The following is a 121896-nucleotide window of genomic DNA, read 5'->3' as shown; positions in this document are numbered from 1 at the left end:
TACCAGTAATATAATTAATATAATTATAACATCAATAGATCATTTCAACATATTAAAATTACTGCAAATATATTTTTATTTTTAAATAATTGTTTATAAAATTTTAATTATTTTACTACTAGTAAATAAAGACCCAAAAAACTTAAATATAATATATTAGTAAAATAGATAATTTTGATATCTAAGGGAAAATTATTTTTTTGGAGATTATTTATTATTATTATAGGTAGTAAATTTTATAAGTTATTAATTTTAAAACCAAAATTATTTCCATTAATGCGGTTAAAATTAATAATATTGTATAACTATAAATTATAGTCTATACCATAGACTATGATATAATGTTAAGTACATCAGTTATAATAATACAGTATATAAAATATGACATAAAATAATATGACATAAAATAATATGACATAAAATAATATGACATTATTCTTTAATTATGAAAAGCGATCTATTGATGAAAACTTACTGTACGTTAAGTTACATAATAATGTATTATTAATGCTGTGTAGATATAGTAAATATTCAATATAGTATTTATAAAGTTATATTAACTTTCTTGTAGGTTATAAACTCAAATATATTAAAAACATATCAATTGTAATTTTTTAATTTATCCCCTCTCTAAATCTGATAATTAGTGTTGGAAAAAAGAGTAATTTATAAAATAATAGAGAAATTTCTAGAAAGTTTCTAAAAGAAATTTCTATTTATGGGAATTTATGGTTAATTTTGTTTTGTCGATATTTGTTATCTTTAACATTGTTTTTATAAGTAATATTTAAATATTAGTATTAGTATTTTAATTATTAATTAAAGTAAAAAATTTATTTATTTAATTATATTAAACTATGATATAATAAAATGGTGAATAAAATTTTACAAAACTGATTATTATTAAATAATTATAATTATTTATATAGGTATCCCATTTGTATAATATAGTATTATACAGTAATCTACATTATATAGTATAATATTATATGTATAGTAGTGTCTCATTAATATATTTATAGTTTTACTATATCTATAGATATGGGGATCCCATAGTATAACAAAAAAGTTAAATTTCTATAGAAATTTATTCCTGAGACTTTCTAGAAACTTTCTCAGTGAAATTTATTAGAAACTTTCTATTTGCCCATCTCTACTGATAATTAAAATGTTTGTGTATTTGTAAGGACAGTATTTGAAAAAATCAATGATTAACATCATTAGTAAATGTTAGCATTATATGTAATAATATTAAGTGCTAATTAATTAAAATAACAAATCAATAATCAATATATTATAGTTATCACATGTTTTTACAATTTAATAAAATGATATATTTCAGATGCTTTTTATATTAATAATAAATTGATGACATTATTGTATAGTAGAATATTTAATCAAATAGATAGATAACTATTAATCATGAATATATAGTAGTTTAATATTGATATAAATAAATATGTATAGAGTTTCTATAAATATAGGATTGTTATAAAATTAAATAAAATTTGTACAAAAATTTTGATGAATACACATTTTACTTTCTGTGACTTATTCTAATATAATTTATAATATAATTTTTATTATTAATATATTATATAAACAATATATATCACAAATGATAAATAAAAAATATGGAAAAATAATTATTTACTTGTTTAATATTATTGTTAAAAATTTGATAGTTTTGTTTATTTGTTAACCGTAAGTACTGTACAATTTTTAAGTAAGTTATAATAATATATTATTTATTTACATAATTTAGTTATAAGACACAACTAACACACAAATTAACTTTTTAATTTGACGTTGAATATTCAATACAAATATATATTATATATTGAAATATTATATAAAAATGTTAAATATAAAATTATTAGTATACTAGACAATATTCTAAACAAACAAAAAATAAAAGTGTAGAATTTCATAAATTTGATTTAAAAAATACTGGACACTAATTTTTTATTATAAATTTAGAATTAATTTTATAAAATAGTGTATTGTCCAGGAAAAAATAAATAAATATTTATAGATTAATATATTATATATATATATAGGATTTTTAAACGTCCAGTATTTTCCTCAACAATACAAATTGAGAAATTTGTAAAAATTGTTGTAAATTTATAATAAAAAATTACTGTCAAATATTTTTTTAATTAAATTTATGAAATTCTACATTTTTATTTTTTAATATTGTCTAATAAAATTACTGACTATTTAAAACCTTTTAATAGGCCTATAAAATGTTTTCTAATTTTTGGTTACAATCAGAATTTATTAAAACTTATATTTATATAATTATCGATTTTTGAATTGTTAGCTATACTGTACATTATGTGTAGAATTTGTAAATAAAATTTTTATACTATTTTTTATATGTGTTTCACTAATCTCTTAAGTTTCCTCTATCCGGTTGTCTCGGAAGTTGACACCAATCATGATTGACCTATTGGTATAGTATAGTCCATATATTGGTAGTACATTATACTGTTTTATTTTACACTACATTTTATTTACATTATTGCACTACTATTTCAATAATCATTTACAATTATTACTGTTTTTATTATTGTCGTATATTACGGTTATTTAAATGATTTTTGATTTATTTAGATAAAGTAATTACTTGTAAATTATAAATACTATAATTTTTTAAAGAAAAAAACTTTAAAATTTATTCACATCATTAACTCAGTCAGAAATAAACCTATTGCTAAAAAATCAAATTGAATGAAGTGATTGATATTAAGTACCGGTATTTATTTGGTGTCCGATTTAATAAAAACAGTTAGATTGGTATCTAATGTCAAGTATTGCATACTATTGTACATTAAAGCAGTGTATAATCGATTAGTACTTCAATTTGGTGTTACTGTAATTGAGAACCAACTCTACATTTGATACTCTAAATAAAAATCAATATTCCATAAGATATATATCATATATATATATATATATATATAATATAATTATAATTTTTGAAATAAATTCATTATTTTTTGGACATTTTCATGCATTTAAATTAGACAACTATTAGTTCATCAAATAAATATAAATATATTTAGCAACTATTTAACAAATATATATTTTTATTGAAGTAAGTTAATCAAAAAATAAATAAATAAATATTTAATAAAAAAATAACGTAAACATTGATGAGATGTTTACTTGAAAACAAAAATAACATTTTCACATATTTTTGGATATTTTTGTTGTTTCTTTACTATTACTTTCGTCATAACATAAGAAAAATCGATTAATCAAAACATATTTATTTGATACATACTATAATATAATAGATTTTAGTTTTATTTGTTTTATAAATTAATAACATACACACTGTTTTAAAAATTTTAACTATAATTATATCACATAAATCAAATATAACAAGTAATGTATATATAAATTTTAATTAGAATATAAAATTTATATTAATATTAATATTTAACGTATTTATTATAAATCTTACAAAATATTTAGTTGTTTTTATAAAAAAAAAGTAAATGAATTATATTATATGTAAATTTATTAATATTTGTTAATTTAGCCAAAATATAATAATAATAATATATTTAATTAAATTCAACTTGTCTTAAAAGTAAAAAATAATAATAGTTAATTAATTTAATGTTTTATAATTAATATTGTTGAATATAAATGAATTTGTAAACTATTAATATACTAAGTAAAAATATATATTGTATACACTGTATTTATTTTAAATTAACAAAAAATAATTTAATATTTTTAATAATTTCTATTATTTAGTTAAAATATCTATTAGTTATATCACAAATTATATCAATTAAATAATATTTAACAGTTTTAAATTAAACTTTTAATTATCAACAAGCCTTAAAAACTTACCAATTATTAGTAATTAATAATTAGATATAAAAATTTAAATAAGAAATTGATTAACAATAAAATTATGAAATTTGACTAATAATAACAAAATATGTCTAATGAATGAATTATTAGTTCAAAGAAAGAGTAAATTAAATTGATTTTTAATTTTAAAAGTTTGCTTTCATTTCACGTATTCATCATATTTACAGTTATCGGTCAAAACGTTGGAATGAATATCAATGAGATTTTTGATGTAAAGCTTGTATTGAAGTTAATGTAAATATGTTAACCTTATTAGTGTATATATAGTCTATTTTTCTATGTATTTGCAAATTTATTTAATATTAAATAAAAAATATAAATTTCAATTGATAATATTCATAAATTATCTTGTGATGTTAATAATTACTATTTTATTTAATAGAAATATTAGTAATGTAATGTAAATTTATACTGTATAATATATTACTATTAAATAAAATGATAATTATTAATATAAATATTAATCTTTACTCTAAATTATTAATATTAGAATAAAATAATAAAAATATATGCCAACAATTTTCATGTAATTCTAATAACAGTAAATATTTCATAAATGATTAATAAGAATATATTTATTTAATGATATATTTGTTAATAATTAATAAAAAAAATTTTGTTACAAAAATAATAGTAATTTGATTTAGGGTTTTAAACCAGAATTATATTTAATAATAAAATATACTATAGTTTTGTGCTAAACTAGAGTAAAGTACCAAGTACAAATATCAAAGAAAATAAAAATTAGCTTAATTTTAAAAAATCATATTTATATTAAATATAAAGTATATTTATTTTTAAGGTTTTCATATAAACATTTATTAAATTAAATCAATTTGTTTGTAAATACAATTACTGCTAATGAATATATTGTTTCAAATATAACAAATAGTTTGTTGGAATCTAAATTATTGCGATCAATAAAACCAATGTTTGTTACAAACCTCTATAATAATTGTCGTTCAAATAATGCCTTAAATTAAGGACTCACTATTAAATTATGTTAGTATGGATATTATTTAATATACCGGTAATATATATATATATATATATATATATACTGTCTTAAAATTTATTTTATATTATTTGTTGATATAATTAATTTGTAAAAAATATAGTCAATATATTTTTATTTAAATCATTAGCTTATTTGATAAATGACTACTAATTTAAGTACTGTATCACCGAATACTATATTATAGTTTAAATATCTATTGACATATTATCCAACTGTAAGATAATTTCTCGATAGACTTAACGAAACACTTAATTACATTCTTCAGTATTTGAAAATTAAATTATAATTTTTTTATTATACTTGTTTTATATAGTATTTATTGAGCATCAAAATAATTAATGTTATTTTATTTATTATAAAATACTAAATTTAAATGACAATGCAATAAATTTATACAATATATACATTTATTTTAAGTATAACTTAGAAAAAAATTAACTGTAATCATAAAGTATACCATAATTGTAACCAAACTGGTAATAGGGCGGTACAGCCAATAGGAAAGATCCATTGGCCGTATATATACCAGTCCTCTATATAGAAAAGAAGACACTTTTTCTGGGCTTCAAAAGCTATGACTAAATGCTTTGTTAGTGTAAACTCTGGGTTATAATAGATGGACATTAAGAGCAAACACAAGTAAAAGATTGACAGCGGATGAACCAATAATAGCAAAATTGAATTCATTATCCGATACCATAGTCTTAAACTAATGGCTGTTAGACAAGCAATGGGAACATAAATCAGAGTTAAGAAAAAAGCAAGAGATATATTGACGAGTGATATACAACACAATAATAATGCAATGTTTAGTAAACTCAAACATTTACGTGAATTGCGGTTCAAATGATTGCATCTCAATATGGGATTCATTATATACATTAAGCAAACACTTAACAACGTGTAATATATTACATCACGTGTCTCATAATTGGTCACTAATTGTGAGTATTTCTCAACAAATATGGGCACCAAAAGTGTTAGTATTCCCAAAGCATGACAAACAAAAGTAAAGGGAATACAATTCCATAGATTACCACTCTTTTCTGTTATCTCTTCCTCTGACTTCAGATACAAATATAAAGCATTCAAAACAAGTGGAACAGCTATGCAGGCAAATGGTATCATATAATAGCCAATTGATATGTACCGTCGGGTTGAGGTCAACAAATAGAAATAATACGATCGATTGAATCGTTCCAATAAATTGTTAAGACTTCGGAATATGCCTTCAATGACTCTTCCCATTTGAAGTAACGATACCTTAAGGTATGAGCTTTTGGTTGCTTCATAACCTTCCAAAGTAATGGCTTGAATTGAAAATCGTTGAAAGAGTCCGTGAGCTCCGGTCGGCAAACCAATGGCTTGAGATATCATCATCGATGCTGTAGTCGTTGCATATTCTTTCCAGAGCTCAAACTCATCATTTTCTATGGGCTGTGACTTTCCATGAAATGTTGGACTAACTGACTCTCTCGTACATAACTCGACTGCAACGTTAAATAGATCTAAATTAGGTAACTGTCCGTTTAATCCTTCAATCTTTATGTCCAAATTGCTGAATATGTGGGAATGAATTTCTAAATTAATGGCTGCTTGAATAGCACCGGATCGAGAGTCTAACATTCCGTGGTTTAAGACAGGAGTGACATCAATGTTATGATAAGCGTTAAGCCATGACTGGATGCCAACCAATTCGTATTCATTAATCAAAAATATTAAGTCTTTGGCCCAATAATTCTCACCTATTATTTAAATAATAATTACAAATCGTAAAATCAAGCGGTTATTAATAAAAATTGTTTAAAAATTTCTAATACGTGAAAAGTATTTGGCCAGAGATATCATTAATGCAATTCCCGGTAATGTTGAGGAATGTTGACTTAGTTTTGTCCGATAAGGAGACGAAAGGACGATGGCTTCAGTACTTGCCGTTCGTTCACTTCTTAGTATTGCATAAATATTTTTGCCTTCAAATCGCTTTATTAAGAGAACAATCAATTAGTTCATCAATAAAATGGTTAATAATTTAATTCATTATAAATACCGTTTTATCACCAAAAGGATAATTGAGTGTAAAATTATGTGAATAGACTTCGAGACCAATTTGCTGGAACTGTTTGATGAGCCAGTTGTAGGGCACGACATCTTGAGGTAATTGTTGTGCCACTTGTTCCAGTTGTTTCAATGTCTCGTCGGTCATCTCTTTATATGTGAACTCTCTCTGAACCAAACCGGGAAGTAATGCATTATCACTGAAATAGGTTCGGTCCGATTGACTCAACAATATAGCGCTAACCACCAAACCCGACAAGTATGACAATATCGATAACTTTGACCAGTGATTGGTCACCAATTTGTACAATATATTAGTCTTGTTATTGCCATCGGATGTGAGTAAACCCATTGTCGACAATATATATGATAACAACAATCAGTGATAATGTTGTCTACACTTAGCTCTCATTCATTCATTCATCCCATTTGTATGTTTGACTATTGACTACACATTGACTACACATTGACTACACCTCTCACTCTACACACTTGCAGTACAATTGAATGAAAACATTTGTTGATAAAATTGATTGAAATAAAGTTATAAACGTCTAAACATTGATATCAATGGGTGTCTCAATGTGTGTGTCAACTGATGGCTATTAATGGCCTAAAAGTGAATCATTCACTCATTGATTAACTGTTTGTGTGTTTTGTTTATTATTGTAATTATGTTTTAGATTTTATTTATATTTATTAAACACTTATTTAAACGACTTATGTATTAAATAACTTAATTTGTATTTAAATGATTTATTTAGTAGTGTTTTAACTGAAAACAACATTGAAATGCAAATTGTGTTGAATTGACGTTAATTTAGTATTTATTGTTAATTAAAGTTTGTTAAGGATTTGTGGACATCGATGTCGACCAGACATAGTGGTAGAGGCGGTCACAACGCCAACCTAATTGAGATCAAATCAAAGGTAAGTGTAATGAATGATTGGTTACCAATGATGACTAAAGTGATGTTTTTTGTGGTCAGTTTGACGCCGAGTTTCGTCGCTTTTCATTAGACAGAAGCGAATTACATAAATTTGATGACTTCTTCAAACTCATTGAACACTTCCATAAACTCTTTTCCGTATCCTTTTGTATCTTCTATTCGGATCCAATTCACGGAGACTTACTTCCAATCAATAATAACGACAACTTTCTAAGAGCCATACTCTCAGCCAAACCATTGCTCAGACTTATTATACAAAGAAAAGGTTTGATATTTTTTCAAATTTATTTTAATTATATTTTTAAATTTACCATCGATTAGATAATTCAATAATTTAATTAATTGTAAATTAGGTGAGAGTTTGGAGCACTTAAATGGGTTGTCGAAAAAGAAAAATTTTTTAGGTTTAAGTAATATTCTTCCTCTGCCTTCCTCATCGTCACCACATAAAAATAAATTATCAATTGGTTTACCCGAAGACTTTCGTCAGGTGTCTTCAATAATAGATGTCGATATTGTTCCTGAAACCTGTCGACGAGTACGACTCGTCAAACACGGATCTGACAAACCGCTCGGTTTTTATATACGCGACGGTACTTCAGTTCGTGTAACACCACACGGCCTCGAAAAGGTGGCCGGAATTTTCATATCACGACTTGTACCGGGAGGTCTGGCTGAAAGTACTGGCCTATTGGCTGTTAATGATGAGGTGCTTGAAGTGAATGGCATTGAAGTATTGGGAAAGTCATTGGATCAGGTCACAGACATGATGGTAGCCAACTCTTCCAATTTAATAATTACAATAAGACCAGCCAATCAACGAAACATTCCCATCTCAACAATGCGCGGCTCTTATTATCGTTCATCACAGTTATCGCAGGATTCAAGTCATAACTCGGCATTGAGTGCATCTGATGATGAAGAAGATGAGGTCAAGGATTTTATCACACCTACTGTTAATAACATTTCCACCACTGCGTCAAGTATTTCAAATGTTAATATAATTACTACTACTTCTGCTACAACAACAACAACTACTACTACTACTACTACTACTACTACTAATACCAATAATAGTATTAATAATATTAATAATACAAATAACAATAATAACAATACTTCAACAAATAATAGTAAAAGTGATTTAATTAATGACAACGATGTGGTCACGCTATGAGTGGTCGCCGCGCTTTACCGTACATCTCAAATCAAATGCTCTTTTATTATCTAAAAAAAGGTTTTATTTCATTGAAATTCTGTTTTTAACCATTAGTTTATATTTATTTGGATTTAAATTATTAATTAATGAATTATTATATTGAGTTTTATATTTACTTTAAATGTATTTTAATTATTATAATTTACCAAAATTTTATATATTCATATCTAAAAAATTATTAAAATACAAAATGAAATATAAATCGTATAAACGAAATAATGCCACGAAATGTATGTAATTGTTAATCCGTCCAAAATATGTTTATTATTAAAGTTCCTCTTTTATACATATATTGTACTATACTTTAAATTATTTAATATAATATAATTTACGATTTTCAACAAATTTATATAATTTACACTTTTAAGCGATTATTATTTTACAATATTTAATATTATGTTTATAATATAAGAGAAAACTAACGCTAGCAGTCGTGGCCGAGTGGTTATGGCGATGGACTCGAAATCCATTGGGGTCTCCCCGCGCAGGTTCGAATCCTGCCGACTGCGATAGAATTTTTTTTAATTTTTTTTTTGTTTTTAATGTATAATAAATGGTTTAAAATATATATTTTTATTAATTAAATTAATAATTACATATATTATTATAAATATTAAACACTATTTGCAAACTTAACAATTTGTTTCTTTACAAAATTGGCTGAATTCATAACAGACAAGACATTAGAGGGAATCAAATTAAATAATTGTTTCATTGAATGAACGGCTGATATCATAGCAATTGATTTAAACTGTCGTTTGCTTTCAAAATCAAATAAACAACTTTCCAGTCGTTTACTACAATCTAATGGATTTTGACCGAACAGACACTCCCCTCTTGAGAGATAACTTTCAATAGTTTGTGTCAACACATATACGTCTCCAATACCCAAATTAAGTCCCTGACCCGCCAATGGGTGGATTCGATGGGCGGCATCACCTACAAGACATCTCAATTAATTATTTATTTTTATATATAAAAGTATATAAACTATAATTTAGTACTAAACCTAATAAAACAATCCTATTATTGTCTTTGGAATCATTAGGAGATCCAACAAAATATGGAAGTGTTGTACTAAGCTTTAGAGGAAATGCAACTCTTGAATCGGTTACCACTGAATTGATTTGTGGCACTGAATAACTGACATTTTCATTACTTATCATTGATTTTGGAAAAATACTATCAATTATTCCATCAAATTTTGAGACAATAGATGAAGAATTTGAGTTTTCTGTCTTAAGACAATCATTCAAATGTTCAACAAATTTGTTTTCATTCATTTGCATCAATTGTTTAACTAAATCTTTAGGTACACTCCAAACAAGTGAACTGTAATCTTGATTAAGAGGTAACAATGCTATAACTGAATCATTAATGGAAACGAATCTTTGAAATGCAATATCATTATTAGGATTTCCAAAACCAGAAGAAACATTAAGTGTGGCCACAATTGCCATCTCTTGCAATTCGTGCTCAAAATTAACTAAATTTGATTTTTGGCGAACTGTTGATTGAAATCCGTCGCAACCGATCAACAATTTTGTGACTAAACTACTTTGCGATTCATTTTTTAAACTTTTTGTGTCCACTTTCACAGAATTTCCATCACTTTTAATGTCAGTTACAATAGTCTCATAACAAACGCTATCATTAATTTGATTTGTTTGTGATTGAAGAGCTGCTAACATCCTATTATTCTCGACAATAAAGCAAACAACATCATTATCATCATTGTCTTCACCATCAAAATCGTGTATAAAATTGATGGCATTTCTATAATTCTGAGACCAAACGAAAAACTCTTTGACAGGTTTGGCAAACTCTTTAAATTCATCCCAAATACCGATTTTCTTAAAAAATCTTTTTGATGACTTAGTTATGGCTGAAACCCTATTTGAAAACTGATTATCTTTTCTTTCTAAATGATTGTCTGTTTTGATCTGTCTTTCAATTAGAAGTATTTTATGATTCTTAAGATATGAGCTATTCTTAAGGGCCACAAGTGTTGAAAAGCCGGCAATTCCGCCGCCGTTTATTATTATATCATAATTATGGCTATCATTGTCTTTGTTTGATGTATTAGTAGATAAGTGTCTTTTAATTAAACTATAACTGTATCCAAATGTTTGTCGGCTAAGATGTCGAGCCGTCAAATGAGAACCAATAGTAGTAATTAGTGAAGACATGAGTAAATCGTCAGATAATTGCTGTTTATATAACAAAAACATTTAATATTTTAAAATTTATATATTAATAGTCATTTCATTGATAGTTTCAATACAATTCAATGATCAAAACAATTGTATTCATCATTGAATTGTATTGAAACTCAGATTTGAGTATTACTTAAATTATATGAATCTAATTATTAATAAAAATATTTTGTTTATTCCTAACTTAGTCGGGAATCTTAACAAATCAATTGAAGCAAATATTTTAAGTAAAACTATAAACTATTTTGAGAGTGCACTCAACTATCATAACTACAATATTTTTAGATCATTATTAAAGTTATTTCAATGTAAAAACTAAAATGTAAAATAATAGTTAACGTCAAATCAAATTATTAGATAACAATTCATTTTACAGAATTTAATCAAAACATAATTAGTCTTTATTTTACAGCTAATTGTAATAATTTTTTTAAATAAAAATATTTTTAATAATGAAAATTATTTTATACAACTTCATGAAAAAACTTGAATTCATTACATAGAAAATAACGTTCATTTTATTTTCAATAATCATAAACTGTATTATATATTATATACAGCTGTTTATTGCGGATAGACTTCTGGATCTACTCTTCTGTCGGGTCCGGTGTCCGACAAGAATCGGCCACCAAATGATACGACAGACAGAACAGAAATGTCTACATTTAAAAGTAAGAAAAATACACACTTTTCGTTACTTTATATAATTTAAATATAAAATTTAACAATAAATATAATTAAATTCAAAAACTGAATGTAAAGTATTAAAGTAATAATTTTATCAATAAATTAAATTATTTATTAAACGTCAAGTAAATTGATTCGTAAAAAAGTTATCGTTTAGTTGAAAAAATCACTGATAATTGTTTCATCAATTTAATAATATGTGATATTATTAGTAAAAATAATCACTAATAATACAGTTATGGATTTGTATTATACAAATCATTAAATTTTGTAACCGAAAAACAGGAATCGGATAGGGATTCAGTGATTTAAAATAAATGGACAGATATTGGCCAGGGATGACATAATGGTGTATTGGGACAGACAGTATTTAAATTAGAAAAAGTTGCATGGTACAATTATAGGTACAATTATAGGTACAATTATGGGTACAATTATGGGTATCATATATATGAGTAAACATGTATTTAAACATTTGTTTAATAATATAATGAGTTTATTGAACCGTAAATAAAGTACAAGTTTGCATACAATGGGTCATCAATTGACACAAATATAACCTAAACTTAATCAATGTTTTTGATTATATTTATCATTAAATAAATCGTATAATAATTATTGAAATAAGAAAATCATTGAATACTTACATCACTTGCTATTGAAATGGTTTGAAGCGTTGATTGAATGAAAACATTGTCTCAAATGTTATGTATTTTTATCAGTGAATGCATTCAAACAAATGAGATGTCATTTCAATAGTCAAGTGTTTACAGTCTTATAGAGAGTACTAATAGACTTGTATTTTCGATATAGTTTTAGACCTTTTTTATGTTAAAAGTAATATTAGTTACGTATAAAAAAAGGTAACACTTGTTGGTTGTGTTTATGTCAACAATGTTCGGCCCTTTCTTCTGATTAATGGCTCAATAGATCCGACATTAGAGACAACGCCTCTCTTGAATGTCTTTAGCTTAAGACTGAACTCATTGTTTATTTATATATTGATAGACAATGTATGCATCGATAATAAGTGCAATCCATTGACGAGTGACTATCGGAGCTAAATATGTCATCCATTGCTTCAAATAGTGTTAATAATAATGTCTGTGATTTCGATTACACGAGAAGTCATGGATCTAATTCTTACCGCAAATGTCTTCCATATTCAGCCAACAGAAATGCCAAACATATATCATATTTGAATATACTATTAGTGTTAATAATTACCTCAATTCTGGTCACTTGTATTGAGTCACTTGAGTCGGTTGGTGACCACCCGATACCCGTCGGTAAAGTGTTTCGCTTAAAGTTTCGTCTGGATTCTGACTATCGACTTAAGTATCTTAACGTAAGTCTGGCTGGAAATGCAACACTTGTTCCCGATTGGATTTATCTTAAACGTGATACCAATGAACTTATAGCTGTTCCCTTCGAGAAGGGTGTCTACTTCATTGAAGTTAACGTCAAATATTGTAAGATATTATTATTAATCAACTCTAAGACTCTTTAATCGATATATTTCTTAAAAATATCAATTCATTTCAGATGGCAAACAGTCTTACAGTGATATCTTTGCATTCAATGTAGTCGACAGTTCTGTTTCTTCTACGGCTAATCAAGTAATACCAGAAAATCGATGCGTTATTCGACTAAAACAATCGTTTGATGGCATATCAGATGTCTGGCGTATCATTAGTTCACTAATGCCTCACAATTTAGTTACTAATCAAAATTCTAAGACATATGATGACTGGTTGCTTAAGTTTACCATTTCTCGTAATCCCAACAAAGAATATCTCATTACATATGACATCGACAGCTGTGACATCAATAGCTATGATGAAGAACATGACAGCAATGATAAGATTCATATCAAACTTAAGAAATTAGGTTATGAATTGGATGTGGTTCGCATCTCAAGAAGACATTTACCCGATGGCCAACTGTATAGTGAATTAAGCGATTCTTCATCACTATATAATGATAATCAAGTTTACGACAAAATCAATTCACATAATCGCCGTTATGTGAATCCAACTCCTATATTAGCTCCGAGTTGGGCCACATTAACCACTTCAACCATTTTATCAGAAGGCGAGGATTCGACTCCAGACCCGGTTTCCAGAGTTCTTATTCCTTCAATGACTTCCCCGACAGTCAGTCTCAGTTCGGCCTCACTATTAATACCATCAATTGATCCATTAGAAAATCAAATACTTGGCAAACATGATGAACGACATAATAAATATAAAACTCGTTTGATATACACGACACCCGTATTGGCACCCGAGAGACCAACTATAGTCGATTCTGATTTATTAACACCTATTCTGGTCACTCCAACACCAACTTTTCATACAATATCTGTGGATTCGGCTACAATACCAATAGCTCCCAGTCCATCAGTTATTGCTGAAGTGACGGTATCACAAATTGAAGTAACCACTGAAAAGGAAAAACCAACGACTAGTCCACCTGAGATTCCGAGTACTTCAGCGACTCTTCCAAATAAAACTCCTTATATTAACAAAAGGATTCGAAAATTGGATATCACTTCTGGTAAATATTGGAAGTATACGATTCCTGCGGAAACTTTTGTTGATTTTGAAGACGGGGACACACGTAAACTTAAGCTCACTTTCCTTACATCGACATCTGATTCGACACAAGAACAGCCATCATCTGAGTTTTGGATACAATTCGATCACGAAAATCAATATCTTTACGCTCTACCCACTGATGAAGATATCGGAAAGCATTTGTTTAAGTTAGTGGCGGTTGACTCAAGTGGTGCTCACGTATCAGAAACACTTGAAGTTCATGTACGACAGCATATGAAAACCCGTGCCTTTACTCATATCTTTACCCTTTCGAGTGTGGTTTGGGATCCTTTTCAATTTGCTGCCACTATTGATGCCACGTCTTCCCTTTTAAAACGAGTGGCCACCAGAGTCTTTGACGACAATGATATTAAATCTATTGCTGTCCAGAAAATTGCCAAAAATGAAAGGGACAACTCATGGTATTATTTAATTTTATTGTGAAAATTAGTTTTATTTAATGTTTATTTGATTTATTTTAGGACAATTTCATGGACTAATGATACTCTTCAATCACATCCCTGTCCTCGAGAAACAATCCAATCTCTTTATACACGTTTACATGACTCACATAAAAAATATGATGACTCAGCTGAACCAAGTCGTCTTTTGCGACAAACAATTGGACCAGAATTTAGTGTCCAAAGAGTTAATTTGAATTTTATAACAAAAAGCGCGTGCGGTTCGTATGAAATGCCAGATAATGATGAAAAGAAACCAAAAGAGAACCCAGTTTTTCGAAATCGTATCGGAAAGTTGGGTCCATTTAAATTGGGTCAGGCATTCAAATATAGGATACCTGAAGATACTGTGTTTTCTTCGGGACGACAGGTCGGTACTCGTGACTTAATACTCAACATTGAAGCCATAGAACCGGCAGAAATACCAGAATTCATTTATTTTGATTCTGAAGAACAAGAATTGTTTGGTTTGGCTATTAATCATAAATGGATCGGTTCTTATGAACTTAAATTAGTAGCTGAAGATAATATAAATGGAGGAAGTGCTTATGATATATTTTCAATTGACATTGTAGATGAAATAACAGATCCATCAAAACAGTATACTTTTGAGGTACTTATAAATCTTATGGCACCTCAAGGTAGGGATACACTTAATGCTAAGGAAAAGGTAGACATTGTTAATCGTATATCTTCGGGTATGTTCAGTGACGGTGATTCCAATGCAGTTCATGTTTTAAGCATTAAAACGTATCAATACGACGGATTATCACCTGCTATTAGCGATGATAATTATTTAGGTGAAGAACCGGAACCGGATTCTCCAAATAAAGAGCACAATCATCACAGTCGTCATAAGCATAGAGAACGTAATACAAGAGATACAAATACTTTATATTACTTTGAATATAAGTGGACTAATAGTACGATCCATGAAAAAGACGACAAATGTCCGAAAGATCTAATCTCAGAAAATGTATTGAAACGGATTTTTCAAAGAGATTACGACAGTCTTAAGGCTCACAAAGAAGTTTTCGAACCTAACTTTGATTTAATTAATGTTGAGTTCCAGCCATTAGGTGTTTGTACGAACTTTATGAACACTAAAACTCTTGGTGCACGTCCTGTACCAATCACTAGTCCTCCTTCAACTATGTGGACACCAACACAACAGCCGACTCCCCGAGAAGATGAAGATTTAGATAATGTTATAGACATCGAAGACTCAAATGAATTTCTATTGACAACTATCATACCTCCGGTGGCAATACTCATAGCTTTGATATTTGCAGCTATAGTTGGCTGTTGTTTCCATAGAGCAAACAAACGCAGAAAAAGTATTGAAATCTCGTCGCGATTGCCCACCGATTCTGCTCTCAATGAAAGAGAAGCATTCCTTCAAAAAGGAAGAATTCCTATAATATTTGAGTTCGAACAACAACAGCACCAACAGCTACCACAACAGCCCCAGCAATACAATATGACGCCAGTTATTATGCCGCCCTCACAACAGACATCACAACATATTCCTCCACAACAGGTCTGTCTTTAATTATACCAAATAACAACTAATAACGCTTTTCATTTTTATTGAACAGATGACACCTTTACGACAGCTAAGCAGTAGTACAACGGGTACTAAGCATACATATCAACCACTTCCTCAATCTGGAAGTCAAATGAGACGACAACCGCCTCCTTATTATAAATAATAGCAATTAATGAAATATTGAGTCAATGATGAGTGCCTTCTATGCAATACAATTAGACTAATGCTATGATTCCCATAAAAATATTTAATATGTCATTACATAATTAAAAAATGTAGTAAAAATAAGGAGAGGCAGCAAACAGTGGGATTTTATGGCACCAGACTCTGGCACTGACATTGATCCTCAAACTAATTGATTGCAAACTTCTTAAACCATTATCTGTAGTAAACTTTTGTTGTTTGTGTGCCTTTTGTTAATCGTTTCCAACTCTATGTGTGCGACACTTACAGTATATCACTATAGTATTCAAATTAATATCAAGTATTAACTTAAACAATATATTTACGTCAATAACTTTATAATTTGATTATTTTATTGGAAAATGCATTTTTATTTGATATAACTATTTTTATTTTTAACCATATTATTTAAGATTTTTAATATTATATATTATATTTAAACAAAAATATTTGTAATATATTCTTAATTTAATATAATATTAATAATGACTATAATTAATAATAAATTATACTTGAAATACAATTTTAATATAAACTAAAAATAAATGTTTTTACGGTAATTAGGAAACAAATTATATTAACTTTATATTGTTTTCATGTGTATATCTAATCCACAAATAATAGCTATAAAATAATGAGACGTTTGCCGATAGACTCTCGACAGTAATGATTGCCAACAAAATTAGTCCAAAACTTATGCTATATTCGTTGTGTCGATCTATTAAATAGTGAATTATATAATTTAATTACAAATAATTAAATATTTTATTTAATTATCAAACCTATGTTACAAAGACATGTGAGAGTTATAAAGTCATTGACAAGAAATGACAAAATACCGAAACTAAATATTGTGACCGCAATTAATGCATATTTGAATTGAGTTGTCGATAATAGTCCCGATGTTATCACAATTAAAGCTATAATGCAATGAATAATATCGCAGCATATCTTACAGGCAGTCGGGTATTGACGCAATTGTTGACTTGATTTAGACGTACAAACAGTTAACAAAATTACGATTAAGTAAATCAATTTCATTACATATAATATAATGAGAATTATTAGTGTCAATACAAAAGCATCTATTGATAAATTCAAATATATTGTATAAATAATTTAATATTTTAGTTGTCAATCATTTCTCATTTGATCAAACCTTTAAGTGTTTCAAGAAAATCTGGATCAACTACTTCTTGAGAAACAACTGTATTTCTTACATTAGTTGACATTTTTATAAAACGGTTATTGCTTTCAGATATTGGATAATAAAAAATATATAATTTCATTAATTATTGTCTCGAGAGATGTTTTAGTTAAAAATTATTTGAATTAATAAAACCAAAAGAATATATCAAATATTCACAACTAATTTTTAAAATGTCTGAAAAAGATAAAGAAGAAGTCAATTCATTTAAAGAGAGTGTCAAACAAAAGGCCTTAGAGTTGGTTTCACAACAATTTCCGCATAAAATACTTAATTTGGATATTATTTCAAATTCTGACGAATTTTCTTTTAATTCTGGTCTCAAATCATCGGATATTAATATTCCAATTCCTGACCACAAATCCAAAGAATCGTCTGTCAAACAAAAAGCTATGAAAAATGGAGAAAAGTCTTCAAAGAAAATGAATGTATTTATGGATTCAGACGATGACGACGATCTCATTATTGCAAAAGCATTTCTGTTTCCAAACGGCGCCGTCGAGTCTAACAATTGTTTTACAAAAATGATGGAAACAGTAAAGTCACGAATGATTGAGTTGACAGAAGATATTCTTCTGTTAAAACTAGGGATCAGTTTAATGGTTCCTAAAATAGAAGATGGAAACAACTTCGGCGTTGAGGTACAACAGGAAACCATTGAAGCCATAAATAGTGTTGAGACTGAAGTGCTCAACAAATTTGACTCATTTGAAAATTATTACGAAGCAAGAGGTGATCTGATCGCCAAAGTGGCCAAATATCCGCACGACCAGGACTTTCGAGTCGCTATTCAAGAATGCGACCAAAGATTCCACTTAAATCTTTGTCTCACATTGACTGATATCCGCAACCATTACATCAATCTTCATGATTTGGTCACCAAAAATATTAACAAAATAAAAAATCCGAGGACTCAGGACAACAAAGATTTCTTGTATTAAAAGATAATTTCATTTCTTCTTTTAATTATATACTAAATTTTCTATAAATTTAATTGTATTTAATAATAATGCAAATAATTTGCAAATAACTAAATTATAAACATTTTTGTAAACTATTTTGCTTTTGGTATAAAAAATATAAAAATTGTATTCAAATTAATTAATAAATTTGTAGTATTAATGTATAATAAAATGCATTAATTTTTAAACTTTTGCTTTAATGATTGAATCCATTTCTTATGATTAAGTAGTTTCATATTTTTATGCTTTTGTGCGTTCATTATTGGAAGAGATTCAGAGTTATCTGATTTGATCGATATGTCACTGCTTATGGAACTAATAGAAGATTGAGTAGAAATCAATGGTGGAGCTGATGGTTGAGGTGATGCTTCATGATTGGACGGTAAGTCAATTGTTTTAATGGAAGTTATTTTCAAAGAGTTAATTGAATTGGAAGAAGATATTGATGGCAGTTGAAGTAAATTTGGTTTATTATCATTACTATGGTTTTGTCTAAAAACAATCGATGAATTGCTAACATTATTACTAATGGATTTAACCAATCGATTCCACGCCCAGTCATGAGTGTCTACACTTCGAGTCATATCAATCTTTGTAAGCATACGTATAATTGGTGGTAAATCACACTTCTTATAGATTATTGGAATCAATTTACGATTCCTTTGTTCAATAGCCAAACCCGTTGCAAACATTGTCTGAAACTCACATTCGCGACATTCAAAGAAATCGGGCGACAAAATAATCAATACTTTGTTACATCGTTTGTCAATTGTTTCTGCAAAGGATTCGTAAGCCCACGAACCAAGACATAGGTCTCTGTCTCTGATAAACAAACGAAACCCAATCTAATAGTCAACAAATGGCGATGCATTAAATCGAGTTTAATTAATCAATCACTTACTTGATCCGACTCAAGATATTGAGATAATTGCTTAACAAATTCAAAATCTTGATCCGCATAACAAACATATGCGTCATAAATGATAACTTTGTGGTCATCTGATTGTAGACCACTTGAAGCACTACTCGATTCACTCTTCACTATAATATCACATAAAAATCACTTTTAATTATAACTAATGATATAAAACTAAAGTCAAAGATGTCTTATACCTGAGGGTAGTATTGATTGTTTGTATTTATTATAATGTTTTGCGTCATTCATCAAAACAGGTGTCATATCGTCGATGATATCAAACCTTTCAATTTGTTCCAACATTTGCAACAATTTGCCAAAAGAAGAATCACTTCTGTTTTGATATCTGTCGAGCAAACCATTCAATGGATCGTTAGTTCGCATCAAAGACTCGATGACGGCGTAAGAAAAATCCATTAGTTGTGCTAATCCGCGGTAATCACGACAAAGACCTTCAGAAGTTGTAATATATTGTTCATAATTAAGATATTCAGACAATTGATGTCTTGTGGAGACAGACAGCGCTCGCAAAGGTATTTCAGATAAATCCGTATCAATTGGTTGTGACATCTCTATAGAGATGGTCTCCAGTCATGACATTTGCATCAATTTAGACAAAACTAAGACATCAATTGTTTCATTAAATATATTCAAAAGATATATCACTGACTCGTCTATTGTTATTAAAATTATTGATTAAATCTTTGAATCAGTTGTTAATTAAATGTCAGACAAAATGTAAACAAAATGTATTTCATTGTAAACATTGACGAAATCAGTCATTCATTCACTGATTGGCTATAAATGAGTGTATTATAGGTTAATGTATTAATGCAAACATGTGTTCAAAACAATGAATGTATTATTAATTAGAGGTTATATTAATACTAATTTTATTTATAATTAATTTTGATTTAATATTAATTAAAATCAATTTTATTTATTTAGTGGTTAACGGTTTGACACGATTGTCACCAACAGTGACCAGATTTAGTCAATCGATTGCATTTGAGTCAAGTATTTCTGTTATACCGAAGGAATACACAAAAGACTGGAAACAATCGGAAGAATACACCAAAGATTTGGTATAATTTGTATGAAATGTGATTAATATATGAATTAATGACAAAACATATGTATTGTTGATTTGATAGCCCGACCCAACTCTGGCCAATCCATATAATAAGCCCAAGAAGTTATGTATTTTATGTAAATATGGTATTAAAGTTGATTATAAGGTAAATAAATGTTAAATAATTTTTTATTAATTGATAATCTAATGGATCTTCTTATTGGTGATGTATAAGAATACCCAACTTTTGTCTCAATTTGTTAGTCCATATACGGGACGACTGTATGATAAGCACATCACCGGCTTATGTGAAAAACAACATCAAGTGTTAAAACAAGAGTATGAAAAATCTGTCGCATATTACCTGATGTCCAGTGATTTTCGCGAACCAAAGTACGCAAAGGATCCTAAACTGTTTGATCCAACACGACCTCAACGACCCAATCCTTATTGATATTTTGATTGTAATTTAGTTTTCATATCATTTATTAAACAGACTTTAATTAATTAAATGTTTATCATATTTGAAATTAAAATTAAAATTTATTCGGTTTTTATGTAATGAAGATATTTTTGATTTGGGTGTGAATTAAATTACTAAATCAACAAAATTATAATATAATAAACATTTACGGTATTTAGAAAAAATTTACAATAAATTTTATACATTAATTAATAATTATAATATATTTTAATTTAAAATCTAAAGATTTAAAACTTAATGACTTAAATTATATATTATATTACGGTAGATTTGAAGTGTTTACTATGATTAAGCAAATGATTAAACAAAAATATAAGTTATATAATATTACTGGTAATTCAAAATATAGTGTGATTTTTGTTGGCAATTTATATGGTGTATAGTATACATTGTATACTTTATCTCAATATTTTTTTGGCAAATGATTATAGTATTTAATTTTTTAGAGATTTTAGGAGCATATACTGTATAAATAGTAATGTATATAATATTTATGATTGAAAACAAATGTTAATGATTTGAAATGATAAAAACAATTTCTAATCCTAAAACACTAAGACTATTATTATTAACATAAATGAGATGAGATTTATTAAAGACTATTCAAAAAATAAATATTCTTTGGTTTAGTTTTGACTAATCCTTTTAATTTCTGTCACTTAAGCTCTTCTTCGATGAAGAATTTAATTAATATTTACAGCAAATCACTCAATCATTTATTGTGTGCTTATCTTTAATATATATCTCATTTAAGACTATTGACTAATTTTTGATGACTTTTTTTATAACAAATATATATGCATTTATCGGTTTTGACAAAATGACACTTTAAGTCTAAATCGATTACACAATACTTTATAATAGTGTATATAATTATATGTATATAGATTTACACAAAATAATGTTAATTTCAATATATATTTTTAAGTAGTGTATATTTATATATAATTTGTATTTTCTTCAAATATGAGAATAAATTATGAATCAAAGATAACATATCCACAAAAATATCATCTTATTTAGCTTTTAAGGAATGTTTTAAGGAATAATTGAATTAAATCTAAATAAACGACTGAGTCGTTAACATTTTCTTTCACAAACTGTATAATCTTATATTATTTCAAATTTTCAAAATAAATTTGTGGTAAATTCCTAATCATATTATGAGTGAAATCCAATTAAAATTTGTTAAACGTGTTGATTGTTTGCAACATTACATTTAGAAAGCATTCACTAAAGCTAGTGTTGAGGAAATCAATACAAACGCCATGTATTGGTAAACAGCAATAGCACTGCTGACCACAAGATATTGTGGTGGAAAGGGATCCGCTTGAGTTGACCATCCGACTGGATTGTGGGCAGATATCTTCATCGTGTGTTCTCCCGAAGGAATTTCAACATCAATTTCGTAAGTATTGTCTCCCGACTGACTCTTGAAGGCTTTAAATTAAAATTAGTTTTATTTCATTTAAGTTGTGATAAAAATTGAATTTTATTAGAGATTACAATCATTAAAGTAAATGTGTTGCTTATCAGAAATTTCCAGTTTGTAGATATCAATCTTTGGTTCAATATTTGTATTGTTAACCGTTAAAATCAATTTTCCTAATTGCAATCATAAAAATTATTATTATTATATATTAACACACTATAGGATAATATTAAAAATAATAATCAATTACTAATACCGTTATCATATGAATAATTAGCAAGCATTGGTTGTATCGGTAATTTTCCAACACTTAATTCAAACAGATGTCTGGCCTCTCCAATAGTATTGTTTGCTTTGCACTGAAATTTTCTGATCATATTATTGTTTGGATCATTGAATCTATTTTTAATTTTATCAATATTTTCATATTCGATGCCCAATACACTCATATTTTCAGCGTTTGTTATTTTATGCTTAATGTTTGCTAAAAACAAATACAAAACAAAAATATTAATTAACTGCACAATTAATTAAATAATATTATAATTAGTAATACAATTTTCAATGGATAGGCCGTGTCCTGTATACCATTGGAATTGGGCAATAGGGTCGGCATTGACCAGACAGGTCACGTTGACAAACACCGGACTATTTTGTTGGTCGTCATCCGAAATCCAAACATATTTTTGTATATTTTCCGGGAATCGAGGTCTAACTATACATTTTAATAAAAACTTACTAAAATTATTGTCTATTTTTATAATTAATTTTTTAATACAGTACATACACTGAACTCTCAAATTTATATCAATATTTTTGACATCAGTCAGATATGAGTTAGCGTACTGTCCCTCACAGGTATAGATGCCCTCTTGATCTTTGTTGAGATTTTTTATATTAAGAAAACTTCTGATTATTTTCACTTCAACCGATTGCTTCGTTTCTGAACGAACAGTGATTTGCTTTTCGTCTTTTAAAAAAAAATATTAATAATTATTATTTAGTTATATGTAATAACTTATTGAATGCATTCTATATAAAAAATATTAAACATATTTACTAAATTATATCATCAAAAAATACATGCATTTTATTGTAACAAAAATATATAAACTATCAATAAAAACAAATCAATGTTCACACTATTAACAATTTAAATAAATTAAATGATACAAACTTTCACCGATAGGCACGTTGTTGTGCAGCCACGAGACCTGTGCTTCAGTTGTTGGATCGGTTTCGGGATCAAACTTTGCACTACAAGTCATTTTATAGTTATCCCCCTCCACACCCACGTATGAGTCCTTATTGCCTATTATTTAACATTTAATAATTAACCATAATTTTTATTATTTGTATAAACTGTATAAATCAATGCATACCATCAATATTAATTGAATTGTATATTTTGAGTTCAAACTTTTCAGAAGAAATTGTTTTTTTATCCTTTATATTAGAGAAAGAAAAATATAAATATTTAGTCCAGAAATTAATTGTTAATACAATACTAAAGCAAACCTTTGTGTGTCTGCACTCATAAACTCCTGAATATCGTTTGGAAGGGTTTACCAGAAACAGCTTAACAGAGTCGCGGGAGTGTTGCTGATATACGGGTGCCTTACTGTTATCAGTTATGGACTCATTATTGCTTAACGAATACCAATTAATCACACCTTTACGTAAAATAAATCAATAATCGTTAAAAATGTTAATAACAAATGTTTAGTCCATAAGCCATATGTCATACCGTCTCTCAATTTGCTGTCTTTATTACAATTGACAAACAAGTGCTGAGTATTCCAAATGGCTTTAAGTTTGTCGTGAGGTGTGATTCGGACACCTTTTTGATGCAAATATCGTTTCAATTGAAAATGTTTTTCATATATCAAACATTAAAAATACTTACTTTCAATCAATGTTTCAAAAGAAGAGATGATCATAAAAATCAAATATATTGTAACGACATTTGTTCGCAAACTATCACTAAAACAACTGACAATTGATTTAATCTTCATAATTGTTGAGCAATTTTATTACTAAAATAATTGTGATTTATTTGTGAATTATCAAGTTTTTAATCAATTATTTATATATATATATATATATATATAAGAAATTGAATTTGCTTTTCAATGTTTTGTTTAAACTTATTTGTTGCACAACTTATTAACCACTAATTGATTGGAATAAATGCTAGAAAAATGAAATACAAAATATTAAATATTTGAATTCAAGCCAATCATCTAAATATTGTTTTATAAATACATAAATAACAAAGGATTATACATTCAATATTAGATGAATCACCAGGGTAGTTATGCATTTTAACACATATACAGTACATTAACTTGTATTATAATGTAAAAAGTACATCATATGAGTACTTATAATATTACTAATATTAAATACAGTAGTTATATAGTTATATAGTTGACAAATAATTTTATCATATTCTTATAACATTTGTATGAATAGGGAATTAAAACTTCAATTGTAATGTCAATTGAATGCTACTCAAAAATATTCAATATTCATATAAAATTTATCTGATAATCAATATAAATAAATTTTAAAATTTATATACTGCATTAATATAAAACTATATATTATCTTTGTATCAATTATCAATATAACATTGATAATAATTGTTTAATGAAATTTTAACCATAAAATTTTTATCTAACTTAAATTAAATTAAAATATTTTATTAATTTATTCTATTTATATATATAAAGTATTGTATTACGGAATTGTAACAAATTTAATACAATATTTCATTATTAGAATTACTGTATATTTAAACACAAATGGTTACTATTAATGGCTAATTAATAATAACTAATAAATAAGTTAATATTATATGATAAACATTGTATAAATCATTAATGAAGTTATATTTAATTTAATATAAAATATATTTATTTTTTACAGAAATTAATTACTCATTTCTTATTGAGATCATTGAAAATGTAAAAATTTAGTTGACTTTTTAATAGCAAAACATTTTATTAATAATAGTTTGTTTAAATCATTTATAAGGTCATAATAGTAATATCGATGAATATATTTGTATATCATATCATATATAATATTATATATGATATATAACATGAAAACTAACGGCGTTTTTATAATTATAGTGAACATCAAATGTCAGTGAAATTTCATACAAACCTTAAGCTTAGAGAATAATAATAAGAGGTTTATCTTTTGGCGTTGAGATTCACAGATGGTTTATGTTTGCTAAACACTAAATAATATTATTATTTTTATAATTTTAATTATATTTATAATTATTTTTAACAATAAAATTAATAAATAGATTGTTATACTCTGTGTGGCAATGAGTGCAGTGTTTGTATGATTCGTATGCAGTGTTTTGATGTGTGTTTCAGTTGTGCTCACAATTAGTGTCTCATCGAAGCACTGAATAACAGACAGACAGTAGTTCTGCCCCTTTGGCGACACAACGCCCTAACTATCCCTTCAAATGTAGTCTCTATTCAATACAACTCTCCCTTAGTTTACTGACTCTCCTCTCTCTATCTCCCAATTCATTTCAATTATCTTCCTTTTATCTGATCTACTGTTCCCAACATTTCAATTCAATCTGTTATCTTAACTAAATAGATATCTAATCATAATTTACTCGAATTACACTACTAAGTGATTTCCGTTTATCAAAAAAGAAAAAAAATATTTAATAGTGATTATCAGATAATCAATAATATATTCATATAATTTATATTTAATTTTACGTTAAACTATTATGAATTTTATATATAATCTTACAAATATATCAACTAAAATAATATTATATATCAAATCTAATATATATATATATAATAAATTAAAGTTAATACAGTATATTTTTAGTTAAAATAAGGATAACATTAGATAAAATAATGGCCCGAAAGCAAGTAATGAGAAACCAATGTATTGTTGTGTTTTGAACTTAAAATATAATATTTTATTTTATTTGCTCTAAATTCTCGATTCCTTAAGATATCAATACATAAGAAATAGAATTCAATACAGAGTTATATGAAATACTATTTTACTTTATGTCATAATATTCTGTATTACTATATATTGAATAAACAGTTGAGAGTTTGCGCCAACAAATTGTAACCAAAAATTATGTTTAATATACTGATTGCTATCATTGACTGTGATTAACATCAATTGCATCTAATTTGTTGACATCAATGGATGCAAATGTCGAGTCTCTTCAATGATAATGCAATGTATGACTAAAACTATTTAATTGGTTTGTCATTCAATTGACTACTTATTTATGAAAATGAGTGGTAAATAGTTTTCAAGAGTACCTCATATGAGTCATAGCTATAGTTGGCTGCACTGCACTGCACTACATGTATGCAGTAAAACAAAACATGTTTTACTTATATGACTCCATATCTAATGGCATATAAGTTATACGATATCATTGACTGCATTGTAATAAATTTTTGTACTAATAATACAATAATTGTAATCATAATTATTAGACAAACTTTTCCACAAATTTCTATATGTATTAAATAATAATCACTAAGTATTCATATTTGAGATATTTTTAAATTAGACTTTTAATAAAACTTTATTTCTTATTTAATTTGCATTTTTATTGAAAATTATTTAATATATTTATTAAGGAATAATGCTCATGGTCAAATTTATATACTGTACTGTATTTATATTGAGAGTACTTTTATTTTCAGACTCAATTTGAGACACTATGTTATGTTAATTGCATTTCATCCATAAATTTAAGTATAAATTTAATATATATTATTATACACTGTAGTAAACATAACAACATTTTATTGTTACATTTAGTGTTAATTAAATGTGTATCTGATTTAATCAAACTTTTGCCATTTATTTAATATAATTTATTTTTATATGAAAATGTTGTCCAAATTTGTTGAAATAAAACATTTTTCAGATAAACTATTTTGTGATATCCTGTAAAATACTAATACTTATAGACGTTATGTTATAGACTGTATGTTAGGCTTTAGTGTATAGCAGTGTATGAACACAACAACAATAACATGAGTGCAATGTTTTGATGAAACCAATGGTTGACTTAATGTTTGCATTAAAGCCTTCAAGTATTGCGTAGACATTGACTGAGACTTACATCTGAAGTCAATATTAATGATATTTACTTTGATTTGATCCACAATTTGACAACAATTGATGACTCACTGAAATAACCAATTGATGGACAACTAGTGATAGTGTTGTGACCAGTGATGGCTCAAGCAATGGCATTGCAAGGCTTTGATGATATTATTGAAGAGATTGAGAGCAACAATAGCGGCACAAGTAATGGTCTGTCGGAGACATTGTGTCCAACAATGGAGCCAATAGTGATTCGCGGCAACGGAAACATCACCCTATTTGGTCTTTCAAATGGATTCGCCGATACGTTTCCGTCATCTTTGTTGGGACGGGTGTCTCGTGAAGAGTTTGAGAGTACTGTTCATCGGATCAATGCTTTACTTCGGACACAACACTCAACTAATGCCAAACTTCTAATACTTGGATGTCTTTGCTGTTGTTGTTCTTTAGGCTGTTCTCTTCTGTGGCCAACTCTGGCGCTCTCCAAGAGAACCAAAAACTCGTTGGAAAAGGTATCACATCTTTAAGATATAATTATATGATTAAAACCATTAATTTATTTATGATATCAATAATAATGATATTTCACTATTAATAAAATATGTCATTGTTTTATACAATTATTATATTTTATCCAATTATCACACATTTGTTTGATTTATTTATAATATTATTTGTATTGATATGATTTGATAATACGGTACATAAATATTGATTAAGTACTGTATATATTGTCTTAAAATAATTAATAATAAATATTTACTATAAATATAATAATTAGGGATTGGATTGACTAAGAGAAAAGTTAATGAAGAATAATAATTATTATAAGTCAATGAAAAACTAATTATTGTTTTATTGATAAAAAATTATTCATCAAAATTAAGTTATAAAAATAGTCTAATGATTTAATTGATATTTTATTAGCTATTATCACATGAAAACTACAAACTTTATCATAAATTGGGTCTCAATTGGCGATTAGCTAAACAAAGATGTCATACAAATCATTCATTTATGGAGTATGTATTAGTCATTGAATTTTTACCGAAACTTCATTTATATCAACCCGACTAATGGCCAGACATAATATAATGTGACAAATGATAAGCTATTGTTGACCTCAAGGATTGTGTGGTGAATCTCATGACAACACAACCTAACCAACACATTATTAATCGATTATAATTTATGTAATTATTATTATATTTAATATAAAATTATAAATTATAATATATGTACAGTATATTCAACATATTTTATTATTACCGTAGTATTTATTTTATTTATATAGTTATTATTAATTACTGTATATCATTATTTCATTGTATAATTTATCAATCAAATGTCACCCATTTTAAAGCAATTTTTGACACCAAATATTAAATTTTGTTTTATAATTTTGTTAATTTCAATTATGCTATACAAAAATCTGTGTATATTTTATTAATTCTAACTTTTAATTAAATTTTGTTTCATAATTGATTATTAAATTAAAATAAATCTCATATATATATATTATTACAGTAATTGCAAATAAAATAGTTAAATCAATATAATGTTTTAACTTAGATTTAGTATTCAATTTATTTAAATTATTACATTGTCATTGGACAGGGTTTAGTGATATAGTTTGATAATGTATTGATAAGCCATCATAAAGTAATTGTGTATCAAAACATTTAAACTAAATTTCCCTATAATTATTGATTTAATGACAAAGTAATATGATCCAGGTAAATTGAACAAAACGTTTTCATGTGACTCAACACAGGTATGTAAAAAAGTGGTTACAATATCTAAATCACTATAAAAGTATTTGACTGATATTTGAAGAAAATTATTATTTAATTTAAATTAATTGATATTTTTATTTATTATACTGTATTATATTATTTACATTTTAATAACAAATCTAAATGTTTATTACGTTAAATAAAAACTAAGATATTAAGTTTAACAAAATTATTATACAAAAATTAATTCAAATATTTTTAATTAAATAATTATAATAACATTTTGAATAAATGAAAAATTTTATAAGAATATAGTATTGAATTACAAGAATTTTAAAAGTAATAAATTTGATACTCTTTTGACAATTTTATAAATATTTAATAAGATTTACTGAATCCACGCATTGTATTGACTGATCCATTGAATAGTTGACACACTTTTCAGTCAACTGTTTGCCTATATTTGCGTTTTACTCAATCAATGAATGCAAACATCGGTTTTTGAATGCTTTATATCAATATAACAACAAAACATTCAATTAGTTTTCAATAAAGTCTTAATTACTGTTATATTAATATTTTCATTTCATATCAATTATTCATTTAATATATTTAATGACAAATTGCATATCACGTCAATAATAATAATAATAATGGATTTAAATATTGTCAACGATTGTCATAGTCATCAACAAGTGGATGAAATTAGTCAACAAAATGTCAAATGTTGTCAAAACATAGACAATAGTAATGGCAAACAATTGACAACAAAACGAAATCTCAGTCCACAAGTTGATGGCAAAGCAAAGAAAGTCAAATTAACTGATGATATCAGACAAGTTGTCGAGTATTTGATAACCAAATCATGCGATATTCAACTTATTTCACAACAGTCACCAACAAATGGTCATCAAAGTTATAGTCATAATAGTTATGGACAACAAAGTGAAGACAATAAGACACCAAATACACAAAAAACACCGAAACAAGTGAAGTGGAGATCAAATATAATTAACCATAACTTTAACGAAGATTCACTAAATGTAAAACTTTCGGAAACTTATTATTTTTATGGCACCGGATTAGTGACCGGAGAAGCGGGAGATATGTTTGGAGGGAATCGATTCCAAGGATTTTCAAGACATTTATTCAGTGATTCCAATGGTATTACGATTGAACTCTGCAAACCATTTATTATAAATAAAATAATCATTGAAATGGAAGACAAGTGTCAACTAAAGAGACCACAATTTGCTTATAAAGTCTTGTTTTCAATCGATGAATGTATGACTGAGTGGCAACTGATCCAAAATTTTGATCAAACGGTCCACTTTGGCAAACAAAACATATGTTTTTATCCACGAATTGTACAATACATCCGTTTTATTGGCACTCATGGACTCTACTATAAGTCAGATAATGATTGCGATCCAACTATTTCCAGATATTTTACTTTATTGATGTTTGACTGTATTTTTGACAAAACGCTAATTTCATGACAATTTTTTATAAATTTTAAAAAATAATATTTTAATAATAACTATTAACTATAGTTCCTAAGTTAGGAATCCTAACTATATATATATATATATATATATATATGTTTTTTATCAATACAGTACAGTATATAAATATAAAATTTAAAGTTTTTACACAATTTACTTTTGTATACTATTTATTGAAATTATTTTTTTTGTATAACTTGATTATTATATATTTTTTAATCTAATTAAATTTTATGATTAAACTTGATATTTACAATAATTATTATTAATAAAGTCTTTAAAGTTTTAAATAAAATTTTATTGAATCATAATTTATAAATATACTATTAAAGAGTTTAAAATAGTATTAATATTGATAAATACTTTATAGTGAAAATTATTCAATATATTTGTTCAATCAATTGATGTTTAAATACCTGTATTTATAACTATTGCTTAGCGACAATAGGAAGAAGTGATGGGTTACCACAACAAAGCTTTTAAATGATTACAACAAATGACTCAATTGAATGACACCAATAGTGATGCTCTTGAATGTAGTAGTGATGAGTAAATTGGTATTTAATTAATTGTTTTAATGGCTATTGACTGGGAATATATATTTTCAATCAAAGTCGATGATCTCAACGATGATAAGGCAGAGATACTTTTCAACCAATTAATTAAGGTTTCAAATAATATAAAATTATTTGTTTTGTAATGTCTTATAGTTTGTCTTATATGTCAACTTTGGTTATAATATTATAGTTCAGTGGTAATGATGAAGATAATGTCCAACGATTGCAACGTCTCTTCGATGTTTGCAAATGTGTTATGCAAATCAAAGCACTTCAAACACAAGTGGCCATCGAAGAGCTGGAAGACACAGTCAAAAGATCAAATAAAAATGAATCAGAAATAAGAAAAGAGTTGGAAATTTATAAACAATCAGATGGTAGACCAGATAATAGTAAATTTAAATTCAATGAAACAAACAAACATATTATTGAATCCAAAGAAAATGAAATAATTAAATTAAAACAAAGAAATAGTGAATTACAAAATAGTTTGGATTTAAGAGATAGAGAAGTGATTGCTTTGCGATCACAAGTAGAATCACTGAGAGATGAAATTGAGAACCAAAGACAAGTTGAAGACAATATTGTCGAGACTCGTGAAGAACCCATTGAAAAACTACGCGAAAAGAATAAACAAATTCAAACACTTCTCGATGAACTCAGAGATGTCGAGTCTATTAACTTGGAGTTTGCAAATCAAATCAAAAAATTAAAGATTGAGTTAAACAGTGCTACCAATGAATTGCATCTCAACGGAAATCAGATGGAAATGATGTCGAAACAAATAAACGAATTAAAACAATTAAATGATGATTTTGTTGAAGAAAAACAATTCTTTATTGAAGAGATCGACAAATTAAGAATAACTCTTAGCAAATATGAAAGTGAAGACAACAACATAATTGATAGATACGAACAAAGTATTAAAGATTTACAGCAATTAATTCAAACAAAAGACGAAAAGATTGTTAAACTCAAGTCATCGGGTTTAGTGTCAGACGATAATACAAAAGACAGAATAAAAAGATTAAACAAAGATTTAGAGGAAAAGACTAAACAAATAGATTTACTTAAATTACAACTCAATGAAGCCGTTGTTGATATGGAAAACCAAACAGAGATTATTAAGAAACTATATCAACACCACAAAGACGATGAAGAAGTATCTAAACTCAATCAAACAATTGCTTCTTTAACACAACAATTTAAATCCATTGAAGAAGAAGTCTTAACAAAAGATAGTGAATTACTTAACTTAAGAAAAAAGATTAATAATTATGAAAAAGGAGAATATGGACTAAAAGAGGCGCTCAAAGAAGTTAGTGATTTGAAAAAGCATTTGGAAAATAGAAATCAAAGAATTGAAGAAATGGTCGATGAAATCAATCATTTGAAGCTTGAATTAAATGACGCCGAAGACATCATCGATGACTTACAAGAAGATAACAAAGTTGTGATGAGAGATAAAACAAAGAAAAATAGAGGAAATGTTGATTTCAAACAAACAAAAAGTTCGAAAAAAGAGAGAATAAAAACTTTAGAGTTAGAACAACAACTTCTTAAACTGGAGGACGAAAAGATTGAATTAACAGAAAAACTAAGACAAAATGTCAATCAATCAACAGCTGATTTACAGCTCGACAACAAAGAAATTAATGATTTGAAAGAAAAACTAAAATCTATTGAATCTGAAAATCTTGAGCTTCAAATCGGAATGAAAGAAATATTGATCGGTATTCGCGAAACTGATTCCAAAAGTGATGTCATTATTGAATGTCCAACTCTTGAAAGGATTTGTCGTCTAATGGAGAGTCGAGCCATAAATGGCGACCTGACTAATGTGATTGCATTAAAAGCAGAATTGGATTTAGTTAGAGGACATAATGATCAGCTAAGAACAGATATCAGACAAATCAGAAATGATTATTTAAATGTCATTACATTATATACTCAATATTTACTAGACATCGATGTTATGGATAGTGAAGAACAACAAATTAATAATACAAATGAAGATAAAAGTGTTTTACTAAAAGAAAGCGATTCACAAAAATATGGTAATAATGTCCAACAAATTGTTGATAATAATCAACAATTGACTTATATATCAAAAGAGACACAAACACATCATACATCTGATGATACATTTGTAACGACAATCAAATCACAACAAGTTATCAAAAGTTGTGATATCTTTACGCAAACTGAATACTCATTGAACAATGAAATGAAATTAAATGATGAAATGAATGAAATTAAAGACAATCAAATTGAAAGACAGGTTATGTCTAACAAGTTATGCGACAATTGTTCCCAACTTAAGAAAGTCATTACATTTCTTAAAGATTGTCTCCAAAAATTAGAACAATATATCAAAACAAGTGAATCAAAGTTTAACCAAAGATTACAACTTTTACAACAAGAAAATCAGGTATTACTCTATAATTAAACTCTAAATACTATTATTTTTAATATTTTATTAATATTTTTTTTATTAGTCTTTCTATAGATTATATATACTGTGTATATAGAAAATAGTTATAGTAGTTATAATATTATATAGTCTAGTAATTGTAAAATTGATTATTGAAAAATTGATTAAATTTTATTTGAAAATATTTATTTATTGTTTAATTTAAATCAGAATTTGATGGATATGTTTAACAAAAGACTTAATGAAAAAGATATAAAAATTCTTGAAAAAGATGAACAAATAAATACATTACAAAAAACACTCGCAAATAGCGAATTGAATAATACATCGGTTGTTAATCTTGAAGATGATCTCAATAATGATATTATATCTTTGAAAAACTATTCAATACAACAACAAACACAACTATTATCTTCAAGTTGTAAAAATGTTTTGGAAAGTGTTATCAATTGTTTACAGGTTTTTATAAAAACATTAGTTTAGTGTTAAAATTAAATTTAATAAAAATTAATTGATTGTTAGGCAAGACTTGAGCACAAAGAAGAGTCAATACGTCAGTACAGGAATATGTTATCAGAAGCCAAACAGAACTTCGAAAATGAAATGATAGGTCTCATCGAAAGTCAAAGAGAAGGTCAACAACAAAGTGGTATCAATTTGGTCCAAATGATTGATAACGAAGAACTTCAAAGTGCTCTCAAAAGTTGTGTCAATGAACTTGATTTGTATGAAAAATAAAGTTAAAATTGTTATTCATTTAACTAATAATTCATTTATTTTAGATGTAAAAGTCAATTGAATGCTAAAATACATCAACTCGAAGAAGAATTAGAAATTAAAAATCAAAAACTTATGTCATATCATACAGAAAATGAAGAATTAAGACACAAAAGAACTAATCCTAACGTTCAGCTCAAACAGTTGGTCGAAGAATTGCGTGAAGAATGTCAACAAAAAAATATTATTATAAATAATTTAAATAAAACTATAAAAGATGACAGAGCTATGAGAGCAGCTTCTGCTGTCAAAAGACCTCAAAATGAAACCGAAAGAAGAGATAAAAAAGTAGACAATGAGTTGTTTCAAGAGTTAGCTGATCTGAGAACTACTATTGAGACGCAAAAACAAAATATTAGACATTTAGAAGTCTCGAAATGGGATTCAGACAAAAATATTAAAGAATTAAAGGAAAAGTTGAAAAATAAAATAAAAGCAAAAGATATCGAAATGGGAGAACTGAAAGAAAAATTGGATAAAATGAAAGATTTATTCAATAAGACAGACAATGAAAAACAATTACTTCAAAATAAAATAAATCAAAGAGAAAAGGTATCAAAAAATAGTCAAAATAAATGGACACAAACTAGTGGTGCAAACAATGAACTGGATTTCAATAAATTCAAACAAGAAATCAAAACGGTTTGAAATAATTTTTACTTTTTTACCCAATTTAAATGTCCATGTACAATTTAGTCAATTTAGAAAAATATTATTATTTAATAATTGTATTTAGAATTACCTAGATAATTCTACACCTATTTTCCTAAATTGACTTAATTCAACATGGACAATTAAATCAGATAAAAGATTACCGATATATTAATTTTATAATTACCGGTACACTAATACTGTACTCTATAATTGTCTTATTCTTACAAAAATTTATATTTATATTAAATTTATATTAATATAAAAATTTTCAGTTAAAATCTGAATTTAAAGATAAAGAGAATGAAGTAAACAATTTGCGAAAAGAGTTACAACTGAACAGAGATATTGAATGTGAATTGAAGACACTGTTAGAGGAAAGCGTTAAAAGAGAAAAGTTGTCGACAATTCATGAGGAAAGTCCTCAATATGACCAACAATATGAACAGCTCTTACAAGAAAACGCTCGGATGAAAGTCGAACTCAGGATGACTGAGTATGAGTTAAAACGAAGATCACAACAATCTAATAATTAGTTCAATTATTATCTTATATTTATTATATAATAATCAATAAATGTTTTTAAATTAAACAAAAATGTTTGATTTTTGTATAAAAAAATGAATTTACAATCAATTAAAGTGCTGCCAAAATCAATTGATATTAAATTGAAAGGCATATATATTTACGGTAAAGACTATTCAATGAAAAAAGATCGTCGTTTAGCATTCATATCAATTGTTTTTAAACAATATATAAAATGATTTTTAAAATCAATTCAAAGCAAATTTTAAATAATTGCTTAAAATATTTTTTTATATGTATTATAATATTAATAGTAATAACAAAATTAGATGATTGATTAATATATTTATGTGATGTAAATATATGATAAATATATGTCAAATGTATTGTTAAGCTTCTGCCTGTTGTCTTTTGTTTTTATTACTAAACATTTCTTCAATAAAGTAGTCCATCATATTTTCGGGCGCCTCTAACCCGAAGTGATAGTTTCGCAAATGGTCTTTAAAAGTGCGGTCACAATCACTGCCGTACCCGCACTGTTGACAGGCATACACTTTTTGTCCCTCATGTTTCTTACTCTTCTGAATATGACGTTTAATATCCACAATAGTGTTGCTTACATATGGACAGTACGGACACTTGTACTACAAAAACAAAAATTTTATTAATATCATTAAATTATAGATTAGTTATACTGTATATATATATACTGTATATTAGACATACTTTAGTGTTGGTGTGAGCCTTGACGTGAAAATCAAGCTTTTCTTGTGAATTGGTCACAAATCCGCAGTCGGGAAACGTACACTTGAACTCAATATTCTGTGGTGTGATTATGGGTCGGCGTCCCCTAACTGGTGTATATGGAGTACCAATCATATCGGCACCCGTTTCTGTTTTAATACCAGTAATAGAGGAGACCGCTAAAGCAGTCTCTGTATTCATGGCCCCATTACTTGATGACACCACCACTACAGCTGACCGGTTAGCGTTTGGTGTAATTGTCGTCATTCTTGGTTTCTTGTTGTTTGAAGCCAACAGTTCGTCCGCATGTTTTTCCTTCTGATGCTCCGAAAGATAGTCGGCGTGAGTGAAGCTATACTCACAATTTGGACACTTCTGCGGCTTTTCATTTGTATGTATTTCGCTATAATATTACAATTAATTTATACAATTTATATCTATATATATATATATAATGGTTATCACAAAAAACTTACTAAATATGTCGATACACTTCATGACGAGTAAGTCGTGGCGCGTCATCACAAGCCGGACACGAATATGTGTTCTTAGAGTTTGTATTTCTTGTTGTAAAACAAGTCGTCGACAAAACAAACTGCTTCTGAGTGATGCCGTGATTCATCTTATGCAAGATAATAGACACTTCAGATTTGGTATCAAACGCACATTCATCGCAAGTATGGGCCGGCTCTGAGATCTTAGTGATGGTCCGTTTACGAGTGGTTCCCTGTTCGGTGACATCACCCTTAACCAACTCTTGCTTTAGTCTTTTGAGTTGATTTTCGTGGAGACCCTTTGCCTGACTACTTAACGTCTGTTGTTGTCTTAACTTATTTTCCAATTCTGTATTCTTCTCTCTTAAGACTTGTAATTCCTGTTCCAATTGAACCCTCTGTTGTTGTTCTTCGTGTACCTGTTGTTGCAATTGTTGGACAGCAGTCTCTAAATCGGTGTTTTGTGTGTCGAAGTCATTGGTTGATTGGACCTGAATATAGATGGTCTCACCAGACGACTGGTGCTGAGGATGGCTTTCCATTCGGCGCTAAACAACAATATATAATGTCTTCAATCATCAAAACAAGTCATTATCTGTGGTATCAATTGGTTCATACTTTGAATTTATCTAAAACACTGTAATTAGCGGTAATTGTCATCAAAATGTGGCCAAAAACCAATCAATACGTTGTCAACACTTGCCGTCAAAAATGGCCGAAACGTTGATAACTGCCATCACTTGAAGCGCTTTATTCACTTTACACATAAATAACGTCACTATTACTGATTGAACCCCAAAACACATCATTTAATACTATTATGACTTTCAATTGATTATCAAAACAATTACGTTATTTGTATGCAATTAGTGACCAATGGTTTGTCGTGTCTATTGCGGCGCGATTTGCAAACATTGCATACAATTTGTCTTATATTTGATTCAAATTATTTAGTCAATCAATACAAACAAATATTCAATTATTTATATAATATATGAATCTATAAGTAGACAACAAATCCAAAAGTTTAATATATTTTAATACTTAATCTTAAAAATATTAAAATTTAACTAAAAATACTAGATTAGAGTTTTTATCAAATTTATAATAAAAAAGTTTATCACCAATAATGGATTGTCCAGTTAATTGTGGACATTAACTAACATATCTTTAAAAATTAATTTCAATTATGACCTTGATAATTCATTGTAATTCAAATGCATATCAAATTATATATTTTTAAAACAATTATTTAAATTAATTTCGTTATAGTTTTTAGTAAATATTTTATTGAATATTATAAAGTTTACATTAAATATAGTATTTTTGAACTATTAATTAAACTTAGTGTTGATAATTACCGGTAAATAAAAATTATTTAAACATAACATTATTATTAATAAGTCTAAAATAATTTGTGACTTTTGGCTTAATTTTAATTTCAGATTTGAATTTGATATAAGAATTGACTTTTTGATTAAAAACATGTGAAAAAACTAACCGATAATAAAGTTTAGAAATAATTTACTGAAATTAAAGTGCGACAGAAAATTAGATTAATAAATGAATATATATTTAATTAAATTACTGTATTATATGTATTATTGAGACAAATGTGACAAAATTTTTGATGCAATAATTATATAATAATTTTCTTTAACTTATGAAAATTGTTTAAATATTTTAAATCATAAAATATTGAAAATTTTATTATTTAGTTTACACCAAAACATACTTAGATTAATTTAATGATAATAACTAATAATTAAATACAATTTAGTATTAATAACACAATTTAGTTGATATCACTATAATATAATGTGGACGTCATTGATGAACGAACCAACAAATTGTAACAAATATTGTATACAATTAAATATATAATGACTAGAGTTCGATAAACATTGTAAGGGAGGGAAGTTCCCTAAAAAATCCCTCCAATTTTTCCGGAAAATATTTTATATAATATCACTCCTTTGATCGTTAGAAAAGGAATATATATTTTATTTTATTACAATAAATAGTATTAAAACTTAAATATTTAGAAAAAAATATTGAAATATTCAAAAATAAATTCCAATTCAATAAATGTCATACTATTTATGACTACAAATTAAAATAAAGTTTAATATAATTTTTTTTTCTAAGATTATAATAGAATGTATTGTTTAGAGTTTAATAGATTCCTATGAATTCCCAACGAGAAGGGAATATAAGGAATTTTTGGAAATATAACGAGAGATGGAATCTGATGTAACCCTAATAATGATTGATATTATATGAAGAAATGATTTTATGATTTAAATTGTATTAACAATTGATTTAAAAAGTAAACAAAACATTAGTTAAATATAAATATTGATTGATTTAATGGTAATTTTGAAACGTTATTATTAGTCCAATCATTAGATGAGTAAATAATTTAGTTTTGCCATCAAATTGATTGAATGGTGTATTGGATGAGCTATGGGTGATCAGCAGTTCCATTCGGGACACCCGCAGACTGGCCATCACGTATCGGCCCATATATATGCTCTTCAGCCTCAATGCTATCAACCATCATATGTTAGTCAACCCAACAATGAAACCGTTATTCAATTGCGATCACTTCAGGATCAGCTTAACTCACTTCAACAACAGAGGGATCAATTGCAGAAAGAGTTGAACGCAGAGAAACAAAAAGTCTTACAAATGTCACAACAATTATCAGCTCAACAACAACTCAGTCTTCAGATGCAACAGCAATACGACCAACAATTAAGAGCACTTCAGTTTGAATTATCTAAATATAAGACAAGTCCACAAAATCACGACAATATGATTCACGTTCAGAGCGGACAACAATTGACACAAAGTGGTAAATCCATTAAAGTTAACGATGAAAATGTGTGCCACACGTGTCAGTTCAGATCAAAATCTCAGGTTTCACTTCTCTTACATCAAGTGAACCACGGATTGACTCAAAAACACTTGCAATTGCCTACAACTATCTTTACCACCAAAAACAATAACAATTCATTCTTATATAGATGTCCTGCTTGTGATGGAAAGTTTACCCGACATGAAGTATATTCTCATATATATCAGGTATTTATTAAACAAGTATTTGAATAAAAGAAAATTAATGGTTTATGTATTGCTTAGTATCACACCAATGAACAGCCCCATCACTGCACTGAATGTGACCTATTCTTCACACATTATGACTATCTAACTGAACATCAAAGAGATAAACACAATAAAACAAAGAAACGGAGCACTGCTCCCAAAAATGATGGCAAATACAGTAATAAAAAGAATAAGAACAGTCCTCTTGTTTCATCACCCGGTTCTTCATCCGCTTGGAATTCATTAGAAACTATCATTTCATCAACAATTGGTACTTTTGATGAGATTGCAAACATTCCCGATGTTAATAGTACTCAACAGATAACGACAATCAATAGGTGTCAGACAACTGTGAATCCAGTTGTCCTCAAACCGGCTCCCATTGCAGTAGAAAAGTCTGACGGAGAATACAAATGCACTTTCAGTGAATGTGGTTTCGCCACAAACACTAAAGAAAGACTTGATTTTCATATGAGTGCTCACAAAAACTCAAAATATAAGTGTCCGTATTGTCCATATGTTGGCAATGTTTTGGTTGATATCAAGAGACACATTCAGAAGAGTCAAAAACATCAGGGATTTCATGTGTTTCAGTGCCAGAAATGCGACTATGGATCCAATTGCGAGAAGACTTTCAAAGATCATTTGCGACAAATTCATTTTGGCAAAGAAGTCACCGAAAAGATGATCAATTCATTCATTGATGACATGTTTGCTAACGACACGGCAAAACTTGTATAATGTAATCAATATATTGTTATCATATATCATATCTATTGTATTAGTTAATTGTATTTTTTAGTGACAAATTAATATATTATAATTGATTTATATTATATTATATTATAATTTATTACAATATAATTATTATTTGAATAATGATTTTTCTACATTTATATCACTAAATGATAATTATTTTATCGATTTCTATGTATTTATAATAAATTAGTTGATTTGATATGTTTTAAGTGTAATGATGTATACGTATGAGTGATGTGTGAAATGGCAGTCATTTATGTTATTATATTATAATAGTATTGACTGTGAATTGAGTCCACAGATGTATGTATTGTTTGCAATGTCTTTATGGACACTAATTGATGATTATTTGATCAATTGATGCCATAATTGAATGATTAGATAGTGATTGGTGTTGATTGTGGATGCAATGGGTGATCACTCACACTATTTACAGCCACAGAACTTGATGTACAACGGATACCTGCATTTGAGTGGATCCGCACAACAATCACAGCAAAACCAAACTATTGTCCAAATGAGGACTTTAAGGGAACAATTGAATCAAACAAATATCGAGAAGGAACAGTTGCAGAAGGAATTGAATTTAGAGAGACAACAGAAGTTACAGTTACAGCAGGAGTTCCAGAAGGCTGTTCAGGCACAACAAGAACTCAATTATCAATGTATGACTTTGAGGCTAGAAGTGGCTAAATATCAACAACATCTGCAAAATATACAGACATCTAGTTTAGCACAACAACAGACACAACAACAACAATGCAGTCAACAAGTGATTAAATCAGAAGAAAATATCAAACAAGAAGAGACTCATATCTGCGATGAGTGTCAGTTTGAAACCAAATCACAAGTCTCTCTATTTGTACATAAAATGAATCATACTTTGGGTGCAACCACTCCAAGACATCTTCATTTGCCGACCCGAGTGTTTACAACCAAATGTGAAGGAAATGTTAACTTTAAGTATAAGTGTACGGCTTGTGATGACTGCAATCCATTTGGTAAACACGAGATCTATACACACATCTATCAGTTTCATTCATCAGAACAGCCACACAAGTGTTCCATCTGTTTATTGTATTTCACTCATGAAGACTATTTAAATGAACACAAACTGGACAAACATAAGATGGCAATCACTGAGTCTCCTGCTGTCCACTCTGGTCGCGGCAGAGGTCGTGGTAGGGGTGGATCAAGAGGGGGTAATTCTTCTTCCAAAGGAGCCGTCCCTCCAATGCCGGCTCAATCACCAATTCCTAAGCAGTCAGTAATACAGACCCCTTACGGTGCAGTAAAACAAGAGCCTACAGAAAACCAAACGAATCAATCGGTTATCAATACGACTTCCACTCCTAAACGCAAAGCCGATGAATCACCCGATATAATCTGTTTGACTGAAAATCCTGCAAAACAACAGAATACGCAAAAGACTACTACTATAACAGTGGCCAAAGAGGACGATGAGTTGAGCTGCACTTACCCGGGCTGTGGCTTTACAGCTCCGAGTCGGGATCGGCTCCAGTTTCATATGAGTGCTCACACACAGTCTAAATACAAGTGTCCGTACTGTGCATATGTGGGTAACATTTTGATTGACATTCGGCGGCATATTCTTAAAAGTAAGAAACACGAAGGACTCAATGTTTTCCAGTGTCTTAAATGTGATTATGGAAGTGATTGTGAGCGCACATTCAAAGAACACCTTAAGAAAAGCCATTACGGACTTCATGTCGAAGAGTCTACACTTGACTCACTTCTTGAAGAACTATTTCTCAATGAAAATAATAAGCAAAGAGTTTCTGCCGAATGATTACTTTAATTGAATTCATTTATTCTTATAGTTAATAATTAGTCCAATATTTAATTTTTATTTTATAAATAAAGTATTAGATATTAATAAACAATTGGCATTCAAATTGTATTAGAAATGGTTTAACACTTGCAAACATTGTATCTGTAATAACAACACATTTCATATTTTCTATCATTTTATTAGTTTTTTCACATTTTCTATTTTATGTAAATTTCGACAAATTATTTTTATTTTAATTATTATAATGAATTATAATTATTACTTATATGTAATGTTTTATATTGACTGAAATAAAAATTAATAAATGAATTTTTAAAACGATTTTTATCAGTTCTGTATTTGATTTTACATTATATTTACAGAAATTATTTTTTATTTATTTATAAATTATATCTCTTTCTGAGGACAGTCATAGACTGCTTATGAGGACTCAAGTATTGAATCGTAGAAACAGTAAAAATATAAACTACATCTCATTAACAATATATTCAATGCTATTAATAGTTAATATTTTAAAATTTATTATCTACTGTATTGGCATTTCTATACTTTAGTAATAATATCACAATTTTTTTAATAAATAAATCTCAGAGACAGGTATTTTTAGAGATGAAAGTTTACAAAGTTGGAGTAAATTTATTAATTTTATTCATTCAGATTGAATTGTAATTTAAATGATATTTTGCAAGTAAATTGATTAATTTATCACTAATTGCTTATATGATAGAAATACAATGTTTAGATAAAAAATGTTCACTAGATATACAAAAAAAGTTTTATTGATTTTAAAATATTTAATTGTAACTTTATTAAAATAGTAACTATTTTTTTAACAATAAAGAATATTCTGGTATTAAACAATCAAACAAATAATTATTACATTAAAAATCATTTAAAAGGAGATTTTAGAATTTTAATCACTTTTGCGATCCAATTGGGTTTAAAATACCAAATACTTACTAAAAGAGAGCAACAAAAAAATATAATACCAAAAAATATCACCAAAAAGGTTGCATTAAAGCCATTGTTTAATTGCGATGAATGGTTGACTGTTTGCATATGGACTGCAAATTTATTGATAAAATAGTTGTAATCTTTGAAACCCCAGGCATTGTACAGAAGTTGATCGCAACCCAACAGATCATAAAACAAATACTTTGCTTCCATGTCTTCGTCAGTAATTTTTGTCTTTTTTTTTATTAAATTAATAATTATTAGAATTATAAATATTAGTCAAAAAATCAATTTGAAAACATACCATAAATCTAGTGATAGGAATCTTATAATAAAGCGATCCTTTAATTATATAAATATAGTTTTGGTGATGAAATGCTGTAGTTATTTGAGTGGGAAAATCCTTATGAAAATCAGTTAATTTTTTAGGTGAGTCGTGACATGAGCTGCGATCACTCATAAAACACCACAATTGATCACCTTTTTTATAGTCAATAAAAATATATTTATTTGTTTAATTAATTTTCAAAAAATATATAATAAAATATATTTATTTACCGGAAATAAAATATATAAGTCCTTTGATATGAAAGGCTGCGTCAATCTTAGCCGATGTCCATAACTTGTCATTGGATTTCCACTCATCAGACCTTTTAAGTCGTTTTGAAATTTTTGACTGCCATTCATAGCATACAAACTCATCGTCCTATCAATTATATGTCATTAAAAAGTTTAAGCAATTCATAAAATGGTTATTCAGACAATAGATCTGACAAAATATATTTCAATCAATTTTCAAACAATTTTTTCCAAAATAAGTGAAACGATTTTTTTTTTATAAAAAACATATTAACCGATTATAAATTTATGAATATAACAAAATTATTATAAATTATTATAAATTAAGATAAAAAGTTATTTTTAAAAAATAAAACTTAAATACTTTGAAAAAATATAAGCAATTATTATATTTGTTAAGTCCGTGAACTACACTATCGATATAAGTGGGAACAACCATTGAGTCGTTTAAATAATATTTTTGTGAATCTTTTGGTTTTGATCGATGGTTTTGTCGGTTTTGTAGGACATAACGCATAGCACGACTGTCCACAAAACGTTCATCTATTCTGATGGCATTATCAGTAAGTGGTGGATGCGTTGGTGGCTTATCAGTAGCTAACAAATGATACATTTTAAAAATTTGTTATAAACGTTAAACTAATTATTATGATTATTAAGTGATATGTAGTGCACTCACAAAAGTCATAGTACCAGAAATAGTTGCCTCTAAATAATACAATCATATTATTTTTTGCTGATCTCGAGTAATGGTATGGATAACCATAAAATTGGTTCATTGATAGGATACCATCAAAACCGGGAGATATACACAATGGTTGAGGACATCCCAACCAAACTTGATTAAAACCAATAAACTTGTATTTATCTTTTTCAGTCTTTAAAAATGTTTAAAAACAATTAATTGATTTAATTTATCAAATATTATACAAACGCACCGGTATTTTGTAGAGATATAGAGGTCCAACAAATTTGTATTCTTTGATAGCATTTTTTCCAATCATTATTCTTTTAAAACGACTGTCCACTGGTTTTGGTTGTGTGTCTCTGTTAACAATTGGTAAGTGATCTCTTGTAATACCATCGACTTCAACATAATAGCTATTATTATTGTAAACGACATAATATTTGGTACAATTGATCACTTGTTCTTTGAATACGATATCAATTTCAACTGACACTCTATCGGTGCAATCATTTGGAATAAATGTCATATTTTTACTGTAATTTAAGTGATGTTTCACTGAATTTTTCTGTCAATATTTTTTTTAGAAAAAAAAGATTTTTAATAACATATTTTATATAACTATATAATTAACATTAATTCTTACCAAATCTTCTAAATCAGATTCATAAATATAATTTGCTAAACATATTTTTAAAATACAAATTATTATATAAAATAAGTAACTTAAAAAATTACGATAAATTAAATTCATATTGAATATTAACAAAATTTAAAAACTTATAAAATTTTTCATTTATAATTGCAATATAAAAAAATATCTAAATTGCAACAAATACTTAAAAAGCTGAATAAATAAATTAAAGACTGGTTAAATAGTACTTTATATTGATTTTTATTATTATTATAACAATTAAAAATACATTTTATTATAAATAAACAAAAAAAAAGACAATTACAATATTAATCAATCAATTGAAAGGCTGACACCGTTTGTACAGTTTTATAGTTTAAGAGAAAACTAACTGTATTTGAAACAAAACGCATCATTTTATTTTTCACCATTAGTTTTATAAAATAATTATTTATATATCATAAAGAAAAAAGTAAAAATTAAGTATTAATATTTGGTACAATTTTATTATGATATATTTTTACTAAAAGTAATATATTGTGCTTTAATAATAAAGTTTACGGTATAATAATATGCATTACAATATTTAAATTAAAATATATGTTAGCTTTTATAAATTTAAGTTATAAATTATAACATATAATACATAAATTTTATTAGTTTATTATATTTTTATAACAAACATATATTTAGTATTTGTGTAATAATAATAATTGTTGTTCTTTAAGCAAATAACATATTTTTTAGATACTATAGTATTTTATTAAAATATAAAGTAGTAAATACAGATAAAATCATTTTTTCAATTTATCGCTAATTTTCATTTGAAATATTATTTATTGTCAATAATTATGTAAAAATTATGTGTAAAATATGTAAAAATTTATTAAATTCCTTATATATATTTAACCATAATTTAGTAAATTTAAAATACAAATTAAAAATTAATGGTAAGTATTAAGTGGTTGAAGTGCTTCCATTGGTTGCTTTATTTATGAAGAGATCTTCGACAACAGCATCGATGTCCTTATCTGAAGTATCATCTCTGAAATGTCTTGTTCTTAAATGTTCTTTAAATGTCTTTTCACAATCAATACTGTAATTACATTTTGGATGTGATTTACATTCAAATACTTTTTTCCCGTCATGTTTTGTACTTTTCTTAATGTGTCGGTATATATCACTCAATATATTACCCACATATGCACAATACGGACACTAAAAATTAAAAAAGAAATATATGGTTAAAACATTATTAATAAATAGTAAAACAAATACACAATTATAGGTATAATACCATACCTTATACTTAGAGTTTGTGTGAGCGCTCAGATGAAACTCTAACTTTTGTTTATTATTAGTAGTGAAAGAGCAGTGAGGAAATGAACACTTTAACACTTCATCGGCCATCACTTGTGGCGAATAAGCGTATATCGTAGGTGTTGAAGGTGTTCCAGAACTGGTTCCAGCAGTCGGTGTCTCAATAGGTGTGCCATTGGCTGAAAACATTACTGTTTGAGTGCCTCTATTCGCTGTTGGTTTATATACGGTTGTAATGAGCGGGTCTTTTGGTATCTCATAACCAGATATGGTTATAGTTGTCTTCAATCTGTTTGTTTTACTCCTTTCGTGTTCGTGTTTGTGGTGAGTCCTAAGATAATCAATATGAGTGAAGTAAATGTCACATTCATTGCATTTGTAAGCCATCTCTTTGGTGTGATTTTGATAAATATGAGGATAAATCTCATTACGAGTCAGAGCAGTGCCGTCACAAATGGGACACATATAGAGATACGAATTGTTTGGGTTTCGGTTACTAAACATATTTGGATGAAGAATAAGCCGTCTTTGATTCGGATGAGACAACTTGTGATTAATTGTATGCAAAATAAGTGACACTTCAGACTTGGTTTTGAAGTCACATTTGTCGCAATGAAAGTCATCTTTGGATGCGTCGGCTGTCAATGCAGTCCTAATTTTATTCAATTCTGACTCTTTAGTCTTCAATTGATTTTCAAAGAGTTGTCTTTCTTTCTTCATTTTCTCCAATTCCAGTCTTTGTGAATGTAATGTACTTTCATTGTCTCTCTTCTCCTTTAGTCTCAATTCCAACTCATTTTTCAGTCTCTCTTCAAGTCTATCCTTCTGTCTTTGTTGTCTTTCCAATGAGTCTTTCAAATCTCTCATCTCTTGTCTTAGCCTTTCATTATCTTTTTGAACATATTCTTCGTAAGTCAATCCCTCTAAAGCACTCAATTCATCCAATGAATCAGCTTTTCGTTTTGTACCCGAAGTGATAGCAGTGGTCATTATATTATCGTTTTTGTGACTAATCTAGTGATAAATGTAACCAAATTGTCATCAATTAGTATATGATATCAAACTTGAAATTAATTTAATTTAAATCATTTAAAACACGTTTCAAAAGATTTATTGTTTTCAATGAAATAATTGATAAATAAGTCATTCATTGATTCCGTTACTATGTTTTGTGTTTATTATAGACTATATTAACAATAATAGCCTTAATATTCACTAATAATAATAATAATTATTATTATAATAATCAGTAAATTGTTTGTCAAATAAATGCTTAGAAATGACGGACAAGACGTCAAAAGCCAGCGATTTATTGGAAAATTTGTTGTCCGGCGGACACATCACTTCGGAACAGTGGCAGACATATAAACAAATCAGATCTGGAGATCTCATCTGTAGTGACAGTGACGGACACTCCAGTGATGAGTCCGAAGACAATACACAAGTGGACACAACTTCTACTTCTAGTTATCTGCCGATTGCCAGCACATCGACCAATCCTTCGGTTCAAATCGAGGAAACTTCAGAATCGGGTCCAACCAAATGGGATTCAAATTTGACCGTTAGATATATTGATGGAAAAATTAGTTTTAATGAGTTGGCGGATATCATGGAGAAGACAGAAGGAGATGATATCAGTAGAAAAGATTCTGTTGGAACCATTACTCAGACATCTAGTGAATCAAAGGGCAAGAAAAAGAAGTCGAAAATTAATAAAGATTTAGAAATGACACTCAAATCAAGTTCTGGAACTCGTCCGCGAAGACGACTTCCCCGTGATTTACAGGGATTGGTCGGTGAGGCCAATATGATGTTGGCTCGCGGCAACCACGACGAGGCTATCAAAATGGCACTCGAAGTTGTTCGACAATCACCAGATTGTGCCGAACCATTCCAATCATTGGCTATGATCTATGAAGAAATGGGCGATGATATCAAAACTTTTCAATATTTACTGATTGCCGCATATTTGTGTCCTTCAGATGGTGATGGATGGGTTAAAGTAGCAGAAATGGCGTCTGATTTGGGCTTTTGTAAGCTTGCGATCAGTTGTTATACAAAAGCTATTAAGATATTTCCTAATAATATAAAACTGCATTTCGAGAGGTGTCAGCTCTACGAGAAAGTTGGAGACATGAAGAAGGCTTTGGAAGCGTATGAGAATCTTATGAAAGCCCTTCAACCAAATGATGGAGAATTGGCACTTCAATTGGCTAAAGATATTGTCAAAATTCAATACAATAACGGAAACATATCATCAGCTATTGAAGTGATGGAAACAGCACTAGAAAAGCACAACTCATTTGTTACATCTGAAGAAGTTAATGTCTATATTGAACTATTGATAACTAATGAACAATATATCATCGCTTTGTTGGCATTTAAGAAGTACTGTGGTCTCAAAATATTGAGTTCAGGAATTGAAATCAATGATTTAACTAATGATATTATCACCAAATGTGATCTAACCATACATCTCATGTATTTAGTGCTTCCTATTGACTTAAGATCTAAACTAATTGTCACATTAATAAATCTTCGATGTCTACTCTCAATCAATGACTTACTCCAAGAACTATTAATAGAAAGTGCTGAAGAAATTGGTGATTTATATTTGGATATTGTCGACGCTTTTATTAAAATGGATTTACACGAAAAAGCAAAACTAATGCTTCAAAAACTGGTCGACACTGAGACTTATAATGAGGCCTCAGTTTGGATGCGATTCGCTGAATGTCTTGAAAAGACCAAAGAAATAGAAGCAGCGATTATCGCATTTTCAACGGTTGTAAGACTGGCACCAAACCATTTTGAGGCCCGATTAAGACTATCAACCCTTTTGTTAAGTGTCGGCAAAGAGAAGGAAGCGCTTGAAATTGCGAGTCAATCGGAAAGTGAGTCTCAAATTGATTTGGATTTACTTGAAATGCGGTGCCGTTTACTGTACTCACAAAAGTTTTGGACTGAATTCACAAAGTCTGCCCTTATTTTGTTGACCAGTGATATGATATATTTAAAGCATAATAAAGAGATTTCAACAATGATTACTTCAACTTCGTATAGAACTCGTATGGAATCGTTGCGTGATATTCATAAAGACTTGGGTTTGTCTGAAGATTCACAATTTCATCGTTATATTGGCAATAGTATTGATCCAGAAGAATGGATTGAAATCTTCGTTAAATTATTAAATGTTTTGCTATATAAAGTCAAAGACTATAACGAAGCCATAAGAATAGTATTTTCCGGCTATACATCTAGTGTTATGTCCACCAAACAGGATCTCATTAATTATTATTCACTCATGTGTTGCTTTATCTCGAAGAATATGCTTTACACATATCCATTGATAAAGGCGTTGATCTTTCGTAATATAGATAACAATCAAATCTGGAATATCTTCTGTCCGGTTATGTCTCAGTTTTATCAAGACTTAAGACACAATCGGTTCTGTATTCGTCTATTTATCAAAAATCCTGATAACATAGCATTAGCTTATTTTAATGGACACAATGCCCTCATGAGCGGTAGCTATAAGCACGCATTAGCCGAATATGTGGCCATTTTGAAACAGTGTCCTAAAGATTCTTTGGCTGCATTTTCGGTGAGTCTGGCTTTTGTTCACTTGGCCTCACAGAAGTTCACAAGTAATCGGCATTCAATTGTCATTCAAATGTGTGCTTTTCTTGATCTATATCTTCAATTGAGAGGTGAATGTCAAGAGTCGTTATACAACTGCGGACGTGCTTTCCATCAGTTGGGACTCCTTAACAATGCCGTCCACTTCTATAGACGAGCTCTTGATTGCGATACTCAGATCAACGCCAAAAATAAACACATTTTTAATTTAAAACGAGAAATTGCTTACAATCTGTCACTTATATACCGTCACTCGGGTGCCAATGATATGGCATTACTTATATTAAGACAACACTTTGTTGTATAAAATTAAGTTATTAAAAAATTTATCAATATTTATGAATTTGTATTTTTTAGTAAAATGTATAATATTTTTGTTAAATAAAATAATTGGTTTATTGAATTAAAATTATTTTAATATACAAAAAATTGCTGACAAAACCATATGTTAATCGATATACAGTAGTATTAAATTTAGATTCAAAACAAGCGCTCAATATCTAAGTTATTATAGGTTGGGTTAGCGCGCGATTCAATGCATGAATAGAGGCATCAATTGGAGGCAAACTTATAGACAAACTTTAAATGATATCTATTTATGGTTTATGTCATTACGTTATCATATAATGTATTAATTGTTTTAACATATGTTTAGTTAATTGATTATCACTGTCTGATCAATACAAATGATAAATTAGTTGACAATGAATATGTCAGACGATGAGAACCGAAGTGATTGTCTTAGTGTTAGATCCGAAACATCTGATTACTTCACATTCAGTGAAAGCACACCAAAGAGTGTTGAGTCCATCTATTTTGACCACAAATATGTAATTCATTACTATTTATTAATTTAAATCAAATAACTGACGCAATGCTTGAATTTGTCTTAAGGCTCGTTCACCGCCATATTCAACCATCACATCGTCAACCACTTCCAACACATCTCCATCAACGGATCCAAAGAGAAAACTAACAAAAAAACATAAATTATTTAAAGGCCGACGACTTTTTGACACCAAAAGCGACTCTTGTTTGGCACCACTTTCAGAGAGACAACAGTTGGCCATAGCTTTACAATTATCGTCAAACACATCACCTGAACGTGAGATCATTTTTATTATTATTTACTTAATGTAAATATACTTTAGTATAAAATATCATATAAATAAACTTTATTTCAAATAATTAACACATTAATTAAAATTACAATTTATTGAAATAATATTCAAACAAATATCAATTTAAATACAATTAATAACTATTTTCTAAATGACATAAATTTAATTCAAAGTTTGTTTTAAATAACTAATGATAAAGTGATTCAATCAAATCGACAAAAGCATTGAAAATAATGCTAATCTGTAGACAATAGCCAAGTGATGAAACTATTCATTACTTTTTGATTGCTTTTTGTTTCTTGGGTTTCACTACAAGATAGAGGATACCTAATCCCAACACTGATAGTGTGGCCAACGAGACATTTCTGCGGCCAAAGTCTGTAAAAGAGTTAAAATAACGGGAGAGACCCGTAAACTTGGACTCATCCACTGCATCTCCGCCGGCCATTGCTATAGTCGTCAATACAAATGTTAATTTGATATATCAATTATCATCATTTGACTGACCTATTAATTAAGTGATAATCTGATGGATCAGTTAGAAGTGCCGACAATTCCAGACAAAGTCAGATTTAAATGCGAGAAATAGTGAAATGACTTTCAATAGTAAACAATACTTAAAATATGTTATAATTTACGGCATATTAAAGCAATACAAGTGGAGACACCTATTGATGATTCAATACATACTATGCTATGAAAAGCACTGCTTTTTGGTTATCTTTTTGTGTAAAAATATTTTTGTCTAATCTATTCAATGATAGCATTGATAATAGCATTGAATTTGATATATCATAATGTAATGAGTTATACGACTATTGACTATATATACAGTTATATAATTGTTATATATATATGATTATGATATATATATTTTATACTACAGTATACTATAGTATACTACAGTATCTCAATATTGTATGTATTGTTAATTGATATGAACCTAAAATTGTCAAATATATACAAATTTAATTATTTGATTGATATAATCATATACTACAGTATCATATATAACATTGTGATGTAAGTATTATATTAACCTTACATTTAGTTTTAATTGTTGTACTTATTTGCATCAAATGTACCGAAATTTTGTAAATAATTTTGTAATAACAATAAAATTTATGCAAAATATACAAATATTTACAGTATATATATATATATATAATTTATAACAATACATAAAAATTTGTGATAATTATCTTAAATATTATTTTATAATTGATTTACTTTTAGTTGCTATAAAAAGCTTAAAGCTATGTAATAAATATTATAACTTATTTATAATATTAATTAATTGAATGTTAAGCTCAAGTAATAAATAGTTATAAATACATAATAATATTCATATATTGTTGTTATACATAATGGAAGCTATTGTATGACAAATATGTTATACACTGTTATATAATGTTATATAATGTGAATGAATGCCTATTAATATAATGATATGCTATATATAGTGTAATTAATGAGAGGTCAGCCCTGAGAACAGGTATTCAAAGTAAGACACATCCCTGTAATGAGTGATTCATTTATAGACTATATCTCTGCAAACATGACATCTCATTACTGATAGTTTGTCTCATTTTGCTCAGGGATTAGTGAAAATGGCTCTAATATTATAGTATTATTGATTGCTATTTGTTATTAATATTTAGACGAAACGACATCAAAGAGTAAATATGAGATAAAAAGTAGTCAAAGGGTTCGTCGAAATCCAAAAGGAGAGACAGATCTTCACATCGCTGCCATCAAAGGGGATCTGTCGAGAGTTCAACAGATTATTGCTGACAACAAATACCACATCGATATCACTGATTTTGCAGGTATTGTATTAATATCTTTATTATTGACATAACTTAATCTCATATATTAATGATTGATATTAATTTAAAAGGTTGGTCTCCGATACACGAGGCCTGCAATCGTGGCTTCATTCATATAGTGGACACATTATTAAAAGCCGGCTCTGATGTTAATGCAAGAGGTTATAATAAAGATACTCCTCTTATAGATGCAGCTGTCAATGGTCACCACCATTTAGTGTCATACTTGTTAAGACATGGCGCTAATTATTTTTTGACAAACGGATCAAACAAAACAGCGCTTGAAGTGGCCAAAAGTCCTAAAGTGGTTGAAGTAATTAAATCTTTCATTGACGAGAAGATGAGAAAAAATGGTGGAAACTCTAGAGATAACAATAATACAAATAAAAGTAGATCCTCTTCTCCAACCAATTCTCCAGTGAAGCCATCCTCTCCTCGTTTGACATTAAGATTCCATACAATCAAAGATTCTAAATCCTTGGTCACAAACCTTCCCAACAGTACAACAATGTCTTCAACTAAAACCTATAGTGTTTCCAGTGCTTCTGATAAAGACAGTGATACCACTAATGACTATAAAAATGATAAACAAAATGACAACAATAGGATTAACACATCCAATGGGAATAACTCTGAACCAATGATCACTGGTGTGGATCATAATTATACATCTGTTGATTCAACACAAACTTCTTTAGATGAATCAAATCGAAGTCGAAAACGAAGAAAAAGCAATGACGGAAATGTTTCGTCGACGAGTAACCATTCAGGGGGTGCATCCTCTCGAAGTGGTAGTAGTTCTTCTGTAGGATCATCGACTCAATCGACAACTAATCACAATAAGAAACACCATTCACATCACCATCATATGAATATAACAAATAAAACAAATAATGTTAAAGATAAAAGTGGTAAAAGAATTGGCTCTTCATCTGACAGCGAATGCGTTGAAGGTTCCGATTGTGATAAAGAGTCCAACTCTAAGGAAACCAATTTCAACGCCACTTTAAATGCTACTTCAAGTGAAACTAATTCTCCGAAAGTGCCGCCACTGAGGATAGTATTGCCGGCGAACTCATCTAACACAACATCAACAATGAGTTCAACTATATCTGCAAATAGCAGCAATTCAACGATATCTTCATCAGTGGCGTCGAGTACAACAAATTCAATGGCAAAATTTCCATATGTGGTCACATCGGAGGAGTCGTTTCAAAGTGAAAGTGATAGTGTTTCCGGTGCTGTTGGTTCTCAAAGGATTACCAGAAGTAGCCAAAGGGTTGCTCAGCAACAAAATCAGAGATCAAACCATTCATCAGCTGAACATCACAGCGATTCCGAAGAATCGGCGCCGCAAACGGATTCACAACATCCGAGAAAACGTAAAATTCGTAATAATAATAATATTACGGCTAATCTTAATAATAATAATACAAATAACAATAATAATAATACATCTATTACTTCTAATAATAATAATAATATTAATGATAATAAAAGAGATTTAAACACAAATAACTCAAACACTTCAGTAAACAATTCTAATGGTGATAACGATAACGATTCTTCTTCATCGACTTCAAGTGTCACACAAAACTTGAAAGACATCTCACAGTTTGCATTACCACAAACTAATTGCTATCAAATGTATTTAAGTATTAGGAAAAATGTGGAGAAAAAACGTAAAGAAATGTTTTCAGTGCCACCAAAAGCACCGCAAGGTTTTGCTGATTATTTACTTAATAGATGTTCTTATTTATTGCATGAAAAGTGTGGAACAGATAAAAATGGTTCAAATAATAGTAATAAAGAAGGTATTGGTGTTAATATAATGTCAAAACCAAACGTTTTAGTGCCGCCGAGTAATCTTAACGGATCCAAAATGATTGATGTATTTAATGAACAAGAAAAACAACGAAATAAACTTAGGATTCAACATATGATTGAACGCCAAAAACTTATTTTATCGGCAGAACAGGAAATACTTAGAGTTCATGGAAGAGCTGCCCGAGCGATGGCTAACCAAAGCGTTCCCTTTTCTGTCTGTTCTATACTAAAGGACGAAGAAATTTATAACATATTTGAAACCGAAAGCGAACAAAACGATTCACTAACTAATAATCACTTAAAAGGTGAAAAATCACTATATCTGGGCACTAGTGGTATGAGTGCCAACCGTACCCGATATAATGGACGCCTATTACTCTCATGGCTTCAAGATGTTGCCGACAAATGGCAAAAAACAAAAGAAGTTATGCTTTTGAGACATAAAAAAGAATCGGAATCTATGGTTGCAATGCAGAGACTTGAATGGGAGTGGAAACTCAAAGAGTTTGGTTTATGTGATCTTAAAACCAATCCTAACATCGATGGTAAACACGTACCACTCGTTAACGTTAGCGACGACTTTGAACTCTTTCCCGTTTAAGGATTATTTTCAAATGAATTAATATATAATTAAGAAAGAAATGATTGAATTGATGTGATTGTAATAGTTTTCAATTAATTCATTTAAATGAGTTTATTTTCAAATGTTTTTATTGTCTCAAATATCAAGTATTAGATTATTTTTAGTTTCTTTTTAATTGTCATTTGCTTTACTCCCAAATATATTTGCTTTAATCCTGAATTATAACGATTATATTGTTTTAATTAATAACAAAATGTTATTTAATATCTATTACTCATTAATATCAAAGAAATTAATATAAAAACCAATTTATATCATAATATTGATAATTGACATAAAATAATGTTCTCAATACTTACCAACTTTTGGATTGCTTTAATAAATACTTTTTGTTTTATTTTTTTGTCATATTTTTAAAATCAAAATTGTTTTTATCATATATTCTATTATATAAATTTGTAAATTTAGTCCAATTTAAATAAAAATTTATTTAATGTAATTTAAATCTCGATTAAATACAATGCAACGATAAATAACAACTAAAATAAATAAATATATATTTAAATACAACTTTAATTAACTATTGGTTTATCAAAACAATAATTTCTCGGATAAAATCTTGTAAATGATTTGATTCAAACAAAACCATTGTTTGCAATGGAGTCATAGTATTGATGACATTACTTCTGTGATGATTATCATTAAATTGTTTCTGTCTTTCAATTAAATCAACTAATTTTTGTCTTAATTCGGGTGAAGATAACATTTGCATCAAATGTTTGTTGTCTTTGATTTTGTGTAACAAAGACATCATTACTTTTGATTATTGAAATTGTCTTGTTTAATATCGTTAAGGAAATCAGTAATTTGTTGTCTTAATGAATCGTTTTGTTGTTCAATTTGATCCAAAAACTCATTGATTTCATCCAATTTAGTGTCTAATTGTGAAAACTCTATTCAAAATATAATCATTTATTGTAATCAACGCCCACTTAATGGCAAACATTAGACCCAACCATACCTTCAATTTGATCCACTTGTGAGTCGTCTTCTTGTTGTTCGTGATTGTCATCGATGTCCTCAATATTCATATCATCTACGAGTGTATTGATGTCTTCATTCATATGTTTGTCAGCGTTTGGATCAGCAGTTGATTTAGTCATTGCTTTCAATCAAATGTGTCATTCATTTGGCAAAACATTCACAATATATATGCAATCCTTTCATATATTAAGTGTTACTTTATTTCTCATATTTTTAAAAAAAAGTTTATCATTAATGCAATTATTTTAATAAAGATTTTTAATAATTAATTATATTTTGCATATTTTATTCAATAAAATAATATTTATTTATTTATTTATTAAATAGATATAATTTTCAAAACTTGTATATTTGTTAATATATTAAAGCAAAAGCATGACTTAATTATTTAAAAATAAATAAAAGAAAATATATTGTAAATGTATTTTAAATGTATTGTAAATTTTAATTTAATAGCAATTTCAACATAATTATGATTTTGTAAATATTTTTATTCAAACATTTCAAGTAATAACAAATAATATATTAATTCCACCAAAAAGTGTCAAATTGTTGCAAAAAATAAAATACAGGTATTCATTATATGTAGTTCAGTATAGCTTAATAGCGGAAACTAAAGTTAGTCAAGCAATTCATTTAAGGGGAATAATTGGCTTAAAAATTGTATTGTTTAAGATTATTGGATCTATTTTGGAGGACAGTTAGTTTGGCTAAACACGTCCACAAATATTTTTTTAACAAACATTTTTTACAAATGTTTCAAATGACATAAATGCTTGCAATAAATTTAAAAGTTGTTAAATAAAATGATATTCAATTTTTTGATAGTAATAAAACTTTTATTATTGACTTCGAGTCAAATAAAAAATTCGTTGCAAACCGATATCAATATCGATGGTATTTTTGATGACAAACATGTGATCGACAATGAATTTCCTCCAGAATTAGATTATACAGTGGAAACAAGTTTGGGACCAATTGATCGATCAACCAAAAAGACGCCCATCTCTGATAAGCTACAGCTGACGGGACCCCTAACTGAAACATTTACGGGAACTTTATCCGAACCTCTTGTAAAAGCAGTGGTCGTATTGAGAGGTAATGGTATAACTCAAGGTATAATACATTTATTGCAATTGGGTTCGGGTCCGACTCACATCTCGGGCACTATTATTGGTTTAACTCCATTATATTCACATGGATTTCATTTTCATGAGAAGTCTGCAACTGCTGGCTGTGAAAGTGCTGGAGAACACTATAACCCAACCCATCAATTACACGGCGGATCCAATGATCCAAACGCTCACATCGGAGATCTGGGAAATATTAGGGCAGACCTTAAAGGCATCAGTAAAGTCCATATTATCGATCATAAAATATCATTGATTGGTAAATATAGTGTAATTGGACGCTCTTTAGTAGTTCACAGAAATACTGATGATTTGGGAAGTGGTCTCAACCGGGAAAGTAAAAAATCGGGTAATTCTGGTGGACGTCTAGCCTGTGGAACAGTTCGCTTCGTTCACTATACTAAGGGATAATTATTTTATAATAATATATAAATTTAAACTAAAATATTATTATAATAATTTTTATTTTATTATTATCATAGTAACGCAATTTTATATATTGTATATTAATAATTTAATAAATTAATTCAATAAAAAATGGATTTTAAAATTCACATTTTATTCACTTAAAAACATTACAAATTATAAAAATCAAATATATATTATTTAACAAATATAGATATCATTACTACAAGAATCTTAAACTTTATATCTGTGTTATTATTATTATTATTTATAAACATTGTGTATAAATAGTGTCTAATTTACTAATAATAAAATAATTTATTACAGTTAATTATACTGAATAAATATATTAATTTTAATAATAAAAAATAATTAGACCACTAATTAAATGATTTCACATTTGTTGGGTTGAATTTCCATTATATGTATTGTTATCATCTGAGTCATCCTCTTTACCACTAATTCGCGCAACATTTCCATCTCTATTGTAAAACTGTTTTGGTTTTACTCTTTCAGGTCTCCTATTACTAGTGTTTGGATCAATGTTTGCATTGGTTTGATTAGAAGTGCTGTTAGTATTAGATCCAAACAAATTGGTTACAAAACTCCAAAGCATCACAAATGGTGTAAAAAGATATGTAAGTAATTGCGATACAATTGATGGAGAAGTGATCGCTCGCGAAATATTACTTCCAGATTTGGGAACAACTAATATAACAGAAGAAGGAGTTAATAACAACGCACTCAATGTTTCATTGTATTCATTATTTGAGAACTCCTTTCGAGGAAATGGAGAAACGAGACTAAAGGATCGTATATTGAGATTTGAAGACACGTATTGTCGAACAGTTTCGAGAGTATCATTGGCTTCAAAGATATTATTTCTGGTCGAGCCGTCCGGCAATTTGAATTGAATGCGAGCTTTGGTGTCATTTCTATGCCTAATCTGCTGCTCATTACTAACATTAGATTGCGATTCATTTGATCCAACATTTGTTGTCTTTTCATTACTTGTTTGAAACTTAGCTTTCCTGTCCTCCCTGTCCGCAGCAATTTGTGCCAAAACCCTCTGTCGGGCCAATTTCTCTTCTCTTTTATCGCGTTCTCTTTCTTGAATCGCTTCGAGCGCTTCTTTATCTTCACGAATACGTTTCTGATTCAACATTTCTTTCATATTAGTTCTTCTCTCGATTTCATCCTTTCTTTCTCTATCTTCCTCTTCTTTAGCCTTCTTTTGTCGAATCGCTTCAATCAATTGGTTCGCGCGTTCAACCTTTGAATCAATCGCAGAACTCTCTGTTGTTGATGAAGAAGCGGTAGGTGTGGTTATGAATGAAGAAGTGGAATCATTATTATTAGTTGTCATATTTGTAACCAAATTATTGGCAACCGGTGTATGACTTGAAACACTTGTCTGCATTTGATTTGGTATTTCATCAATTGATAAACTATTGTTAAAAATATCAATAGTTTTATTGATTTTTTCCATTAAAACATTTGTGTCTTCAATAATATCGGCAATTATTTCAATTGCAATGCCTTTTGCATCAATAAAATAAGTACTCGGAATAACCAGAATTGGATCTATTAAGACATTAAAACATCAAAAGATCTAAAATATTACAATTTTGTGACAATTATTATATCATATATTAAACGATTTACAGATTTGTGAGAAGAGTCTACAATTGTCTGACTGTGAATCCAATTTAAGACCAATTATTGGCAATTCAGACAACTTTGTCGACAGACTATCGTAAATGGCATTCATTTTAATAGATCTTTCGTCTTCACCTAATGTCAACAGAAGAATAACAAGTGATTCATATAAAGACTTTGATGTCTAAGAACACAGAATTTGAACAAACCTTTGATGAAAACAACAAACACTTTCTTTTCATTCTTAGACTTAATGATGGCTTCGTTAACACTTCCAGTAAACCAAAACATTGTTGACAACAATAGAGACGATAATCAATGGCTATAAATAAACAAATAATTTTGACTGAATATCACAGAAATGGATCAAATAATGTGATGATTAGTATTACGTGTTATTGTATTCAACACTAACTTAATGTTAATATTAATACTAAAGTCATATATAAGTAGTGAATCACTACTAGTGTTGAAGATTTCACTGAAATTTTTGAAACTAGAGTTCAATTTTATATAATTTAGTTAAATATTCGAATTATTCAAATATAAACTAAATGTTTAAAATTTTAAAGAAATATTTATTTTTTAATTATTAAATAATAAATCTTAACATTTTGACCGATAATAGTGATGCAAAAATCACTTCTCGAACACTAATTGTCATCAAATTTTCGCATTTTTTTATTACTATTAATTCTGATGCAATACAATATATTAATATTATTTTATTTTAGCAAAACTATAAAGTTGTAGACAAATGTTGTTTTATTTTTTTATTACTATATTTTACATTTACATCTAATAAATTAAATAATAAAGTTTTAACTTAAGGCTAATAATAGAAATAAATTAGAAATAGTAAATAAAATTTGTTTTTAAAAATTGTAATTTAATCTTTAAATAATTAGTTTATCATTTCATAAAAATTTTAATTATTAATTTTGAATACTAGAATTTAATTTATAGTAATTAAACTTTTGTAAATAAGTTATGCATTCAAAATTCGATTTTAAAACTTAAATTTAAAAAATAGTAAAATTTAAGTCTTAATTTAAAAAATAAATAAAGACAAAAAATTTTCAAATCATAACACATCACTAATGATTTATAATTTTAATAATAGCAAAAATATTACGTTAACTACAGTACAGTACAGACTCTGTACTACAGAGTATAATATAATATTAATATTACTGTAAAGGTATTAATATATACTCATTATTAATATAATACATTGTAATACACTATAGATTATAGAGATGTTTGAGAGTGAGAGTAGAGTAGAGTAGAGTAGAGTAGAGTAGAGGTGTTTTGAGATTTATTAGCGATCGAGTGATTGCTTTATACAGTATTAGTGTTTGATTTATGAAATGATTTATTATATTATAATTAGAGACCAATTACTTAGTTATCTATGATTTGTATTCATTTGTATCGATAGTCTCGACAATCAATAGACAACAGACAACAAACAACAGACAATATCACTGTATTGTCAGTTAATATCAATCTTTGCCATCACTTGACTCTCATTGAAGATCTTCCGAAAGCATTAAATGATTTGTCTTTTTGTATGTTTTGATCATTTGATACAATAGTTTATCTAAAATGAAGACAATATTAAGAGATTTATTGTCAAACATGACGTTAATGATAGTGTTGTTGGTGTTTGTGGTGATGCCATGTGTTTGGTCGTGCAATGAGGCGGTCTGCGGGTCAATAGTGTCCAAATGTATGTTAACACAGAGCTGCAGATGCGGTGACTTCAAACAGAACCGCAGCTGTAGTCAGGACTGCTTCCGATGTCTGGATTATCTATACCACGACTGCTGTTCATGTGTTGGTACGGATAGTAACCAAATAATAATAATAATGAATATATTTATGATATTAAATGACATTATTTTTACAGAATTGTGTCCGAAGGCCAACATAAGTGACACATCATTGGCGTCTAAATCTCATGTCGAAGATCTTCCAGAAGCACAGCCGGACTTATTTGCTGTTCTGACAGAAGAAAAAGATCATTTACTTCGTTGGACTTCTTATTCAATGCCATTAAAAGTGGTGATAATGGAACCAATGACTCCACAAAAATCCAATACTAATACAGACGGTTCCGATGGTATTGATGTAGAAAAAGATGTAGCCGTCAACTGTACCGTCGCCTATATGTCTCAATGTATGTCTTGGAACAAATGCAAGTCTTCGTGTACATCAATGGGTTCCGCTTCTTATCGTTGGTTTCATGACGGCTGTTGTCAATGTGTCGGCACTTATTGTATTAATTATGGTATCAATGAGTCTAAGTGTCTTCAATGTCCATTAACACCCGATAACAGCGTGAATCAAGAGATTGATGAACGCGATCCCAATACACCAACTGATGAACGCATTTCTGACTATGATATCGATGATAATACTGGACATAATCGCAACAATGAAGAGGAAACGCATAATACATTAAACGAAAAATCAGATAAAAATGATAAACAAAATAATAAGAAAACTGAAGAAAATCTCAATGAAAATGGAAGTAAAGGACTTTAAAATTATTCATTCATTGATTATATTCATAACATTTGTTAATTAATGTCACAATTAATATAACAATCAAAACATTCCATATATTCTCATAATTTGCTTAAATATATATTCATTTTTTGCCATAATTTTCATTAATTATAAAATACTTATTGCAATACGCTTTTAAATATACAATAATTGCAATCATTATAATAACACTCATATCGGTTGTGAATTAGTGTTTATTTAGTGCCTTATCTGCAAATCATGACATTTTAATATATTTTTGTCTCATTTTTACCATGATACAATTAATATTTTTAACTGTTTATATTTTAGTTTATGTTAATATCTACTTACCTGTACTGAACACTGTGTATATTATAGATATTTATGATACAGCATTATAACAACAATGAAAACAAATATGATATGATATGTGCCTAAATATATTTTAATAATTTTATCTTTTAAAATAAACATTGTATACAATACTTGTTTTAAATAAATTTTTAACATTAAACTATCAGTTGTTTATTTAGTATTGCATTACACTTGAAAAGTATTACAATTGATGCACCATTTGGTGAAATCCTATACTTTTATGTAAATAAATAATATTTAAGAAAATATGTAATTTAAAACTACTGGTAATAAATTTCAAATAAAAATTTTCAATAAGTGTAATAAAACTTAACGAATTGATTAATAGTAAAATTAAATAACATTGTATTAATAGTTTATAATTATTGTAACCATTTTATTATATCGTAATTTAATTTTTTTTATTATGTACTCAGAAATGGTTTATTAAAATCTATAAAATTTTTTTTATAATTATCATAATATACTATAACTTTTGATTTTAAATCATTTTATTCTTGTTTTTGGCTTATTTTTAAAGCCTTTTCTCAATTCTTCTCTTTTAGCGAGTCTTTCGCGAAGAACTTTATTAAGTTGTGAACGACTTTTGATTACCTGTGCTTTGATCTGTTGTCCAGAAGGCACGGGTTTTATTAGACTTCTCTTAACGAAGAACTCAATGGTATAATAAGAGACACCAACAGTTGTGGCATATCTGGCGGGAGTCACCAACTTATACATTATTAGAGCAATGGCTATATAACCAGCAGTTCCCGCATTTGTATCAGTATTTAGCACTTTATATACAAAGTCGGGAAGCGGTAGTTTCTCGGCGTACGGCCGGATAAACTCCAGTATTGGCTTCACATCAAAACCACTGTTTTCAATATGACATCAAATATCAGTATTATTGCATCACTTAATCAATCAATAATACAATTAAGACAAACCTCTTAGCAATGATATAACAGCTGCCAAACCATAAGAGTCCAGTCACACAATGGACAGGGATTGAGATATACCAGTATTTGACAAACATATACTTGAGTTTCTTAGTTAAAGACAATTGTTTCATTTGTTTCCATTCATTTATTTCATCCACTTTTGGCACTTCTTTAACATTCTTAACAATTGTTTGTTTAGTATCTTTGACAGCATTTCTGCATATTTGAGCCAATCTTTGATTTTGTGAAAACGTTGTCCAAAGACATCGTTTCGTGTGATTATAGTTTACAATTGACTTCACAGATGATATCAATTGTGGTGTACTTCTTGTGGACCAAACATTCAGTGATCGGCTATAAGTCATTTGTGTCCATTTGTTATGACTTTTAACACATTTAATACAAATGTCACGACATTTGACTGATTGTAAAAAACAGAAAGACTTTTGACACAAATTAAACATAATATCAATCAATCAATTAATTACAAAACAAAACAAATTAAATCAATAGTAATATTAGTTTTAAAGATAACAAAAATATTACAAAATATAATATATTTATATTCATTAAAGTACTCAAAACATGTGATTCATTGATATTAATATTATTGTAAATTTAATACAGTATTGTATTGTATTGTATTGTATAGCGATATCTATAGTATTCTATACATAAAATACTGATAAACTACAGTATAATGTAATAAAGCATTGTATTGACAGAGTCTTAAACAGCGGCGACGATAGCGGCGATGCTTTTAATTTCAATTATCTGGTCAACAATACGTTATATTTAAAAGTGACCAAGGGCAATTTGTAGATAATTTTAAACTAAACAAGATTGTAATTGATTATTAATTAACTAATTGTATGATTGGGCAGATAATTGCAGTCGACTATCATTTTTATAATTTTTTTTAACAGTCCACTGTATATTATATGGCCAATCATACAATTAATTAAAAAATGACCAATTACAATCTTATTTAGTTTAAAATTATAAACAACATTGCCCTTGGTCACTTTTAAATTCAATGTATTGTTGACCAGATAATTGAAATTAATAGCATCGCCGCTGTTTAAGACTCTCTCTTGTATTGATCGGAAGTATTGTATTATTAATACTGTATAATACAGTGTATATTATAAGCGCATAAATTTTTTATATTAATTTATATACTTTTAATTCAATTCAATTTTTACAAATTATTTAATATATATTTGTTAAGATTATATAAACACATATTTTTTATATTACTAATTAAATGTTTATTTCAAAATTATACTTTTAAATAACAAAACATAATACAAAAATATTTAAAAAACAAATTATAAAATAAAAATAAAATATTGTATAATTTATATATAAAAATGTAAACATAAATAATTATATGACATAATATTATTGATTAGTTGATTATTATTATTATTGAATATATGATAATTGATATAAATATTTAAAAATTATGGTAATAACTATTCAACTGAGTTGTTTCAAACAACCGTAAACTGTGTCCACAAGTAGTTCATATCGTTGTCTCTCTTCATCCAAATGTGTTTTCAGTTGTAATAAATTCTAAAATAATTAAATTTAAATTAATTTCTAAAATAAATTAAATATAAATAACAAAACAAACCGCCATTTGTTGACTTAATTTTTCCGATTCTTTATTAATATTACGAAATTTATTCTTGAGTTCAATACTTCTTTTATAAAGAAATTGTTTTTCTTGCTTTCGTTCTGAATGTAATTATTTATCAATTAATATAATAAACAAATAATAAAAATAAAATTACAAACCATTAGAGTATCTGTCGTATGACTCCATAATGGCCTCAATTCCGGGCCATTCCTGTAAACAATCGCTGGAAAAACACTCTGAATTGTCTTCTTCTTCATCTTCTTTAGAAATGTTATTTAACTCATGTTTTGTGTAACTCTTTTGCTGTTGTTTTGCTGCAGTTTCTAAAAGAACCGATTCGTGAAATTCTTGTACAAAATCTTTATTCAACTGATTATTATGAAGTGATGATCCATTTGATTGATTGCCGAATAAAACAACTTTCCTTTGAGAGCGACTAGAATTCAATCTATTGGTATTTGAACTCATATTAATTGGTTTTGTCGTCTGAATGCTAAAACCATTATAATTACAACGATTATCACTTGAATTAAAACAAAATAACCACTTATTTAATGTTTCTTCAGTCAAATTGTTCAACAATTTAGTCCAACATTTGTTTTCTTTAATTCTCATTAATCTTTCATTCAATATTCCGTTCCACAAGAATTCAATCTCTCTTTGTTTTTCATGAGATTTTTGTTCACATAAACCAATTCCTGACATAAAATCTAATTTCAATTCAATATTTCTTTCTTCAGATACTATTGAATTGGGAAGTGTTTGACTGGCTTTCAAGACATCCGTGTCTTCTTTATTATCGACAAATGACTTCATAATATCAATTGTATCTACAATTCTATTGTCTTCTTCTTCTTCGACTTTTTCATTTAATTCGTTTTCTGGTGAAATTTGATTCAATAATTTTCTTCGTTTAATATATTTATTGAATTCAATTTGATTTTTCCTTTTATGTGTTGTTAAACTAAAAACGTTTAAAAAATGCATTTTTTGTGGACTTTCATCCAATTCTAACGGTAAACGTTTGGTTAGAATTATGTTATATTTATCTTCACTATCATCACTATAATCTGCTTCTGAATCGGAATCACTATCGAAATCATTATCTAAGTATTTAATTTGTCTTTTTTGCTTCAATTTGATTTCATCCAAATCAAGTTTAGACACCATTTTTTCTTCGACTGATTTTTGTTTAACAAGATTTTCAATACTATTAAAATCAGTGATACTTTCATTTCTTAAATTATTGCAATTCTTTGATAAATCAATTGTTAACACAGTTTTGTTTGAATTGCTTAACGTTCTTAACTCTAGATCTCTATTTGTATGATTGACTTCATTTGAAGATAAATGTTTAATAGTCGACACAATCTTTTCATTTCTTTTATTGTTTAGTCCATTATTTGATAAAATATCAAAATCGACGCCTTTTTTACTACAGCTATCGATTACAGAATTTTTAATTTCGGAATTAGAAAAAATTACATTTGATTTTTGATTGTGATTTATCGTATAATTAGTAGGTTTATCGTTATTATCTTTATGCTGCCATAAACTTTGTTTATCTGTATGTAATGCACTTACATTTTCATTACAATTTGAAGACAAATTTAACGGTTTGTTAGCTGAAGCAAAATCATTATTATCTTTTTTGTCCATCAAATTGACTGAATGTAAACTAATATCTAACGGTTCTTTAGGTAATCCACTCACAAAAGATGCGTTTAATGAATGATTAGAAACATTAACTTCACTTCTATTATGACTCTCAACAATCAGTCTTTCATTTCTCATTTTTTCTAACGAATGGTGCAATTGATGTGGACTTTCAATAATAGGATGAACGGGTGGACTATTAATATTAATTTCATTGGGTTTATAAGCACTTTGAGATAGTGTATGATTTAGAAGATGATGTCTATCTTCAGCAATAATACGTTCAGTCTGTGAATTAAGACTATCTGAATAACGCATCAAATTGAACGGCACAGACGATACTGCGCCACTTCCAGCAACTGGAAGCCATGGTGACGAAGAACTATGAAATTGACCCCTTGTAAGTAAATTAATTCTGTCCATATATGAAGCATATGAAACATTTGGTGATGGACTGGGATGTGATAGAGGTATTGAACCCGAAATTGGAGATAAATGATGAGGTAATGGTGGGTAAGGAATAGCAAGTCCTTCATAAGGCATCAAATGTGGCGGCAGTTGTGATGACGTAAGAGATGATTGCAAATTCTCTTCAAGACTTCTGTACGGTTGAAAACCAGACCCATTGTATTGTTGTGACACACGATTACTACCAATATTGTCATCGATTATATGTGTAGGAGGTCTACAAAAATTTCATAATAATATAAATAAACCAATTTTCAATATATAATTATACTATTCTATAAACTAACCTAATTATTGGTGATTTTCTATGCAAACTATTATAAATTGACTCTTTTGGTATCTCTGTATGTCCTCTATGTTCATAATATTGATGTGAATCCCTTTTCCTTAAATTATCATTTCTGTCGACCTGATGAGCCGGTATGGGAGCAATGGTGACAATTGGTGGGTTTGGGGCTACTAATCCATTCATATATCGCCTATTATGATATATAATATTATAACAATAAATATTACGGTAATACAAAAGTAAAGTACTCTATATAATATACAACATTAAATTACCCGATCGATTGATTGTGTGCTCCAATGTTTGAAAGTGATGACTGAAAGGGCGATAAACTGCTATTTTTCATACTATTTGATGAATGATTCATAGATAAGCATAATGCTGAAGATCGTTGCAATGAATCACTGGTTCCGGCCATCGGAGCAATCGTAACAATTGGTGGCGATGGGCGCATATAAGTGCTCTGAAATGGACTTCGAAATGCGGCTAAATTGGATTCATTGTTTAAATGCAAGGAACTGTTAGCACCATTCTGTTCAGACTCGGAACTATTTATCGGATCAAATGGATTGGACTGTTTGGCCAGTTTTCGAAGAGCTGACGCAAATGATGAACTTCTGTTTATCGCATTGGAATCAAGTAAACCAAGTGTTGCATTCATTAACAGTGTTGATGGTGGTCCTGGACCTGTTACCGATGCTGGTGATATTGGTGACATTGCATCGTTCATCTAAATTTCATTATTAAATATTATAAAATTAATTATAATTTTGGTCTTGACTTCAATATTAAATTACCGGTAATTTATGAACAATAGTTGAATGTCCATCAGTGATGCCTTTATTAGTTGGTGCGACAGTAATCCAATTATATTTTCTCATTTTGATCGGCACTTTCATCCTTTCATAATCTTTCCATTGAAGTGTTAATGAATCAAAACATGTGAGACAGGCCACCACATTCTCGCCATCAGATAATGTTAAGGCACCTGAAGATACTGTATAATTAGATTTATTATTGACATATAATATCATCGAATCATAACATACCAGAAGGTCTTGAGTGCTCCAATAAAAACGGGAAATATTTGAGAGCAATAGACCTAACCTTTTGACGAAATGTGGTGACACCGCATATAAAGCAAATATAATCTCTACAATTATAGGTTCTTCTCATAGGATCCCTGTCCTCAATAGCAGTCGATGCGTTATATGCAATCCATTGACTAATCAATGAGTGATAACAAAAAGTACAGACCAGAGCACAGTCCTGATCTTTGTCTCTCTCATCACATGCTTTGCTAGTTATAGCAATCAATTTCTTGAGAAATGGAAAAAACGGATAAATTCCTAATTCATGATTAATAAGTGGAGGAATTCTTGGACTGGAATATAGCCGAAATGTGTGTCCGGCCGGTGAATACTCGTTACAAATCAAACAATTAATTGACTTGAGTTGTGGTCCACCCAATGCTGACAATATGTCATCCATTGGACCACAGATTTTAGTTCTCGAAGAGTTGGCCACCGAATACGTGTTGTGCGTCGGCGTCGTTACGGTTGTCAGTAAAGGTTCGCTAATAAACTGCTGAAGAGGTGGTGGAGACGACACTTGAACTTTAAGTAGCGGTGGAGATGGAGGTCGCAATTCGGTTGGCAGACGACCGGAACCAATGCCAGCCGCGGCAGACATCATGAGATAATGGCGTTGGCCTTGAGGTATAAGTTGCGGTTCCGACGCCTCCAGAGATTGCATTGTCAATCGCGTTAAGTCACACATTTGTCACGTAGAGGACGGCTTCTGTGCCGACACTGAGCTGTAAATGTCACCAAATGGTCACTATTATGGACATTGTCTTCAATTCATTGTCTCAATTGTGTTCACTTGTGATCTCCATCTTTGTCTGCCTTTGTTTGCTAAACAATAATATCGTTCAATACTAACAACAATACAGTACTATATATTCAATACATTTATTCATTGGTTTTGACAACAATTTCGTCAATAAATGTCAACAATGTTTGCAAACAAACACCACATGATATCACATGTCATATGCATTGCGTTTGTCTTACAATTGATGAGAAAATGACAGACACTTCTGTGGATCAGTTTGTTTCACATCATTTAAAGCTCATTGATTTGGATCACAACGAAGAAATCAATCAAAACAAGTGAGTTATTATAATCACAAATGAGTTTATTGTCACAAATTAATTGATGAAATTATTAGGTCATATCAACAAAAACTATCACTAATTGATCTCCAGAATCGTGGCATTTGTCTCATTAAATTATGTAAACAATCGCTAAGAACTGGTCTCTATGGCCGCACAGTTGTTACGTTTGGTCCCATGTGGTCATCACAAGAGTTGCCTTCAAATACTATATCAAACGGTGATATTGTTGGCGTATCCGTCGGTAAAGACTCTTTAATCATTGCCTCCGGAGTTGTGCTTAAAATTATTGACACGAAATCAATTGACGTGGCTTTTGATAGAGATATTAATGAAATTAATGAATACGAAGATAACCAACGATTTAATTTGATTAAACTGTCTAACGATGTGACTCATAGAAGACTTAAAACATCTCTTAATGAACTGAATAAGAGTTGTCATCATTTGAAGAATGTCTTATTTGGCGAAACAACGATCACTGATAGTAGTGATGAAGTCTATAACGAAATAAATTATTTTAATTCAAATTTGAATGCATCACAAAAAGATAGCATTGAATTTGCTTTAAAGCAGAAAGAAGTGGCCATAATTCATGGCCCGCCGGGCACTGGAAAAACAACTGTTTTGATTGAATTCATTATGCAATGCGTCTGTAACTATGGACTCAAAGTTTTGGCAACCGGTCCATCAAATGTAAGCGTTGATAATTTGGTGGAAAAGTTAATTCAGACAAACATTGAACGAGATATTGTCCGACTCGGACATCCCGGCCGTTCTGTCTCTCATTTGCATAAATACTCTTTAGATGCCGTCATCGGACAATCAGATGATTATAAGATAGTATGTGATATGAGAGAAGAGCTACAAGAGTTGGTTACTAAACGTAGCAATTCTTACAACGAAATGAAAATTTTAAGAAAAGATCTCAAACAGAGAGAGAGAAAAGTCATAAAACAAATTCTAGAAAAGAAAAAAGTAGTTTTAACAACACTTACTACCGGTTCTCCCGACGGTGTCTTAAGGTATGATTGACTGTACAAACCATTAATAACTTAAATTGATTTTTTGTCTATAATTAGAAATATACTAAATTCTGATGGATTTTATCCTTTTGATGTCATTGTGATTGATGAGTGTTCACAGGCTATAGAAGCTTCGGCGTGGATTGTCTTGAATTGTGGTCATAAATGTGTATTAGCTGGAGATCACTGTCAATTACCACCGACTATAATATCCGAAAAGGCAGCAAATGGTGGTTTAAATATTTCATTAATGGAAAGATTAATAAAACAATTTAATGACAAACAAATTGTACGAATGCTTGACATTCAATACAGAATGAACGACAAAATAATGAATTGGTCTTCAGAGCAATTTTATAACAATAAATTAAAAGCTAACCAATTGGTTAAAGATCACAATCTCAATGATTTAATTAAAGCATCAAATATTCCTCCTCTAGTATTGATAGATACTGCAGGATGTGATATGAATGAACTCGATCTCGAAGATGAAGAATCAAAAGGAAATGAATATGAAGCCGATATCGTCTTAATTTATGTCAAACGTCTTATTCAAATAGGATTCTCTCAGACATCAATTGGTATAATAAGCCCATATAACCTACAGGTGCAGCTTATTAGGACACGACTTCATGAGTATCCAAAAATTGAAATCAAATCAGTGGATGGATTTCAAGGTCGAGAAAAAGAAATAATTATTTTGTCTTTTGTTCGATCAAATGACTTGCAAGACATTGGTTTCCTTTCTGAAAGAAGACGTATTAATGTTGCCATAACTCGTGCCAAACGACACGTAACACTGATCTGTGATTCTGATACTGTATGTAATGATTCAACAATAAAGTCATTGATTGATCACTTCCATGAAAATGGAGATATTATTTGTGCTCAAGAATTTAAATCAGAAATGCAAAATATAACACAATTTTCGAGACCATTAAATTTAAGGTTTAAAACAAATGAAATTAATAAATCAAATCAAAAAAGCATTCAAAAACAAAATTCTAAACAAAGTATCGGTAATAAAAAAAATGAGAAATCAATAATTACATCAAATGTTAAGTCAATTATTCAGACAAATATTAATGAGAAGTTGGATGAGAAAAGAGAGTCAGAAATTGAAATGAAAATTCAATTATTTATTTCAGACAAATCTTCTAATGAATTATCATTTCCATCTCATTTGTCTTCTTATGAGAGACTTTTGGTTCACAAAATTGCCGAAACATTTCAATTAATTCACGAAAGTGTTGGCGAAGGAAATGAAAGGTATATTATTGTTAAGAAAAAGTTGTCGAATAAAAGTCTAAATAAAGAACATAAAACTGAAAAGTCTATTGTCGTCGCGGATCAACTTAATTGTGATTTAAATGCAACAATAGCTAGTGGTAGTAGTGAACAAAAGAATAATTGGATTAAAAAAGATAGTGTAAAGTCTAAGACAACAAACAATGAAAGTGAGAAAAAAGCAAAGAAAAACAATAAAAGTAGTGATTTAAAGAAAAATATTAATTTGTCAGCTGATGATGACTTGGATCAAATGATAGCCAAAGTGAAATTAGCTGACAATACTTGTAATTATTTAAATTGTAAGACGAATATAGTTGTTTTAGGACAAAAATGTCAGTTTTGTGGCCACAGATTCTGTTTAAAGCATGCAATGCCTGAAATTCACGGATGTGGGGATAAAATCAGAGATTTTGTCCGATCAAACACTAGAAAAGATGGTATCGTTTATCCCGGTTCAGGAGTTATACAAAGAAAACCATTGGATTCACATAAACGACAATATTTGGAGAAGAAATTGAACGATAAATTAAATGAAAAATCTAAAGAACGCAAAACTAAGACAAAATCAGAGAAATGATTCATATAATTGTTAATAACTATTAGTTGACTTTATGTTTATTAATATATTTATAAAATATGAAAATTTAACGAAATAAATATTTTTTACATAAAATACTGATGAAAATCTTCATATATCACAGAATCTCAGATTTTTGTAGTGGTTTAGGCCTTTCAGACTAGTTTTGAATAAATGCTTTATGTTTGCAATTGATATACATTTATATGCATTTCATTGATATTTAGTTTGCTATCAATTGAGATATCGGACTCTTTTTCATAAAGTGCTGATAAACTCATGCGACTAATCAATGGTTGCAAAGATTTGGTGACTATCGGTGAGAAATGTTTAGTCAGTTCAATAGCCGAAGCATTGGCACACTTAGCTTCACAGGAAACGGCCCATCGGTGCAAAAAGAGGTTATATTTGTTACCTTTCGAGGAACGTCTTAAATTCATGAGATGTATATTACATGGAAATGGATTGTGTAAAAAGTAAACCTCACTTAATGTACTTTTAAAAGTGCTGTACATTAGTACGGGTGGTGTCAACAACTTCTGTAATTCTAATTGTGATTCTAATGTTGGTTTCAATTCTTGTGGGACACGCGATGGTACTGTTGATACTCTTTCTAATAATAATTTAAATGTCTCTCGAGTTTTCCTATTATCGACAACTCCTTGATTAAGACCTCTTTGATCATCTTGAAGAAGACGTCTGTCCAAAAAGATGTCGACCCAACCCGATCGAGGACTCGTCGTTCCCAATGGTTGTCCCGATAAGACACTTAACCGATGCATTTCATCTTCAATATAAACAGTGGTAGGCATTGGATAAATATTTCCTTGGAGTGGGATTTTAGTATAACGTTTGCGTTTAATCATTTGAAACCCATTGAGATCCGTATAAAAAATATCACTGTTTTCTATATCACTAAAGAATCGGATCATTAGTTCTTTATTTCCAAACAGAGAATGAGTTATTAGAAATTCATTTTCCATTTCAATATATTTCTTGTCTTTAATTACAGCGATTTGATGTCTAATAGGTATTGGTTTTTCAATGATTGTCTCAAATTTGGTCAAAATATTTCCTTTAGTAATCCTAATCTTGCAATTGCTGTAAACCAAGTCCTGAGCGTTTTCATTGTCGGGAAGAAATATATAAGCGCCACTCTTCTGAACTTTTTTACTTCCGGGTCGAGTACCGTATGTCATGAATTTCATCCTCAAGTTTATTGTCATGTCATTGATAGTCATCTGACGGAGCATACCGTCAGCGCCGCTAAATTTAAGTCCAATGTTATCGGTTTCTAAGTGTATTTCAGTGGGTGTTTCATCATATGATATAATGTTTTCGGTTATATTATTGTATTTATTATCGAAATTATATAAAGTGACAGCACTTGGCGTCCGATGACTTTTAATATCATTACAAACTTCAACACTATATTGAACTAAACTCAATGCCTTCATATGAATTGTAAAACAGGCCTCAATTCTATCATCTAATAGCTTATCCATTGCCCAAACTTTGTTAATTTGAATGTTTTCCACTTGAATGCCATCATTATCTTTAATACACCAATTATTCAAAATAGGTTTCACATGAATACAAACCAATTCATGCGTTGAGAATCCCAATGAATTAAATATTACAAAATACCTAAAAATTTAATTAATTCATAAAAATAAACAAAAATTAATTAATATAAATGAAATACAAATAAATATTATATTATATATATTATATACCAAATCTGATCGTTGTTATCAATTGTGAATACAGTCTTAACGGATGGTGTGTATGAATTGGGAAGTTTATCAACAAATTTTAGTTCATTTAAATCATTGGTCTCGTAATGCAATAAATTTATTATGGATTGGGCACTGATTTTCTCCAAATTTTCCAATGATTTAAACATACGATTAGCGTAATCATTGACAACAACATCTTTAGCTGTTCCAGTGATACCGTCGTGATGTTGAAATAGTGCTAAATTTTGTCGCGCGTAGACAAACATTGGTAACAATGCGTTAAGTCGATCAATAGAGTGATGATTAACAATCGTTGCCAATGAATAGATAATTTCAGTACTTCTCAGATGAGACTCTAAAATACGTTCAAAACGCTTATAAAAAGGCTTTGAGGTATAATATCCGCTCCAATAGTGATCATCTCTATCACTATATGTAAAGAAATCACCCGTAAGTGTTGGCAAATTAGTTTGTCCTTTAAGTGATTCAAAATAATCACTTAATGTCGCAAATTTTATCTATTATTACAAAATGATATAATTTACTATTCGCTCAATTATTGATAAATTATTTAAATTAATTCCAGAAATACATACTTCAACATTGAATTCAGGTCTTGAATTCATATAATCAAACAATTTTTGATAATTTTCTGACTGTAAATCCCATTCATCAGTTTTATCAAAACGAAAATCATCCCCTATTTATATATAATATTAAATATTGTTGTTTAGTAATAATAATTATTATTTTATTAAATGTCTTTAATTATTCCAAACCTATGGGAACTAAAAGTGATTTTGTTTTATAGAGCATAGATTTTTTTCGGTACTGATCCAAAAGTAAAAGAGATCTAAGTTTAAAATAAACAAAATTAGTTGAAATACATATTAAATAAATATAAATGTGGCAAACCTTTGATGAATATTATTATCGGTAATCTTCTGTGGCGGTACTTTCCACGGACATTTGACACGTGATGGCGGCAATCGTTTGAAGTCAAATTGACAACAAATTTTCGGATCGGGACCACACGTGTGCGGGACATCATATGAATAGAAGGGCTCGATGTGCGCTACTATATCATTGTCGACATTACTTTCCCAGGATTGTCGCCAACGAAACTCAAGTTGTTTATTATAAGCTAAATATTTTTTGATAGCGTAATGCACTCTTTGAACTACCATTCCTTCAAATCCCATTTCTTTAAGAATAAAAGCCATTGTAGGTGAGAGACCAAATGGATCAATAGCCCAACCATATTTAGGTTTAACTCCCAAATGATCCATAAGCCATTCGTGTCCCTCAACTAATTGTGTAATTATTGCAAAATAGTGAACATTTGCCTCATCATTCATAACCCACCCGCCGGTAACGATCTCAAGTTGACCGGATTCTGCCAATTGCTTCATCTTAACCCTCATTTGGTCATCTTTGACTGTCTCCCACCACGCGCTTAAATAACTAGTTTCGGCCCAAATAAACTTAAGTTTTGTATTTTGACTCAATTTATTTACTGAATTATCTAAAATATGTTTGGTTTGTTCTCTAAAATATCTGTCAAATGTTTTAATCCAACCTGGGTCATTGTGACTATTGATAATATAAATAATAATAATAATACAATAAGACAATATGTTTAATATAAAATATACAATTAATTAGACAACTAACTGCTTTACCTGTGCGGTACTACAAACACTTTCAATTTGTTTGCTTTAGTAAATGCCGTTTCATTAACTATGAGTTCCCAACCCTGTTTCCAAACTCCTCCATCCGTATTATCAAACTTAAGCTCTTCATAGACATCACTTAGCGATATATTTGATTTAAATACTTATAAAATTTAAAATAAAATCATTTAATTAACAATAATTAAAATGACACTAAAAATTATACCATTTTCTGACTTTTTCGACAAACAGATAGAGTTATCGCGAATGTAGTCTAATATTTCAATTTCTTCATTTTGTTTGTTAATGTTTTCATTAATATCTTTAAATACTTTATCTAATTTATAGCGAATACTTTTCAATAGATCTCTATTCTGTTTAAGACCTAATTCAAGACCAGACAATCTGTAATTGATTTGTTTTTCTATATTATCATTATTATTGACAATAGTTTTCGGTTTAATTTCAAGTTCATCGATAAGTACAAAGTAATAGACAAATGCAGTAAAAAGTGAAATAAGAAAAACCAAAATAATAGTCAAATATAGAGAACGCGTTGACTTTTTTTTGGTCAATCGGTACATCTTTTCCAATGGACAACAACCACAACCATTACAATCACATATAACACCTATTTTGTCAAAACAATAGAAATATCAATTAGTTTTTATTGCCGAACATACCTATAAATTATAGTATAAATATAGGCTATATTATAGACTATATAACTTTTACTTAAGCTATAAAGATTACATTATATACATAAAAATATTTATATTATAAATAGAAAATCATGATTGACTCGACAATTATTATTTTAAAAACATTATACAGGTATTAGCTATTTAATTAATACACAAATTGTGTAAACTTTTTACAAAAAACAAAATAATTTTTAAATAAAATACAACTAATTATATGAAATGGCATTACTATAGATTCTGTGTATTATATAATTTATACTAAACTATTGTAAATGATAAAATACAGCTAATATTGTATATTGACAATCATCAAGATTTTTAATATTTATTTATATAAATTGAGTTTAAAAACATTGGTACCAGGAACAATCTATGCTTATAATATTATATTATTTTATGTATAATATAATAACAAAATAATAATATATCAGAAATAATATAACAAATGATCAATAATAAGAAATAACAGATAAACATATATTTTATTAAAATATTATAAAACATATAAACACTAGAGTTCTTATTCAATGCAATACATAATTTTGATAAAATCACATAACTATCAGTTTTTATAAAAAAAAGTTATATAATGCAACAAAAATAGTGTATTAATAAGTGGGCCGTAAAATAATTTTTATACAATAATTATTGTAATATACAGTAATTTACATTATTCTCGATTTCCTATAGTAATGACAAATATACTTTAGTTCATAACATTTGATAACTCTAATGATTATAACATATTGAATACACAAAAATACAATATATAATATTAAATTTCATATACTTTATATTATACATTAAATGTATATTTTGTAACAATACACATAATATAAAATATTTTGAAGGTTGTATCGACATTATAAGTAAAGTATTTTATGCAAATAATTAGCAATAAATATAAACTAAATACTTAATTTATATAAACCTAATAATTTAAAATGCTATTTTAAAAAAGCAAAATAATTTTAATCAACTTTAAAAACAAAGGACATGAATGGTAAACATAACGGTTATTAATATACAGTTTACTATTTGTTATTTTCATAAAATTATTAAAGTAAGTGTCGAATAAATTGTTAATTTAATTTTTAATTAACAGGTTTTATATTTTTACATACAATTAAATATAATGAATATATTATAAAAATTACATCATCAAAGAAATGCTAATTATTATATGAAATACTGAAATATCAAACTTTAATAAACTTTAAAATAATATATTAGTAAAATGTTAAAATTAGAAAATTATTTAAAGATAATTTTGTTTACTACAAAAATTATTTATTTTATTGATAAAATATTATTTATTAATAAATAAAGCATAATTTATTTTCAATGACAAAATAAAAATTATTTAATAGTAAATTTAATACTGTGACTATTTTTTTTATTAACTACAGTAATAATAAAATTTATTTATAATAAAATTCATTAAAACATAAGTAACCAATAGTTTGTTTAAAATTTTGAAATTCAAATAAATATGAAATAAATTTAACAATCTCATTTTTAATTTATTTTAATTATTAACTAAATTTAAAATAAATGTTTATCAATATTATTATTACATAATTATAATTATTATCAAAAGCAAACTGCAAACTACTGTATATAACAAATAGTAATAATTAAAACATACTGATATATTGATGATAAAAATTATTACAAATATTATAATTGTAATAAATTTTGTATTAAAATTGATTATTAATTAATTTCGATGTTTTCTACAATATATATATCATATTAATACCTAATTAACAAACTATTATTTTTGTCATTTATAACACATTTAACAATTGGGTCATTCATTCATATTGTTTTAAATTGTAATACAATTATATTAAATAAAGAAAATATTTATAAAAACTGATCGCATCATTGATTAAGTCATAACTTAATATCATTTAGTTTGTATTGTTTGAAAAATGAGACCAACAATAGACATACACTAGACATACACTAATCATAATTTATTACAAATTATTATAATATCAACAATCAAATCAATTAATTTTATTTATCATATATACTATCACTGATCAGTGATCACTAACAGCATCAATGGTATCACCAAATGACTAGAAGATCATTGAGTGATATCTATTAATAAATGTGTCTTACCTTTGATGAGAAATATATCTAAAGAAAACACATCCAAACATATATACGACCAGAAAATGAGTCATCAATTGGTTGTTTAGTTTAATCAATCAAAAGACAAATCACTACAAAAAATCATTTAATTTTTAATCAATAGATCACTAAATATTGCAAATGTTTTTTATCACATCATTTACTCAATGCATGTCTAATATTAATATGCATTCAATCATTCAATGCAATGATCGGCAAAACTATGTAAACACTGTTTAGATGTAATGTATTATAAATACTGTATTTATGTGTTATATAACAAACATTTTACAGTTATTGATGACAACGCTATCTATGAGAAAGATTTGTCACAATTAGGGTTCGATTAAATTCTATCCCTCTATTTATTTAACAAAAGTTGATTATTTACCCAATCCATGGATCAGCAAATAAGGATAAGATATTGATTAACAATTATTCAAGAGATTACTATTCAGTCTCTTATATATCTCAATATTAAATGACTATTTTTAGAGAGAGAGAGAGAGAGAGAGAGAGAGAGAGAGAGAGAGAGAGAGAGAGAGAGAGAGATGCATATACAGTATAATATTTATTTGTATAACAAAAAATTATTTAATTTCAAAAATTAAAACATAATTCAATGCATAATTCAATAAGTATTTATCGGTAAGTGTTTGTCATTTTTATTATCCATATTTCGCGGTACCTTCTGATGAGTCCTCCGACGACAATAGACAACGAAATAGCTCTATAAAGGTATAAATTGTGTCGCAGTTCGTGACCAATGGTATCGTAAAAGTTTGTCTGTTAGGCAACAAAAATATAGAGGAAATTGCAATCATTACTAAAAATTTTTATATGAAATATATTTTTGCTTTCTAACTATGAAAGAGAGGAAAACTAAAACAATTTTTAATATTTTCCGCGAAAAATAGAGAGATTTTATCAGGGAATTTCCCTCCCTGGGAAAGTTTCCATAACTCTAGTCACATGAAGTCTAATGATTTAATTTTTTAAATTTTATTTTTACCAACTCATCAAAAGAGTCAATATCTGAATTCGTTATGTCTGTTTGTCTGACTGTCTGTCTATCAATCCGATTGTTAATCTAAACTACATATTCCCTTAGTTAGCATACGTAAGAATATATAATCTAATCTAATTGTGATTAATCCGAAAATTATCAAATAATAATACTTAACAAAAATTTTCAAAAGTATTTCAAACAATTTATTACTATTTAGTAAATTGAGAAATAAAACGATAAGATTTGAATAAAATAATTATCTTATTATAGTTCAGTGTAAATAGTATGGGGAGATATATGTATGCATTTGGGAGAGTATTCGGTTAGACAGGTATTCGACTGATTAGTTTATATTAAATATCTGATAAACCATACATTCAATTTAAAAATGACCAAGAACATAATTGTAGATAATAGTCAACTATTTTATGTCAATGTTATTATCTAGTTCGTTTTACAATCAAAATTGACCAATTACAATAATGTTGAGTATAATATTATCTACAATTATGTTCTTGGTCATTTTTAAATTGAATGTATGGTTTATCAGATATTTAATATAAACTAATCAGTCGAATACCTGTTTAACCGAATACTCTCCCAAATGTATACACATATCTATCCATAGTTTTTACATTATTATAGTTTATTCTATCAATAATTAATTTCATATAATATTGGAAAAACATTATTTCAATAATTATTGTCTATTTTAAGCTATTATAACAATGATGTTATTTTTATAATATACAGTATTAGTATTATAATTAAAAGCAATAATAATAACTAAAAGATTATAATTATTATAAACATTTTTTTTGTAAATTATAATAAAACCTAAGTTTTCAAACTCATTGAAACTTTCAATACATAAGTAATGTAACGATATATCGATAATCGTTTGAAAGTATCGATTGTCGGCTTTGTTTGCATTGAAATGAATGAAACGGATATTTAAAGCAAATTGAATGAAACGATTGATTTGATGACCATTTGGTGATAATTTGGTGGACAATGAATGAAATGTCGGAACTGTCAGACTGTGGCTCATCGGCCAGTCGTCATGAGAAGAGTTTGGGATTATTGACCACACGTTTCGTGAGTCTTCTTCAGGACGCAAAGGATGGCGTACTCGACCTCAAAATGGTTTGATTGACCACTCATTGCATTTGTTTTGATTTACATTTAAATGATTAAACCAATTGTCTATTTGATGATTAGGCCGCCGATACACTGGCTGTGCGACAAAAGCGCCGCATTTATGACATAACCAATGTTTTGGAGGGCATCGGTCTGATTGAGAAAAAGTCTAAGAACTCAATCCAATGGTTAGGTGCGGGTCCCGGATGTAACACAAGAGAGATTACCGACAAGTTATTGGCCCTAAAGGAAGAATTGGTTGAATTGGACGATAAAGAGATGGAATTGGATCAACACTTTTCTTGGGCCAAACAATCTATTCATAACATAACTGATGACTCATTTAATAAAAGTATGGCATTTCTTAATCATGAAGACGTCAACAATACTTTTGCCGAACAAATGTTATTAGTAATTCAAGCACCAGTTGGTACTCAACTAGAAGTACCACTTCCTGATGCGGATATATCTGATGATATGTCGCTTTATGATGCAAATGACATCGAAGGAAGGCCTACTAAGAGAAGAAAATATCAAATTCATCTTAAGTCGAGAAGTGGACCAATAAATGTAGTATTGGTTAATAAATGCGAAGACAATTATCAAAAAGAACTGATCCAAGTGTTGAATAACGATAACAATGAACTAACAACCACTATAGACACCATTCGCATCGATTCCTTTACTCCTGAAAAGAGTACAACAAGTTTTACCGAAATTAAATCTCCGATTAAACAAAACAATGAGAGTGTCATAACCGACAATACAAGTACTCACACTCATGGGACCAGATCTGCCACAAGAGCTGCTAACAAACCCAATGAAAAACTGAATGATTCGCAGTCACCCAAAAAAGTCTCTAAAAGAGGTATCAATACTAAGTCTACTAAAGAACCGGTGAGTAATAATTTAGTGAATGAAGATATTATCTCAGAGATGACGTCGACGCCACCTCTGCGGCAATTATCTCCTCGTAAAGCAGCGCAACACCACCTTTTTGTTACTACAACGAGGTCTCAAACACAGAAACTCGATGTCACTAAAGGAGCCAAAGGACCGGTAACTCAAACTAAAGAGCGGTCAACAAATAAATCTACAAAACAAATGACATCAAAATCGATAGAACTTGAAGTGAGCGAAGATTCAGATCATATCGACAATGTGTCTGAATATAACAAAACACGTATACCATTGGCACAGAAGCAGATTAAAGATATCGATGATATGGTTACTCCTGATGTTTTCGCACCACTTCTTAGACTTAGTCCACCACCAAATGGTCGCGACTATTGTTTTAATTTGGATAAAAATGAAGGCATATGTGATCTTTTCCTATAATATAAGCTTGAAATTCAATATTGATTTCCAATCATTTGTCAAATCATTGACATCACGACTACTATTATTCACAAATCAAGAAAATTCATCACAATTTCTAATTATATTTTGTTGAATACATTAAAAATGTTTTCAAAACTTGTTATTTAGTACTAATTATATATAATTATAATGACATTTCTAATAAAAAAAATTATTGGTTTATAAATCATGAAATATATTCAAGAAATGATAAAACAATTGTTTATTTCTGTTCCAATTCAATGAGGACTCCATTGCAGTCTTTCGGGTGCAGAAACACCACATCCTTGCCGTGCGCTCCAGTCTTCGGTGAATCAGATAATATACGAATTCCTTTTGCTTTGAGGTCATCGATGGCCGCATAGATGTCGTCCACTTCAAGACATATGTGATGAATGCCTCCACTCGTGTTCTTTTGTAGGAATGACCAAATGGGAGAATTTTGTCCACCAATTGGATCCAAGAGTTCAACTTTTGTGTTATTCAAGTTCACGAAGACTGTGTTAACGCCGTGTTCTGGCAGAACATTGGTGTCACTCGTGTTAAGTTTGAAGACATCTCTATAGAGTTGCGAACCATTATTCACATCATTGGTAGCGATGGCGATGTGATTCAAACCCAACACTTTCCACGGCCTACCTGTCCGTTGACTCAATTGTTTGACACCAATAATGCAATAGTTTTTCACTAATAAATGCTTCAATTTATGAGAATTTCTAAACAATGGTAACAGTGATGACATCGTGTGATATATCTATTGATTTTGAAGACTCTTTTGTTGTTGACTATTGTCTATCGTCTGTTGACTTTGTGGTCTGTCTTTTGTAAAGTATTGGTATATTTGTATCGACAGTATTCCGAAGCCAGCAATAGTAATGCCAATACACGTGTTGACCGCTAATCGATGGACTTTATTACCGATTTGTGACGGCTTCGGGTATTTGTACATCACTTGAATCACTTAATGATATTTGTGTTATAATTGCTATCTATTTATCATTCATTCACTGCTTTTATCTTAAAATCTGTTTAATTAAAGTATTTTTTTATAAACATTTCAATGTTTATGATTTCAATACATTTATGCACTGCTATTGCATATTGTGTTTAAAAATGTTTTCGACGATATTTATTGTATTCATTGATTGAATTATAAATAATTGGATTTAATTGACATTCAATTAATTATAAATTTATTTTAATGTAAAATTGTATTCAAACTATTAATAGCTACACGTAATAAAATGTGTATCAATAGTTAGCTCAAAACACGTGCAACAATACTTACGCGCTTACAGTTTATTATAAACAGTATATTTTATTTATTAATTTTTTATTTAATAAATTAAAATTATTAATAATCGCATTAAAAAGTAATTGTTTGCGTGACATAAATATGACACAAACATTGAATAAATTATATAGTAGTATAATAATAGATAATAAGTCATTAATACTAATACTAAATAATATTATGGAATATACAGTATATTAATACTGTATATTGAAATGATTATTATTAGAGTTAGAGTTATAAAAATTATTAACTTTAAAATATATGACAATTTTTATAGGATTAAAAAAATTTACGGTTATTAAATACTAAAATGTAAATTAACCATATTATTACTATCATAATAATTATATATATATATATATATATATATATATATATATAAATATTCAAATAGATAATTTTAAATATTAATTACTATTTAAATACTTTTATTTTTAATAGATACATATAATTTATTAATTGTCAAGTTTTTAAAATAAATATAATAAACATATGACATATCTTATTATCTTAACTTTAATAATAGTGTAATTCAATTGAAATATTATTAATCCTAGTATTTCCAGATTAAATTCTGAATTGAATTTTATTTAGAATTTTGTTTAGAATTTTGTTTAATCATATGTTATAACTTATAATTTATTATCTAATATTATATTTTTATTATTAAAATTAAAATACATTTATGTTGTGTTAAAATGTGCAATACATCAAACATTGACTTTAAGTAACCTATAAATTATATATTATAAGGAATCCATAGTAAATCATATGAGTGGACACAAGGCATCAAAAGAGGGAATCTAGAGATCAATGGATTAGAAAAGAAATTAACAAAAACTCATAAATTCTTAAATATAATAATATATAATATATTAATCAAATTTAAATCAAATTCATATATCATTTATTATATGCTCTTATCATTAATTGTTGAAACTTGTGTGAAACAAAATGTTTTCAAATAACTAATATTTTTTAAATAAAATAAACAATTAATTTAATAATATAAAACTACTAATATATTGATAACTACTTGATTTAATAAAATATTACTGTATATAAAACACTTATTTTACCAATTAATTACCTGTTGACCACTACATTTGTATTTTATATTTATAGACAAACAGATAAAAAAATTTCAAAATTTGTAATAATTATAAATAAATTAGACTTTTTTAAATAATTTTATTTATTGAATATAATTATTAAAAAATAAAATTAGTTATAATTAAAATATTAGTAAATAATGTCAAGGATGGGTTGGGTTAGTTAAGTTAGGATTGAATTTCAAGTGTTTTGAATTTAATGATAACTATCAGTAAAAATAATTTATGTGACATTTTAGTAATTTTACCCATAATTTGCTAAATTTGTGTGATTTTCAATTTACAGTCCATTTCGGTAATTATTACATCAAATGGCCTAATGTTTGCCGAAATTGTTAGCATTACTTACGTATATGTCTTATATTATACTGTATTATATAATAGAGAAATGTAGTGAAAGTGTTGTATAGTTTTGCCGGCTTTTTGATGCAATGCTTGAATGATATGCCGATAGAGTGTATGCATTAATAGACTGTATTGTAATATGTATTGTAATACTAATACAGTGTATATGCCTTCCAAGTGTCACAATATGATTGGTTACAACACTAATGACACACCCATTGAATATGTGAACCAATGAATGAGTTCCACGAATAGAGTTCTTCGACTTGTGTTTGAAGGCATTACTTGTATTTAAGTGAGACTTAAGTAGAGATCAATTGATTTGTTTGAACACTTCAACAGACAATTGATTTAATTGTCATTTAATTTACATTTAATTAATTGAAAGTATCGGACAAATCACTGGTCATCACAATGAAGATCTTAGGATTACTGGCAGTGGTTGTGGTACTCGTCGACAACAGTGTGGCTAAAGTATACTTCAAGGAAGACTTCTTAGACGCCGATTGGACCAAACGGTGGGTTCAGTCACAACACTCGGGCAAAGAGTTGGGTGAATTCAAGTGGACGGCCGGCAAGTTTTACGGAGACGCCGAAAAAGACAAAGGACTCCAGACCTCACAAGACGCCCGATTTTATGCCATTTCCGCCAAATTCCAGGACAACGCCTTAAACAATGAGGGAAAAGATATGATCATTCAATTCAGTGTCAAACACGAACAGAACATCGACTGCGGCGGCGGTTATGTCAAAGTGTTTGACTGCAGTCTTGACCAAACAGATCTTCACGGAGAGAGTCCCTATCAGATCATGTTTGGACCCGACATTTGCGGTCCGGGAACTAAAAAAGTTAGATATTTTGACGCATTGATGATAACTATAATTACTTTTGAATTTGTATTAATACTAATTTATTAATTATTAGGTTCACGTCATCTTCAACTATAAGGGAAAGAACTTATTGATTAACAAAGAGATCCGATGCAAGGATGACGTGTTCACTCACATCTATAGATTGGTCGTTAAGCCCGATAACACATACAAAGTCTTGATTGACGGAGAAGTTGTTGAAAAGGGAGAACTCGAGAAGGACTGGGCATTCTTAGAACCGAAGAAAATCAAAGATCCCGAAGCAAAGAAACCAGAGGACTGGGACGACAAGCCTAAGATTGATGACGAGACTGACACAAAGCCTGAAGATTGGGATCAACCCGAATATATTGCTGATCCCGATGCCACCAAACCCGAGGATTGGGACGATGAGATGGACGGCGAGTGGGAACCACCTCAGATCAATAATCCCGCGTACAAAGGGGAGTGGAAACCAAAACAAATCGATAATCCCAACTACAAGGGACCGTGGGTTCATCCAGAGATTGACAACCCGGCCTATGTCGCCGACACAGATCTTTACTTGCAAAAGGAGATCTGTGCCGTTGGTTTCGATTTATGGCAAGTCAAAGCCGGAACCATTTTCGACAATGTATTGGTCACAGATAGTGAACAAGAGGCCGATGAAGTTTCTGATGAAATAATGAACCAAACGGTTAAAAATGAAAAAGCAATGAAAGAAAAATTGGATGAAGAAGAGAAAAAGGTATTACTTTTCATTCAATAATTATTTTCTGTCTGAATGTCTATTCATGAAAATGATGTTTTTATTGGGACGTAATTCTGAAATTTGATGTCTTTTTTTACTTTATTTCTGATCTATACTTTTAATTACATTTGTAATTGTTTTTATACTCTTCATTGAAATATCTAATCAATTGATTTGATTAATAGGCCTCAGAGTCAGAGTCTAAGGACAAGGAGGACAAAGAAGAAGAGAAAGAGGAGGAGACGGAAGAAAAAGAAGAGGAAGATGAACACGAACACGAAGAGCTCTAATTTATATTTAACTCATTATTTAATGTTTTATATTTAGATTCATTCAAATTTTCACTCATAATATTAAATTAATAAAACAATTTTTATTTAAAAAGTTATAAATTTGTAAAATCAATTTTTTTGATAAAAAATAATTTATTTCTTTTTCTTCGGTAAAATATCCATAAATTTAGAGATAATTCCTAACATGATTTCATCGGTTCCGCCAGCAATTGACAGAACTCGGGAGTCTCTAAATGCACGACTGATAAGCATTTCTTTAGTATAACCCATTCCTCCAAAATATTGTAGACATTTATCAGTGACTTCACGGCTAAGTCGTCCGGCTTTAAGTTTAGCGATGGAGGCCAAGAATGTCACGTTCTCTCCGTTTATAAATCCATCTGAGATTTAATGTAAATCTATTAAAATTGATCCGAAAAATCACATTTATGTTAAATACCTGACGCTCTGTAAATCAGAGATCGCAATAACTCGACTTCACTCTTGAGTTCAGCAAAAGTGAATTGAATGACCTGATTATCAATGAGAGGCGATCCAAATGTCTTGCGTTGTTTGCAGTACTCAATGGTTTCATTTATGATACGATCACAATTGGTCACAGCTTTAAAGGTTTTAAATATATAAAAGTATATAAATATTAGTAAATTTTCATTAATGCTAAATAATAAAATATTGTAAATATTATAAAAATTAATGTGAATTAATTTAAATTTAATGTGAATTAATTTGAAATATACTTTTATATAATTTTATACTGTAGTTAATTTAGTATAGTATATAAAATAATAATAATAATTTTATTTGTACTAGTTTATTATTATTTAATATTTTAAACATGTATCTAATCATTTTTTAAACTAATATAATTTAGTATTTATTGAATTAAATATTTAATATAATTTTTTAATAAGGGATATCACACTTCATTGTACTATTTATAAAATAAAGTTGTTATATACAGTACAGGTATAAAAAAAACTTACCGGTAATTATAAATGAAATAATTTTACACTACTTTAGTCAAAAATTTATGATAATATCAAAATTATTTCAAACCCACTTTCCCATACCTTTTCCTTAATTCTCAACTCCATTATATAGAAAATTTATTCCCAGAAAACAAGTCAATAAAAATATTCTCACAAAATATCATAAATTAGTTTGTTATACAAATTACAGTATTATTAAAAATAAAGTTTAATAAAAAAATTAATATTTTAATATTATAACAAACCGGTGGCCGCAGAGCACAGTCGTTCGTCTTGAAATTGTATCATTTGATAAGTAAATCCCTGTCCTTCCTCTCCGATTATATTCTTGACGGGAACTCTTACGTCATCAAAGAAAATCAATGCCGTGTCTGAGGAATGTAAACCCATTTTCCGTATCTTTTTCTCAATTTTAACTCCCGGTGTCTTCAATGGCACACAAATCAATGATTTATTTTTATGTGGAGCTCCTTCGCGAGTATTGGCCAAAAGACATATCCAGTCTGCTTGAGTGCCATTAGTAATCCACATCTTATTTCCGTTTATTATTAGATCATCGCCTTTACGCTTAGCAGTAGTGAGAAGAGCGGCCACATCACTGCCACCCGTCGGTTCACTGACCCCAACACAGGCCATTAATCCCCTAATAATCCACATAATCCCCGGCAATGGTCGGCGCCAAGAATTCTCGTTTTAATTGATCGCTTCCAAAGTTAGTGAGTGCAGGCGTTGCCATATCTGTTTGGACACCGATAGCCGCAACAATTCCTCCGCAATTAATATTAGCCAACTCTTCAAAGAAGGCTATACTATAGGAATAATCTAAACCCAAACCATTATACTCTACAAAATAATATATTTTATTATTAGTTAATTAGTCGATAAGTAAACACTTGTTACCCGTAGGTCTAGTAATCCCAAGAAGACCGGCTTCGCCCAACTTCTTGAAGACCTCATGCGCCGGAAAGATCTCATTTTCTTCCCATTCATCGACATAAGGGTTAATGTCTTTTTCAATAATCTAAAAATTGATATCAAAATTATTGCAATTTATTAATAATTTATTGAAAACTCATAACCTTTTGAACAGTTTTCCGCAACTCTTGGTGTTGTGTCGTAAAAGTTAGACTTCTCTCTGCTGTCATTACGTGACATCTTTGAAAAAGTTTTGTTCTCAATATAAAACTCGAAGAATAGGTTCTTAAATGACTTAGAAATGTCATCTTTTGACACTTTAAGCTAAATTAATCAATCAATTAATTTTAAAACAATAACAAATAATTTTATTTCCTTATATGTTTGTCATATTTATTATATCATTCAATAGATATTTAAAATTTAACTATTAATGTATGACATAATATATATAAATTAATTATCAAATCAAAACAAGTCATCGTATAAACAGATTTATCTTAAATTAATTAAATTATAAATTTAATATATACTACATTATGTTATATAAATACATTTACTTATTATACTGTATATAATGTGAAAATTTCCTCAGATATCAAACTATTATACACTGTATTATTATACTGTAGTTAAAATAGTGACTATTAGTTATACTCTATAACTGGTTTGACTGAAAATCCCTACTTTTAAATAGACTTGTCTTTCAATATATGTATTATTAACTCATAATTAAATTATACATTATATATAAATTATAAAATATTGTATTTAACTAATATAATAGTTTGAAATTATATTTATATGATTAATATATGACTAATATAAAATCAATGTTGTAATTTATTAAATAAATTGTGTACAATATATAGATTACTTATAAAATTATATAATTATTTATATTCAACCATTTTATATTCAGTTAATTTTAATTGCAATCACTAATTAATATTTCTTATATATAAATATCAATTATAAGAATAACACTATTCTTTACACGAATAGTGTTATTAAATCATTAAATAATTTATGCAAATCATTAAATAAAAAACTATATGCATTAGTAGCATATTTTTGAGTAATAAAAGTAGATAACTTAAATTAGAAAAAAATAATTATATTACAAAATTTGTTATGTATTTGATCTTTTTAAATATACAAAATAAAATTGTTATTAACAATTAGGTTTCGCAATTAATCACATGTTTAATATAATTGTTTAGATTTTTGTTTTATGCGGTTATAACCACTTATACAGAATAGTTGACAAAATTGATTCCTAATTGAATTTGTTATAGTATTGATGATAATGTACAGTATTTTTATGAATAACAAATTCAACGATCAATCAATTTAGTCAATTGATCTTTATATGTGGTTATAACACATACAGTAAAAAATAAATAATTATTGAAATCAATTGTAAATTAAAATATTATTCTAATCTAATATAAAGAATTTAATTTTAGATAAAGAATTAAACTATTTTTTATTGTCACCGATTTTGGCTAAACTTATACAATATATTAAACATAAAAATTAAAAATTCTTATATAATTTTTTTAAACATTTTGACGGGAAGTGAAGTAATTTTTAAAAATGTAAATTCAGTTTATTTAATAATTTTTAATTAACAAATGACAATTGAAATATTTTTTCATAAATATATATATACTTAAAATAAATAGATTTTTTTCAACAAACTATTTCATTAATTATTAATGATTAAATTAATTATATAATAAAAAATTAAAACAAATAAAACAATTTAAATTTTCAACATATATTACCCCTTGGTTTTCGAAAATGTTTTTTTTTAAATCGAAGACTTATTGGAATATATTTTAGTAAATTAAAAAATATGTTCGTAAAAACCAGGGATTAATACATTGTTTTCTATTATATAATTAATTTATATGATTGAAATAATCTGTTAAAAATGTATTGATTTTTAAGTATATATTTATGAAAAATGTTATAATTGTCATTTGTTAATCAAAAGTTATTATTAAATAAACTAAATTTACATTTTTAAAAATAACTTCATTTCCCGTCGCAATGTTTTCAGAATTTTATATTTTGTATAAGTTTTGGCCAAAATCGGAGAAAATAAAAAATAATTGAATGAAATTCTTTATATAATATGAATGATATTGTTTTGCTTTGAGACTAAAATTAATAAAAATTTTAATATCATCGATAAAATTACTTACAAATAATTAATATACTCTATAAAATTTATATTATAAATATTTAACCAATTATTACATTTAAAATATATTAATAAAATCTAATCGTATTCCTTAACAATATTAAATTAAATCAATTTATTAGTAAATTTTGCCGTTATTTTTCAGTTTTTAATAATTGTATTTTAATATAAATTTAAATAAAATTTATTGTATAAAATGACATTGCTAAATTAAAACATTAGGAAAATTTATTCCTAAGCATATAATTTTGATTAATATTTATCCAGGTGTATAATACCACTTTAAAAATATATTTATATAACAATAAATTAAAATTAATTGCAATATTTCTAAACATTTTGCAAAAAGTAGTATTTTTTAAATAACAAAAATATTTATACATTTCTATTAAAACAACGACACAAGTGTAATGCAATATACAGTATTTGCATGATTTATAAATTAGTCATAAATTACTTTATTATTTACAAATATTTATAAGTATATTATATTAGAATTAATTTATATATAAAATCTAACAAATAATGAGATATCATATCATTGTTCCGATGAAGTGGCGGATAGATTCAGTTTATGAGTTGGTGTCGAACTATTGCTGCCAATCATACGATCCAACTCCGCCTGAACTCCCATTCGGTTATCAGTTATATTATTTGGCGTTCGAGGAGATCCTACTCCTGGAGACCCAGACTTTCGATTTAATAGACTATTAAAAAATGTTTGCAATACACCTTCACCACCGGGGGTACCCTTTGAACCATCAATCTATCAAAATATAAATATAATAACAATATTAACTACATTAGTAAATACCTGTGCGCCTGTTGGGGGTGTATTTATCGGCGTTCGCCTCTCAGATTGTTTTTGAACAATTGGTGTCGTTCTGGTCGGCTGTCATATCAATAAATCAATTACCGGTATTAATATTTGTCAACAAATTACATACAAATATATTTAATAAATAAACATCAGATAGAAAATTAGTAATCAAAAAAAACAACTCATAACAGGTCTGTAAATCTCATCATTTGATAAATAAAATAATTATAAGAGTAAAACACTTACAGGAGTTGCTCCGACAGGCATTTGTTGATTAAGTTGTGATTGCATTTTAAGCAGAAAAACCTGATCGTCCTCTGCTGTCGTCTCAACTTCTTTTTGAAGGGGCTTTTCATATCAATAATATTATTAATCTTAAATTGTATAAAATAAATCAATTCAAATACCTTATTAACAATAGGACTACCAATCACTTCATTATAGTCATCGTCAGGAGAAACTGATTGTATATTTTCATAAAGAATTGCGATTTTCTTTTCGTTGTCCCAACCGGTGGGTCTAAAAAAATAAGGTTTAAAACAATTGCTAATAAAAACAATAGTTTAGATTAAATCATACATAAAGACGGCATCTTTTTCAACAACGAGTGCAGGAGTTTTGAATTTTAGTCCATATATCCTATGAACCAGATATTTGTATAGTAAATCACAATTCTTGTTTACTTTTACTGAAACATATAGCAATGAGGCACCAACTGTTCAAACAAAAACATATATATATTAATTTATGGCAAATCATATGTAATTTATTAGACAATATTTAATACAATCAGAAACAGGTAGATGTAATCATATAACTCATTACAGGTCTGTATATATCTCATCATTAAATAACAATTACCGGTAAAACTTAGTCATCAAATAACTTACATTTAAGACAAAACTTTCTGATCGCTTGTTGTATAAAATCAAAACTTTCTTCTTTATAATCAAATTCCTTCTCTAATGTTGACATGTAATCAGTTTTAGTGATAACGACTATGATATCGATTCCTAAATTATGTGTCAGTACGCCCTCAGGCAGTGGACTGTTGACTGAATTACAACTAATACTGTTTTTGAATGACACCTCTAAATCACTATTACTCCGAAACTTTACCGGAGTATTGACTAAGCTTTCCATCTCATCTCCCGGTGATATATATTCGAGATAACGCTTTAAATCTAATAAAAAAACAAATAATTATAAATCTCAATCTAAAAAACAATATTTGATAACTAAATACTTTGTTGTTTATAACTATTAAAAACTTCTCGATTAAGATTGAGATTCTTCAGATGATTGTCCAACACTTTTGTCCATTTCTCTAATGAATTAATGATATCCCACGGTTTGGTCATCGAAGCCGTCAAAAGTATGGTTGTATCGGGAATTGTATAATCATTGAGAGCAAACTTCAGAAGCTGTGAATTCCAACTACAGTTGCCATCGAGTATCCAAACACCACATTGCGTCTGTTCGTCACGATATTCATCGCGAACCAGTAAATGGTGATACTCTAAACCTGATCCCTTCCTCGTGTCTTCAATGCCCTGCATTTTGGCAATAAGTGATGTCTTTCCTGAATCATTGTCGCCTATAATTAACAAAACATTACAAATTTTACACATCTTTTCAACATATCATTCAATTTTAACGCTTCATTGAGTTCAGTAAACAGTTATTATAAATATAATTAACAAAATAGTAATCATTTATAAATAGTTTGTAATCAACTAATAGCTATTGTGCTAATTATTTGTGTAAATATGATATATAAACAAAATAATCGATATATTAATAATCAATACCTAAAACAATGATTGATTTATTTGATGGCAATTTGTTTGTGGCCGACGTCTGCACTTGAGTTAAGATCGATGACCTGTGGATCAAATAAAACTGATATTAAGATGTTATCCATAAAACATGTCTTCAATATTAATGGTCACCATTTGGAAAGCAATTCAAGACTTACCAAATGTTCTGTTCTTCGCATTCATTGATACTGTTATGGTGTGAGTGGTTGTCGTTGTTGGCGATGAAGTTATGATTACTTTTGATGCCATTAATTGACGCCATTATATGATATCATAAACAGAGAGTCAATGATGTATTGAAAAGCATTGCATTTCTATTCATTTCAATGCTTTCAATGCCTTCAATGTCTGTCAATGACTACAACTTGTGGTCAAATCAACGAAACAACACTTACTATACTATTAAACACTTACTACGCATGCGTTCACTTGCAATACAATACGTGTCATACATTTGAATGCTTTAATTTAATACACATTAGTATTAAACATAGCATTCAATTGCATTCAATCGACTCATTTGTAACGTTATTGTTGTACACAATGTATGAGTCACTCACTATTCACACCTTTACTTGGGGGTAACCAATGGGTTACCAATTGGTGACTATTAGATGACACCAAATGTTGTCCAAACCTGTCATTCCCTAACCCAACCCAACCCTTGGGTAATACAACATAACATAACTATAATACTGTATATAATAACAAAAATATTATGAAAATTGAAGGAAAGTTTGACAAAAATTGTTTGATTTGTCCATTCATTCCATTGACTGTTACATTGATTTCATCACAAGTTTTAAAGTTAACTAAAAATTTAAATTAATTAAAAATTCTATTAATAATTGAAAATCAAAAATGCATTGAATTTGTGTATAAATGAGTGCACTCTAGGAGTCTATAAATAGCTGTCATTTAAGTTGTTTTCATAAACTTTTTATTTATTGAATACAAGTTTGCAATCAATTGAATCAAACATTGATTTGTTGTTTAGATATTATAATTACAACCATTGCTAACATAAGGCATACATTTGATTGACTTTTTTTTGTATCAAATCATTAAAACTATTGTTTAAAGTCTTGTTTATTGAAATTATGTTAAAAACATTGAATTGTTTGAGTCGTTTGAATGAAAGACGTCTCTTTGATAAACATGTATTGTCTTCACTATCGATGATCACTTCCAACAGACAATTGGCGACAAAGTCAGAAATGCAGACAACGAAAGGTTTACCGAAACTAATAGTTCCAGTCTTTGATGAAACAATACAAAGACTTAAAATAGCGGTCAAACCATTTGCTAAAAATGGTGAAGAATTGCAAGATTTGTATCAAACTATTGATGATTTTGCCAGAAGTGATGGTTGCGGTCGTAAACTGCATTGTCTTTTAGAGCATAAGTCTACTCAGACAAGCAATTGGTTATCTCATGACTGGTGGATCAATAAGGCATATCTTGAGGGTAGAGATCCAGTGATGATTTGGTCCAATCCTGGACTTGTATTTCCAGAATTACAGACTATGAAGAATGCAAACAAGGGATTTGTTGCACAATTTATTTCACGACTGATATTAAGTGTAATTGATTATAGAAATGCACTGAAAAGCGGTGATAATCCTGAAAAGCAACCAAAGACTGGACCTATTTGTATGGATCAATTCAGCAAAGTGTTTGGTACATGTCGTATACCTGGAAGTAATATCGATGACATCAGATTTGGTACATTAAATAGCAATGAAATATCTATTATTATTAGTCGTTTTAATAAATTTTACAAATTATCACTAATGCAAAGTCATGACAAAGAGGCAACTCTTGCATCCATTGAAGCGGCAATTCTTCACATATTATCTCAAACTTCATCAGAAAGCATAGCATTTGGAAGTTTCTCAGCTCTTCCACGAAATGATTTCTATACTGTCTATCAGTTATTAAATGAAAATGCTTTAAACCATATAATTGAAAGTGAATTTGTGGTTAACATCGATCATATCGATGTCCCTAATAATGGATTCAACGATAATGAAACTTATTATAAAGTTATGGGCAAACAATCACTTTATGCTGATATCAATAATATAGGAAATCGTTGGTTTGATAAAACTATTCAATTAATATGTGTTACTAATAAAAGTGGCGATCGATTGGTTGGTTTGTCCTTTTGTTATGAACACACTCCAGCAGAAGGAGGTATTGTTGTCCAACTGATGGAACACACGATTAAACATTTAATGTCAGATAAAACCAAATTAAGTTTAACTCAAAACACAAAACTGGAAGAGTTATCGTTAATACCAAAAGAAAATATCGATAAAATTAGAGCTTCGGATGAATTTTCTAAAAGAAAATATTTAGAATTTATTAATTCAATTGATTTAGAAATATTAGAATTTAAAGATTATGGCAAAGAATTTGTTAAAAGTCTTAATTTTAGTCCCGATTCATGGATACAACTGGCCATTGCACTGGCATTTTATAAAGTTCACGGAAAAGTGGGTGCAACCTATGAGAGTGGCGGTACCCGTATGTTTGCTTTCGGTAGAACTGAAACTATTAGAAGTGTTACCGAAGAATTCGCACAATTTTTTAAAAATCCTAACAATCAAAGTCTGAAGAATGCAATCGATAGTCACAAAATTGTTGCTAAAAATGCTGTCACCGGACACGGCATCGATAGACTACTATTAGGTATTCATTAAGATTATACCTGTTTTTAATTTTTTTTAAATTTCAAACAAATTTTTATTCCGTAATATTAATTATTATAGGATATAATTGTGTGGCACAAGAAATTAAGAGTAATTTGTGGAAATGGGGTATTCCTGAGTATGTTAGGGATAATCCATTAAACCATTTGGATTATCAATCATTAGATAAACTTTATACCAATGATCTATACAAGAGGTCAAAGCACTTCCAATTGTCGACATCACAGGTGGCTTCAGCTCTTCCCCAGTCATTCATGTGTTACGGACCTCTTGTTACTGATGGATACGGATGTTGTTATAATCCATCTAAAAATCAAATAATTTTTGCCATCACTTCATTCAAAGAGAATAATGCAAATACTAATGCATTGACTTATAAATCGGAATTAAAAAATTGCTTAAAATTTATGCAACAAATTGTGTTAAAGCAATCAAAATTGTAATTATATTATAAATTTATTGATTGTATTTTAATTTTTACTCTGTTTTTCTGTTAAATTGAATTATGTATTACCGTTAATAATAATTGTAATAAACAACTCTAACAAAACTTGTGAAAAGTTTGTGAAAAGCAAACACTCAATATATATATACAATATTTATATTATTTTAAATAAAGTTCGAGTTATTATTAAGATTATAAAATTATGTAATAAATATATAATAGAAATTGCGTTCAATTTTCATGAGTTTATTTAATGTAAATAAATTTATCAATAATATGATCATTGATAGCATAACTTTACATTATTATAGTTAATTATACAGTATATGTTTAACGGCAATCAAATCGGTTAATAATTACATTACCTGTACTTAATGTTATTATGTTTATACAATTAAATTAAATTGAATTTTACCATTTGTTTATCAATAAATATTTATTAATAGTCAAAGTTTGCAATTAAATTACAAATGATTTTTTCTACAATTAAATCTAGAAGTAATTGATTATAAATTAAACTGTATTTAACTTATATGAGAGCAAATTGTAGTGTATTTTCTACACATAATTGTTGTATAGGTTTGTTGATTATTGTATTAATATTAGTGTATTTGTATTATACTGTGATATGTGAACACAGAGTGTGTATTGTAATTGAAAAGTGTCTCAAATAATGTGCTTTTAGTGAGTGTTTAAACTGAAAAACAAATCAAATCATTGCGTGTTTTATAGTCAACACAGAGTCTCATAAAACGTTTGGTTAAAAACAACATAAATCGCTATATTGTTGTTGTTGTTGTCGTTGTCGTCCATCGCTGACTATATTAAGTGACCAATTGAGTGATAATTTGTCTCAACAAAGATGGCATTGAATCCCAATTATGAACAAATTGGCAAAACATTTGTACAGCAATACTATGCGCTCTTTGACGACCCAACACAACGATCAAATGTCGCCAACTTTTATACGGTTTGTTTCTTCAAGACATTTGTCAACACTTGAAGACCATTATCATGTCTTTCTATTGATTAACCATAATATCAATATCTTATGGTTAAGTGTTGATAACAATGTCTTAAAAATGTGTTGTTTTTGTGTGTTTGTCATCTTTAGGAGCAAAAGTCGTTGATGTCATTTGAAGGAAACCAATTGATGGGCAGAACGAAGATAATGGAGAAAATTCAAAGTCTGACATTTCAGAAGATTCAACATATAATTACCGCAATCGATGCTCAGCCGACCTTCGATGGCGGTGTTCTCGTCTCAGTGTTGGGTCAGCTCAAGACAGATGACGATCCGCCGCATACCTTCAATCAGGTGTTTGTCCTGAAACCAGCAAATGATAGCTTTTATGTGGAACACGACTGCTTCAGACTCTCACTCCATGTCTAACCACTTCTTGTGTCTAAAAATACTTTTCAATTAAATTCAAATTTCAATTCGCATTCAATTAGTCTTCAAATAAGTAATCGATTTATAATTGAGTAAACAATGAATTTAACACCAAATGCAGTGATTATTACAATTGTTTTTAAAAAATTACAAAGTTTTTAGTCTTGAAAAAACAAAAGACATTTTCAAGTTATCATTTTATTGGATTTGAAATTAAAAAATACAACTTTTGTTAACTTTTAATATTAAATAAAACGTCTTATAAGTCGAATAATCACTTCTTTGTTTTCTTTTTTTCTGCCTCTTCTTCCTTCTCTTTCTCGATTATAGTAACATATTTGTCAATCTCTTGAGCGGTCAAGAGTGCCATTTTTTGTCCGAATTCCATTGTTGCCACTTCGAGGTTCTTTCCCTGAACCACTTCAAGCAATGCCTTAATGGCTAACTTAATGGTAGCCTCTTTTGATTCAGCGATTTCTGCCGAATAGTTCTTTTCTAAGAATTCTCTAACAGTTTTTGCATTTCTTCCGGTGGCGTTTGCCTTCCATTCGTGATAAACACCTATCAAACATGTTATGAAAAGTCAAGTCAATTACTTAATTGCATTCATTACCTGATGGATCTGTTTGGAAGAGTCGTGGTGTATGATCATCATCGAAGCCACCAATAAGAGTAGATATACCGAAAGGTCGCCTACCATTGGATTGCGTGTACTTTTGTTTCAATTGAGCGATGAATCGAGTGATGTATTCAAGAGTTACGGGATCTTCAACCGTCAGTTTATGACTTTGACACTCAACACGAGCCCTATCTATAAGGATTCTGGCGTCGGCTGTCAGACCTGGCATTCAATACAATAAGATTAAGTAAAAACGTATCAAATGTTCAGTCAATCAGCTTAAACACAAACCGGCGAAAGCCATCACCACGTGATCGTCTAAAAGACATATCTTTCTAACAGTTCTCTCCTCTTGAAGTTTGGCCACAGACTTCTTCTCGACGGCCAAAACAACGACATCTTTGCCACGAACGCCAACCTGTCATCACATAAAACAGTCATCACTTGAATCAAAACAATAGTTAAATCATACAGCAGTTGATCCCTTCTTGACGGCCTCCTGTGCGTACTCTACTTGAAACAGGTGTCCATCGGGTGAGAAAACAGTAATCGCGCGGTCATATCGTGATCCCGACATTTGGTCAAACTTTTCGGTCAATTAATTGAGTGATAATAACAAACAAATAGTTATTTCAATTCAATTGAAAGCTTTGTGACAATCAATGAGTAATCAGTTTTATATACTATTAGTTGTAATCATTGTCTCCATAGATGTCAACACTTATAACAAGTCATTCATAGCTTTCATATTACAGTCAAAACACTGTATAATAAACTTAAAAAACTAATTGTCTCTATAGTATAGTCTATACTGTAAATTATATTTTATTAAATTTAAAAATAATTTAAAAATATTACTTTTATTATATCAAAGATATGTTTAATTTTAACAAATATTTTTAAAATATGTTAGATTTGACTGAATGTTAATCAAAACCTAAACTCGATATAAGGTATGAGTATTGCAGTCAAACATGTTTTAAGGAGTCAAACATATTTAAGCCTTTAATTGATTATTAAAAGTATTGAATGTGTGCTCTATTTGTTAAACTAAGTGCCAATTATTTGTAGATATTTTGTTTTAAAGTTTAAAGTTTGTTTTAAATCAATTAAATTAAGAAAATTAATTAAAAATATTATTGCCATAAAAATTAATATTTTATGTTAAAATAAAAATGAAACAATTATTTTTGCTTTTAATTACATCGATTTCAGCTTTAATTCTGCTATTATTTTGGATTTATAATGGTATGACTTTTTATATGATGTAATATTAATTTATAATTAGATAATCAATTATAAATGAAACTATTGTTACAATTTAACATATAATCATCAGGAGGTCCATCAATGCATTGGCATAACTCGGATGTATTTATATTTTCAATAATAAGTTTGATACTTGTGGCCAGTTTTGTTGGATTTCTTCTAACAATATTCCGTATGTACTGTTGGCCAACCATTCCGGGGTTAGACCCGACACCAACCACACTGTATACAAACCCACCGCCCATTGGTTCAGTTGAGGCCGAACTGCTTAACGATTACATACCAGTCTTCCCAATGCATCAATTGAAACCTGTTGTTGACCTCAATTGAAATTTTATGCATTAATCATATGTTTATTTGATATTTATTGCCTAATAATTTGTAAAAATAATTTTATATACAAAAATAATTCGGTAATTCAATCGATATTGCCTATGGTTACTATGCTATCGTACAATCGTTTTTGTGGTTATAATTGTTCTTATAATTAACATATCTATGTATTATAAAGCAATCAATTTTTATTATATTTACTAAATGCACAATAATTGGTGTTATATTGTATCACATGTTTGTGACTAGATTTAAGACACTTATTATAAGTACATGTTATACATGAATTTAATTCTTGAATAATACAATAGTTACTATTTTTGATGTTTACAAACATTTTTTTTAAATATGTAAAATCATTAAATAAAATTGAATATATGTTTAATTAGTCTTTGGCTTAATTGGTAATTTAATTTGAATATTATATTTGTAGATTAAAACAGACAAAATAGAAAGAGCTATACAATAGACAATTATAATAATAAAAGCTATCAAATTATTGACTGCCATTGTGTCAATTGTAAAATTAATAAAACCTGTTAACAGGTTAGCCACTAGAAAGACCAACATTCCGCTGTAACCATAAGCTGTAAATATAATACTTTTATGTGAATCACCCGATAAAAAGATATTCAGGTGTCTTAAACAATGTACTATAGATTGTATAATAAATTCAAGTCCGATATATAATGACAGCAATGAAACTATCCATAAGACAAATGCAAGATTTACTTCCCGTCGGGATGTCTTCTCAATGAATGTATTACTCAATTGTGTCAATACAATAGTAATCAACGACAATACAAACATTCCTAATGAAATCTTAAGCCATATTTTGATTTCATATCTAATGATAAAATAAAATAAATTAAAAATTATTTACTGATATTAACATAACTTTATACTGTAATAAAACCTAAGTTTTAAGGTGTATTTCCCAATTTCGACAAAAATTAAGTAAATTGGTATATAACCCAATAAAGAAAGTATACCCTCTTTATTGGCAGCAAATAAACCAATCCTATTATCATTTTGTATAAACTCATTTAAACCACAATTCAAACATAACTGATATACGATTATCACAACAATACCACAAAAGCCAATATTAACTTTAGTGGAGAAAAGGATGAAAAATAAAGTTGAAATCGTCTGTAAATAAAAATTTATTTATATTTAATATCATTATTAAATATGTGATAAAATATTCAAACTTTGGTTATGGCCAGAGTAAAGAAGAAGTTCCAATGGAGTCCATATTCTGTAATGTGTTCGTGATATTCAAGACTTTTAACAGCAATCAGTCTTTGAAAGCCTAATATAATTAAAGGAATCGTTGAAAACAATGTCTTCTTAAAGAGAAAAAAACGTTGAAAGTGATGATCGCTTCCAAGTCTGGCTTCGGGAGAAAATCCGCCGTTAATGGCAATGAAAGCGCCGACACCGACATCCATAAGACTATAGCCATAGATCTCTGTTTTGGCAAAACGTCGCGGAAATGCATGAAAATCAACGGCAAGTATTGATATACAAACGCATTGCATAAGAGTTGAGAACAAATTAGACACAAATGGCAACCGATTCTTGTAATTCAGTCTCAAATCCAACAAATCTTTTATCACTATTTCTTTGGGTCTTCTCTTGACTACACATAAGATAATTGCTATAAAAGTCAATACAATGATTGCAATATATATGAGATGATTATAATCCGATAATATTGTCACACTTAAGGCAAACGGAACCATTATTATGAAGAACTCTATCGTATAGCGGATCCATTGTAGTCTATAACCAATCAATAATAATATTATTAAATAAGATAATTGAGATAACAATAAATAAGTACTAACTTTGGTTCAGTCAAAATGGGTATTAAAGACAAGATAGCAATCATCAAAAAGTTAGTCAATTGGTTAACACTTGTAATGGCCAGTATTTCACCGATTGTCGACCCATTGTGGCCACGAATAAATGCTTCCCGAAGTAAATTATACTCTGAACTCATGAGGATATCATTAAAATACAATTATTATTATTATAACAATGAGTTGTAATAACTTTGTTAATCATTTTATCAGTTATTGTCAATTCATAAACATTTCATAAATAAGTTGCAAACAGTGTTTAGATTACAGCTATTGTATAATAATAAGCGCTTATTTCAAAACAAATAATAATTTAGATATATTATTTGTATTATAATATAATATTATTTATAACTAAAATATTGAATTATAATATAGACATTAAAGTGAAAAATTAAATTCATATGTAATATTAATCAAAATAATTTTATAAAAATTAAATAAAAAATATAATAAAAAATATAATAATAAATAATTACAATTAAATTTTATTGTATGACTTCAGATATAATTATAAAGTAGTATTTATAAGTTATAAATTATAGATATACTAACAGAATTAATTTGATATATCATTACAATTATTGTTTAACTTTTAAAAATTTAATATTAAAAAATACAAATTATATAAACAATTGCCACACATCTCACATCTCGGGTGTCATTATTTCCGTCATCATTGACTATAAGACAGTGTACTATAGCTGATGAAGGTTTGATGTGAATCACCAAAACTATATCGATATCTTACAACAAATAGTGATTTAGTAATTTAATTATCAATTGAAATCAATTTTCATTTAAAGTAATTTACTTAAAAAATTAAACAACTATGTGATTATACTGCATGTGATATTAATTATGGATAGTTTGTTGTAATTAAAGATAAATTAGTGTTTGAAATGATTTTCAATAGTTTTTATTAGCTTTTAGTAATAAATCAATTGTTTTTTTTATTTGAATTCTTTGATAACACGAAATAATTAATTGATACAAATGTTAATAATGTGATGTTATCGACAGTCAAACAGTATTTATTCAATCAATATAATCAATAAACTATTTATTTATCACATAAATATCAATCTTTATAGCAAATTATCGATAATCAATATATTAATATAACGTTATTGTACTGTATTTTGATAATACCGTACAATACAATACTGTATAACCTTTTATAGTATAAAAATACAATTAAAAAACAAATATACTTTTGAGTCATGAAATGAAAGTTATCGCAAATATTTCGACTTTTCATTAATTAATGTAAATTTCTTATTTTTTATACAAAAAACATTTATCATATAATTTATGTATTTTAGAAATATCTCTCAAGAATTTTTAAATACTTTCAAAACAAAGATTAAGTGATAATCAAAGTTGTTTGGTATGTGTCTTGTGCTTTGAATTTCAATGAATTTCTATATTAATTCATACATTATATTGTAAATTAATGTTTAAAAAAAATCAGTCAATTCTGTAAAAAATATTTAATACAATTCGTGACTAAAAATTATAAATTGATTTCATTATATATTTATTATATATAAAATTCATTAATTACTTTCATTTTCAATTTTAGGCGTTAAATAAACGCAATTTAACTTATATTAAATCATTTTTCTTTCTTTTAATGATTTTTCAATTATTAGCCATTTAGGTGTGGTTTTCAAGTCATTCAAAACAGTTATAAAGTATAAGTAATTTTAGGATAAAAATAATTGAAAATATACCACATTTTATGTATAATAATTTTTTGGTATAAGTTATTACTTTTAAAAATGTTTGAATCGATATCTTGTGACCAAAACTTAACATTTTCTAAACTAAAGAGTTGTTGTGATGTCAACCAAATGATTAAACAAAGTTTTGACAACTTTAGTGACACTAACGCTAAAGGATTAACCCGTAAATCGTTTGACAATTTATTGTCGGCTCTATTGGTCAATGAAGATAACAAACCCTATCACATACCTATCCAGTGGAAGACACATTTGTTTAACTTATTTGACACCAATGGTGATGATATCATTGATAATCAAGAGTTCCAACAGATGTGGAACAACTGGATTCATACAATTCTGGAGCCAACGAGCGCTCTCATTGTAGTCGATGTCCAAAATGATTTCATTAGCGGCTCTCTTGCCATCAATAAATGCGAGGCCGGACAGCAAGGAGAAGAAGTGATTCCAGTTATCAACCAATTACTCGATACCATACCATTCAATAAAGTCTTTTACTCTCAAGACTGGCACCCATCAGATCACATCTCTTTCTATGAAAACAGAACTCTTCGTAAGTTTTCATCGATTGAAGGCAAGTGTCCGTCAAATGTCAATCTATACGATACGGTTGTGTTTGAGGGTCCGCCACAAACACGTCAGAAGTTATGGCCAAATCATTGCATTCAACAAACGTGGGGATCATTACTCCATTCACAGCTTAAGATTGTCGACAACAGTGTCTTCATCTATAAGGGAACTCAATCTCATATCGACAGCTATTCTGTCTTTTGGGATAATCAGCGCTTAAGTCAAACCAATTTAGACCAACAATTGCAAGGACTGGGAGTCAGTGATGTGTATGTGTGTGGTATCGCCACTGATATATGTGTTGGCTATACGGCAGTCGACTCGTGTCAGTTGGGATACCGAACGGTACTCATTGACGACGGGTGTCGGGGAGTGTCCGACACAGCCATCAATCAAACCAAACAACAACTCGACCGCAATCTTGCAGTGTGTGTCCATTCAAACCAAGTCTACCATTTGGTCACTGGAAGTGATCGCAGACCCGAACTCGCATACAAAATGGCAATCAAACAGTTGGACCACTAATTAAAATAATTTTTTAATTTTTTAAAATTTTAAATGACTCGAAAATTATTTTAGATATTATAATTTTGATTACATATTTGTGTTTTAAATTAATTTTTGCATAAAGTATTGGCGAATATTTGCATAAAAATTTTCGGACTCTCAGTCCTAAGCTAACCGATTATTATTTTATATATATATCTATATATACTGTATGTATATATCATATGTTTATTACTTTAATCAATGATTTAATTATTTGTTTAATTCTATTGATATTCTAATTAATAAATTCAATGTTAAAAATCTTCTCATATATTGTTATTCATGTTTTAATTGTATTATTAATTGTATTATTCATTCATTCATTGATTAACTTTCAATAAAACCCTAAACTGTAAGTCAGTGTTAATTGAATACATATTTACTAACATTTAGTGATATTTAGAACAAAAGTTGGCATAAATTAAATATTTTAAGTCACAGTTGAAACAAATATTGACTTTTGATTGAATATATGAGACAAACCATACATTACTTGCAATTAATGTTTCAATTATTACTAAATATATTCATTGACTGCACTTTTACCATACATTTCTCTATTTGAATACAAGTTATTACAGTTATAGAAATAATGTTATTTGAATGCAGTGTTTAATGCTATAATAAATAGTATGCTTTGAATGTAATCTCAATTTTGATGACCAAACGTGTGATTTATTGCAAATATAGGCAAATGTGGGTAAAGTGTGGACAAAGTGTGCGTAACATTGAATATGTTTTGTTTGAACGCAACTCAAGTTGAAGTCTAATGCAAACTACGACTACATTATAAGTAATACGTATTACAGTTAATACTCTACAGTAGTGTACAGTATATCGTAGTAATAGAATCGATATAAACGCCAATTATTACGGTTTGAAAGCCATTGAAGCCATTGCTAACAAATAGAAAGTGACGCTACAGTACAGTACTGTTATTCATATATTAAAAAGTTCCAAATATATGGGTTAATTGAAACAATGTTTTCATACCTTTTATTACAATAGCAACTCAAATGTAAAATGAATGTCACTGTATGTGTATTGGAATAACAGTATTGAGTATTAATAATAGAAGTAATGGTTTATTTAGTGACTGTTTATTACACATCAATAGAAAATACAATTTATTTTATGTTCAATTGAATCACTTTTATTAAACATCACTCAAAAACATAATAGTATTTTAATTATATATTTTAATTAATAAGTAATTTAATGTTAAATTTTAAATTAAAAGTCCATTAACTGTGAATACGAAGCAAATTGTGTGCAAATGTTATCAATTAATTAAATTTTAAATTTATTATAATTGATGTCTATTTTGTCATAAAATAATATATTTTTGAAGAAATTAATATTTTTGTTATATTATAGTGAAATATATATATATATTGTTATAATTATAAAATAGTTGTTAAGTATCTATAAAAGTGGTGTTTCGGTCAAAATGAGTGTCACTGAAGAGTCCAATCGTTGCGATATTGTTGGCTCTGAAGAAACCAATCGATTGGATAGCAGTCTGACTGATGACCAGATAAACCGATTAGATGTGACCGTCAAAGATGAGACCAACCGTTACGATCTGAGTCCTAGAGATGAGTCACTTAACCGTTCGGATAATAGTCTTAAAGAAGAATCAAATGAAAGCATTGATGGCAAAGATTATACTCAAGTGTCTGATGGATCAGATAGTAATCTTATGAGACAAGCATTTGTCGACACAACTGCTATGGCAATCGATAGAGAGTTTATGTATAAACTTATGATTAGGTAATTAACGATTAGTTTAATATTAATTAATGTCATAATTAAGTTAATGTTATTTATTTTAATAGTCAACTATTATATGATGGACACCGAAATGTGGCAATAGTTTTGTCAAATAGTGAGAAACTCAAGCATTTGGTTCAACCGTCACAGCGTTTGCATCATTTGTTGTCAATGGCATTCAAAACTGAAGGAGGTATGCATTGATTACATGGTTTTTATCATTAAATGAGACTAAATGTTTGATTAACTTTAACTATAGATTCTCCATTAAGTGATGATAGCATTCATGCCATGAATCTAATAGATCTCGATTACGAAGTGGATCATAACTCGAGCTCATCGCGGGCTAGTTTTTATGACACTTCGACTACCAAAGACTACTTCAGGAGTCGTTCGTATTCTCCCGACACAGAATTGATGCCACTTCCTCACAGAATGCATGGGTCACATGATCTTATAGGTCGTATGATATCAAAGACATCACCATTGGCTGATACAATGCAAAGTATGACCCATTTAAGTACTACCGATTCAATCGGTTCGCGTCCCGGTTCAACACCAGATATTCCCATTCAATCATTTGGTCAAATAAATAATGGTTTGAGATCTATAACTCCAAATGCCGGTGACATTACCTCTCAAACTAGTTTATTGGGAAATTCTGCGCAAGATATCAATATATCGGATCTTTTACAGCAAATAAATTTGGCTCAATTTATGTATATGAATGGCGATCCCACAGCTTCGGTGGCTTCCTCTACAGCCGCTAATACGCCGTCTCCCACTCCGATACCCCCATCAGTGCCTTTAGATAACGGAGGACTTGTCCTAAATGAAGCCGCTCTTAAAAATATTAGTCAATTGGCGAAACTTAGTGCTAATGAGGGCCAAAACGGTTTATCGATATCCAACTCGACGTCCCCAACTTGTCTTACCTCACCTATTGGTCGAAGTGTTTCTAATACTGGAACTAAACCAAATACAATGCAAATTCGGTGCAAATTTGGTCAATTAGGTCAACAAAAGGGTCAGTTTTCATCACCTCATGGATTCTGTCTTGGAGTCGATGAAGAGATTGTCATCGCAGACACAAACAATCATAGAATTTGTGTTTTTGATAAATCGGGTATTTTATATAAAATGATTAAATTTTTACCGATAATTAATTAAGTAATTTTTATTTTTAGCCGAATTCAAACACTCATTTGGTGTTCCGGGTAAGGATGAGGCACAGCTCTGGTATCCCAGAAAGGTATTGTTATAGTTATTATTATTAATTTTAAATTACAATAAAATAAAATATAATACTTATTAGATTGCAATTATTCGTAATGGTATGGGTGGTGGCACTGGTAATACAGCGCCTCGTTATGTGATATGCGACAGAGGGGCTGAACGCAGCCGAATGCAGATCTTCACCCGATCGGGTCATTTCGTACGTAAGATTGCTATTCGTTATATTGATATCGTCGCTGGTCTGGCAATTACACCTCAAGGACACATTGTTGCAGTGGATTCAGTATCGCCCACAGTGTTTGTGATCGCAGAGTCTGGAGATCTGCTTCGATGGTTTGATTGTTCAGAATATATGCGCGAACCATCTGATATAGCCATCAATAACCACGAATACTACATTTGCGATTTCAAGGCTCATTGCGTTGTTGTATTTAGCGATGAGGGACAGTATTTGCGCAAAATCGGTAGTGAAGGGCTGACATCATTTCCTAACGGAATTGACATATCGGACGCGGGAGACATTCTGGTTGGCGACTCTCACGGCAATAGATTTCATGTGGTTGTGTTTGACCGGTCGGGAACATTGATCAGCGAATTCGAGTGTCCGTACGTTAAAGTCTCGCGTTGTTGTGGTCTGAAGATTACCAGTGAAGGCTATGTCGTGACATTAGCCAAAAACAATCATCACGTCCTCATCCTTAACACACTTTACATCATGTGAACCACCGATACCTACACTATAATCACAGCAACACATAGATGTCTATTGATAAACATAACAAACATAAAGTGAAACGTCGATCAATACAACGATTAGTCAGTCAGTTTCGTATCTATTTTTAAATGATTTCAATTTTCAATCCTATACTTTGGGTCCATATATAGAAACAAAATGATATATTTAGTCAAAAGCAATATTAAGTTTTTTTTATGTGTTATTGAAAGCAATAACTGTTTTCTCTTTTTTCTCGCTCTATATTAATATAAATATATATATATATATATATCTTAAGTACTTTTAAATCGTTAGTTCTTAGAAAACAATTGCCATTTAAGCTAATATTTTAGGCTAAAAGTACTTTTAAAACAAACACATGTTTAACAAACAAATATTTTAGAGAAAACTAAATGAAAGCATTTTTGAGTAATTTATGTGATTTTATGTGACAACAGTTTAATCCGTTTAACGTTACAATATTTACTATACATTTACAACATTTACAATATAGACATTTATTATTACTAGTCTTATCATTCAAATCAATTGATATTTAATTAATATTTAATTGTATTTCAATTATTTTTATGCAATTTTTGTTTGTTTGTTTTTTTTTGAATTTCCTTTTGCTAATTTTTACTATTATAAGCAATAGGATTTTGTTTATTTATTATTATTAATTATTGAAAAATTTTTTATTACGATTTTCTGAATTTATTATTTTATAAAAAAGATACTCATATTTGCAAATCAAACTTCACTTAAGTGCCATTTTATTGTTGATTCAAAAGAGTAATTGAGAAAAAATTTAAACAAAAGTTTTAAATTATAATTTTATTAACTATTAGTGATTTAATGTTTTCTCAAGTCTTCCCCATTATTACTGAATATAATTATTGTTGTTATTAATATTATTATTAATATTATTATTGGTTATTATTATAATTATTTTTATTTTTTGATATCATTGTTTTGCTTATCAAACATTCCAATGATTAAATTATTGTATTTTGTTTTGATTATAATTATTATTATATATTTCTAGTAATTAGTTGTCTAGTCATTTGACAGTCAACAACATAAGTGAATCGTCTAATTAAAAATTGAAACTAAATATAGATTTAATAGAAACAAAAGCAAATTAATAATTGCAGGGTTTTGAACAATGTTTATTATAGTTTTGTTTATTATTTTTAAGATATTTTTATTATATAATTATTAATTAAATTTTTTATATTTCATTATATCATTTTGTGGTTTTATTTAATTGAAAGATCTATTTTTTAAATAAAATTATTTTTGTCAAAACAAATAGAAATTTATATAATGTTACGAATCCAACAGTTATTATGTGCCCAAAGTCAATATAAAATTAAAATAATTGGGCCATAAATTGGTTAAAATAGTTAAATTTGAAAATTTATTGTTATATATATATATATAATAAAGCTGTGACTGGGTTTGAAAGTAATGACATTTACTATTAATAAGAATTTATTATTATTATACTATATATTATTAATCGAGTATTTAATTTATAAATTACATTAATTTTACGATTAGATATATAATATTTTTGTGCCCTTTTGGCGATTGATATATATACACACATATACACATAATATATTATATAATTATACATTATATTAATATTGCTATAAATATATATTATAAAAATGTACTGTATACATAATTATAATGAAAAGTTACTTGTATAATTTTATCAATTGTTAACACAAAGCAATGCCCTTTTGGCTCTCACTTATATTATTATAAAATATTAATTGAAACAAAAGTCAAGATTATGTATATTATATATTCTCTACGTTATTGTATTTAAATATATTAATATAATATTATTTTTATGTAATAGTAAATTACTTTTTTCTGAATTTTTTGAAAGATACATATTTTAAAGTATCTTAAAATTGATATTTTTTGTGTATTTTAAACCATACTTAGGAGAAAAATATTTGCAATCTATTTTTGCTTAATATTTCATAATATATGGAAAAATAGTCATCTCTATATATATACGGTACAACTTCATTGAATACAATCACTTTTCTCTATTATATATTATTTATACTTTTATTTTTGCTTTATTTTTGATTTACTTTATTATTAATTATACAATTTATGCCTTATTATTACAATTATTATTACAATTTGTTGTATTATTTTATTATAATTATAATTATAATTATTATTACTATTATTGTAATTATTATTATTACTATTATTGTAATTATTATTAAAATTATTACCATAAATAAAGTTACACTTTAATAACTATTTTTGTATGTTTACTTAATTTAATAAAGTAGTTTAAATCATAAGTAACTACTGTATAATGGTATTGATATCACAAAACAAAGTAATTATTTATTAATTATATGGCTTTGGTTTAAAATAAATTATTTCTATTTTATTATATTTTAATTAATATTTTGTATTATAACATTCATATTGTATTTGATTAAAAAGTTATTGTTAGCATAAACTTAATAAACACTTTATCAAACAAGTTTCCATTTACTCGTCTTAACTTTAATTATAATTTAATAATATTTTATTTGGAATATAATTTTTTCAAATAAATTATAATTTATTATTCAATTATATGATTATATATAATAAACTTTTGGCATTATTTTGCATTTAAGAAATTTCAGACAAAATTGTATTTTACATTATATTCAGGATTTTGAACTTAAACTTGAAATTATAATTTTGACCCAAATATAGTTTCACATAATATTGTGGAATAATAAATGAATTATTTCTATGAAATAAACTAAATATATTATAATCTGTATTAATCTCTATTGACTTTTACCTGAATTTACTATAAACTAACAAAAAAATTACATTTTGATTGACAAATAATTTTTAACTAATTATTATTAAAGTTTTTCCAATTTTAATCTATTTGTATTGCCATTAAATAATTTTGTTTTTAAATATTGGATGGATTTTACAATGTATTTCACTAATTATGTTTCAGTCAATCAAAATATAGTTTTGACAAATAATGTTATTTAACAATCAATTTATACACATGAAAAAACTTAAAATATATTAATAAAAACTTACAAAAACTATACAAATGTTGTTATTATTATTATTATTATTTTAACATTTTATATTATATGATTATTTATATTAAGACAAATAAATTAAAAACAATTTATAATAAAAAAATAATATTTTAGGTATATTTGAGTTAAAAATAACAATAAAATTATGTAAAACTCAATTTCACTAAACTTTTTATGGGCTATCTGTGAGAGTATGGCAATGGATTGCATGAACGAGATTTATAAACAGGTCTCTCCACTCAATGCCCTCATCAGCACTGGTATTATAGCACCAGTTTTTTTACTGTTAATACCTATAATACTGACATCACATTTCATCCATTTATCCAAATAATTTGTATTTCCAGATCAAGTATGATAAAGATGATATCACAATTTATAAATAATTGTTAATTTAGTAATATTATTTTTATTATTTGACTGATTATGATAACTTAATGAAAATATATGTCAATTTTTTTTGGATTATAAAATGAATATTTTTGTTAGTTTAATGTTTTTGGTAAATATTACATTAAATCATATAATTATTTTTCATATCAGCATTTTTTCTGGTCAACTCAACAATTAATATTTTAAAAAATAATATATAAATTTTATCATTATTTTAGCTAAAAATTGACTATCAACATTTTTAAATAAGTGATTTATAACAAAATTATTTATTTAATAATTATGTGGTTAACTTTTAATTTTAATGTATATATTAAAAAGCTCATAGAAAATAATGTGATAATAATAATAATATCAATGTTATTGTGTATTAAAAGTCAAAAAGATTTTTTTGGAGGATTTTATTCATTTTATCCTAACTATCAACACGACATACCAGCCCCACATCACTATATGGGTCCCATTCCGTTTGGTCTACCAATGGGTGGTTTCTCAATGAATGGTAGGGGACCGGCATATGGATTGCAGGCTTATGTAGTTCGTGGAGTGATTCCGGTGCCAGTCGTCCAAAGCGTATCCATTGAACCGCAAACTAAATTTCCGTCGCCTTTGGATTACATCAAAGAGTTTGCTTCGTTTCTCAAGATATTTAAATTTCTTGATAGACATTAAACTAATTATTAATATTAATGTTATGTATAGAAACATATACTCCATATCTATCGTAAATATATATTCATTTAGATGTGAATAAATGTATATAATTATTAAGTTAATAATTGTTATTTAGTTAATACAGTAATTATAATATTTACTTAAAAATAAATGCCATTTAATAATTAGATGAGATTTAGTGAATTAGTGAGTTTAAATATAATAAATACTATTGTTTGTTTGTTTTATGATTTTATATTAATAATATGAAATTTAATTATTTTTTATTATATGATTTTTCTATAACTCTTGTAAATATATACAAAAAAAATATTATATTTAATAAAAAACTTACAAATTAGAAACATAAAGCAATCAATATAATTTATAAAAATTATGATTTACATAAACTATACCCAAAATAAAACCTATTTTGGTAAAATTAAAAAATAAGTAATAATTTTAAAAGTTGGTAATTATAAATTTTATATAACTCCCAAAATAATTGTTTTTTATGATTAAATAGATATAAAAATTTGTTTGTTAATAATACTTTATAAAGTATCTTTATCGGTAATAAATATATCCTAATATGCATTAATTACTATTTAAAATATTATTATGTTTACATATCTGCTAGCTTTTATATAAAATTTTTAATTGAAAAATAAGTTTTAATTTATCATATAATTTATAATGAATGTTCATAATAAAATCAAAATGAAATTGCTAATTTTAACCCATAAAATTGCTAACTAACTAAGTGATAGTTTTGTATAGTAAGTTACTATTATTTATAAGCAACTCGTTATGTAAGTTGAGATAATTTTTATTTATTTGACCTCTTTTTACTATAATAACAATTATATTATATGTTACTTTTAATTTTTTTATTATTATAATTTTATTTGATTTTAAAACAACAGTATTTATTGACTTATTAGACTAATAATAATAAAAATATCAAAATTATAGAATATAATTTAATTTCATTATATCAATATAATTAATTTAAAATTTTTATGATAAACTATTATAATATTGATGCCAATAGATGTCATCCCCAGTGTTCCCAATACTAACCCTTTTCATACTGGTTTGACGACTAACCTACTCTACCCTATATAAGCCCATGTATTACATTAGTCTCGCTCTCTAACTCATTAGCTTTTACTCAGTGCACTACTGATATGTAATCACTTAATATTTTATTATTTTACACGTGTTTCTTATATTTTAAGTTTTATTAATAAAGAGTTATTATTTTACATTGAATCGTAATGATTAATTAATTAAGTCAAGAATCACAGTGATTCTAACTACCGTATCAATTGGCGCACCGTCGACAGGATAACCTCCGCGATTCAAAATACTTCTCCGCTCAGGACACCGCTTGCAAACACCGGAAATAACCGGAAACACCAATACAATGACGACAAACAGCTCTACAAATACAATGACTGGCGAAATCAACCTGAATCGAAATAAACGCCCGGCGCTCGAAAAGTTCAATGGCTATAAAACCGTAATTAGAGCCGACCTCTGGATCGGACTCTTTGAAGTCGCCACTAGAGATATGACCGAAAGCAACCGTACCTATGAGCTGATGACCTATCTCACAGATGACGCCTTGAATTGGTATGCAACCGAAATCGCTCCGAATATAGTCACAATCACATGGAGTCAGACTCGTCAGCATTTTGTGCAACGCTTTGCGTCACAACGAAAAGACGCCCTAATCCTCGCACAAGAAAGGAAACTTGGAATCAACGAGAAAGTGGAGGATTACTTCAATGAAAAGATGCGACTTCTTCGACAGGCCGACCTCAACGACAATAACATTGTCGGTCAACTCACGGCTGGGATGCCTGAGTCGTACAAAGGCTATCTTCTGTGTGCTTTACCAAAAAATCACATTGATTGGCTAACTTTAGCCCAACGACTGGAATCATCCCGACTCTGTCATCAAAATGATGACAAGCGAATCAAGACGAGTACACTGAATCAAGTTGAATCCTGTAATCATCATGATTCCATACGACAAACATACGCAATGGCAGCGCAACCGAATAACCAAGTGGATGTCAAAATCAACCACCGGGGCCATGTCGAAAATGTTCACAAGCGGGAGTCATAGCGTGGCATTGGCACCGCGATTGCCGTAGACAGTGGCCTTTTTCAAGAGTTACAACAACAAAACAAGTGGCTAACAACCCATTCAGACAAACAACTCAGCCTTCACGTAGATTCAACGTGAATCCTCAACCCCAAGTCTCATACTTTACAAACGAATTTGAAAATCAGAATGAAGACACTGCTCATCACACGGCTCAGGGAAACGACTTGGGCGGTCGTCACTAACGGAGATAGCGGTGCGGGTCAACGACATTCCCACACGAGCTGTCATCGACTCTGGCGCAACCATCAACATAATAAGCACCGCTTTCGCCAGAGTTTTAAACAAAACACCTGACCCGCGAACCTCTATCCCCGTTGCAGGAATCAACGGGATTACACAATCCGACGGCCGCCTAACAATTACTCTACAAATAAACAAAACGACCCTCAAAGTGCACGCGCACGTTCTCAAGGATTCTCCTAAGCCATTCATCATGGGTGACGGCACCTGTGCTGACTTTGGTCTACATCTCGACTTCAAACGGAAACTCGTAACTCAGGAAACGTCGCTCTCATCTCAAAGACAGCTCTGTCTCACAATGAGTCGACCAAACACTACTCGAATTACACCGACTATCCGCAAACTCACCGTGACTCCAAGTCAACAAAAGATCTCAATACCTCAGTCTACACGACTCGTACTTAAACGGTACCCTCAAATCTTCTCAGCCGATCCTAATGATGTGGGTCGCATACCAAATGTATCACACCACATAAGGCTTCTTCCAGATCAACAACCAATACATCAACGCCCATACCGGCACTCGCTCGCAGATCTCACCGAAATCAGACGTCAGATAAAAATACTACTCAACAAGAAGCTCATTAGACAATCTCTCTCACCATATGCTTCACCAGTAACTCTCGCCAAGAAGAAGGATGGATCATCGCGACTCTGCATCGACTATCGAAGACTCAACGCGATTACAATTGATGAACGGGAACCACTTCCCAGAATCCAAGATATTATCGATCAATTATCAGAATCACGCATATTCTCATCACTAGACATGGCATGGGGTTATTGGCATGTCTCCTTGTCTCAGGAATCCATACAGCGCTCAGCATTTGTTACACCTGACGGTCAATATGAGTGGCTAGTACTCCCATTCGGTCTCAAGAACGCACCGCCAACTTTTCAACGTATTATACGCCAAGTATTGGGAGACTTATTAAACAACGGCGTGATCCCATATCTCGATGACATTATCATCCACGCGCCAGATCAACAGTCACACGACATCTTATTGGAGAAAGTTTGTAAACGTCTATGCGATTCCAATGTTCGACTTCGTGAAGAGAAGTGCCGATTCGCAGTGAATACAGTCGAATATTTAGGACATGTTATCGAAAACGGAACCGTTTCTCCAGCGCCATCCAAAAGTATGGCCATCCGTGAATACCCTACACCTAAAAATGTACACGACATTCAACAGTTTCTCGGGATGTGCAATTTTTACCACCGATTCATCAAAAGTTACTCATCAATAGCCGAACCTTTGACACGACTGACACGTAAAGAGAATCTGTTTATTTGGGGAACAGAACAAAACACGGCATTCAATACTCTCAAAAAATCACTATCGACACCACCAGTAATGGCTATTTACAGAGATGACAAACCAGTTGTCATTCATACTGATGCCTGTAAAATAGGAATCGGCGCGATTCTTATGCAACCTGATGATAATGGGCACAAACGCGTCGTATCGTATTACTCACGCCGACTCAACATACATGAAACCAAATACACCACATCCGAACTTGAATGTCTGGCCGTAATAGAAGCAATGGAGCGCTGGCACGTATATGTTCACGGAAAACATGTGGACATCTACTCAGATCACTCTGCATTACAATGGCTCTTAAACATTAAGATGACTTCAAACAATCGTCTGTTCCGATGGTCAGTGAGACTTTCTGTTTATAACTATACTATCCATCACAGACCAGGTGCTCGTAATCAAGCGGCAGATGCTTTATCCCGCAATCCAGTAATATCACTACTTATTGATGAGAATCGGCTAAAACATGCTCAGCAAAGACATAACACTGAAAATCATAATGAATCAAGAAATCCTTATGAATCTATGAATCAGGATGAAGCAACGAATCACATTGACTCCAGATGTCACATTGATGATAACGGACTTATAAGACATAGACATAAAGGACTTAATCGACTCTATGTGCCTCCATCACTACAAATTGAAGTTTTACGCCACTATCACGATGAGATGGGACATCCTGGAATCGCAGCAACGACACAGCTGCTCACCGGACACTATTGGTGGCCATTGGTTGATGAGAATATCAAGTCATATGTAAAAACCTGCAAAACATGCCAATTAGTAAAGCCGTCAAATAGAAAGTCATTGGGATTATTGCAGCCCATTCCGACACCAATCACACCGAATACCATATGGGCAATGGATACAATAGTTATGGGATCAACAGGAAGCGCTAAATCAAAATATATCCAATTGATTGTTGATCACCACTCTCGTCATGTATGGGCACAAGTAACAGCAGATAACAGAGCCAAGACTGTTGTTAAAATCATTAAGAATCTCATCAAAATCATTGGGAGACCCGAACAACTCATCACAGATAGAGGGACTAACTTTATCTCAAAGACATTCGCTGACTTCACCGCGAATCAAGGTATCTATCATACGTTTTCATCGCCATATCACCCTCAAGCCAATGGATTATGCGAAAAGGCTAATCACATAATCATCACGAAACTAAAATCAGCCCGACTCGACCATCCAAAGAGACATTGGTCGAAACTTTTACCTGAAGTTGTCGACCAATACAATAGAACACCACACGGAACTACTGGATATTCACCGCAATTTCTTCAATTTGGAATACCATCCGACGCATTATGCGACCTCAAGCCACTAGACATCGCGAGACAGGAATCAATCAGAAGATCGGACGAGGAAAAGGAGAAACGAAAACTAAATCACGATGAATCACACATAGCATCAAATTTCAAAGCCGGAGACTTAGTAGTCCGAAGACTCGCAGCACATCACCCATCGAAACATAAGTTATCCCCCACTAACACAGGGCCATACGTTATCATTCGGAATCTAGGTGATGAAACCTACGCCATCAGACCGACTCACGATGATTCACCGGACAACCTATCATATGTCGCGCACTCCAGCCAACTGAAGCCGTTCAACCTCCGTGCGGACAATAACGGCGGGGGAATGATGCCAATAGATGTCATCCCCAGTGTTCCCAATACTAACCCTTTTCATACTGGTTTGACGACTAACCTACTCTACCCTATATAAGCCCATGTATTACATTAGTCTCGCTCTCTAACTCATTAGCTTTTACTCAGTGCACTACTGATATGTAATCACTTAATATTTTATTATTTTACACGTGTTTCTTATATTTTAAGTTTTATTAATAAAGAGTTATTATTTTACATTGAATCGTAATGATTAATTAATTAAGTCAAGAATCACAGTGATTCTAACTACCGTATCAATATTATAAATTATAATTATTAAATTTAACTTTTGAGGTCACTTATTTATTAAAATTTTGAATTAAATAGTTTTAAATAGAGATATTTTATTTATTAAATACTGACCTCAAATATTATTTAATTTATCAAGAGTTATATAATTGAAAATAATAGTAGCTATAAATACAATATTACTATACAAAATCATAAATTGTATATACAGTACTCCATAATATTTGTGTAAATTATAACTACTTAACAAATTATAATTTTAAACAATTTTTTATTACTAACATAATTCTCAACAAAAAACAATCACTTTTTAAACTAATAGATTTTTTTATAAACTTATTGTATTTTCATGAGCTTATTATACCTGTACTCTTGGATAGGGTTTGCAATGGTTTCGGTTCGGTTATTCAAAATTATTTTAAATTTTAATTGATATCAATTTAATGACAGAGATTTCAATGAAAAACATAAATATGTAATAATTATAAGCAATAATATTATCCGACTCCGAACCCGACAAATACAGTTCACTAATTAATTACCGACTCTATAAATCGATAACCGAAACACTTTATTTGAAAAAATAATTAAAAATAATATTGTCTTATTAAATTATAACACAGAATAAAGTAAACTTAAAAACATTTTAAAAATTATTTTTAATTATTATTTTGAAAAAATAGCTAAACATAAGGGAAATTAAGAAAAACATCTAAAAGCTATTTATAATAGATATCTATTTAATTAAATGTAATTAAAATCTATAAATTACAATGTATTTAATAAAAATATAATGTTATTTAATTATTATTAGAAATAAATATCAAACATTAAATATAGTATTTTGGTATTCAAATATTACTAAAAATGACAATGATATAATATTATTACAAGTTTATTACTACAGTATTTAAAATATTAATTTTAACAATACTATAAATGCAAATTTAATTTAAATAAATTATCGTTTAATAAATTCAATTAATAAAATGTAAAAATATTGTATATGTTTTTTATTAAAGGCTATTCATCTAATATTTAAATATATTTTTAGATATAATATAAAACTATAAAAAATAAAACGACTTAAATAAAATTTATTTATAAATGCATATGCAATTTAAATTAAATAATATTTATTTTAAGAAGTTCTTATTGAAGTTATTTATAAAACTATAATATTAAATTTACAATCAATGCTAATTTTAAATATTTATTTTAATGAATTGCTAAAATTAACATATTTAATAATCGTTTAGATATTTAAAAACTAATTTGATTTAATTTTGTAAATAAACTTAACAAAATAATTAAGGCTAATTAAATAATAAAATATAATTTTATTTTATATTACAATTAAAAATAGTTTAACAATTTTTTATTTGATTCAATAAACTAATTTGCTATTTATTAAATATTTATCTCAATTTGTTTTATTCATAGATTGTTAAATCATTGAAATGATTTTTAAAAGTTTAGTATTAGTTAAATAATAATAATAAAATTATTTATAATTTATTTACCAAAAATAAGGAAGTCTTAAAAACTTTTATTATATAATACTTTATGTGAAGTCGAGTTTAACTAATTAATGTCTATATAATAATTATAACATTTTAAACATAAAATAAAAATTTGGTTTATTTGTCGTATTTTTGCGTTTATTGTTTGTCTCTAATTTTGGTATTATATGGTTTGTGGTCAATAAATAGATTAATAAAATATTCAATTTATGTTTAATAAATTACATTATAATATATACAATTATTAAAAAATTACAAATCGTTTGATTATTTACAAACATTACTTTTTATAAATTAAAGTATAAAACAAATAATTTGTTATTTAAATTCTATAACTTTTACTTTTCGGTGAACTTCTAATAAAAGATATATGAGAAGCACTTCCCGGTCCTGAATAACCCGATGTTTGTGAAGAATATTCTGGTGTCTGTTGGAACTGAGGACTATAGGAATTTGCAGAATTTGGTGACTCGTTTTGATAACCACTTTGAGGTCCATAAGACGACTGACCACCAGCTGACTGATCGTATTGAGTATTAGTGTTATGATCGTAAGCACCTGATTGTGGCTCTTGATGTTGAGAACCACTTTGAGTGTTAGGGTATTGACCGCTCTGGTAATGTTC

General features: G+C 28.4%; 35 protein-coding genes, 1 long non-coding RNA gene and 1 other non-coding gene across 37 annotated transcripts; 19 read left to right on the top strand and 18 right to left on the bottom strand.

Annotated features, from left to right (window-relative positions):
- Positions 1 to 5359: 5359 nt before the first annotated feature.
- Positions 5360 to 7479, bottom strand: LOC128962581 (glycosylphosphatidylinositol anchor attachment 1 protein-like). Its single transcript, XM_054308965.1, has 3 exons — positions 6963 to 7479; positions 6736 to 6895; positions 5360 to 6660 (listed from the first exon to the last, which is right to left on the bottom strand). The coding sequence occupies exons 1-3, from the start codon at positions 7320 to 7322 to the stop codon at positions 5360 to 5362; spliced, it is 1821 nt and encodes a 606-aa protein (XP_054164940.1). The 5' UTR covers positions 7323 to 7479.
- Positions 7480 to 7737: 258 nt separating this feature from the next.
- LOC128962450 (partitioning defective protein 6-like) lies at positions 7738 to 9097 on the top strand. Its single transcript, XM_054308824.1, has 3 exons — positions 7738 to 7900; positions 7960 to 8185; positions 8274 to 9097. The coding sequence occupies exons 1-3, from the start codon at positions 7838 to 7840 to the stop codon at positions 9095 to 9097; spliced, it is 1113 nt and encodes a 370-aa protein (XP_054164799.1). The 5' UTR covers positions 7738 to 7837.
- A 469-nt stretch (positions 9098 to 9566) lies between these two features.
- Positions 9567 to 9648, top strand: Trnas-cga (transfer RNA serine (anticodon CGA)). The gene has a single exon. It is a non-coding gene; the product is annotated as a tRNA-Ser (tRNA).
- Positions 9649 to 9752: 104 nt separating this feature from the next.
- On the bottom strand, positions 9753 to 12825 carry LOC128962449 (ubiquinone biosynthesis monooxygenase COQ6, mitochondrial-like). Its single transcript, XM_054308823.1, has 3 exons — positions 12690 to 12825; positions 10149 to 11349; positions 9753 to 10078 (listed from the first exon to the last, which is right to left on the bottom strand). The coding sequence occupies exons 2-3, from the start codon at positions 11326 to 11328 to the stop codon at positions 9753 to 9755; spliced, it is 1506 nt and encodes a 501-aa protein (XP_054164798.1). The 5' UTR covers positions 11329 to 11349; positions 12690 to 12825.
- A 65-nt stretch (positions 12826 to 12890) lies between these two features.
- LOC128962580 (dystroglycan 1-like) lies at positions 12891 to 17105 on the top strand. Its single transcript, XM_054308964.1, has 4 exons — positions 12891 to 13514; positions 13588 to 15064; positions 15125 to 16643; positions 16702 to 17105. The coding sequence occupies exons 1-4, from the start codon at positions 13109 to 13111 to the stop codon at positions 16813 to 16815; spliced, it is 3516 nt and encodes a 1171-aa protein (XP_054164939.1). The 5' UTR covers positions 12891 to 13108; the 3' UTR covers positions 16816 to 17105.
- Positions 17106 to 18215: 1110 nt separating this feature from the next.
- On the top strand, positions 18216 to 18983 carry LOC128962448 (proteasome activator complex subunit 3-like). The gene has a single exon (XM_054308822.1). It carries the CDS (start codon positions 18216 to 18218, stop codon positions 18981 to 18983), a length of 768 nt encoding a protein of 255 aa, XP_054164797.1.
- A 197-nt stretch (positions 18984 to 19180) lies between these two features.
- On the bottom strand, positions 19181 to 20510 carry LOC128962446 (myeloid differentiation primary response protein MyD88-like). Its single transcript, XM_054308821.1, has 3 exons — positions 20118 to 20510; positions 19906 to 20045; positions 19181 to 19849 (listed from the first exon to the last, which is right to left on the bottom strand). Exons 1-3 carry the CDS (start codon positions 20488 to 20490, stop codon positions 19181 to 19183), a joined length of 1182 nt encoding a protein of 393 aa, XP_054164796.1. The 5' UTR covers positions 20491 to 20510.
- A 201-nt stretch (positions 20511 to 20711) lies between these two features.
- On the top strand, positions 20712 to 21623 carry LOC128962583 (28S ribosomal protein S18c, mitochondrial-like). Its single transcript, XM_054308966.1, has 4 exons — positions 20712 to 20795; positions 20869 to 21005; positions 21075 to 21158; positions 21228 to 21623. Exons 1-4 carry the CDS (start codon positions 20774 to 20776, stop codon positions 21444 to 21446), a joined length of 462 nt encoding a protein of 153 aa, XP_054164941.1. The 5' UTR covers positions 20712 to 20773; the 3' UTR covers positions 21447 to 21623.
- Positions 21624 to 22420: 797 nt separating this feature from the next.
- On the bottom strand, positions 22421 to 24982 carry LOC128962260 (uncharacterized). Its single transcript, XM_054308626.1, has 10 exons — positions 24815 to 24982; positions 24656 to 24748; positions 24427 to 24581; positions 24291 to 24354; positions 24086 to 24220; positions 23696 to 23878; positions 23465 to 23623; positions 23165 to 23392; positions 22983 to 23081; positions 22421 to 22916 (listed from the first exon to the last, which is right to left on the bottom strand). Exons 1-10 carry the CDS (start codon positions 24921 to 24923, stop codon positions 22696 to 22698), a joined length of 1446 nt encoding a protein of 481 aa, XP_054164601.1. The 5' UTR covers positions 24924 to 24982; the 3' UTR covers positions 22421 to 22695.
- Positions 24983 to 25003: 21 nt separating this feature from the next.
- On the bottom strand, positions 25004 to 26318 carry LOC128962261 (uncharacterized). Its single transcript, XR_008484641.1, has 3 exons — positions 26241 to 26318; positions 26083 to 26158; positions 25004 to 25101 (listed from the first exon to the last, which is right to left on the bottom strand). It is a non-coding gene; the product is annotated as an uncharacterized LOC128962261 (long non-coding RNA).
- Positions 26319 to 27775: 1457 nt separating this feature from the next.
- LOC128963026 (cysteine-rich hydrophobic domain-containing protein 2-like) lies at positions 27776 to 29329 on the top strand. Its single transcript, XM_054309492.1, has 2 exons — positions 27776 to 28553; positions 28969 to 29329. Exons 1-2 carry the CDS (start codon positions 28173 to 28175, stop codon positions 29116 to 29118), a joined length of 531 nt encoding a protein of 176 aa, XP_054165467.1. The 5' UTR covers positions 27776 to 28172; the 3' UTR covers positions 29119 to 29329.
- A 2766-nt stretch (positions 29330 to 32095) lies between these two features.
- On the top strand, positions 32096 to 36237 carry LOC128962445 (centrosomal protein of 290 kDa-like). Its single transcript, XM_054308820.1, has 7 exons — positions 32096 to 34270; positions 34484 to 34497; positions 34693 to 34732; positions 34796 to 34998; positions 35056 to 35219; positions 35268 to 35692; positions 35977 to 36237. The coding sequence occupies exons 1-7, from the start codon at positions 32096 to 32098 to the stop codon at positions 36235 to 36237; spliced, it is 3282 nt and encodes a 1093-aa protein (XP_054164795.1).
- A 314-nt stretch (positions 36238 to 36551) lies between these two features.
- LOC128962171 (zinc finger protein 407-like) lies at positions 36552 to 38251 on the bottom strand. Its single transcript, XM_054308523.1, has 4 exons — positions 38083 to 38251; positions 37447 to 38012; positions 36953 to 37373; positions 36552 to 36870 (listed from the first exon to the last, which is right to left on the bottom strand). The coding sequence occupies exons 1-4, from the start codon at positions 38122 to 38124 to the stop codon at positions 36616 to 36618; spliced, it is 1284 nt and encodes a 427-aa protein (XP_054164498.1). The 5' UTR covers positions 38125 to 38251; the 3' UTR covers positions 36552 to 36615.
- Positions 38252 to 39716: 1465 nt separating this feature from the next.
- Positions 39717 to 43181, top strand: LOC128962444 (zinc finger protein 407-like). Its single transcript, XM_054308819.1, has 3 exons — positions 39717 to 40551; positions 40609 to 41307; positions 41720 to 43181. Exons 1-3 carry the CDS (start codon positions 39931 to 39933, stop codon positions 43139 to 43141), a joined length of 2742 nt encoding a protein of 913 aa, XP_054164794.1. The 5' UTR covers positions 39717 to 39930; the 3' UTR covers positions 43142 to 43181.
- Positions 43182 to 44574: 1393 nt separating this feature from the next.
- LOC128962443 (uncharacterized) lies at positions 44575 to 45891 on the bottom strand. The gene is made up of 5 exons (XM_054308818.1): positions 45616 to 45891; positions 45357 to 45555; positions 45090 to 45274; positions 44749 to 44804; positions 44575 to 44578 (listed from the first exon to the last, which is right to left on the bottom strand). The coding sequence occupies exons 1-5, from the start codon at positions 45889 to 45891 to the stop codon at positions 44575 to 44577; spliced, it is 720 nt and encodes a 239-aa protein (XP_054164793.1).
- Positions 45892 to 46948: 1057 nt separating this feature from the next.
- LOC128962174 (transcriptional repressor CTCFL-like) lies at positions 46949 to 50400 on the bottom strand. Its single transcript, XM_054308525.1, has 3 exons — positions 50365 to 50400; positions 47299 to 48330; positions 46949 to 47214 (listed from the first exon to the last, which is right to left on the bottom strand). The coding sequence occupies exons 2-3, from the start codon at positions 48304 to 48306 to the stop codon at positions 46954 to 46956; spliced, it is 1269 nt and encodes a 422-aa protein (XP_054164500.1). The 5' UTR covers positions 48307 to 48330; positions 50365 to 50400; the 3' UTR covers positions 46949 to 46953.
- Positions 48582 to 51266, top strand: LOC128962167 (general transcription factor 3C polypeptide 3-like). The gene has a single exon (XM_054308520.1). The coding sequence runs from the start codon at positions 48596 to 48598 to the stop codon at positions 51260 to 51262; it is 2667 nt and encodes an 888-aa protein (XP_054164495.1). The 5' UTR covers positions 48582 to 48595; the 3' UTR covers positions 51263 to 51266.
- Positions 51267 to 51513: 247 nt separating this feature from the next.
- On the top strand, positions 51514 to 56410 carry LOC128962166 (ankyrin repeat domain-containing protein 12-like). Its single transcript, XM_054308519.1, has 4 exons — positions 51514 to 51785; positions 51850 to 52060; positions 53738 to 53905; positions 53977 to 56410. The coding sequence occupies exons 1-4, from the start codon at positions 51660 to 51662 to the stop codon at positions 56331 to 56333; spliced, it is 2862 nt and encodes a 953-aa protein (XP_054164494.1). The 5' UTR covers positions 51514 to 51659; the 3' UTR covers positions 56334 to 56410.
- A 464-nt stretch (positions 56411 to 56874) lies between these two features.
- Positions 56875 to 57534, bottom strand: LOC128962178 (bublin coiled-coil protein-like). The gene is made up of 2 exons (XM_054308530.1): positions 57337 to 57534; positions 56875 to 57268 (listed from the first exon to the last, which is right to left on the bottom strand). The coding sequence occupies exons 1-2, from the start codon at positions 57476 to 57478 to the stop codon at positions 57129 to 57131; spliced, it is 282 nt and encodes a 93-aa protein (XP_054164505.1). The 5' UTR covers positions 57479 to 57534; the 3' UTR covers positions 56875 to 57128.
- A 408-nt stretch (positions 57535 to 57942) lies between these two features.
- LOC128962442 (superoxide dismutase [Cu-Zn]-like) lies at positions 57943 to 58900 on the top strand. Its single transcript, XM_054308817.1, has 2 exons — positions 57943 to 57947; positions 58216 to 58900. Exons 1-2 carry the CDS (start codon positions 57943 to 57945, stop codon positions 58898 to 58900), a joined length of 690 nt encoding a protein of 229 aa, XP_054164792.1.
- Positions 58901 to 59226: 326 nt separating this feature from the next.
- On the bottom strand, positions 59227 to 60982 carry LOC128962169 (UBX domain-containing protein 4-like). The gene is made up of 3 exons (XM_054308521.1): positions 60763 to 60982; positions 60560 to 60688; positions 59227 to 60478 (listed from the first exon to the last, which is right to left on the bottom strand). Exons 1-3 carry the CDS (start codon positions 60842 to 60844, stop codon positions 59289 to 59291), a joined length of 1401 nt encoding a protein of 466 aa, XP_054164496.1. The 5' UTR covers positions 60845 to 60982; the 3' UTR covers positions 59227 to 59288.
- An 854-nt stretch (positions 60983 to 61836) lies between these two features.
- On the top strand, positions 61837 to 63103 carry LOC128962441 (twisted gastrulation protein homolog 1-like). Its single transcript, XM_054308816.1, has 2 exons — positions 61837 to 62396; positions 62466 to 63103. Exons 1-2 carry the CDS (start codon positions 62162 to 62164, stop codon positions 63101 to 63103), a joined length of 873 nt encoding a protein of 290 aa, XP_054164791.1. The 5' UTR covers positions 61837 to 62161.
- An 823-nt stretch (positions 63104 to 63926) lies between these two features.
- Positions 63927 to 64882, bottom strand: LOC128962176 (uncharacterized protein C18orf19 homolog A-like). The gene is made up of 2 exons (XM_054308527.1): positions 64393 to 64882; positions 63927 to 64319 (listed from the first exon to the last, which is right to left on the bottom strand). The coding sequence occupies exons 1-2, from the start codon at positions 64848 to 64850 to the stop codon at positions 63950 to 63952; spliced, it is 828 nt and encodes a 275-aa protein (XP_054164502.1). The 5' UTR covers positions 64851 to 64882; the 3' UTR covers positions 63927 to 63949.
- A 986-nt stretch (positions 64883 to 65868) lies between these two features.
- On the bottom strand, positions 65869 to 70398 carry LOC128962163 (uncharacterized). The gene is made up of 7 exons (XM_054308515.1): positions 69494 to 70398; positions 69242 to 69432; positions 68720 to 69174; positions 68443 to 68634; positions 66190 to 68372; positions 66026 to 66129; positions 65869 to 65964 (listed from the first exon to the last, which is right to left on the bottom strand). The coding sequence occupies exons 1-7, from the start codon at positions 70221 to 70223 to the stop codon at positions 65869 to 65871; spliced, it is 3951 nt and encodes a 1316-aa protein (XP_054164490.1). The 5' UTR covers positions 70224 to 70398.
- A 77-nt stretch (positions 70399 to 70475) lies between these two features.
- LOC128962165 (DNA-binding protein SMUBP-2-like) lies at positions 70476 to 73541 on the top strand. Its single transcript, XM_054308518.1, has 3 exons — positions 70476 to 70618; positions 70678 to 71646; positions 71704 to 73541. Exons 1-3 carry the CDS (start codon positions 70500 to 70502, stop codon positions 73511 to 73513), a joined length of 2898 nt encoding a protein of 965 aa, XP_054164493.1. The 5' UTR covers positions 70476 to 70499; the 3' UTR covers positions 73514 to 73541.
- A 141-nt stretch (positions 73542 to 73682) lies between these two features.
- Positions 73683 to 79995, bottom strand: LOC128962164 (alpha-mannosidase 2-like). The gene is made up of 8 exons (XM_054308516.1): positions 79763 to 79995; positions 77152 to 77556; positions 76935 to 77088; positions 76168 to 76845; positions 76032 to 76105; positions 75849 to 75952; positions 75250 to 75770; positions 73683 to 75160 (listed from the first exon to the last, which is right to left on the bottom strand). Exons 2-8 carry the CDS (start codon positions 77507 to 77509, stop codon positions 73693 to 73695), a joined length of 3357 nt encoding a protein of 1118 aa, XP_054164491.1. The 5' UTR covers positions 77510 to 77556; positions 79763 to 79995; the 3' UTR covers positions 73683 to 73692.
- Positions 79996 to 81642: 1647 nt separating this feature from the next.
- Positions 81643 to 83347, top strand: LOC128962170 (transcription factor E2F5-like). The gene is made up of 2 exons (XM_054308522.1): positions 81643 to 81929; positions 82005 to 83347. The coding sequence occupies exons 1-2, from the start codon at positions 81798 to 81800 to the stop codon at positions 83259 to 83261; spliced, it is 1389 nt and encodes a 462-aa protein (XP_054164497.1). The 5' UTR covers positions 81643 to 81797; the 3' UTR covers positions 83262 to 83347.
- Positions 83348 to 83436: 89 nt separating this feature from the next.
- Positions 83437 to 84095, bottom strand: LOC128962177 (methylmalonyl-CoA epimerase, mitochondrial-like). The gene has a single exon (XM_054308529.1). It carries the CDS (start codon positions 84022 to 84024, stop codon positions 83506 to 83508), a length of 519 nt encoding a protein of 172 aa, XP_054164504.1. The 5' UTR covers positions 84025 to 84095; the 3' UTR covers positions 83437 to 83505.
- Positions 84096 to 86279: 2184 nt separating this feature from the next.
- LOC128962175 (calreticulin-like) lies at positions 86280 to 88022 on the top strand. Its single transcript, XM_054308526.1, has 3 exons — positions 86280 to 86885; positions 86962 to 87633; positions 87822 to 88022. Exons 1-3 carry the CDS (start codon positions 86451 to 86453, stop codon positions 87924 to 87926), a joined length of 1212 nt encoding a protein of 403 aa, XP_054164501.1. The 5' UTR covers positions 86280 to 86450; the 3' UTR covers positions 87927 to 88022.
- Positions 87996 to 90187, bottom strand: LOC128962172 (probable acyl-CoA dehydrogenase 6). The gene is given in 6 exon segments (XM_054308524.1): positions 87996 to 88309; positions 88369 to 88530; positions 89164 to 89575; positions 89577 to 89761; positions 89819 to 89939; positions 89998 to 90187. Coding segments are annotated over 6 exon segments (1272 nt in total). The 5' UTR covers positions 90142 to 90187; the 3' UTR covers positions 87996 to 88061.
- Positions 90188 to 92513: 2326 nt separating this feature from the next.
- On the bottom strand, positions 92514 to 95112 carry LOC128962037 (cytoplasmic dynein 1 light intermediate chain 2-like). Its single transcript, XM_054308355.1, has 9 exons — positions 94844 to 95112; positions 94677 to 94750; positions 94112 to 94462; positions 93756 to 94049; positions 93445 to 93580; positions 93273 to 93384; positions 93112 to 93213; positions 92860 to 92937; positions 92514 to 92811 (listed from the first exon to the last, which is right to left on the bottom strand). Exons 1-9 carry the CDS (start codon positions 94945 to 94947, stop codon positions 92584 to 92586), a joined length of 1479 nt encoding a protein of 492 aa, XP_054164330.1. The 5' UTR covers positions 94948 to 95112; the 3' UTR covers positions 92514 to 92583.
- Positions 95113 to 95639: 527 nt separating this feature from the next.
- Positions 95640 to 97842, top strand: LOC128962440 (carnitine O-acetyltransferase-like). Its single transcript, XM_054308815.1, has 2 exons — positions 95640 to 97379; positions 97460 to 97842. The coding sequence occupies exons 1-2, from the start codon at positions 95786 to 95788 to the stop codon at positions 97840 to 97842; spliced, it is 1977 nt and encodes a 658-aa protein (XP_054164790.1). The 5' UTR covers positions 95640 to 95785.
- Positions 97843 to 98428: 586 nt separating this feature from the next.
- On the top strand, positions 98429 to 99373 carry LOC128962641 (probable nuclear transport factor 2). Its single transcript, XM_054309035.1, has 2 exons — positions 98429 to 98814; positions 98959 to 99373. Exons 1-2 carry the CDS (start codon positions 98707 to 98709, stop codon positions 99235 to 99237), a joined length of 387 nt encoding a protein of 128 aa, XP_054165010.1. The 5' UTR covers positions 98429 to 98706; the 3' UTR covers positions 99238 to 99373.
- Positions 99374 to 99426: 53 nt separating this feature from the next.
- On the bottom strand, positions 99427 to 100572 carry LOC128962639 (proteasome subunit alpha type-7-like). The gene is made up of 4 exons (XM_054309034.1): positions 100329 to 100572; positions 100148 to 100274; positions 99851 to 100078; positions 99427 to 99798 (listed from the first exon to the last, which is right to left on the bottom strand). The coding sequence occupies exons 1-4, from the start codon at positions 100431 to 100433 to the stop codon at positions 99512 to 99514; spliced, it is 747 nt and encodes a 248-aa protein (XP_054165009.1). The 5' UTR covers positions 100434 to 100572; the 3' UTR covers positions 99427 to 99511.
- Positions 100573 to 102210: 1638 nt separating this feature from the next.
- LOC128962263 (uncharacterized) lies at positions 102211 to 103568 on the bottom strand. Its single transcript, XM_054308627.1, has 4 exons — positions 103312 to 103568; positions 102673 to 103246; positions 102451 to 102610; positions 102211 to 102305 (listed from the first exon to the last, which is right to left on the bottom strand). The coding sequence occupies exons 1-4, from the start codon at positions 103464 to 103466 to the stop codon at positions 102271 to 102273; spliced, it is 924 nt and encodes a 307-aa protein (XP_054164602.1). The 5' UTR covers positions 103467 to 103568; the 3' UTR covers positions 102211 to 102270.
- Positions 103569 to 105118: 1550 nt separating this feature from the next.
- LOC128962272 (nicotinamidase-like) lies at positions 105119 to 106276 on the top strand. Its single transcript, XM_054308637.1, has one exon. The coding sequence runs from the start codon at positions 105183 to 105185 to the stop codon at positions 106164 to 106166; it is 984 nt and encodes a 327-aa protein (XP_054164612.1). The 5' UTR covers positions 105119 to 105182; the 3' UTR covers positions 106167 to 106276.
- A 542-nt stretch (positions 106277 to 106818) lies between these two features.
- On the top strand, positions 106819 to 110193 carry LOC128962996 (uncharacterized). The gene is made up of 5 exons (XM_054309451.1): positions 106819 to 107963; positions 108029 to 108156; positions 108223 to 109089; positions 109151 to 109215; positions 109279 to 110193. Exons 1-5 carry the CDS (start codon positions 107641 to 107643, stop codon positions 109918 to 109920), a joined length of 2025 nt encoding a protein of 674 aa, XP_054165426.1. The 5' UTR covers positions 106819 to 107640; the 3' UTR covers positions 109921 to 110193.
- Positions 110194 to 121896: the final 11703 nt, after the last annotated feature.

The sequence above is a fragment of the Oppia nitens genome, unplaced genomic scaffold, assembly GCF_028296485.1.
Source record: "Oppia nitens isolate AA-2021 unplaced genomic scaffold, nextdenovo-longstitch-racon4-pilon3 scaffold6_pilon_pilon_pilon, whole genome shotgun sequence".
Lineage (NCBI taxonomy): Eukaryota > Metazoa > Arthropoda > Arachnida > Sarcoptiformes > Oppiidae > Oppia > Oppia nitens.
This window is presented reverse-complemented; position numbering and strand designations above follow the sequence as displayed.

What these genes read in the sequence shown, in the direction of transcription:
- LOC128963026 (XM_054309492.1), top strand. Translation starts at nt 28,173, where the DNA reads ATGGCTCAAGCAATGGCATTGCAAGGCTTTGATGATATTATTGAAGAG. An exon ending in CCAAAAACTCGTTGGAAAAG is followed by an intron (nt 28,554 to 28,968) that starts GTATCACATCTT and finishes ATATTTTATTAG; the next exon opens with CTATTATCACATGAAAACTA.
- LOC128962444 (XM_054308819.1), top strand. Translation starts at nt 39,931, where the DNA reads ATGGGTGATCAGCAGTTCCATTCGGGACACCCGCAGACTGGCCATCAC. An exon ending in TATATTCTCATATATATCAG is followed by an intron (nt 40,552 to 40,608) that starts GTATTTATTAAA and finishes TGTATTGCTTAG; the next exon opens with TATCACACCAATGAACAGCC. An exon ending in CTAACGACACGGCAAAACTT is followed by an intron (nt 41,308 to 41,719) that starts GTATAATGTAAT and finishes ATTAGATAGTGA; the next exon opens with TTGGTGTTGATTGTGGATGC.
- LOC128962445 (XM_054308820.1), top strand. Translation starts at nt 32,096, where the DNA reads ATGCAAATCAAAGCACTTCAAACACAAGTGGCCATCGAAGAGCTGGAA. An exon ending in CGAAGAATTGCGTGAAGAAT is followed by an intron (nt 35,220 to 35,267) that starts GTCAACAAAAAA and finishes AAACTATAAAAG; the next exon opens with ATGACAGAGCTATGAGAGCA. An exon ending in TCAAACAAGAAATCAAAACG is followed by an intron (nt 35,693 to 35,976) that starts GTTTGAAATAAT and finishes AAAAATTTTCAG; the next exon opens with TTAAAATCTGAATTTAAAGA.
- LOC128962175 (XM_054308526.1), top strand. Translation starts at nt 86,451, where the DNA reads ATGAAGATCTTAGGATTACTGGCAGTGGTTGTGGTACTCGTCGACAAC. An exon ending in GCGGTCCGGGAACTAAAAAA is followed by an intron (nt 86,886 to 86,961) that starts GTTAGATATTTT and finishes ATTAATTATTAG; the next exon opens with GTTCACGTCATCTTCAACTA. An exon ending in TGGATGAAGAAGAGAAAAAG is followed by an intron (nt 87,634 to 87,821) that starts GTATTACTTTTC and finishes TTTGATTAATAG; the next exon opens with GCCTCAGAGTCAGAGTCTAA.
- LOC128962164 (XM_054308516.1), bottom strand. Translation starts at nt 77,509, where the DNA reads ATGTACCGATTGACCAAAAAAAAGTCAACGCGTTCTCTATATTTGACT. An exon ending in GTCGAAAAAGTCAGAAAATG is followed by an intron (nt 77,089 to 77,151) that starts GTATAATTTTTA and finishes AAATTTTATAAG; the next exon opens with TATTTAAATCAAATATATCG. An exon ending in GATAACAACGATCAGATTTG is followed by an intron (nt 75,161 to 75,249) that starts GTATATAATATA and finishes TTAAATTTTTAG; the next exon opens with GTATTTTGTAATATTTAATT.
- LOC128962448 (XM_054308822.1), top strand. Translation starts at nt 18,216, where the DNA reads ATGTCTGAAAAAGATAAAGAAGAAGTCAATTCATTTAAAGAGAGTGTC.
- LOC128962450 (XM_054308824.1), top strand. Translation starts at nt 7,838, where the DNA reads ATGTCGACCAGACATAGTGGTAGAGGCGGTCACAACGCCAACCTAATT. An exon ending in TAATTGAGATCAAATCAAAG is followed by an intron (nt 7,901 to 7,959) that starts GTAAGTGTAATG and finishes TTTTGTGGTCAG; the next exon opens with TTTGACGCCGAGTTTCGTCG. An exon ending in ACTTATTATACAAAGAAAAG is followed by an intron (nt 8,186 to 8,273) that starts GTTTGATATTTT and finishes ATTGTAAATTAG; the next exon opens with GTGAGAGTTTGGAGCACTTA.
- LOC128962263 (XM_054308627.1), bottom strand. Translation starts at nt 103,466, where the DNA reads ATGAGTTCAGAGTATAATTTACTTCGGGAAGCATTTATTCGTGGCCAC. An exon ending in TTACTCTGGCCATAACCAAA is followed by an intron (nt 102,611 to 102,672) that starts GTTTGAATATTT and finishes TTTTATTTACAG; the next exon opens with ACGATTTCAACTTTATTTTT. An exon ending in ATTTGCTGCCAATAAAGAGG is followed by an intron (nt 102,306 to 102,450) that starts GTATACTTTCTT and finishes TTTTATCATTAG; the next exon opens with ATATGAAATCAAAATATGGC.
- LOC128962639 (XM_054309034.1), bottom strand. Translation starts at nt 100,433, where the DNA reads ATGTCGGGATCACGATATGACCGCGCGATTACTGTTTTCTCACCCGAT. An exon ending in TCAAGAAGGGATCAACTGCT is followed by an intron (nt 100,275 to 100,328) that starts GTATGATTTAAC and finishes ATGTGATGACAG; the next exon opens with GTTGGCGTTCGTGGCAAAGA. An exon ending in CTTCCAAACAGATCCATCAG is followed by an intron (nt 99,799 to 99,850) that starts GTAATGAATGCA and finishes CATGTTTGATAG; the next exon opens with GTGTTTATCACGAATGGAAG.
- LOC128962178 (XM_054308530.1), bottom strand. Translation starts at nt 57,478, where the DNA reads ATGACTAAATCAACTGCTGATCCAAACGCTGACAAACATATGAATGAA. An exon ending in ACAAGTGGATCAAATTGAAG is followed by an intron (nt 57,269 to 57,336) that starts GTATGGTTGGGT and finishes TATTTTGAATAG; the next exon opens with AGTTTTCACAATTAGACACT.
- LOC128962166 (XM_054308519.1), top strand. Translation starts at nt 51,660, where the DNA reads ATGAATATGTCAGACGATGAGAACCGAAGTGATTGTCTTAGTGTTAGA. An exon ending in TCTATTTTGACCACAAATAT is followed by an intron (nt 51,786 to 51,849) that starts GTAATTCATTAC and finishes ATTTGTCTTAAG; the next exon opens with GCTCGTTCACCGCCATATTC. An exon ending in GTCAAACACATCACCTGAAC is followed by an intron (nt 52,061 to 53,737) that starts GTGAGATCATTT and finishes ATTAATATTTAG; the next exon opens with ACGAAACGACATCAAAGAGT.
- LOC128962996 (XM_054309451.1), top strand. Translation starts at nt 107,641, where the DNA reads ATGAGTGTCACTGAAGAGTCCAATCGTTGCGATATTGTTGGCTCTGAA. An exon ending in TTGTGTTTTTGATAAATCGG is followed by an intron (nt 109,090 to 109,150) that starts GTATTTTATATA and finishes TTTTATTTTTAG; the next exon opens with CCGAATTCAAACACTCATTT. An exon ending in AGCTCTGGTATCCCAGAAAG is followed by an intron (nt 109,216 to 109,278) that starts GTATTGTTATAG and finishes AATACTTATTAG; the next exon opens with ATTGCAATTATTCGTAATGG.
- LOC128962260 (XM_054308626.1), bottom strand. Translation starts at nt 24,923, where the DNA reads ATGAAGATTAAATCAATTGTCAGTTGTTTTAGTGATAGTTTGCGAACA. An exon ending in AGACAGCAAATTGAGAGACG is followed by an intron (nt 24,582 to 24,655) that starts GTATGACATATG and finishes TTTTACGTAAAG; the next exon opens with GTGTGATTAATTGGTATTCG. An exon ending in TAATTATTCATATGATAACG is followed by an intron (nt 23,082 to 23,164) that starts GTATTAGTAATT and finishes GATTGCAATTAG; the next exon opens with GAAAATTGATTTTAACGGTT.
- LOC128962163 (XM_054308515.1), bottom strand. Translation starts at nt 70,223, where the DNA reads ATGTGTGACTTAACGCGATTGACAATGCAATCTCTGGAGGCGTCGGAA. An exon ending in AGAAAATCACCAATAATTAG is followed by an intron (nt 68,373 to 68,442) that starts GTTAGTTTATAG and finishes AAATTTTTGTAG; the next exon opens with ACCTCCTACACATATAATCG. An exon ending in AATTAAGTCAACAAATGGCG is followed by an intron (nt 65,965 to 66,025) that starts GTTTGTTTTGTT and finishes TAATTATTTTAG; the next exon opens with AATTTATTACAACTGAAAAC.
- LOC128962446 (XM_054308821.1), bottom strand. Translation starts at nt 20,490, where the DNA reads ATGTCACAACCAATTGATACGGATTTATCTGAAATACCTTTGCGAGCG. An exon ending in ACAATCAATACTACCCTCAG is followed by an intron (nt 20,046 to 20,117) that starts GTATAAGACATC and finishes GTGATATTATAG; the next exon opens with TGAAGAGTGAATCGAGTAGT. An exon ending in AATATCTTGAGTCGGATCAA is followed by an intron (nt 19,850 to 19,905) that starts GTAAGTGATTGA and finishes GTTGACTATTAG; the next exon opens with ATTGGGTTTCGTTTGTTTAT.
- LOC128962170 (XM_054308522.1), top strand. Translation starts at nt 81,798, where the DNA reads ATGAATGAAATGTCGGAACTGTCAGACTGTGGCTCATCGGCCAGTCGT. An exon ending in GCGTACTCGACCTCAAAATG is followed by an intron (nt 81,930 to 82,004) that starts GTTTGATTGACC and finishes TTTGATGATTAG; the next exon opens with GCCGCCGATACACTGGCTGT.
- LOC128962169 (XM_054308521.1), bottom strand. Translation starts at nt 60,844, where the DNA reads ATGTTTTGGTTTACTGGAAGTGTTAACGAAGCCATCATTAAGTCTAAG. An exon ending in GTTTGTTGTTTTCATCAAAG is followed by an intron (nt 60,689 to 60,762) that starts GTTTGTTCAAAT and finishes TGTTGACATTAG; the next exon opens with GTGAAGACGAAAGATCTATT. An exon ending in TAGACTCTTCTCACAAATCT is followed by an intron (nt 60,479 to 60,559) that starts GTAAATCGTTTA and finishes ATGTCTTAATAG; the next exon opens with ATCCAATTCTGGTTATTCCG.
- LOC128962583 (XM_054308966.1), top strand. Translation starts at nt 20,774, where the DNA reads ATGAATGTATTATTAATTAGAG. An exon ending in GAATGTATTATTAATTAGAG is followed by an intron (nt 20,796 to 20,868) that starts GTTATATTAATA and finishes TTATTTATTTAG; the next exon opens with TGGTTAACGGTTTGACACGA. An exon ending in AAGAATACACCAAAGATTTG is followed by an intron (nt 21,006 to 21,074) that starts GTATAATTTGTA and finishes TTGATTTGATAG; the next exon opens with CCCGACCCAACTCTGGCCAA.
- LOC128962176 (XM_054308527.1), bottom strand. Translation starts at nt 64,850, where the DNA reads ATGTTTAATTTGTGTCAAAAGTCTTTCTGTTTTTTACAATCAGTCAAA. An exon ending in TGTTATATCATTGCTAAGAG is followed by an intron (nt 64,320 to 64,392) that starts GTTTGTCTTAAT and finishes TATTGAAAACAG; the next exon opens with TGGTTTTGATGTGAAGCCAA.
- LOC128962440 (XM_054308815.1), top strand. Translation starts at nt 95,786, where the DNA reads ATGTTAAAAACATTGAATTGTTTGAGTCGTTTGAATGAAAGACGTCTC. An exon ending in CATCGATAGACTACTATTAG is followed by an intron (nt 97,380 to 97,459) that starts GTATTCATTAAG and finishes TAATTATTATAG; the next exon opens with GATATAATTGTGTGGCACAA.
- LOC128962037 (XM_054308355.1), bottom strand. Translation starts at nt 94,947, where the DNA reads ATGGCGTCAATTAATGGCATCAAAAGTAATCATAACTTCATCGCCAAC. An exon ending in TGCGAAGAACAGAACATTTG is followed by an intron (nt 94,751 to 94,843) that starts GTAAGTCTTGAA and finishes TTTGATCCACAG; the next exon opens with GTCATCGATCTTAACTCAAG. An exon ending in TAATAGTTATAAACAACAAA is followed by an intron (nt 94,050 to 94,111) that starts GTATTTAGTTAT and finishes TTTTTTTATTAG; the next exon opens with ATTTAAAGCGTTATCTCGAA.
- LOC128962581 (XM_054308965.1), bottom strand. Translation starts at nt 7,322, where the DNA reads ATGGGTTTACTCACATCCGATGGCAATAACAAGACTAATATATTGTAC. An exon ending in ATCCTTTTGGTGATAAAACG is followed by an intron (nt 6,896 to 6,962) that starts GTATTTATAATG and finishes CTCTTAATAAAG; the next exon opens with CGATTTGAAGGCAAAAATAT. An exon ending in TCTGGCCAAATACTTTTCAC is followed by an intron (nt 6,661 to 6,735) that starts GTATTAGAAATT and finishes TTTAAATAATAG; the next exon opens with GTGAGAATTATTGGGCCAAA.
- LOC128962174 (XM_054308525.1), bottom strand. Translation starts at nt 48,306, where the DNA reads ATGACCACTGCTATCACTTCGGGTACAAAACGAAAAGCTGATTCATTG. An exon ending in ACACAAACTCTAAGTATAAG is followed by an intron (nt 47,215 to 47,298) that starts GTATGGTATTAT and finishes TTTAATTTTTAG; the next exon opens with TGTCCGTATTGTGCATATGT.
- LOC128962165 (XM_054308518.1), top strand. Translation starts at nt 70,500, where the DNA reads ATGCATTGCGTTTGTCTTACAATTGATGAGAAAATGACAGACACTTCT. An exon ending in GAAGAAATCAATCAAAACAA is followed by an intron (nt 70,619 to 70,677) that starts GTGAGTTATTAT and finishes TGAAATTATTAG; the next exon opens with GTCATATCAACAAAAACTAT. An exon ending in TCTCCCGACGGTGTCTTAAG is followed by an intron (nt 71,647 to 71,703) that starts GTATGATTGACT and finishes GTCTATAATTAG; the next exon opens with AAATATACTAAATTCTGATG.
- LOC128962441 (XM_054308816.1), top strand. Translation starts at nt 62,162, where the DNA reads ATGAAGACAATATTAAGAGATTTATTGTCAAACATGACGTTAATGATA. An exon ending in CGACTGCTGTTCATGTGTTG is followed by an intron (nt 62,397 to 62,465) that starts GTACGGATAGTA and finishes TTATTTTTACAG; the next exon opens with AATTGTGTCCGAAGGCCAAC.
- LOC128962167 (XM_054308520.1), top strand. Translation starts at nt 48,596, where the DNA reads ATGACGGACAAGACGTCAAAAGCCAGCGATTTATTGGAAAATTTGTTG.
- LOC128962177 (XM_054308529.1), bottom strand. Translation starts at nt 84,024, where the DNA reads ATGTCATCACTGTTACCATTGTTTAGAAATTCTCATAAATTGAAGCAT.
- LOC128962580 (XM_054308964.1), top strand. Translation starts at nt 13,109, where the DNA reads ATGTCATCCATTGCTTCAAATAGTGTTAATAATAATGTCTGTGATTTC. An exon ending in TGAAGTTAACGTCAAATATT is followed by an intron (nt 13,515 to 13,587) that starts GTAAGATATTAT and finishes AATTCATTTCAG; the next exon opens with ATGGCAAACAGTCTTACAGT. An exon ending in AACATATTCCTCCACAACAG is followed by an intron (nt 16,644 to 16,701) that starts GTCTGTCTTTAA and finishes TTTATTGAACAG; the next exon opens with ATGACACCTTTACGACAGCT.
- LOC128962641 (XM_054309035.1), top strand. Translation starts at nt 98,707, where the DNA reads ATGGCATTGAATCCCAATTATGAACAAATTGGCAAAACATTTGTACAG. An exon ending in ATGTCGCCAACTTTTATACG is followed by an intron (nt 98,815 to 98,958) that starts GTTTGTTTCTTC and finishes TGTCATCTTTAG; the next exon opens with GAGCAAAAGTCGTTGATGTC.
- LOC128962171 (XM_054308523.1), bottom strand. Translation starts at nt 38,124, where the DNA reads ATGACAATTACCGCTAATTACAGTGTTTTAGATAAATTCAAA. An exon ending in GAAGTGTATCGACATATTTA is followed by an intron (nt 37,374 to 37,446) that starts GTAAGTTTTTTG and finishes GTAATATTATAG; the next exon opens with CGAAATACATACAAATGAAA. An exon ending in AGGCTCACACCAACACTAAA is followed by an intron (nt 36,871 to 36,952) that starts GTATGTCTAATA and finishes TTGTTTTTGTAG; the next exon opens with TACAAGTGTCCGTACTGTCC.
- LOC128962272 (XM_054308637.1), top strand. Translation starts at nt 105,183, where the DNA reads ATGATTAAACAAAGTTTTGACAACTTTAGTGACACTAACGCTAAAGGA.
- LOC128962443 (XM_054308818.1), bottom strand. Translation starts at nt 45,891, where the DNA reads ATGACATTTATTCCAAATGATTGCACCGATAGAGTGTCAGTTGAAATT. An exon ending in TATATCTCTACAAAATACCG is followed by an intron (nt 45,556 to 45,615) that starts GTGCGTTTGTAT and finishes ACATTTTTAAAG; the next exon opens with ACTGAAAAAGATAAATACAA. An exon ending in TTCCCACTTATATCGATAGT is followed by an intron (nt 44,805 to 45,089) that starts GTAGTTCACGGA and finishes TATAATTGATAG; the next exon opens with GACGATGAGTTTGTATGCTA.
- LOC128962449 (XM_054308823.1), bottom strand. Translation starts at nt 11,328, where the DNA reads ATGTCTTCACTAATTACTACTATTGGTTCTCATTTGACGGCTCGACAT. An exon ending in TAATAGGATTGTTTTATTAG is followed by an intron (nt 10,079 to 10,148) that starts GTTTAGTACTAA and finishes GATGTCTTGTAG; the next exon opens with GTGATGCCGCCCATCGAATC.